The sequence below is a fragment of the Piliocolobus tephrosceles genome, chromosome 10 (genome assembly GCF_002776525.5).
Source record: "Piliocolobus tephrosceles isolate RC106 chromosome 10, ASM277652v3, whole genome shotgun sequence".
NCBI lineage: Eukaryota > Metazoa > Chordata > Mammalia > Primates > Cercopithecidae > Piliocolobus > Piliocolobus tephrosceles.
The window spans coordinates 73,380,998-73,499,115 of record NC_045443.1 but is presented as its reverse complement, the minus strand read 5'-3'; the positions used below and the strand labels follow the sequence as shown (position 1 = coordinate 73,499,115).

The 118,118-nt window shown below is 40.2% G+C and overlaps 2 protein-coding genes and 1 pseudogene across 7 annotated transcripts; 2 read left to right on the top strand and 1 right to left on the bottom strand.

Annotated features, from left to right (window-relative positions):
• Positions 1-24,289: 24,289 nt before the first annotated feature.
• On the top strand, positions 24,290-63,270 carry NAP1L1 (nucleosome assembly protein 1 like 1). Of its 6 annotated transcripts, none has more exons than XM_023216968.3 (16): positions 24,290-24,507; positions 34,724-34,760; positions 39,930-40,015; positions 41,442-41,544; positions 48,866-49,007; positions 49,252-49,332; positions 53,304-53,432; positions 54,356-54,427; positions 55,546-55,685; positions 56,109-56,254; positions 56,349-56,368; positions 58,852-58,974; positions 59,696-59,725; positions 60,226-60,276; positions 61,008-61,051; positions 61,751-63,270. In XM_023216968.3, exons 2-15 carry the CDS (start codon positions 34,744-34,746, stop codon positions 61,041-61,043), a joined length of 1,176 nt encoding a protein of 391 aa, XP_023072736.1. In that variant the 5' UTR covers positions 24,290-24,507; positions 34,724-34,743; the 3' UTR covers positions 61,044-61,051; positions 61,751-63,270. The 6 variants fall into 6 exon arrangements, with proteins under 6 accessions (XP_023072736.1, XP_023072664.1, XP_023072825.1 ...); XM_023216896.3 differs by having other exon boundaries at positions 61,008-61,079; positions 61,751-63,269; XM_023217057.2 differs by having other exon boundaries at positions 53,307-53,432; positions 61,008-63,270.
• On the bottom strand, positions 51,305-51,944 carry LOC111545958 (annotated as a pseudogene).
• An 11,965-nt stretch (positions 63,271-75,235) lies between the features above and the next one.
• Positions 75,236-81,708, top strand: PHLDA1 (pleckstrin homology like domain family A member 1). Its single transcript, XM_023216710.2, has 2 exons — positions 75,236-76,636; positions 77,046-81,708. Exon 1 carries the CDS (start codon positions 75,390-75,392, stop codon positions 76,608-76,610), a length of 1,221 nt encoding a protein of 406 aa, XP_023072478.2. The 5' UTR covers positions 75,236-75,389; the 3' UTR covers positions 76,611-76,636; positions 77,046-81,708.
• Positions 81,709-118,118: the final 36,410 nt, after the last annotated feature.

Genomic DNA, 118,118 nt, shown 5'->3' with positions numbered 1-118,118 from the left:
AGGGTCTCACTGTGTTGCCCAGGCTGAGTGTAGCGGCACAAACACAGCTCACTGCACACTCAACCTCCCAGTCTTAAGTGATCCTCCCACCTCAGGCTCCCAAGTAGCTGGGACTACAGGGACTATATGTACATGCCACCACACCTGATTAACTCTTTTGTGTTTTTTTTTTCTTTTTTCTTTTTTTGTAGAGATGGGGTTTTGCCATGTTGCCCAGGCTGATCTTAGGCTCCTGGCCTCAAGTCCTCAAGTGAACTGCCAGCTTTGGCCTCCCAAAGTGCTGGGATTATAGGCACAAGCCACCATGCCCAGTGAGATCTTTTTTATTTTTTTTTTGAGATGAAGTCTCCCTCTGTCGCCCAGGCTGGAGTGCAGTGTGGTGCAATCTCAGCTAACTGCAACCTCTGCCTCCCAGATTCAAGTGATTCTCCTGCCTCAGACTCCTGAGGGGCTGGGATTATAGGCGTGGGCCACCACGCCTGGCTAATTTTTGCATTTTTAGTAGAGACAGGGTTTTACCATGTTGGTTAGGCTGGTCTCGAACTCCTGACCTCATGATCTGCCCGCCTTGGCCCCCCAAAGTTCTGGGATTGCAGGTATGAGCCACCATGCCCGGCGTGCCCAGTGAGATTTTTAATTGTCCCTGGCTCTCTAGGTATTGGTCATTTGTACCTCACGTACCATGCTCAACCTGTTCATTACCATAAGTCTTCATGACACCACCTGTTTTCTGCCTAGGTGGATCATAAAAAGGTGTTAGGGCCTTTTTATAGTTTAAAGTCAAGTATTATTGCTCAGCTCATACTTTCCTATTCACCCCCTCTCTTCTCTGCTTCCTCAAAAGTAGTAACAACAAAACCCATAGGTACTTTTCATTTTCCTGCACTGAAACATTGAGCTCATTCAAGTCTCCAAGTCTGCTCCCAGATTCAGCTCCAGGACCCCAGTGAGGCCTCTAAACGTCCGTCTAATTCAGTTTTTATATAAGGGATATTTTTCTCCAGCCTGTCTGAGGTGAGGGTGTCCAATTCTTTAACTTTCAATAGAATATATTAAGTCAGATAAAATCACAAACTTTAACACAATTATCACTTGCAAGGGCTCACAAACCTTCCTTGTTCAATTCTGAAGAGCTAAATAAAAAGGCCTGCAATATACAAGGAGCACTCAAACTATAAATAGGATCCATTCCCAAGTATACATTGGTTGTTTAGAATGCTAAACACGTTTTTCTTTAAACAAAGATTTATTGAGAGCCTAATGTGTGCTAGTCACTTTTTCCATCAAAACAATAGAATGAGTATTATTTGGGTTCCAGGGCCAGCTCATTAAAGCTGTTTTACCTAACATGGAGTCAAACTATACCACAAATTGTGCAAGTCATATTTTTTATTTTATTTCATTGCATTTTATTTTATTTTACTGAAGCAAGGTCTTGCTCTGTCACCCAGTCTGGAATGCAGTGGTGCTATCACAGTTAACTGCAGCATCAACCTCCAGGGCTCAAGTAGTCCTCCTACCTCAGCCTCCAGAGTAGCTGGGAATACAGGTGTGAGCTCCTACCACACTACCACCAACCCCTATGACAACTCTGCCTCCCACCCCCGGTGGCAAGTAATATCTTTGAGTCTTGGAAATAGCAGACCATGTGATAAGAAAGGAGGGAGAAGAAGGAGAAAGAATAGAACTTTCTCTCCTTGTTGTGGCAACTTACTAGCCCTAGGACTAATGATTAGTAAATACTTATTTGGGTCTAGGTGCTATTCTAAATGCTTTATATAAGCAGCTGTTTAAACATATTAAGCATATGTTTTGGTTTGTGTTGTCATTCGTCTTCCTTCTGTACCCCTTCTCTACTCTTTGAGAGCCTCTCTCTAAGGTACAGGGCACACCTGTGGACCTGGGCACTCCCTCTGCCTCTTGCCCTGGCCAGTTCTACCCACCAAAGTGTTCCATGCTCTCAATGTCCTGTTCTCCAACCTCTACTCATCAAAATCCCCATTTCCTCAGTGTAGCTAATCTCAGGTGCTAGGAAGAAACTTTCCAGAGATGTATGTATGTATGTATGTATTTGGAGATGGAGTCTCACTCTGTCGCCCAGGCTGGAGTGCAATGGCGCGATCTCGGCTCACTGCAACCTCCGCCTCCTGGGTTCAAGTGATTCTCTTGCCTCAACCTACGGAGTAGCTGGGATTCCAGGCACCCGCCACCATGCCTGGCTAATTTTTTTGTATTTTTTTTAGCAGAGATGGGGTTTCACCATGTTGGTCAGGCTGGTCTTGAGCTCCTGACCTCAGGTGATCTACCTGCCTCGGCCTTCCAAAGTGCTGGGATTACAGGCATCAGGCACTGTGCCCAGCTGAGATGCTTTTATTTTTAAAGAGGATACCTCAGAAATCAAATGCATTTCTTTTTTTTTTTTTCCTTTTTGAGACAGGGTCTCACTCTGTAGCACAGTGCAGTGACACAATCATAGCTCACTATAGCCTTGAACTCCTAAGCTCAAGCAATATTCTCGCTTCAGCCTCCCGAGTAGCTGGAACTACAAGCATGTGCTACTATGCCCAGCTAAATTTTATTTTTAAAATTTTTTGTAGAGACGGAATCTCGCTATGTTGCCCTGGTTGATATTGAACTCCTGACCTCAAGCAATCCTCCCACGTCAGCCTCCCAGAGTATTGGGATTATAGGCAAGAGCCACTGCACCCAGCATCAAATGCATTTCTGGTGGCATTCAGGCAGATGGATCTGGCAGTGAAGGACTTGCAAGGGAGTCCTGGTTACTGGGTGGAAGGGTTGATCCTTCTTAAGAGTCAGTCCTGGCCAGGTGTGATGACATGCACCTGTAATTCCAGCTACTCAGAAGGCTGAGGCGGGAGGATCGCTTGAGCCTGGAAGGTCCAGGCTGCAGTGATCTATGATTGCACCACTGCATGCCAGCCTGGGTGACAGAGCAAGACCTCATCTGTATAAAAAAACAGTCAGTCCTTGGAGGCCACACCTCAGAGCCATTTCTATTTTTATAGCCTCTTCCCTTCTCTGCTTTGAACATAAAGGAAGCACAGGGGGAAAGTACCAGCAAAGGTAAATTAGCATCCTCAGCTTCTCTTAAATTCTGTAGAACACAGCAAGGCAGGGGCAGCGAAGACAGTGTTGTGAAACAGATGGAGTCGTCTTTGTGACCAGTTTCCTATTCTTGTTGTTAATGTGCTGACACCTGTATCTGCTGATTACTGACTGACCCATATGAAAATTAATTCACATTTACCCCATTTCAGGGGACCTATGGGAAAATAAAGTCTTTTTTTTTTTTTTTTTTTTGAGATAGAGTCTCACTCTGTCGCCCAGGCTGGAGTACAATGGTTACAATGGTGTAATGTCAGCTCACAGCAACCTCTGCCTCCTGGGTTCAAGCGATTCTCCTGCCTCAACCTCCTGAGTAGCTGGGACGACAGGCGTGCGCCACCATGCTCAGCTAATTTTTTATTTTTAGTTTCACCATGTTGGCTAGGCTGGTCTCAAACTCCTGGCCTCAAGTGATGCACCGGCCTCAGCCTCCCAAAGTGCTGGGATTACAGGTGCGAGCCACCATGCCTGGCCAGAAAAGGAAGCCTTAAAATTAATTTCAACAAATTCTTAGTCCCTGATGGTATTTTTTTATATCAGCTTTTAATGATGACAATGGACTAAAACTTTCAAAGGCAGGAACTGCTGGTTTATCTTCATCATCTTTTGAGTATAACTTTCTGATGTAAGAATTAATTATTTCACTAATCTTTGCTTGTCAATCTTAACTTCTACACAGGTTAAGACTCTATTAGTCTTTATCTTTTCCAAATTAATAATGTAGATGCCAAAAGAAAAGACATCTTTTTAACTCGATTTTTATTTTTATTATAGCAAAACTACTTTATATATTTAATAGATGAATTTTTAAAATTATAGTCATACTGAAAGAAAAAAAATGAGAGCAAGAATACTTATTAGGTGCTCCCTTATAAGTAAAAGGGATATTTATGCCTCTTATTTATTTTAATTTTTTTCTAATATACTTACTATGAAATTATATACAATGAGATATAAGCATAAAATAGAATTGCCGACTGAATCACAAAGTTTGCTTCCAGAGGTTCTTTTTATTAACCAGTTCATTAAACCAAGCCTATTGCCTGCACAAATCATGCTAACATTTATTTACCATTTGTGGCTCTTGTCACATTATGATCAATCATTTCTGTTGTTATTTATGTACTTTTTCTCTCCCCTGTTAGACTGTGGGCTACCTGAGGAGATTTCTGTTATGTTCACCATATTCTATATCCCCAGAGTGTTTATACCCCTGCCATAAAATAGACCTCATAAATATAATAATCGTATGTTGAGTAAACAAATGATATCACTAAGCACCTGAGATAAGTTCATTGCGATAGCTGAACAATAAATTTGGCAAGGTTTCTAGGCAGTTAAGGATTAAGGAAAAACATATTGGTCTATGTAACTTTTCTTCTAACTAAAAACAGCATGTGCGTAGAGACAGTTTTTCTTGAACTAAACTCAAAGACATTGAGTAACAGAAGTGACCACATCTGTGGTTTCTCAGGACAACCAAATGGCTATTCAAATGAATTATTTTATAGCCCCTCTGTAAAAGTTTGTTACATTTAACTAATAAGAATGTTGTCACAGATAACAAATTATATGGCCCAGGTGCATTGATAGCAGTTAACCAAGACCATTTAGTGTTTAATTGCTTAAGCTTTGAGTCAGAAAGATCTGGGTTTGCATCCTGGCTGTACCATTTAGAAGCTGTGTGATATGAGCAATTTACTCACTCCCTCTGAGCCTGTTTCCATGTCTGTCAACTGTGACACTAATCCCTAATCATAAATGCATGAATTAATGAGATAATTTGTGTTATCCTCCTAACAATAAGTAAATGCTCAAGTATTATTCGCCAGCAATATGGAAACAAAACTAGAGTAATTTGAAAGAATCAATAAAAACCATAATGATAAATCAGTTTTTTCCCAATCTCAAGTCCTTAAATAAGCATTATGTGAGTGGTATCTCTCAGTCAATTCTTAACTAAATTTTTCTGGTCAGTATGGGAAATGAAGAAATTTTATGTTAATAGCTAAGGAGAGAGTATGTTTTAGATACCACGTAGTAGGGAGCAAATTTGTTCTACTAGGGAAGAAAAATATCCAGACTTATCTTTTGATCCAAACAGGATTTTCATTCAATCAGAAGTACAGGCAGCAAGAGTGCTTGGGGATATAATCAAACTCTTTTATCAAAACTTAAACAAGGCTGGGAGCTGTTGCTTATGCCTGTAATCCCAGCACTTTGGGAGGCCGAGGTAGTTGGATCATGAGGTGAGGAGCCAGCCAGTTCAAGACCAGCCAGTTTGAGATGAGCCTGGCTAACATGTTGAAACTCCATCTCTACTAAAATTACAAAAATTAGCCGGGCATGGTGGTGCGCACCTGTAATCCCAGCTACTTGGGATGCTGAGGCAGAACTGCTTGAACCTGGGAGGCAGAGGTTGCAATAGCTGAGATCTCGCCATTGCACTCTAGCCTGGGCAACAGAGCAAGACTCTATCTCAGAAAAAAAAAGAAAAACAAAAACCTTAAATAAGTACTTGATTGACGTTCCGAGTGCCACCTAACAAGAAAGAGCAGAGAAAACTATGAAAACTATGCCATCCTGATGGACTGCCAGATGAGTCAAGTAAAAAAATGCATCTCCCAAGGTGGTGAATAAATCGAGGTGCCTTTTAAATCTGCTTAAGGGCTCTGTTAAAATATTGCAAACTTGGCTAGATACGGTGGCTCATGCCTATAATCCCAGCACTTTGGGAGGCCAAGGTGGGTGAATCACCTGAAGTCAGGAGTTCGAGACCAGCCTGACCAACATGGTGAACCCCTGTCTCTACTAAAACACAACAATGGGCATGATGGTGCGTGTCTGTAATCCCAGCTATTTGGGAGGCTGAGGCAGGAGAATCACTTGAACCCTGGAGATGGAGGTTGCAGTGAGTCAAGATCACTCCATTGCACTCTAGCCTGGGCAACAAGAGCAAAACTCCATCTCAAAAAAAAAAAAAAAAAAAAAAAAATGGCCAGGCGTGCATGGTAATCCCAGCACTTTGAGAGACTGAGGTGGACGAATCACCTGAGGTCAGGAGTTTGAGACCAACCTGGCCAACATGGTGAAACCCCATCTCTACTAAAAATACAAAATTAGCCAGGCATGGTGGTACGCACCTGTAGTCCCAGCTACTCGAGAGGCTGAGGCAGGAGAACCGCCTGAACCTAGGAGGCGGAGGCTACAGTGAGCTGACATTGTGCCACTGCACTCCAGCCTGGGCAACAGGAGCGAAACCCTGTCTCAGGAAAAAAAAAAAAAAAAAATGTTGCAAACTACCTACAGAGTACAACTCTTCAAGTTTGGGAGTAATGACCAGCAAGACATTTGTCAGCAACTCCTCAATGGGTCTGATTGTTTCTTAGGACAACATTTGTTATAAGAAACCACAGAGGCTTGGATGGTGATTTAACACCTGTAATCCTAGCACTGTGGGAGGAGGCGAGAGGATCGCTTGAGCTCAGAAGTTTGAGACGAGCCTGTGCAGCATAGTGAAATCTCATCTCTACTAAAATTAAAAAAATAAATAACCAGATGTAGTGGTGCTTGCCTGTAGTCCCAGCTACTTGAGAGACTGAGGCAGGAGGATCACTTGGGCCTGGGAAGTCAAGCGCTGCAGTAAGCTGTGACAGTATCACTGCATTAAAAAAAAAAAAGCCAGGCATAATGGCTTACACCTATAATCCTGTAGTCCCAACTCTCTGGGAGCCTGAGGTGGGAGCATCACTTGAGCTCAGGAATTCAAGACCAGCCTGGGCAACACAGCAAGAACTTGTTTCAATCAATCAATCAACAAATAGTGCTATATTACCAGACCCTCTATGAAGTATTTTATAGGTTGTCTTATTAAATCTATACAATAGTTCCATGAGAGAGTCATTATTATTTTCAAAATGTAAATTAGGAAAGTAAAGTTCACAGTGATGAATTAATTTGTTTCAAACCAGTTGGCTGGTCTGGGGATAATAGGTATTTAAACCCTGTTATGTCTAATTCCAAAGCCCTGCATACCGTTTACCATACTCTACAGTCTTTCCACTAGAGAAAATAATACTAATAATAGTGCTTCCAACACATGAGCCACTTTTATATATCTTGAGCTAGTACTTAGTTGTGCTACCTTGGGCAAACAATTTAATCTCAGCTTCCTCATCTCTGAAACGGGAATGATAACAATAGCGGCTACCTCAAGGGGTTGTTGTAAAACTTAAGTGAGGCATATATGTAACATTTGGAACCGTGCCTGGCACATGGTAAGAGCTCAATCAATGTTTGCTATTTTGATCTAATTCAGTGTTTTAAAAACAGATTAACAAAATAGCTTTTGATAGTCTCAATTGCTTATTGTAACTTGGTCTGGAAAATTCTATCTATTTGTTTTCAAAGATATGAAACAAAGATAGTGGCTGACCAGGCCTACCCTCATCTCTATTCCCAAAAGGTTGACAAGACTGGCATCAGCCAATCTATTGATGTGTCATACAAGGGGAAACTTATGGGTGAAGTCTGAGTATGATAGAAAATCCTCAGAGCTCAGGAGATTTATCAGACGTTGAAGAGGGCATCTATCTTCATGGATCCTTTTTTTTTTTTTTTTGGACAGTGCATAAGAAGGACAGAAGATTGGGCACTTTGGATGGAGAGAATATTATCAGATAAGGGGCCAAGTGAAGGCTGCTGTCAAATGCATACCTTACTTATTGGTCACCAATTTTGCAATTCTGATTCTCAGCAGTTGCTCAGAGATCCTTTCCCACTGGCCCCTGCGACATAGGCAATTCATAAATGTTGGGAACTTGTGTCTCTGGAGATGAACTGGGGCAGAAAACAGATTATCAAAGCTGGGCACCCCTTTACCACTTAGGGCCTTGCATTTTATCCCTAGAAAAAAATATGTTAAAGCAAACTATGCTAGTGCACCATTCTAGCCATGATGAGCTCATACACACGCGCGCACACACACACACACACACACGCACACTCCACATACACGGACAATAACAATAGCCCAAGCCTCGGGGAATAGAGCTCTTAGCCATTTAACTAGAAATGGAAAACATATCAAGTTCCAATAGCAGGAAAACAGTCACCAAAATACCCCTAAATACACCCAACAGAATAAATATCCAGGCCTTCTTCTTCCCTTCTCCTTAGATGTATCGTAGCCGAGAACGTCTAGGGTCAATTATGTTGTCCCACTCTCAGAATAATTCTTTTTTTTTTCTTTCTGAGACTGAGTCTTGCTATATCGCCCAGTCTGGAGTGCAGTGGCACGATCTCAGCTCACTACAACCTCTGCCTCCTGGGTTCAAGCAATTCTTCTGCCTCAGCCTCCTAAGTAGCTGGGATTACAGGTGCCCACCACCATGCCTGGCTAGTTTTTGTATTTTTAGTGGAGATGGGGTTTCACCATGTTGGCCTGGCTGGTCTCAAACTCCTGACCTCAAATGATCCTTCCGCCTTGGCCTCCCAAAGTGCTGAGATTACAGGCATGAGCCACCGTGCCTGGCCTCTCAGAATAACTCGAATGGCAGTGGGGTGAGGGGCAGGTCTCAGACCCATCAGAAATGGAATAGCCTATCACAGTAGACCATTAGTGGAGGGGAGAATTTCAGAAAGTTGGAATCTTTTGGCAAATCTAAAGTAACATTTCATTTTCATGGAGGACTAGTCTTCATTATTCCATTCCTTCTGCAGATCCAGATGTCACAGACAGGAGTACAGGAAGTCAGGATCAAAAACATCAGCCAATAGCAAAGGAACCATTTACTATGACACAACCTAATTGAATATATATATTTTTTTCTTTTTTAAAAATTCTTTTTCTTTTTCTTGTTTTTAAAAATACATGGGGTCTCATCATGTTGCCCAGGCTGGTCTTGGACTCCTGAGCTCAGTGAATCCTCCCTCCTCCATCTCCCAAAGTGCTGGGATTACATCACTCCCTGGGGCATGTCCTCATCGGCACTTTTGAAGACTGTTAGCCACAAAGCCAGGCTATATAGTGGGAAAAGCAGTGAGGACATGGAGAAGGCATTATCAACTGTTAAAACCCAAGCTTAGGAGCATACACATCATTTCTACTCATGCTCTGTTGGCAAGAGCTTAGTAATACAGCCACAGCTCAGTGTTCAGAAGACTGGGGACCGTATTGCAGGCAGGCAGCCATGTCCCCAGGAAGGAGAAGAGAATGAATTTTGGTGGGTAAATAATAGTCTCTGCCAAGGGGTATTCTCCTTCCCGGACTGACTGGGCTTTATCCCTAGGGCAGAAGGAATGATGTATCTGCTTGGGGAGTTTGGGGAAAAAAAATGGGCAAGAAAGCCCAGTCTCTTCTTGGATTCCCTTTTCTTCAAACTTGCCTGTCCAGGTCTGCATTCTGATTTGCTGTAGGGGAGGGAGAGGCATGTGCCTGCCCAGGAGGGCTTTGTTAGTCAGAGGTGAAGTTCACTGCAGATACAAAGACAAGTTCTCCAACCTTTCTTATCTGTAAGAAAGGTGATATTTTCATTTCCATATGTCTGTCCCCTGAATCTCTCCTCCAATTCAAACTCAGGCAGGAAAAATAGGTTTTATTTACCAGTTCCCTGGAATCCAACAAGTAGATAGAATCCTTCACCTTCCTTGCTCATGAAAGTATCCTACACTCATTGTAAAACTGTGTCTGAACCAGGTGAGGTGGCTCATGCCAACAATCCCATCATTTTGGGAAGCTGACGTGTAAGGGTCACTTGAGGCTGGGAGTTTGAGACTAGCCTGGGCAACATGGCAAAATCCATCTCTACAAAAAATTTAAAATATTAGCCAGGCTTGGTGGCTCAAGCCTGTAGTCCCAGCTACTTGGGAGGCTGAGGTGGAAGGATCGCTTGATCCTGGGGGTCCTGGATGCAGTGAGCCCTGATCATGCCGTTGCACTGAAACCTAGGTTACAGAGTGAGACTCTGCTCAAAAAAAGAAAAACAAGGCTGAGGCAGTGGCTCACACCTGTAATCCCAGCACTTTGGGAGGCCGAGGCGGGTGGATCACCTGAGGTCCAAGACCAGCCTGGCCAACATGGTGAAACCCCATCTCTAGCAAAAATACAAAAATTAGCTGGGCATGGTGGCAGGTCCCTATAGTCCCAGCTACTTGGGAAGCTGAGGCAGGAGAAATGCTTGAACCCAGGAGGCGGAAGTTGCAGTGAGCTGAGATTGTGCCACTGCATGCCAGCCTGGGTGACAGTGAGGCTTGGTATCAAAAAGAAAAAAAAAGAAAAGAAAAAAGAAAAACAAATTGTGTCTGAGCTAAGCTATAAATTATTATTATTATTTGAGATGAGGTCTGACTACGTTGCCGTGGCTGCTCTTTTAACTCTTGGGCTTAAGGGATCCTCATGCCTCAACCTCCTGAGAAGCTGGGACTATAGGCACATGCCACCTAAATCATTTTTGATATGTGAACCAAGTTTTAACTTGTAGATATGAAGAATTCTGCTTTGTATATAATTATGAACCTAAATGGGTATTGCTTTTCCACAAAAATTATAGTTTTTGTTATTGGTGATTCTGATGAAATTTGTTAACTATCTCAGAAGTTTCAAAACATCCTAAGAGCAAACAATACCAAAAAAGAACACCTGAAGAGATAACGTAATAATTATAATGGTAATAAAATACCACTGAAGTTGGAAAAATGGAATTAAAACACTTCTTTTTGCTTGTTTGCTTTTGAGACAAAGTCTTGCTCTGTAGCCCAGGCTGGAGTGCAGTGGTGTGATCTCGGCTCACTGCAACCTCCACAAGTGATGCTCCTGTCCCAGTCTCTGAGTAGCTGGGACTACAGGCACCTGCCACACACCTGGCTAATTTTTCTGTATTTTTAGTAGAGATGGGGTTTCACCATGTTGGCCAGGCTGGTCTTGAACTCCCAACCTCAGGTGATCCATCTGCCTCGGCCTCCCAAAGTGCTAGGATTACAGGCATGAACCACCGCACCCAGCCCTCTTATTTTCTTCTTAATTTACACCTTTTCCATGAATAGCTCTCCTTTCTGCATGCACACTGAAGATTTCTGAATCTGCGCTTGCCCCACAAGTCATTTTCCTGAAACATACAGTCAAATTTCTAACTGCTGGACATTCCACAGCTAGCGAAAATGTAGCACGTCCAGAACAGAGCTCATTTTATACACTCTTTCTCCCAAATTGGAAGATTTCATATAAAAATATGTTTTTCCAGTATCTCTTGAAAAATTGGAAAATGTGAGAATACTGTCCCCATGTAACAACAACTGAGGTTGGTAGCTGCCCCCTTTATTTATTTATTTATTCATTCATTCATTCATTCATTATTTTTTTGGCCAGGGTCTTGCTCTCTCAGGCTAGAGTACAGTGGTGAGATCATAGCTGGGATTACGGGCGTCCACCACTGTACCCTGCCCAGCTTCCCTCTTTAAACAAAGCCTGTGGTCTCCTGTTATTCATAATTCTTATTGCTCCCCACTGTCTTACATTTGGCTGACTTCACACGATAAGTTTCTGGAATGGCCCCTATAGGTATTTGCGTCTGTAATCACCGATCGAGGCCATACTAGACCATCTGTTGAATTAATAAATTAATTAAAGTACAAATAGCATCTTTTCTGTGAAAGCTGGAATTTGGCCAGGCGCAGTGGCTCACGCCTGTAATCCCAACATTTTGGGAGGCCAAGGCGGGCAGATCACCTGAGGTCAGGAGTTTGAGGACCAGCCTGGCTAATATGGAGAAACCCTATCTCTACTAAAAATACAAAATTAGCCAGGCACAGTGGTAGGTGCCTGTTTTCCAGCTACTGGGGAGGCTGAGGCAGGAGAATCGCATGAACTCAGGAGGCAGAGGTTGCAGTGAGCTGAGATTGCACCACTGCCCTCCACCCTGGGTGACCACCCTGGGTGACACCCTGTATCAAAGAACACAGAAAAGAAAACTGGAATTACCTGATGTCATTGAACCCTGGATCCGGCAGTTACTAAACTGATTGCAACTTTGTGTAAGTTACTCAACCTCTCTGTACCTCAGTTGCCTCATCTATAAAATAGAACAATGCAGTAGTCTCTTTTTATCTGTGATTTCAGTTACTTGTGGTCAACTGCAGTCAGAAAATACTAAATAGAAAATTCCTGACTGGGTGCGGTGGCTCAGGCCTATAATCCCAGCACTTTGGGAGTCCAAGGCAGGCAGATCATGAGGTCAGGAGCTCAAGACCAGCCTGACCAATGTGATGAAACCCTGTCTCTACTAAAAATACAAAATTAGCCAGCATGGTTGGCACGCACCTGTAATCCCAGCTACCAAGGAGGCTGAGGCAGGAGAATAGCTTAAATCCAGGAGGCTGAAGTTGCAGTGAGCCACGACTGCACCTGGGCAACAGAGCAAGACTCAGTCTCAAAAAAAAAAAAAGAAAAAAAAGAAAAGAAAATTCCAGAAAGAAACAACTCATACATTTTAAATTGTACATCATTCTGAATAGGATGACGAAATCTCATGCTTCCCCACCCTGTCCCACCCAAGATGTAAATCATCCCTTTGTCCAGCATATCCCCACTGTGGAGTCTGCCCTCCCCACTGGGCTGTAGCTTAATTGTAGTAGATTGTTGCGGTATTGCAGTGCTTTTGTTCTAGTATCCCTATTTGACTTAAATATGGCCCCAAAGTGCAAGAATAGTGATGCAATTCAGATATGCCAAAGAGAAGTTGTAAAATGAAAAGGTGAAAGTTTTCAAATTAATGAGTAAAAGAATCATATGTTAAAAAAAATGTTTGTTATGGTAAGAATGAATCTAAACGTGAAATTCTGAAGAAAAAGAATTTGTGCTTGTTTTGCTGTCGCACCTCAAACTACAAAAGTTTATCACAATGCATAACTGCTTAGTTAAGATGGAGAAGGCATTAAATGTATGGGGTTGAAAACATGAATAGAAAACATGTTGTGCCAGAAAGTTTTGAGGCTGTGTAAAGACTTCAGCATGGGATCCCCTGAAGCAAGTGACATTTAGCCATTTACTATAAGTAATGCATAGTTTTTTGTTTGTTTGTTTGTTTGTTTTTCAGACAGTCTCACTCTGTCGCCCAGGCTGGAGTGCAGTGGCGCTGTCTCGGCTCATTGCAACCTCTGCCTCCTGGGTTCCAGCCATTCTCCTGCCGCAGACTCCTGAGTAGCTGGGCTTATAAGTGCGCACCAACACGACTGGCTGATTTTTGTATTTTTAGTTGAGACGAGGTTTCATCATGTTGGTCAGGCTGATTTCGAACTCCTGACCTTGTGATCCGCCCGCCTTGGTCTCCCAAAGTGCTGGGATTACAGGTGTGAGCCACCGTGCCCAGCTGTTATTATTGTTAATCCCTTACTCTAATGTATAAATCAATTTACCAGAGGTATGTACACATAGGAAAAAACAGTATAATAGGGTTCGGTAGTATTCACTGGTTTTAGGCATTCACTGAAGGTCTTGGAAGATTTCCCCCGCAGACAAAGGGGGATTACTGTAGTAGTTACTTCACAGGGTTGTTGTGAGAGTTAAATGAGATAAAGCATACAGGCAATTTAGAACAACGCTCAACAGATAGTTAATGGTAGCTGTTCTTGTATTGCTGTAAAGAAAAACCTGGCCAGGTGCCGTGTCTCATGCCTGTAATACCAGCACTTTGGGAGGCCAAAGCAGGCAGATCATGAGGTCAAGAAATCAAGATCATCCCGGCCAACATGGTGAAACCCTATCTCTACTAAAAATCCAAACATACAAAAATTAGCCAGGCATGGTGGTGCATGCTATAGTCCCAGCTACTCGGGAGGCTGAGGCAGGAGAATCACTTGAACCCCAGAGGCGGAGGTTGCAGTGAGCTGAGATCATGTCACTGCACTCCAGCTTGGCGACAGAGTGAGACTCCATCTCAAAAAAAAAAAAAAAAAAAAAAAAAAAACCTACCTGAGGCTGGGTAATTTATAAAGAAAAGAGGTTTAATTGTCACATGGTTCTGCAGGCTGTACAGGAAGCATAACCTTGGCCTTGGCAGAGTGGAGTGGGGGAGGTACCACACTTTATAACAACCAGATCTCATGAAAAATCATTCCTCACTCACTATGGTGAGGACAGCCTCAAGCCACGAAGAATTCTATCCCATGACCCAAACATTTTCCACCAGGCCCCGCCTCCAACACTGGGAATTATATTTCAACATGAGATTTGAGCAGGGACAAATACCCAAACTATATCACACTGCTTCTAGGCTTTCTCAGTGGGCAAAGCTAGAAAATATATTAGCCTATGTATATGTACATCTTTATTGTCCATCTATTTATCATCCATCTATCATCTATCTATCTATAAACATGACTTCATTCATACTTCTATCTCTGACCCTAATCTAGCACCACATGGTTCATTCCTTCTCTCCTTGCTTATTTGTGACTTTTTCCCTGGTAGCAAGAGACCTGGCTCCCATTATCTACAATTATTTAGTCATTTGCCAGACCCTAATGTTAGGAGTTGAATTGTATTATCCTAAAATTCATACATTGAAATCCTAACCCCCAGTACCTCATAATGTGACCTTATTTGGAGATAGCATCTTTACAGAGATAATCAAGTTAAAATGAGGTAATTAGGATGGGCCCTAATCTGACTGATGTCCTTATACAAAATGAAAATTCAAACAGACACACACATAGAGGGAGGCACAGGGAGAGGACAGCTATTTACAAGCCAGTGAGAGAGATCTGGAACAGATCCTTCCTCCACAGCCCTCAGAAGGGACCAACTCTGCCAACAACTTGATTTTAGATTTCCATCCTCCAGGACTATGAGAAAATACATCGTATTGCTTAAGCCACCCAGTTTGTTATGGTAGCCCTAGCAAACAAATACAGATATCCTAGATACAGGGAAATTAGTTTCCAAATTGCTAATGCTTATTATCCCTTTGATAAATAAATTTATCAACTATAGTGAAATGCTTATGTGTAGCTCTTTTTGCCTTTAGCCTTATAGTGTCCAGTCAAAATACTGTTTTCAAAAGTCAACTCCTTTTTCACTCACCCCCTCGTGAGATTATATGTTTATAATTCAGTTAGATTAATTTGTCACAGTCTGCGTTTTATCCTAGTATTTCCCCAACATCTGGTTGACTTTCTGAGAAACTGAATATAGCAAATGGATTTTGCTCAATGTATGTAGTCATATATCCACTACCTATAGAATATAGAACAATTCCATTATCTTTAAAAAATCCCCCTACAACCCCTTTGGAGTCAACTCTGCACCTCTCCCCCAACCCCTGGCAATCACTGATGTTTTCTATCTTCATAGTTTTGCCTTTTACATATGCTGTAGAAATGGAATTGTAATATATAGCGTTTTGAGTCTCACTTCTTTCACTTAGCAAAAATGCATTTGAGTTTCATCCATGTTGTTGAGTGAATTGATGCAGGACAGGTGAGCTCCAGAATTGAGGCTTAGCCCTGGAGGGTTCTTGGCTTTGCCCAGGAAAGAATTCAAGGGTGAGTGGCAGTGTTAAATAGCAACTTTTATTGAAGTGGCAGTGCACAGCAGCAGCAAAGGACTCCTCCTGCCAGAGCAGAGTTACCCCATAGGCAGTGTGCCCAGAGTAGCAGCACAGAGGCACTTCTACAGTCCTATTTATACCCACTTTTAATTATATGTAAATTAAGAGGTGGTTATGCAGAAGTTTCTAGAATGAGGGTGGTAACTTCCAGGTCATTGCCACGGAAAGGGGTGGTAACTTTCAGGTGTTGCCATGGCAATGGTAAACTGACAAGCACACTGGTGGGCACGTCTTATGGAGAGGCGCTTCCACCCTAGACTTGTTTTAGCTAGTCCTCAATTTGATCCTGATGTCCAAGCCCTACTTCTGGAGCCAAGTCCTGCCTCCTACCTCAGAATCAGTAGCTTTTTTCTTTTTATTTCCATCATATAAATGCGCCACTGTTTGCTTATCCACTCACCTGCAGAGGGAGATCTTGGCTGTTTCCTGGTTTTGCCAATTAGAAATAAAGTTGTGTATGTGTGTGTGTTTGTGTGTGTACATAAATTTTCAATTCATTTGGATAACTACTCAGTAGAAAGATTACTGTGTCATATAGTAAATGTATATTCAACTTTATTTCATTTATTATTTATTAAAATTTTTCGTTGTTCATTTTTGTTGTTTTGTTTTGAGACGGAGTCTCGCTCTGTCACCCAGGTTGGAGTGCAATTGCATCATCTCAGCTCAGTGTGACTTCCACCTCCCGGGTTCAAGTGATTCTCTTGCCTCTCAGCCTCCTGAGTAGCTGGGATTACAGGTGCGGGTCACCACGCCAGGCTAATTTTCTATTTTTAGTAGAGATGGGCTTTTGCCATGTTGGCCAAGCTGATCTGGAACTCCTGACCTCAGGTGATCTACCTGCCTTAGCCTCCCAAAGTGCTGGGATTACAGGCGTGAGCCACTGTGCCTGCCAGCCTATTTTTAAGTTTTTTTGAGACAGGGTCATGCTCTGTCACCCAGGCTGTAGAACAGTGGCACGACTGCTCACTGCAGCCTCGACCCTCCCGCATACACACACCCCCTCCCCCTGGCTCAAGTGAACATCCCATCTCAGTCTCCTGAGTAGCATGCACCACCATGCCTGGCTAATTTTTAAATTTTTTGTAGAGACAAGATGTTGCTGTGTTGCCCAGGCTGGTCTGAAACTCCTAAGCTCAAGCAAAACTCCCACCTCAGCCTCCCACAGTGCTAGGATTACAGGCGTGAGCCACTAAAGAAACTGCCAAACAGTCTTCTGAAGCGATTTAACCATTTTGCATTCCCACCAGCAGAGTTAAGAGTTCCTGTGGTTTTATGTCTTTGTCAGCATTTTGTACTGTTATATTTTTTAAAATTTAAGCAATTGTAATAGGTGTGTAAGGGTATCTCATTGTGGCTTTATTTTGCAACCGCTACATTTTAAAGATTCAGTATTTCCATATTACATTAAATATTCTGCTACGTAATACTCCATGTTGTGCATATACGACATTTCACTCTCAATTGTCCCAGTAATAGACTCTGATCGTCTCCAAATTATACCATGTAATTTGTTTTATTTATTCATTATGATCTAAAATATATCAGCATTTCTTTACTTTCTTTTGACCAGCAAATGGATGAGGGAAAATAATATCGTAACAAATACCCAAATAATATTCAAAGGAAAACCCAAACAATGTCCAAGCCATATCCAAAATCTTCTTGTGCAGATTAGATTGTCAAATTTGTCTAATATAGACTCTATGATAAATGTAGAATTGATGTAATTGACTTCAAAAAAGGATTATTTACATAAAATATTGTGACTTCCTGATTGTTTTCAATAGGTTCTTTATTTCCTTTCTCCATCCTTCCTTTCCTTTCTTCCTTGAATCTTTCTTTCCATTTCATGTTTTCAAGCAAATAAATATTTACTGAAAGCCTTTCACAGCCAGTCACTGTTTAAACCAAGGGTATGTAAAAAACAATAACACTGCCCTGCAGCAGTTAACAGTCTATCGTAGTGTGTGTTGTGGGAGAAGGAAACATGGGCTCATGAATGAATGAATACATATCTACATAAATACCCACATACAAGTGTTGTCCACAAACAGAAGGGTTTGCAGCCAGCTTTGTCTTGAAGAGTCAGAGAACCTTCTCTGACTTGATTAGACTTACATTTTAGAGCAATAACTTTGGTAGATTGAAGTGGAATAAGAGATTGGTATTAGGGAGACCAACTGTGAGGCTATTGCAAATGGTTTAGGTAAGAAATATTGAAGGCCCACACAAAACAATGGCATATTTTCTTTTTTTTTTTGAGATGGAGTTTTGCTGTTGTTGCCCAGGCTGGAGCGCAATGGCGCGATCTTGACTCACTGCAATCTCCGCCTCCCAGGTTCAAGCAATTCTCCTGCCTCAGCTTCTCAAGTAGCTGGGATTACAGGCATGTGCCACCACACCCAGCTACTTCTGTAGTTTTAGTAGAGACAGGGTTTCTCCATGTTGGTCAGGCTGGTTTCGAACTCCCGACCACAGGTGATCCCCGCCCCCTGCCTCGGCCTCCCAAAGTGCTAGGATTATAGGCATGAGCCACTGCGCCCAGCCTAACAATGGCATATTTTCTACCTAAGTGGTCTATGTGTGAGAAACAAAATAAAATGTAAGAATGCAGAACATTGTGTGGCATATAAAAAAACAAAAAAACAAAAAATCCTGACTGTAACAAAAGGTCAGCATACCCTGCAATAATCCTGTCCAGCAAAAAAAGAACTAAAATTTAAAAATAAATGAATGAATAAAAGGGCAACATAAAGGATCTTTGGGGTGATATAGCTGATCTGTATCTTCTTGGTGATAGATACACAAACCCACAAATGGTAATATTGTATAGAACTATAGAACTAAATCCATAAACACACAAATGGATATAAGTGAAACTGGGAAAATCTGAATAAGATCGTGGATTGTTACCATTATGGTAAACTGGGGAAAGTTGTCATGGATCTCTCTGTAGTTATTTCTCAAAACTTCATGTGAATCTACAATCATTTCAATAAAAAGTTCAGTTAAGTAATGACAGCAAAATAAAAATATTCTTAAACAAGGCAGGCATAGTGGCTCATGCCTGTAATCCCAACATTTTGGGAGGCTGAGGTGGGAGGACTGCTTGAGCACAGGAGTTGGAGACGAGCCTGGGCAACATAGTGAGAGCCCCAAATTAAAAAAAAATAGTCAGGCATGGTGGTGTACATCTGTAGTCCCAGCTACGTGGGAGGCTGAAGTGGGAGGATTACTTGAGCCAGGGAGGTCAAGCTGTAGTTGCACCACTGCACGCCAGCCTGGGTGACAGAGTGAGACCTTGTCTCCAGAAAAAAAAAAACAAAAAAAAAACAAAAAACAAAATACAGGTGCCCTGGCTCACTCCTGTAATCCCAGCACTTTGGGAGGCAGAGGAGGGAGGATCACCTGAGGTCAGGAGTTTGAGACTAGCCTGACCAACGTGGAGAAATCCCATCTCTACTAAAAATACAAAATTAGCCAGGCGTGGTGGTGCATGCCTGTAATCCCAGCTATTTGGGAGGCTGAGGCAGGAGAATTGCTTGAACCCAGGAGGTGGAGGTTGCAGTGAGCCGAGATCATGCCATTGCACTCCAGCCTGGGCAGCAAGAGCAAAACTATGTCTCAAAGAAAAAAAAAAAAAAGATTTTTTTAAATAAAAAAACTATTAATCCTTTTTTGTTCTTTTTTTTTTTTTTTGGATGTAGAGAGAAAAATTTAAGGCATCTTGTTCCTAACTTTCCACTTGGAATTTGATTACATTGCAGCTATAAATTAATTTGGGGAAAAGTAGGAAAAAATAAAACAATCCAGATCTAACTAAGGTAACTGTTATTTAAATATATCTTGTGCAGTTTTTAGATGATAATTATTATTAGTTCCTTTGGATGTTTTACCTACAGATTAATTCAGAGGGAAGAAAATAAATATTGAGTACTTAAAGGGCAAGTCATTGCTCTGGGAACTTACAGACATTTCTCTATTTTATGCTAATAAAGAGACAGGTTTTATTATAATTATTAATGCATTTTTCAGATAGGGAAGTTTGAAGATCAGAGTGGGTAAGTACTTTTGCAAGGTCACAAAGTGTTGGAGGGAGCCTATACCTGTCTGATGTTAAGGCCTATGCTTTTTTTCTACTACATAGGGGCTGAAATACAGACACAAGCACAGGTGAAATACCATCTTTGTCATCAGCTTTCTTGTTGATCTCTATAGTTCTTATCCAATATTGAGAAAAGTTGACTATAATATTTTTATGATAATTGGTGTGGATTATTGCAGCTCAGGAAAATGTCTTTTAAAAGTTATGACTAGATACCTTTTAATAAAATATTTCACAAAAAGTGTCAGATACTCAGAAGACTTTGGGGTACTTCCTTAAACCTTTAAATAAAACAAAAATAAAAACAAAACTTTGGTAAGAGGTTAAAAATGGTTACCTTTTATTGAGCATTCACTATACATGTCAGGCATTATGTTAAGCAACTTAAATGTGTTATTTAAAGTTTCACAGCTAAGCCAGGCACAGTGGCTCACACCTGTAATCCTAGCACTTTGGGAGGCTGAGACAGGTGGATTGTCTGAGCTCAGGAGTCTGAGACCGGCCTGGGCATTGTGAAAGCCCGTCTCTACTAAAATACAAAAAATTAGCAGGATGTGGTGGTGCACACCTGCAGTCTCAGCTACTTGGGAGGCTAAGGCACAAGAATTGCTTGAATATGGGAGGCAGAGGTTGCAGTAAACCAAGATTGTGCCACTGCACCTCAGCCTGGGTGACACAGTGAGACTCCAAAAGTTTCACAACTGGGCAAGGTGGCTCAGGCCTGTAATCTCAGCACTTTGGGAGGCTGAAGTGGGAGGATCTCTTGAGTTTAGGAGTTCAAGACCAGCCTGGGTAATACACCAAGACCACTCTTGATTAAAAAAAAAAAAATTTTTTTAAAATAAGTTTCACAACAGCCCTGTGAGAAATGCATGCTTATTTTCCTCATTTTACAGATGTGGAAAGTGAAACCTGGGATGGCTAAGTGACTTATCCAACGTTACACAGCTATTAAGTGGTAGAAAAATAGGGACAAAACAGGCTGTTTGACTCCAAAGCCACACCTCTAAGCCTCTAGGCTACAATGCTATAAAAATCTACCAAATGAGCCCGGCGCGGTGGCTCAAGCCTGTAATCCCAGCACTTTGGGAGGCCGAGACGGGCGGATCACGAGGTCAGGAGATCGAGACCATCCTGGCTAACACGGTGAAACCCCGTCTCTACTAAAAAATACAAAAATCTAGCTGGGCGAGGTGGCGGGCGCCTGTAGTCCCAGCTACTCCGGAGGCTGAGGCAGGAGAATGGCATAAACCCGGGAGGCGGAGCTTGCAGTGAGCTGAGATCCGGCCACTGCACTCCAGCCTGGGCGACAGAGCGAGACTCTGTCTCAAAAAAAAAAAAAAAAAAAATCTACCAAATGAAAATCATGGGAGATAGAGAAAAAAGAAACTTTATTTTAGTATATATGCTGCCAAAGAGAGCATGAGAAAAGGAACCGTAACAGAAAATTTGGCATTGCCCCAGATCAGTGACCAGGGTCACCCTTTATTGCAATTAAATTAGATGAGTTAACGACATTGTGTGATTTGGGGGTATAAGAGGGGCCAATGTAAAAAGCTCAAAGGTGGCCAGGTGCAGTGGCTCACACCTGTAATCCCAGCACTTTGGGAGGCTGAGGCAGGCGGATCATTTGAGATCAGGAGCTCGAAACTAGCATGACCAACATGGTGAAACCCCATTTCTACTAAAAATACAAAAACATTAGCTGGGCTTGGTTGCGCATGCCTGTAGTCACAGCTAATCAGGAGGCCGAGGCAGGACAATCGCTTGAAACCCGGAGGCAGAGGTTGCAGTGAGCCGAGATCGGTGCCACTGCACTCCGGCCTGGGCAACAGAAAGAGACTCCATCTAAAAAAAAACAAAAAAAGCTCAAAGGTATCTTCAGGTCAGTCACCTTCTATCCCTTTTCTCATTATATTTTCTTTATAGTTTTCACTTATCAATTATTTATTATTAAGTGAAATTGTTTTATTACTAATAAAATATTTTATTAGTAAAATTATTTCATTGCTAATCGTTTGCCTCACCTCACTAGACCATAACTTCAATAAAATCAAGAACCTTGTCTTTCTTACTAAATGCTGTATATCCACAGTCCGAAGTTGTGCCTGACATAAATATTTGTCGAATGAATGCATAAATGTCTGCCCTTCCCTGGACTTTAATTCAAAAGACTATATTAAAAAGGCATGCATTATTAGAAATTTTTTATTGTTTTAGTTTCTTAGATTGGCTAGGATACACTGAAAAAAGAAGAGGAAGCTGGAGAAAAGGGGGAAAGAGCATATCCACTGGTAATGATAACACCTAAGTTATAGAGGTTGGCAGGGGGTGGTGGTGAAACCTAAATATCAAGAGCCTTCATGGGTGAAGTGCCAAAAATTGGTGAGGCTCTCTGGTGTAGGATAAAAACCATCACAAAAGCTAACTTCTCAATTTTGTCTCAGAAATTCTGCTACCATAAAGATTTATGGAAAGAAAGTGAAAGTTATTTAGTTCATTTTAATATGCTAATTACCTTGCATTGTGCAAAGCTTTGATTAAAATGCAACATTCCTGAAGTTCTCATTGAAATTAACGTGTCAAATTTATGTTCAAACTGAGCACTGATCTACCTTGTTTATGTATAGTGGATTCTTCCTGAAGATCCATTATTGATGCTATTACGCTCCTTGTTAGCATTACATCAGTGTTGAGAAGGGTGTATAGGAACAGGCTATGAGAACAACAAAGGAATTGTATATGAAAAACAAAAACGAATGAATAAACAGAGGCATCTGCAGTGTAGAGTGGGAAAGGCAATTAATTTCAATGAGGTTCTGGAGCGCCAAGGAAAACATCGTATCCCCTCAAATGGAAGATACAGTTGCTAAATGTGTGGATTACAACAGGGGATTCTAGACAGTTTGAAGTTTCAAGAAATGCAAGATTTAGAAAACAGGTTCTCAAACTTTGTAGTCTTAGGATTCCTTTACACTCCTTTAAAAGTTGAGGACCCCAAAGAACTTTTATGTGCATTATTGATACTGATACTTATGTCAGAAATTAAAAGTGAGAAATATTAAGAGTATTTCATTTAAAAACAATAAAGCAATCAAATATTAACAAAAATAATTTTTTATATGAAAAATAGGCCCAGCGCGGTGGCTCACGCCTGTAATCTCAGCACTTTGGGAGGCCGAGGCATGCGGATCACGAGCAGGAGATCGAGACCATCCTGGCTAACACGGTGAAACCCCGTCTCTACTAAAAATACGAAAAATTAGCCGGGCATGGTGGTGGGCGCCTGTAGTCCCAGCTACTCGGGAGGCTGAGGCAGGAGAACGGCTTGAACCCGGGAGGCGGAGCTTGCAGCGAGCTGTGATCGCGCCATGGCACTCCAGCCTGGGTAACAGAGCGAGACTCCCTCTAAAAAAAAAAAAAAAAGAAAAACAAAAAGAAAAATAACTACTCCCTCTTGCCCCCAAATCGAGTTTTTGCAAATCTCTTTAACGTCTGGTTTAACCGCAGATGACTGGATTCTCCTATCTGCTTCTATTTTCAGTCCGTTTCCTTATCACATGTCACATAGCCTCCGGAAAACCCCACTGTACACTTGTGAGAGAATGAGAATGCAAAAGGCAGTCTTGACATTAATATGGAAATAGTTTTGACCTTCCTCTTGAAAGCGTCTGGGGACCCTCAGACCATATTCTGAGAACAACTTTTTGAGTTAATATTAGTCAATTCATCATCACTTGAAAATTAGTTATGAGGTTTTACAAGCCTGAGGATTTAATGCGATGTACTTTTTCAGAAAGATGAAACAACGGACATACTGAATTTCCCCATTATAACGCATCCAGAGAATGCACAAATAAATATGCCATTTTCATCCGTCAAAAGAACTGAAGCCGAACTGAGGGACTGTACATCAGGTACAAGTATGTGGCGGGGGGATGGGGGGCTAAGGATGACGAGCACCCCCTAAAGGTGCGGAGACCCGCTGGCATAGGAGAAGCAAAACAGGCAGAAGAGGCCGCCCAAGTGGTCTAGAGGAAAAAACTGTTTTTCTTAGGCGGGGAGGGAAAATGGTTACCGAGGGCCGGCGAGTTGCAGGAATTAGGCCCTGACAGGGAGCGCCAGCCGTCTAGGCTGCAGCGAGAGAGGGACCAGGCGACTAGCGCCCGCCCTCAGCATTCCTAGCACAACGCCGAAGGGGGCGGAGCGGGCCGGGCGCCGGGCATGCGGGCCAGGCCTTCCCCACAGCTGATGGGGTTGAGATTTCCTTTCCGGCTCAGCGGGAGAAAAGAGATGGTGGGGTGCTTAACAGAGAAGGTTAGACACCGGCGGGAACCGGAGGAGCCCAAGCGAGGCGCCTGGGTCTCGGGGCTGCAAGAGTCCTCGGCTGGGGTATGGAGGTCGCGGGGGAGGAAGGACGGTTCAGTTGCTAGGCAACCCGGCCTGGACCCGCCTCTCGCTCGCGTTGCTGGGAGACGACAAGGCCGGGGGGAGGGCGGCGAGAGGGCCCTACGTGCTGACGCTAATTGTATATGAGCGCGAGCGGCGGGCTCTTGGGTCTTTTTTAGCGCCATCTGCTCGCGGCGCCGCCTCCTGCTCCTCCCGCCGCCGCTGCCGCCCTGAGTCACTGCCTGCGCAGCTCCGCCGCCTGGCTCCCCATACTAGCCGCCGGTAACGGATGGGGGCCTGGAAGGGAAGGGGGAACGTAGTTTTGGCTGGGCGGCCTGCGCAGATGGGAGGGCCGGAGGGATAGAGGGACTGGGAGCCAGGAGTCGGGGCCGCTGGCCGCCCGGGGCCTCCGGGGTCGTCCTGTGAGGTCGGACAGGACCGCGGAATCCGGACCCCGGAGCCTGAGAGGGGCCCTGGGGCCGACCAGCGCTTTTATCTGGGACGGCTGAGGCGACGTAGGGGTTGGCGCGGCCTGGCGGCGTGAGGTTCTCTGAGCTCCACCGTCTTCTCCGCGTGGACCGGAGCGAGGCCGCGGTGACGCCCGGGTGCCCTGCGAGTCGGCTGCGCCGCGGGGACCGGGAGGCCCCCGGCGTACGGGCCGGGCCGAGTGCAGAGCCGGCCGCCTCTTTGACACCCCCCTGCTTTTCCCTCAAAAATAATATCAGGAGGGAGGCCGCTGGGAGATGAAAGAACGGCGGAGGCTGCGAATTCCGACGGGAGGGAGGGGCTGTGGAGGGACGAGGCCCCGAGGCGGGGAGGGGGCGGGGGAGACTGCGACGCTCCCGGGCTCTCCGCCCATTGGGGGCGGCCGCGCGGGGAGGGGAAACCCACCGGCGGCTTCCCTCCGCAAGTGGTAATGGGCTTGGTGGCCACCGGCTGGGCCTGGGTGGAGACCCTTGTCCTCGGGCTATCCTTACTTTGAAAGTTGTAGAGACGGTGGAACGTGAAAAGGGAGAGTAAGCTAGTAAGCCCTGTCCTTGGGTTTCAAAACTCTTCCCTGCTTCTCTTTGGTCTTAATCTTTTTATTGGTACCGGAGATTGTGGATGTTAGCTGATGATGAGGAAGGGCCTCCACTGCTAGTATTTTAAAAAGTTAAGGCGTATCTAGCGCTTATGTTAACTGTTATTAGCAAAAGGTTGTTGTTGTGTTTCCCAGGTACAGTTAGATGGGTGTCTTGATCAGGATTTTTTATTTGGGGAGTATTGACCCTAATCGATCTAAACCCCTAAAGCAAGCTTGTCCAACCCGCGGCCCAGGACGGCTTTAAATGTGGCCCAACACAAATTCATAAGCTTTATTATTATTATTCTTATTTTGAAAAAGCTCGTCAACTAGTTAATGTATTTTACGTGTGGCCCAAGACAGTTCTAATGTGGCACAGGGAAGCCAAAAGATCGGACCACCCCTGCAAACCGTTCTTAGATGAAAATAAAAAGTTTGACCCTTTGTGACTTTAATTGTTCTTGGCTTTCTTATAAATTAGTTCGTTTATTGAAATCACTAGAAAAAGATACTTAACAGTTTCCTTTTTAAGATGGGAGGTGGGATGGAATTAGGTGTTAGTATAAACTTAGCCAAGTTTGTAGCCTGCAACGTTGTCAATGAACCCCACTCCCCTAAAGATCTCGGGGATGGCAGTGTAGGGAGGCTGGGACTGAGGTCCTATCTTGGAAGGCTAGACTTTGAGAGTACCAAAAGGATGAACCAGGCACAGGATGTCCTCAAGGAGCCCCTATTTTAGACGGTCACTGATCAGTTCTTAAACAATTACATTTTAAAAATATCGCTGCTAACATTTTAAGATATCTCACTGCTGCATTTAAAAATTTACACTGCTTCCCTAGTTTCAGAAGAGCTGTAAAATGAAATTTGGCGTTTTGAAAATAGGTGGATTCAAAACATCTTTGGAAACGGGTATCTGGGTCCTCTCTTTTTGGTCAGCTTAAATGAACACTCACTTTGGAGTTAATGGAATTAACTCACTTAAATTAATATTTACTTTGGAAGTAATACACATGACCTGTGATTGAATAAGGGAAAAACCTTTTACGTATGGGGTACCATTTAAAAATCGAAGGGAAATAAATGACATTTACAGTTATTTTCAAGGCACTCTTGTGTTTCAAGCTTGTTTGAATTGCCCAAGTTTAAATAAATGGCCTAAATTTATAGTTTAGTTCTAAGAATACTATCCTTTGGAGAATATGTGGAACTAAACCCTGGTAGGTGGACTTGGACATCTTCTATCATAAAACCTGACTTTCATAGATTCTCTTTCCAAGTCAACATTATGTTAAGAAATAGAAATTTAAAAGTTTTCAGTATACTGATTTGAATATCTTTCTAAATTTCATCTGCTAGAAAGTACCTATTTTTATATTAGGCCCATTGATTTGCAGAATTATAAAGCTAATACCGAATATGGTAAATTACTGCACTTGGCCTTTAATGAGATTTTTGAAAAGAATACTTGTACCATGACGAATGTAATCCAAAGTGCCATCTCTTTTTATTCAGCTTGCTCCTGTTGGCTCCTGGTAACTGAGTTGATCCTAAGTTGCTGAAAATACGTTAAAAACTAAGGATCTTTTTGTAGAAGGGGCTACAGAAGCAGTATCTGTTGGACTTAAAAGGTCTGAAGATGTCAAAATACAGTATTTTATTTGTTTACTTCTTGGTTGTAAATTTGAAACGAAGGATTAGAATGAAACCTCATCAATATCAAAATATTAATGATCAGTGTATTCAGATCTTCAAGTTTAATCAAACCTGTAATTACTTGTGTTCTCAGTTTATTCTTTGGGTAACTATCTGGCACCTGTATGGACATGTATCTTATGAGCAAAAGAGGCAAATTGGTTGCTTAGATGTGAAATGTTAAATTGTGATGAGAGCTGTGAAGGAAGAAAAAGGTAAAGGGGGCATAGAGTAATACAACGTTTGCACAAAGGAACCTGTTATAATTGATGACTTTAAATTCCATTTCAAACTGGTTTCATCTAAATAAGTTTTTGGGCAGTATAGGGGTTAGAAGGAGACTTGTTACTTTACACCTATCCATATGTAAGTTGTTTAGCTCAATGACTGCGGAATATTAGAGTACATTACTGGGCTTACCATAGAAATTGGCTTCTATACCTTTGGTTACCAACTCTGCCTTTTACTTCCTGCATATTTGTATACATTTTTACTTCAGAAGTTTTGTACATTTTGATTTTTATTAGGAAACAGGGTTATATATATTTTTTCCTTGTGGAGACAGGGTCTTGCTGTGTTACCCTGACTGGTCTTAAATGCCTCAAGTCAAGTGATCTTGTCTTGGCCTCCCAAAGTGCTGAGTTTACAGGTGTGAGCCACCACACCTGTCTAGAGTTATAATTTTGGTCTTGGGATTACTTCCTGAAGAGGGTGCAGAAGAGCATAACAGGGGTAAATAATGTGGTAGGCAACACTTACTGATTGATTATTCAGGCATTGTTTTAAATTCTATGTGTATTATTAGCTCATTTAATGCACTTAGGGATAGGTAGCATCAACATTTTAACAAGGAAATAGGTATGGAGTGGTTAAATAACCCGTCCATGGTTATGTACGTGAGCAATGATAACTTATGATGAGATAATTTTTGTCCTGGCTTTGAAAGAATGTTGACTTACACTGTTCTACTGTAAATCAGTGTGAATAAAGAATTTACTTCTTGAAGTTATAGAGGCTGAGAAATCCAAGATTGAGGGGCCCCATGTGGTGAGCACCTTACTTGTGGGGACTCTGAAGGTTCCCAAGGCAGTGCAGGGTATCACATGGGGAGGGGGCTGAGTGTGCTAACTGGGTAGCTCGGATCTCCAGTTCCCCTGGTGGGAAACTGTGTAATTTATAAATAGATACATTAATCCACTAATGGATTAATTCATTTGTGAGGGTGGAACCCTCATGAGCCAATCACTTCTTAAAGACCCCACCTCTCAGTGCTGCCACATAGGGGATTAAATTTCAACATGAGTTTTAGAGGGGACAGATACTCAAACCATAGCAGCATGGAATTCAAAAGCACTCCACTTTGTATCTCACTGTGCTCTAGGGAAAAGCTGTATAGCAGTTATGGTCATTAAGTCTTCTAACATACAATTTGTTTACACATATAGTAATGCATGGTTAATAATGGGGATATGTTCTGGAGAAATGCATCATTAGGCCGTTTCATTCTTTTGTGAATGTCATAGAATGTATTTACACAAACCTAGATGGTACAGCCTACTACACACCTAGGCTATATGGTATAGCCTGTTTGTTGTTCCTAAGCTGCAAACCTGTATAGCATGTTGCTGTGTTCAATACTGTAGGCAGTTTTAACTTTTTAAAAAATAAGTTGGAGTGTACTCTAACCACAAAAAGTATAGTAAAGTAAATACATAAACCAATAAGTCATTTATTGCCCTTATCAAGTATTATGTACTGTACATAATTGTAAGTGCCATACTTTTATATGAATCAGCTCCATTATAATCTTAGGGGACCACCTTTGTATATGCAGTCCTGGGTTGACTAAAATGTTATGTGACTGCAGTTGGGTAATGGTTTCTTAGCCTTATGTCAGCTCTATGTATCCATTTAGTTCAGTCAGTTGCCTCCCCGCGTCCGTGGAAGATTTTCTTTGTTTTTAGTTCAGTTTAGGAAAGATGATTTGCTTTCAGGAGGCCAGGTGTGGTGGCTCACACCTGTAATCACAGCACTTTGGGAGGCCAAGGCGGGAGCACAGGATTTCCAGACCAGTCTAGGCAACATAGTGAGACACTCTGTCTTCACAAAAAAATTTTTAAAAATTAGCTGAGTGTGGTGGTGCATGCATACCTGTAGTCCCAGCTACTCAGGAGGCTGAGGTGAGAGGGTGAGAGGATCACTTGAGCCTGTGAGGTCAAGGCTGCAGTGAGCTGTATCACGCCTAGGCAACAGAGCAAGGCCTTGTCTCCAAAAAAGAAAAAGAAAAAATGCCTTCAAGCATGTTTTTAGGGTCAGTTATGTCTTTTGAGATCTTATATACACCATATATGTATGAATTTTTTTATTATAAAGTGACCTTTTTATCTCTTAATGTTTTTCCTTGAAGTCTATTTTTTCCTGACAATACATGCTACCTTGGTTAGTGTTTTATTCTGAAACTTTTACTTTTTTTTTTTTTTTTTTTTTAAGGAGATATGTTGAAGTGCAGCGGCATGATCATAGCTCACTGTAACCTCAAACTCCTGGGTTCAAGTGATCTTCCTGCCTCAGTCTTCCAAGTAGCTAGGACTACAACAGGCATTTTAATTTTTTGTAGAGATGATCTATATTGCCCAGGCTGGCCTTGAACTCCTGGCCTCAAGCGATCCTCCTGACCCAGCCTTCCAAAGTGCTGAGACTATAGATGTGAGCTACTGCACACGGCCTCACCTTCATTCTTAAAAGATGTTTTGGTTGGGGATAGTATTCTAAGAGCCTTAGAATATAGAAGATTAGAACATATAGAACATATTAGAACATATGGAAGATTCTGTTGTCTTTTGGTGTCTTACTGAAGAGAAGACAGCTGTCAGTCTTTTTGTGGCTTTGAAGTTAATCTACCTTTTCTGTGTGTGCTTTTGAGATGAATTTGTTTTTGCTATCTTGCCTTTTTACTGATATATCCCGAGCTGGATAAATAAACCATATATATATATATGGGTTCTTTATTTTATGGTTTTAACTTGTAGGGCTACCTGAATCTGTGGATTGGTGTCTTTCATCACTTAAGGAAATGGAAAATTCTTGCATATTAACTTCTTCAAATATTGCATCCTCCTGCTCTTGGAACTTGTATGAAGTCTTCATTAGGCTTTTTTGGATCCTAAAATGTCTTTTCATTTCAGTATTTTCAGTCCTTCAGATTCTGTGGCTCTGCCATATTTTGAAAGTTTTTTTCTAAGCTTCATTTCAGGTCACTTAATTCTTCAGCTGTTTATCTTACTCTTAAGCCAGCCCATTTAGTTTGTGATTTTCAGTTATTTTTATTTCTGGAAGTTCTAGTTTTACAAATTTTGTTACATCACCTTTAATAGATGACTTCCTTGCAGACAGTGTATTTTCAAACTTAGATCAAAGACAACCAGGCTTACTATGCCTATAGGTATATATTTGTTTGTAGTCTGTATGACAGTATTTAAGTCTTTGTGTAGGATTGATTTCTGTTTTATTTTCTGTTTCTCCTGTTGGCTGTAAAAATTACTTGTATGAATTTTTTAAGGTATAGAAGGAAGCTTTCATTTATATTTGGATGTGCAGGTGTCTAAATATACCAGGGACAGATCATTTCAAGTACATAGGTTGGGGTTTGGAGGGCAATATAGATGAGGTAAATTGGGGCTGTTTGTCCAGGAGAATGAATTTATTCTTGAGGATATAGCATTTTGGGGTTCCTGCTTAATTTGGGAGAGTTGCCATAAAGATACCCATCTTGGACAGGCCCAGAATTTTAACTTTGGTTAAAGCCAGAGAAATTGCTGATAATTGGCAGTTGACCTTAGTGCGCAAGTGCCTTCCTTCTGCTTCCTGTATTGCCTTCAGTTTTGGACTGGTAATTCCTTACTATCTTGTTAATATTTCGGTACTTTTAAGATTTTTAACAAAATGTTTTTGTTAAAAAAGTCTGTACTTTTAATTATTTTTCTGTCTTTCTTTTTTTTTTTTTGTTTTTTTTATTTGAGACAGGGTCTCGCTCTCACCCAGGCTGGGGTGCAATGGTGTGATCTCGGCTCACTGAAGCCTCCTCCTCCTGGGTTCAAGCAATTCTCCTGCCTCAGCCTCCCAAGTAGCTGGGACTACAGGTGTGCGCAATCACGCCCGGCTAATTTTTTGTGTTTTAGTAGAGACTGGGTTTCACCATGTTGCCCAGGCTGGTCTTGAACTCCTAAGCTCAGGCAATTCGCCTGCCTTGGCCTTTCAAAGTGCTAGGATTACAGATATGAGCCACTGCGTCCAGCCGTATTTTTCATTGGTAGAATTGATCTGCATAATCTAGTTTGTTGCTTTCAGGAATGAAAGTTTTTCACAGAGATCTTGGAATGCAATTTAATGTCTTAACAAATAAGATTCTCACTGATTTTATTTAATGTCAACTACAGAAAAAAATTAACACAGGTATTAACCTAAACTTGTGTTTGTCATTGTGGTCTACCTGAGAACCACCTCTCAGAAGCTGAGTTTTTTGTTTAGACTGCAGATTTTTGTGTCCCACTCCCTCAGATATTTTTCTACTTTATATAGATGATGAAATAGAGCCAGAAGTTGTTTGCCTTAGTTTGTGGATTGCTACAAAGTTGATGTCAGCCCAAATGATCTGACTACAACTGACTAGAAAATTAGGTCTATCTTACAACCAAGAAATACAATGTAGCCAGAATGGGCAGGTTAGATCAGCCTTCTCTGGAGGAGTAAATGCCTCCTGTTAATGTTCTTTAAATGTTCTGTCTTGGATCCTCTTTACTAAAGATGGTTTCACTTTAAGAATTTAAACTATAAATATAATGCTGCAAATGGACATTGAGGTTAGCAGTGTAGCCATTCTTCTGTGAACACATTAAAATGTTATAAAAAATTAAATTTGGAAGTTTTGGGTTTTGTTTCTATTTTGTTTCAGAATACATTTGTGTATTGGAAATTATTATATAAATCTGTGGACTGGAAAACCAAATGCAGTCATGCACCACATAAATACTTAGCCATTACATTAAAGTTGCCTACTGTGTTCAGTACAGTCACATGCTCTATAGGTTTGTAGCCTGGGAGCAATAGTCTGTATCAAAGCCTAGGTGTGTAGTAGGCTATACCATCTCAGTTTGTGTAAGTATACTCTGATGCTTGAACAACAATAAAATCACTTAAAGACACATTTCTCAGAACATAAAATCCACACATGACCATAATGGTGAATGGGAAATTAGTTCTCATTACCCCCAGTCCCTTCTTTCTCATTAGGTTACTCTGGTTAGGTTTTTGGTTTATGTTTTTTAAAAGATTTTATTTATATTAAAGCATGTGCATATATGAGTGGAGATTTTATATATATATATATACACACATATATATACACACACATATATATATACACACACACACATATACACACACACACACACACACATATATATATATATATACACACACACATATATATATATATTTTTTCCCCCCATATCCAAATGGGATTTTGGCATACATTCTCTACCTTGCTTTGGTGTTCCTTCATATCAACTCAGATATGTTTCATTTGTGACTGCAAAACATTCCATTTATGCACATTCCATTATAGTACTAAGTTTATAATAAGCTTTGTGCGCTACCCCAAAGAAGACACACTGTGATTGGCAAGATCAGATTTAATTCTTGTAATCATGAATCTTGTCAGTTGGGAGAGACAGACCATAGGTCACCCTAATTTATAATTACAGACTGAGACATCTTATGGTGGAAAGAAAGCTTTATAGGAGTGTGTGTACAAGCAAGAAATCTTACTTAACCGGAATCTGCGGGTTGGAGAAAGCATCTCTGGGGAGTGAAACTTTGAACTGAGAGTCAAAGGATGTGCAAGACTTGTTCAGAGCTGTGGAAGAACCTTCTAGGTGAACATGGAAAGCAAAGGCATTAGATTCTTTGTAATTTTTTTATGGTAGATCTCATAAGTGAATAAATCTGGAGATGGACATAATTTGTTTTTTTAATTTTTATTTTTTAAGAGACAGCGTCTCATTGTGTTGCCAAGGCTTGTCTTGAACTCCTGTCCTCAAGCGGTCCTTCTACCTTGGTCTCCCAAAGTGCTGGGATTGCAGGTGTGAGCCACGGTGCCTGGCTGAGATGGACATGTTCAAGACTTTTGATATTCCTATTGTCAGATTGCTCTCCAGAAAGAACAATAGCCAGAAATAAGGATGCATGTGCACCACAAGTTTCTCGGTATTAAAAGGAAATTATTGATGATGTGATAGACAAACTGGAATCCTACTTGCATTTCTTTGATGTCAGAGATTCAATATTTTTCTTATTTTTGATTAGGATTCATAATTGCTAAACACTTTGTAAATGCTGACTCATTACCCAGAATCACTAGAAAAATTCATCAGTATTATTAGGAATTATTTACAACAAATACAAAATATTTACAGAGTTAAATATATTAGGAAGAAAAATTTTCTTTATAATTACTCTATATAATTCTTTATAAGATACTAGGTCAGTAATACTGTTTCCCCCAAATATTAGCACTTAATTGCTAAAATCAGGATCTTTTCCATTTGCAACTCTTTGTTCATAGGCATAATACGTTGCTGTGAAAGTAAACACATGCAGGATTTTGTGGATTAAATATGTACTAAGATTTTTTTTTTTTACCAGATAGCTTGATTCTATTTATTTATTGTTACTTTTTTAGAGATAGGGTCTTGCTGTGTTTCCCAGGCAGGCCTTGAACTCCTGTGCTCAAATGATCTTGCCTCTCGGGCTGCTGGGACTACAGTCTCGTGCCACTGTGCCTGGCTAAGAAGATAAACTTGATTTTAATGTGGATTCTATCAAAACTTGGTTTAGCTTTTTTTGTAATCTGTAGATTACCTGTGGCATTCTACCATTGTTTGCTGCCTGAATATAGCACATCTACTTTTAAGATTTTTCTAAAAGCAGTATTCTCCAGGTTCATACTAATCTTTTAGTGAGAAGGAACTTAGGATGTCCTCTGGTCAGTCTTAACAGTAAACTTACTCAGGTCTGGTAACCACAAGTCTTGACAATGTCCCCAGCATATCTAGGGGATGCTGGAGGTTGGTGGTTATCCGTTATCTAACATGAGGTATCTGCCATTAAGATTGGGACCCACAGCTTTTGAAATAGTCTAAATGGCTGTTTGATCCAAGGATTAAATCTTCTTTAAAAAGAGATGTAGGGGGCATAGTGAGTACAGTAGCTGTCAGGTTTTGGTTTTCTTAAACATGAATTACATAAAAATGAATATTGCTAAATACGAAATGGATTTGTTTAAGATGCTAAGTAGTCTAAAAATTTAAGCAGAAATTGACCTTTCTTGGTTGTTGAATTTGAATGAAGATCCTTTTGTACTGTTCCTTTCCTATGATTCTAGCAAATGTTAGTTTTTTTTTTAACCAATGGTGCTATTATCGTAGTCTATATACAACAGATTCTAAAAGCTTAGTGGTAGCTTTTCTTGTTTTAAGTAATATCTTTTGAAAAATTACTTTTGGTACTAGTAAGGAAGAATTTGCATGTTCCATGAGTTTTTATTCTTAACACTGATGGTATTTTAAAGGAAATAGACATTTCTTGGGATAGTTTTCAGCATGGTATTGATTTAAAGGGTTTTGGTTTCTTTTTTTTAATAAATCATATACTTTTTTTTAACATTGATGTTTCTCTCCATAGATATTTGGAGTTCTTACAACATGGCAGACATTGACAAGTAAGTGGCAGAGAGTTGGTTCCTTTTCCAAGATTTGGCATCACTTTGTACTCTGTTCTTAACAGCAAGTAGTATGAATTATATATTATGAAAATGTAGTTACTAATGCTTAGTACCTACTTTTACAAAAGGCTAGTGCAGTGTATTCAAGATAAAATATACAACATATGATCATTAGTATATTTATGATCATATATTCAAAACCATCATATATACTAAACCATTTGTCACTGTTTTTAAGAAAGTGCGGAGCATGATAATGGATTATAAATACTTGCAGAATTCATTTTTATTGTATATATTTCCCAAAGATTTTACTGCTTGCATTGTAATGTACCAAACACCCAAAATATGTATAAAATGTATTTATATGTAAAGCTTAAGGAATATTAAGACAAGTTAAAAATAGAACATTACTATCAGAAGCCTTGTGTGCCCCTTCTCATTTGCACCTTTCCCTCGCAGACATATAAGTGCTATCCTGGCTTTTGCTAATTCCTTTTTTTGCTTTCCTTTAGAGCTTTACCACCTATAAATTCTCAACCAGTGTTTAATTTTGAAAATCTGAATAAAGGCTCTAAGATCAGGATAACAAGGAAAAAAGACTATCTGGGTCATAGTTCGTCCTCAAGTTTTCTGAGGCTTTATAAAGACTTACGGAGAAGTATTGGGCAAGGTCATGTGTCCTGGGAAGCATAGGTTTAATCAAGTTGGCGTGTGGCAGGATTCTAATGTGGATGGATGTTTTACAGAAACAGGGTCAGGAAGAATGGGATGAGGTGCACAGGATTTGTTGCGTGTAATTTTACAGTAGCCTGTGTTAAAATAGAGCACTTGGGAGTGAGGGGATGCTAAATGATTTTCCATAGCTGTTGTAGGCATCAGCGAATGATAGTGGGAGGGTTGGAAACTTCAGTACAAGATCAACACATAGAAGTACAAATAAGAATTTGGGCCATTCTTACGCATTCTGTCTTCAGCATTAAAAAAACCAGATGAGTGGCTTATGCACTCTGTCTTCAGCATTAGAAAAACCAGAAGAGTGGAAACAGCATTTTTAGTGATTATAGTTCTCAAAATGATCGTCTCCTGTGTCACACTTCTAATTTGGATTGCTTAACCTTGGTGACATGGCTGTCATTGGATCTATTTTACTATCTTCCTGAGTTTTCACCTTGTTTCTCCTCTTGGGTTTGTTGTTTGCCAAATCTCCCATTGCTTTCTTGGTGTGTTAGTACCTTCTTGGAATAGTACAAGGGAGGTAAATTATTTTAAGACATGTCATGACACCAAACGACTATTCTACCTTTATGCCGGATAGTTTGGGTGTAGGATAGTAAGATGGGAATCATTTTTCTTCAGAATTTTGAAGGCATTGCTCCTTTGTCACCTTGCTTCCAATGTTGCTGTGTTGAAGTTCAGAGTCATTGTAATTAACTATTTGTGTATGATAATTAAGAAATATATACAGTTTATATACATTTCTTTCTGGAAGCTACTATGGCTTCAGAGTTCTGAAATTTTCACATTATTTTTTTAAATTTTAGCGTTACATGTTTGGTGGTGGACCCTTTTAGTGCAGCAATTCAGGGGCTTTTAGTTTCAGGGATATTCTTGATTTAACTTTGTGATTGCTTCATTTATTTTTTCTCTTTCTGGAGCTACTATTAGGTGTTGTGTGTTGGATTGGTCATCTCATGATCTTCTGTCCTATTTTCCATCTTTGTCTCTTTGCTCTTCTTTCTAGGCAGAACTGAAGACTTTCAGCTCGTGTTGAGTTTTAAGATTTCTGTTGTTTTAGTTTCCAAGACCTGCTTTATTCCTCCTGTTTTGTTTTTGTTTTTGTTTTTTTTAATAGCATCCTGTCCTTGTTTCACTGATGATAATCTCGTTTGTCTGGATATTTCTTCCATCTTTTTAGTCCATTTGCTCTTACATTTTCTTTCCCTCATTTGGTCTCAATCTAAGACGCTTTCCTAAAATATAAATCACAACTTGGTTGGCTGCTCATTAAGATTGGGTTGGGTAGGGTGCAGGGACAATTCAGAGATGATTAAAAAAGAAAATTGATTGGAAAATTTGAGTGTTGAAGAGGGAGGCTTGTTAATTTGGGATTTCAGTGTAGGGTCACCAGAGTGGGCATTTGTTAGAAACCCCAGTGTTAGAATTTTTTTTGTTTTGTTTTCTGGGCTAGTCAGATTAATCATTGAACAGTGTCTGGGTAAAGATCTGGCCTCTGGTGTTTCTCTAAATGTAGAGGAGGCTCTACATTTAGCATTCTAATGTGCACATAGTCCTTTATCTTTGATACTGTTAACTGTGTCTGTTGTCTTCCAGTCCAAGTTCTGAATTTTACCCTTTCCGAGAGGAAACTGAGTATGTCTGCTAGTGTAGAGGAGAAGATGTAATGATTTAACTGCTTATCAGTTTTTACTTTCTTGTTTTAGCCACCTTCTCTCCTGCCCCACCCCTTGCCCTAGTTCTAGAAATGTACCTGGTACCACCAGTTCTTATCCTTTTGAAGACTTGATTGGGCTGCTTCTCAGCTTTCCCCACTGCTAATCTTAGATTTCAGTTCTCTCAATGAAATTATCACCTGTCTGGTTTCCAGCTTCCAAAATGTTGCTGCCCTTGTTTCTTTGATTTCAGTGTTAGTCTGCTAACAAAACAAAACAAAAAAACTCTTTATCATAATTTTAGTGTAGATTTTAGGGATTAAGATCAGATGAGTTTGTGGTATCTGCCATCTTAACTTTGAAATTCTCATTTTAAACTTTAAAAAGAGCAAATTGGTTGTGACAGCTTGATTTCCCTCTTCCTTATTATTTAATTTTGGATGCCTGTTAGTCCTGGGAGGGTGGAAGTCAGAAGGGATTCTTGTTCTTGAAAACCAGAGTCAGTAAACCTTCCTCTGTAAAAGACTTGGTGGTAAACATTTTCAGCATTTTGGGCCACATGATTCTCTTAACTGCAGTTGGCCCTCTGTGTCTGTGGGTTCAGTTTGCATCTATGAATTCAACCAACTGCAGATAGAAAATATTAGGGTAAAAAACAATAAAATATAATAGCACAATAATAAATGCAAACAAACAGTAGAACATAACAACTATTGTTTGTTTTGTTTTTAATAGAGTATTCTCACTGTGTTGTTCAGGCTGGTCTTGAACTCCTGGCCTCCAGTGATCCTCTTGCCTTGGCTCCCAGAATGTTGGGATTGTAGGCATGAGCCACTTCGTCTGGCCCAGCATAATACAACTATTTACATAACGTTTACATTGTATATAGTATTATTATAAGTAATCTAGAGGTGATTTAAAGTATGCAGGAGGATGTGCATAGGTTAGTTGCAGTTACTGTGCCATTTTATATGAGGGACTTGAACATCCCAGCATTTTGTAGGGAAGTTTCCTGGAACCAGTCCACTATAGAATCTGAGGGATGACTGTACTCAACTCTGCTGATGTAGTGTGAAAGCAGATAATACATACATGTAGTACATCTGTGTTCCAATAAAATTTTATCTACAATAGTAGGGTGGGCTGGGTTTGGCCACATGGACATAGTTTGTGGACAGCTGTTTTAAAGCCTTTACATATAGATGTTCAATAAATGATTAAAGACACTAGAGGAAGAGTTGCTCCAATTATCTGGAACCAGTGGCCCTTAAGTGTGTATACTTATGAAACACTTAAAGTTTATACCAAATCAGAGTTCTTCCAGAAATAGGCTGGGCGTGGTAGCTCATGCCTGTAATCCCAGGATTTTGGAAGGTCGACATGGGAGGATCACCTGAGGCCAGCCCAGCCAACATGGTGTAACCCTGTCTCTACTAAAAATACAAAAATTAGCCATGTGCAGTGGCACACTCCTGTAGTCCCAGCTATTCAGGAGGTTGAGGCACAAGAATTGCTTGAGCTTGGGGGACAGAGGTTGCCGTGAGCCGAGGTTGTGCCACTGCACTCCATCCAGCCTGGGTGGAGCGAGACTCTGTCTCAAAAAAGAAAAAAAAAGCTTTCAGAAATAATATGTATCATTTCTGAAGACTGAATTCTTGTCCTCAGTTGACAGGAACTTAAATTATGCTGGTAGAGTACAGTTGATTTTTTTCTGTAGTTGTATGAAAATTAAGTCATCATTTGTCCCTATGAAAAATTAATTTTTCAAATGCTGTTTAAACACGAAAGCAACTACATTTCTAATCCAAATGTTAAAAAAAAAATTCACACAGGAATTGTACAATGACCTTTTATATTGACTTTGGAATCCTTATCTTCCTTTCTAATGCTAGATGTAATCTCATTTTCAAAAATTTGATTTTTGGTGATTTTTTTTTTTAAGATGAAATGAGAAGGATGCTATCTTACTGCTTTTTAACTTTCTCTTTGAATGGTGCTGTCATCTTGGCTTTGTTCTAAACAAGAGCTAGACTCAGAAGTCTTCACTTTATTCTTTCTTAACCTCCACTATGAAGTAAAGAAAAGGAAAGTCCAAAGATAGTATAAGCTGGTATAATTGCTCCACAGCCATAAGGGATCCAGGATTCTTCTGTTTTTCCTTACTCCTTTTTCTTTAGCTGGTGGCTTTCATTCGCTAGGATGCCTCCTGGTCCAGTGTGGCTGCTGGAGCTCGAGCAATCACATTAATATTCTAAGTGGGAGCGGGGAGAAGGGATTAAGATAAAGGCTTCCCAGCTGTCTACTTTCCTGTTAAGGATACTTCCTCAAAGAAAAACAGCACTTTTGTTTTTCTATCTTGCTGCCAAAATAGTCTAGCCGAAGGTAGGCTAGGAAATGTAGACTTTTAGCTTGGTGTGTTGCCATCTCATATAAAATGAGGATGTTGTTACTAAGAAGAAAAAGTAAAATCAGTAGATACTGGGTTGAATGCACATACTTGTTGACATCACATTCCCCAAAAACGTACAAAACCAATTTTATAAAGCTTGAAAAGTATAAACTTCACATTTGACCAGATGCTTTTAATGAAAGTTTAAGCACTTCCGGTTTGTACTTGTTTACATGTGAAGTTAGAAAACGGAATTACCTTTTGAATTTCCTATTTCATGTCTTTGAAAGAGATACTAATTTTGAAAATGAATTTTAAGTTTTTCTATAATTTTTTTTGGTAATTGGTACATTTGAACCTTGGTGTGATACTATGATATTATAGCAAAGAACAGTCTGAACTTGATCAAGATTTGGATGATGTTGAAGAAGTAGAAGAAGAGGAAACTGGTGAAGAAACAAAAATCAAAGGTATTATTTTAAATTACTTCAGGAGCCAATGATTGCTGGCACATGTCTACTAGAGGGTAGTTAGAAGTACCAGTCTGTTTTTTTGGACCCTTCTCATTGTCCTATTTTATCTACTGGTCCATACCTCTAGAAACTGTGTGTGTGTGTGTATTTGTTCGAGAGAGAGAAAGGAGAGGGTAGGTATAGATACAGCAACTCAAAAGTCATTGTTTGCATCCTGCACTGTTGGAGCAACTTGGTGTACCTGTGTCAAACAGCTGCCCATGAGTTCTGTCTAAATTTAAAAATGTTACAGGTTGTGATGTGGTGCTTATAACAGTATGTTTAGTGTTTAATTATATAGAGAACATGTAGTGTGTGTCTTCTTAAAAATCCACTCCTTCAAGCAGAAAAGCCATTTATTAAATGTAAATAATATTCACAATTTATTTTAGCAGATACTTTTTAAAAGGAGTGGTGGTGGGGGCTTGTACTGCTTAGGGTATGTCCTGTAGATCTGGGCCTGATACTAAGAATATTAAGGTACCTGATGACTCAGCTTTTCATTTTTAAGCCAGATGGAAGTTAATTGTGAAAAGACTTCAGAACTTGTATTAATAGCTTCAGCTTTCATTTTGTAACATTTTCTTAACAGATACAGAACTGTATCCTCAGTGACCAATATTGATATTTAAAAATCTATATTGGTTATCCTGGCTGTACATCATCCAATAACTGAATTATTATCAGAAGTAAATTGACCTCCAAAAACATAATTGGGAAGGTTAAGTTTATGGCACTTTGTGTAATAACTGTATTGATGATGAAGAGAAGATTAGTAGCGTAATTTGTTTTGTAAAAATCTAGTGTATATTTGGATTATGTTTTTAAAAAGCCATTTATAACCACATTTTGTTTGGCTTCAGTTGCAACTGTTGACTGTGTCAACTATTAACTTTATTCATACACATAGAAATACATTACACGAGCATCAAACATAAACATTCAGATCATTCACTTTACCTTTCTCCTGGGCCTAAAACTGTCAATATATTTGCAGTTTTTCTGATATGTGTTGTCTGCATTCAAAGGACTGTCAAGAGTCATAGATAGGCATCTGAATGAAGCTTTGAGCTTCCTAAAATGCAAGGTGGGTGAAACACAAGATACCAGGAAGAGGAAGGATACTGTTCATAGTAGATGTGGCAGTGACCTTGAGAAATGCCTTGACTAGGGATAGATTAGGAATCTGAATTATTCCTGAACATTGGGTTTTCCTAGAGTGTATTCTCTTTAGCTTGCCCTGCCCGTCTCTACTCATTAGATACACCAGCAATTTATGGGCCAGTTAGGAAAACTTCATGAGATTGGATTGTCCTATTAAATTAAAAAAGCATAATACATTTTCATAAAATCCTTCTTTCGATGCCCTTTTTTTTTTTTAAAGCACGTCAGCTAACTGTTCAGATGATGCAAAATCCTCAGATTCTTGCAGCCCTTCAAGAAAGACTTGATGGTCTGGTAGAAACACCAACAGGATACATTGAAAGGTACAAGTTCTCCTTTTCCGTAGTCCTTATTTATCTTTCTATAATCAATCAACGTTGTAGGCATATCTGTTTTTAAGACCATCTAGGATTTAGGTATGCAGTAGTGGAAACCTGTTGTCTGCTAGTATCCAGTATAGGATTATTGGAAGTTTAAAATTGTGCTTAGTACCACCTGTTTACATTGGTCTTTTAAAGTTTATTTTGGTTCAAGTTTATAGGAAGTATACTGATTTTAGGCATTTCAGAGATTTGTTTAGAGGTATGTTAGAAATGCACAGAATTAGAAGAAATACAGATTTCTTATTTCACTGGTGACATAAATCATTACTAATAGCATGAATATCTTATGCAGCTTACACGTTAAAAAACCTTTTTTGTGATTTTAAGATCCATTCAGGTTACTATCTATATGTTAATTATAGTTAGTAGCTTCTAAATGTTGCCTAGTTCTGTGTGGTGTGTGTTCTCTGTGTTTTATTATCTGCTTTTCCTACAATGGACTCCTTTATCAACACAAATTCAATTACATGGCCTGTAAAGGAACTGTGTGAGAATTTCTTTGAGATGCGTACTCAGCAGTGGGAGTGCCACTTACGTAGAGTATGCAAGCCTTTAAGCATTGTGCTTCCAGCATGATTTCCAGAAATACTGTACCCAGTGCAAGAAGATGGATTCATCTTCATGTCTGCCAACAATTGGCACCATCCAGCTTCGTAGTGTTTTTGTTTATATTTTTAAATCAGTCTAAGAGGTACAGACTCATTTTGTCTTATTTGTGTTTTATGATTTCTAATGAGTTTTTAGCTTTTCTTCATAATGCTTAAACCTTTTTGGTTGCCCATTGGTACGCTTTTTCCATTTTCCTGTTGAGATTGCAATTTTTTTTTTTAATGCTTTGCAAAAGTCTTTGTATTCCAAATGTTATTCCCTTATCAGTTTTTAGACATTCTAAATAATGTGTCATTGCTACTAATTTATCCATGGAGTCCTCTGGTAAACAGTTAAGTTTTATTTTAGTAAAATATTTTGCCCTAGGGCTTGTGCTTTTGAAACTGTTTAAGAAGTCCCTCCTGGATTCTGCTACATTTCCTATTGAATAGTTTTACCTTTTACATTTAGGTCTTAAATCCCTCTAGAGTCTACCTTTCTATTTGGTGCGTGTAAACTTCCAGTTCCTTTTTTTTCTGCCTCATTTTTTAATGAGCGAGGTTTATTTATTTATTTATTTTGGGTCTTCCTCCAGTGACATGAGCTAGTTTTTTTTTTTTCACTTTCACTAATCAATCCATTCTTCCCCCATTTAGGTGTACCACCTACCTTCATTGCATATCAAGTTGTAAACACCTGTGTTTGTCTTTGAGCAGCACTCTTCTGTTTTATTGGTCTTTGTCTCTTGTCATTGTAACACTTAATTACTATGACTTTATAGTTGTCTTAATGATTGGCAGGGCAGGTTGCATCCTTTCACACATCTCCCCCAAACACAGTCATCCACATTTTTGACAGTTAAGTTTATCAGGGTTGTCAACAAGCAAAAAAAAAATATTAAAACTCTGATAGGAATTGTATTGCATTTATAGATTTACTGAAATTATATCTTTAAATGTTGTCTCATTCACATACTTCTAATTATTCAGGTCACATTCTGTGTCTTTAGTTTCAAAGTTATCTTCACAGAGTCTGTTGGTTAAGTTAATGTCTGTATATTTTGTGTGGCTGTTGTGAATAGCATCTTTTTTATTGTATTTTCTGTTTGGCTGTTCTTGATTTACAGAGGATTGCTGTTGTTGTTTTTTTTTAAGTTGCTCTTGTATCCGGTAATTTTGCTAAATTTATTGTAGTAATGTGTTCTGTTTTGCCCCCTTAGTCACAAGATTTTATCTGCAAATAATGGCAGTTTTAGTTAGCTCTGTTCTTCCACATCACATTATACCACATATTTTTCTTTACAACATTACCAGGACTTTCACTACTGTGTTAAATATTAGTATTAAAAAAGGACATCTTTGTCTTATTTCTGTTCATGTTGGAAATGAATATAAAATCTCTATTAAATTCAGGCCTGTTTACTGTTTTTTAATCTGACCTGTGTTTTTTTCTATCAATTAAGATGCTCTATTGAACTTTTTCCTTCAATATATTAAGTAAATAGTAAATACATGTTTTGGAAATACTTATTTTGGATATCAAACTAGCCTTGCATTCCTGTAGTAAATTGAATCATGATGTGTTACTGATACATTGTTGAGTAATTGAATTTTACAGTTCTTACTTGTTAGTGAAATGAGCTTGTGTTGTGTGCATTCATGTATGTATGTGCATAAAGAAACTTTCAGGAAGTGGTAATACTTAACTGGTTTTTGGAGTCAAATTTCAATTGCCTAATCTAATGAATGGCTGCTTTTTTTTTTATTTTTCCTATTTCCTGAAACAACTTGTATAAGATAGGAATTAGCTGTTCTTAGGGTAAAAATTTAGTTCTCTACTAAAAATTTAGTTTGTACCTTTGGAGTTTGGGAAGTAGAGGTCCTGGGGAGTTTTGGATAATTTTTTTTTTTTTTTGACATACTAATTTATTCAAGTTCTCTCATCAGTTTTGGAGTTTCATATTTTAAACATGTACACATTTAGGTTTAAAATTGATTAGTACATAGTTGACAATAGTTTTAAAAATCTGGTTTTCTTTTTTTTTATTATTATTATTATACTTTAAGTTCTAGGGTACATGTGCATAACGTGCAGGTTTGTTACATATGTATACTTGTGCCATGTTGGTGTGCTGCACCCATCAACTCGTCAGCACCCATCAATTCGTCATTTATATCAGGTATAACTCCCAATGCAATCCCTCCCCCCTCCCCCCAAATCTGGTTTTCATATTCTGTATTTTGCATCTTAATTCTGCTAGTTGTCTTGATCTTATTAATTTTTTAGAATATTAATTTTGCTTTTGGTTTTCCTTTTCCATACTGTCTTTTGTTATTGTGGCCGTCTGATTTCTGGCATTAATGTTACTTCTTTTTTAGGTTTGCTCTGTGGTACTCTCCAGTTTTTTAAATTGAATGTGTAATTCGTTTGATTTTATTTTTTAATTTGTGTTTTTTATGGCCTTAATACTCTTACTTTTGTAAATGTTGAGTGTGAAGATCTGTATGCTGAAATTAATAGCTCAAGCTTATTGTATTGTTCACAGCTTCTCTTTATTTCTGCTTATTGGTTGTCTGTTTGACCTGACAATTTTTTTCTATCATTTGTAGATTGAAATATTTTGAAGCTGTATTAGGTGTATAATATTTGTGATGAGCATTTCTTCTCTTGTTTCATTTTACTGATATGTGTCTTCCTTTGTATTTTATAATTTTTGGGGGGGGGGCATAATTTTTATTTGTCTGATATTACAATAACGACCCCCAGCTTTTATGACAAGGCCTCACTCAGTGATCCACACTGGAGTGCAGTGGCATACTCATGGCTCACTGTGATCCTCCCACCCCAACCTCACAAGTAGCTGGGACCCACAGGTACATACCATCGTGCCTGGCTATTATTTTTGTAGAAATGGAGTCTCCCTGTGTTGCCCAGACTGGTCTCGAGCTCTTGGGTTCACTTTGGTCTTCCAAAGTCCTGGGAATACAGGCATAAGCCATCACCCCCAGCCTCTTTTTTTTTTTTTTTTTTTTAAAAAACTTTTAACCTAGTATGTCTTTTTTCATCTTTTCATCTTTGTTTCTTCCTCTAGATCAATGTTTGCTTCTTTTATTTTTTTGGATATAGTGTCTCGCTTTGTCTCCAGGCTGGAGTGCCATAGCACAATGACGGTTCACTGCAGCCTTAGCCTTGGGCTCAAGCGATTCTCCTGCCTCAGCCTCCCAAGTAGCTGGGACTATAGGCACACACCACCATGCCTGGCTAATTTTTTTATTTTTGTAGAGATGGGGTTTCACATTGTTGCCCAAGCTGGTCTCAAACTTCTGAGTTAAAGCGATTCACCCACCTGGGCTTCCCAGAGTGCTGAGATTACAGGCATGAGCCACCACACTCAGCCTCAATGTTTGCTTCTTTATTATTAGTAAGGCTGATTTTGCATTTCTTAAAAGTTATATTGTTTTTGGATTTATTGCTGCCATCTTTCTCATTTTTAATTTATTTTACTTTGGGTCTTTCTTTTTTTCGGCTTCCCATTGGATAAATCAAGTCGTCTTCTGCTGGTTCCAAAGTTAATGCATTGATTTTTGTTACTATGGTAGTGGCTTATAACCTAATATCTAAGTTTATTTACCCCTATTGATATCTTAAATTTACCAATATTTATATTGTTTATAAATGTGCTTTCTCTGGCCCTCTGTTTTTCCCTTCAAGGCAAGAAATTTACCAAGATATTTGACTGCACCCATACCTTACATAGCATCTGCTGAATTTTTTTTTTAATTTCCTCAAAAGTTGCTTTTAGTAATATATAGTGAGTATCTGTGGCAAACCTGAAGCCTGGTATACCTGATACAATTTTTGTCTTGCTTTTATATCTGAATAATAGTTTGGCTATGAAGTAGTAAATTCAGAGTTCTTAAAAACTACAATTTATTTTTTCTTTATTTCAGCGTTTCTTTTAATGCCTGTTGTTAGTCTGATTCCTTTTTATTTGTAGGTTATTCTTTTTCACTGGACACCTTTAGAATTTTCTTGTCTTTGATATTCATAAATCTCATTAACATGTCTAGGAAGCAGAGTAAGGATTTTTATATTGCTTTAATTCTGAGAAATGTATCATTCTCATATGTTAAGATTTTGTACCCCTTCTCTGTTTGTCAGCTGTTGCTACTTTTATCATCCATATCTCAGAGCTTTTCTATTTTCCATCTGTCTTTCATGCTGCCTTCTGGTAGAACTTTTCAACATCATGGACTTTACCTTCAGTTGAATCTATCCTGTTTCTCTTATTTGTTGCCTATTTTAGTTATTGTATTTTTCATACTTAACATTCCCACTCTGTTTTAGATTTCTTGGTCTTGTTGCATGTTGTTAATCTTCCTCATCTCTAAGTATATTTACATTCTTGTTTAAATTCTCTAATTATGCTGCTTCAGATGATAATCATTTCACTCTTTCATAGAAATTGTACCCTTGAAGTGTCTAGTTATTCTTCGAGCTCTGGCACATTAGGCAATACCAGTTACCCTAATAATGAATATTTGGGGAGAAATGAAGGTTTGTGACGAGAAGGGCACAGGGTGAGCCTAAGTAGTACAGCACTAGTTGCCTTAGACTGAAAGTTTGCTGCCAGTCCAGGCAATTTTTATGGTGTGCTTTGTAAGGGTGGGGGACTAATCGTCTTTGGTTGTCAATTCATTATTCCTAGATTGGAGCAAATACATGTTTGAGGGCTTTGAACCACTGCAGCTTTCATCAACCTTGGCATTGGGCTCTTGTGAAAGGTGAAGATGACAGACAATGATTGTTGCAAGGCAGGAGCAGAACTTAAAAAGCTTTCTTGTGGAATTGCTATCTTCCAGCCTGTCCGCATGGCTACCTACTGTGGCCATTCTCTCCCTAAGTTGTTGGTCACCCTGTACCAGTTAAGCACAACCTCCAGTCTTACCTGAAATTGCTTACAGTGTGTGTGTGCCTCAGTAGTTGCTTCATTCTTGTTCTAAAGTTTCTGGGATTAGCTTTTTGGGGGAGCAAGAAAAGCCAGAAACCCATGCTGGTTCACTACCTTGGCAGAGTAGTGCTTTTTACTTAAAACTAACAGAAATAGAAAGGTGATATCTTCAAGGGTTTGTTTTTTATTTCTAATAATATTAAATAGTGACTAACTAAGTGCATTATTTGATTCACAAAAGTTTATGGCAGGAAATTCTAACCTGGATTTTGTATCTGTTGCATAGATTCCCTAAAGTTAGGTACATTTTAAGTGTGAACATTTATTATTAGAGAGGTTTAATCATTCTTTAGGAGACTGAAAACCTAGTGTGTATAACCTGTTAAAAATCAGTGCCCCCTATTCACAGTAGCAGACATGGAATCAACCTAAATGCCCATCAATGACAGATCTGATACAGAAAATGTGTACATCACGTAATACTATGCAGCCATACAAAGAACGAGATCATGTCTTTTGTGGGAACATGGATGGAGCTAGAAGCTATTATCCTTAGCAAACAAACACATGAACAGAGAACCAAATACCACACGTTCTTACTTACAAGTAGGAGCTAAATGATGAGAACTCATGAACACAAAGAAGGAAACAGCAGACACTAGGGTTACTTGAGGGTGGAGTGTGGGAGGAGGGAGAGGAGCAGAAAATTAAGTATTGGGTACTGGGCTTAATACCTGGATGATAAAATAATCTGTACAGCAAACCTTCACATAGCCCCATATTTTAGGGTATACATATATATAGGGTATACACATATATTTTAGGTTGACCTAAAATAAAAATTAAAATAGTGCTTCACAGTGCATTGTATGGTATATGTATTTTATCTCATCAAAGCTGTTATTTATTTTTGAGACAGGGTCTCATTCTGTCAGCCAGGCTCGAGTACAGTGGTGGTGCAATCTTGCTCAATTCGGCCTTGACATCCCAGGCTCAGGTGATCCTCTCATCTTAGCCTTCCAAGTAGCTGGGACCACAGGCATGCACCACCACACCCAGCTAATTTTTGTATTTTTTTGTAGAGACAGGGTTTTGCCATGTTGCCCAGGCTGGTCTTGAACTTTTGGGCTCAAGCAGTCCACCCGCCTCGGCTTCCCAAGGTGCTGGGACTACAGTTGTGAGCCATAGCACCTGGCCTAAAGTTGTTATTTTAAAAATACATGTCTCCTCTTTATAGTATGTTACACTCTTATTTAATATGTGATTACTAATTCCTAATTAAATATGGAGACTAAAATATAATAATGGTGTGTGGAATCTTGTCCTTTTTCCTGATATATATATGCTCCCCTCCTTTTCCTAATAACTAGTATAGGTGAGATATATGTAAAAGAAAAATCCAAGTAATCATTATTCTCAGAATTAAAATGGTTAGTCCATGACTTCAGCAATGACAAGTCCAGCACTTGGGTAAAGATTTAGGGTTGACAATATGATTTACATTTTCTTCATCAATTTACCTAGTTACATTTCTACTTTTGAAATATAGCCAGTGGGTCAATATATTTATGTCTATTTGATTTTTATTTACTTTGACTCCACCTTTTGCTTCAGATAAAAAACCTATCATTCACTAACTTCAATGCTTCAGTTTCAATATGACAAAAGAAGTGTGACTTACGTTTTAGTATGATGCTATGTAACTGATTTCTAACCTTTCAGCCTGCCTAGGGTAGTTAAAAGACGAGTGAATGCTCTCAAAAACCTGCAAGTTAAATGTGCACAGATAGAAGCCAAATTCTATGAGGAAGTTCACGATCTTGAAAGGAAGTATGCTGTTCTCTATCAGCCTCTGTTTGATAAGGTAATGCTTTCTCCTACTTTGTTTAATTTAACATTCTAGAAGATGAAGTCTGGAAATATAAGCAGACTTGGAAGAGGTTAGTCTTTAGAAATCTCATTGAAATTGTTATTAGAGGCACTTGGAGGAACTATCAGTAATAAAGTTGTGGTATGCATTTGTTAAATTTATAAGACTTCTTAGAAACCGCTGGTTTTACCTTGGATGCCAGTGATTTTATACAGCCTTTTTTTTTTAATCATTTTAGCGATTTGAGATTATTAATGCAATTTATGAACCTACGGAAGAAGAATGTGAATGGAAACCAGATGAAGAAGATGAGATTTCGGTTGGTACCAACTTTATTTTAGTATGTTTTATAGATGGTAAAATCTTAGGACTTGTCAGAAATGTTAGCATTTAATGATGGAGTACAATATTATATAACTAGTTGTACTTTTTTCATTTTTTAATTTTACATCTTATATTTTTCTAATACTTTATATTAAAAAAAAGTCATTCAAGATTGTAATTTGCATGGCAATAAGCAGTGGTTTCATGGATTCTAAGTTTCTTAAAAGTGTCCACAGCATTAACACCACAAGTCTTCTTTCCAATTTGCAGCACCTGACTTAAAGTTTAAATTCATCTAATGCATCATTAAAACTGTCATTTTCTCTTGTGAGAAGACATATTTCAGTTGCTATTTCCAGGACTGTATATTGAGCATGGGTGTACATTATTTTTAATTGGTTAGCAGAATTTTACTCATGTAATTTATGGCCATAATAAGAACCTCTAGCATCTCTGAATGGCCTTCCACTCAGAATGATGACGATAAATGTCTAAGATGTATCTGGTGTGCCCCCACTTGACATTACCAAACATGTTTCCAAATAATCTTAGAAAATATGATTCTTTAAACATATATGCAAACCACATCTTTATTTTATTTTATTTTATTTTTTGAGACGGAGTCTTGCTCTGTTGCCCAGGCTGGAGTGCAGTGGCCGGATCTCAGCTCACCGCAACCTCCGCCTACTGGGTTCACGCCATTCTCCTGCCTCAGCCTCCTGAGTGGCTGGGACCACAGGCGCCCACCACCTCGCCCGGCTAATTTTTTGTATTTTTAGTAGAGACGGGGTTTCACCGTGTTAGCCAGGATGGTCTCGATCTCCTGACCTCGTGATCCGCCCGTCTCGGCCTCCCAAAGTGCTGGGATTACAGGCTTGCGCCACCACGCCCGGCCCAAACCACATCTTTAAACATAAACATACCACACAGTGTGCACCATCAGTTCCTTAACCATTTTCCAATTGTTCATTTATAACATTTGCAATTTTTTATTATAAATCATATTGTGAAGAATACTTTCATCCATAAGTTTTATTGCAAGGCTTATTGTTTCCTCTAATGTCTTCTGATGTCAAAGAAGTAGCTTATTGGTTCAAACAGTGCACATACATGGTTTTAAGGCTTTTAGTATACTTTACCAAATAATCTCCAGAATAGCTCGAACACCTCCTACCAACAGTATGTTATTGTGCCCATAGGGTGGACTTCATAACAACGAAGCAGATTCAACCACAAATCTGTTAGATTCTCACCCATCTCAAAATTACCACATCAAAGAAGCAAGGAGACATATTATTGTGAGGGAGCCAAATTCAATTTCTTTTAAAAAATCACTCAGCTTTAAGTCAATAAAATAATCAACAAAAATGGTCCCCACAAAAAGTCTGCTGGGTTTTTCAAAAGATAAAAAGAGAGAAAGTCCAGGCACAGTGGCTCATGCCTGCAATCCCAGCACTTTGGGAGGCCGAGGGGGCCAATCATGAGGTCAGGAGTTTGAGACCAGCCTGGCGAACACGGTGAAACCCTGTCTCTACTAAAAATACAAATTATTAGCTGGGCGTGGAGGCAGGCGCCTGTAATCCCACCTACTCAGGAGGCTGAGGCAGGAGAATCACTTGAACCTGGGAGGCAGAGGTTGCAGTGAGCCAAGATCACGCCACTGCACTACGGCCCAGGCAACAGTGCGAGACTCCGTCTCAAAAAAAAAAAAAAAGTCAATACCAGATGACCAAAATTTTTTATTTAACTAAATTGTATTCATGCATGAGCATGATAGTCTCTCCTGTTTATTTGACTTTGGCAATAAAAACAAGCAGCCTTGTACAGAACAGTGAAAATGCCAAGGATGAGGGCAATCTACAGTTTTACTGTAGAAAAAAAAAATATATATATATATATATATAGGTTTATAAAGGCCTCTCTCCCTTTGGCCATATCAACTCTCAACTCTAAGTTCAGTCCATTAACTACAGACAAATTTTCAAATTCACTTCTCCAAGATCTTCGATACTGTCATCATGTACTTCTGGCCATTTTTCCTGAATGACATCAGTTATGTCATCTGTAAAGTCTCCTTGAATGATAATTTCATCCTCCCCTGTTACTGAGGCACCACAGGAGAATTTCTGAGCAATAAATCTTTGTGTGTTTTAAGATCAATTTCAAAAGTTACAGGGCCACACACTCTTGTCACATGTTTCTTTGCTCTGGGAATTTTGGCTATAGTAATCTTTTGTGGTGTGGTCTTTGTTTTTTGTTTTATTTGACCCCTTCCACCTCTCTTCTGTTTTTTCTTCTCCTCTTCTTCCCCTGCTGTTCCTTGACCCTGACTAATTCCAACTTCTTGTTTGGAATTTTCTACAGTAAGTTTTGCAAATTCATTTGGAAAATTCTTCTCTAATCATTGTCTACATTTAGCAACATCAGGCATATATTCATAGTACTCTGTTGGTAATGAACAAACTCCACAATAAAAGACTCGAAGTGGGTAATCGGCATCTAACTTGGCACTGTTCCTTGGGTCTCCTTTGCAATCAGCCCTGCTGGATTCAGAAATGTCAGCAGCCATTTCACAAACCCAGGTGATCTCACAGGCCCTGCCCACTCCACTCCCGCTGCTATTGCCAGCTGAACTGACAAATGCAACTGTCTCCCTGGTCAGGGCTGCCCTAGAGCATCAGTTGTATTTTTATACCTAGGAAATATTTTTCCTTTTTGTAAGAATGATAATGCAGATCAGCTATTATTCAAGCTGGCACCACCAACTGTACTCAAAAAGTCATTATTTCCTTACATTTTATAGTTTTTTTTTTTTTGTTTAAGAGACAGGGACTTGCTGTGTTGCCCAGGCTGGAGTGCACTGGCATGATCTTGGCTCTCTGCAGCTCACTTCTGGGCCCAAGCTATTCTCCCACCTCAGCCTTCCAAGTTGCTAGGACTATCTGAAGCTACCATGCCCAGCTTAATCTCTACATTTTTTTGTAGAGGCAGAGTCTTCTCGCCCAGGCTGGTTTTGGACTCCTGGCTTCAAGCAACTTTGCACCTCAGCCTCCCAAACTGTTGGGATTATGGGCGTGAACCATTGAGCCACTGTGCCCAGCCTATTTTTATAGTTTTTTTGAGTCTCACTCTGTTGCCCAGGCTGGAGTGCAGTCTCGGCTCATTGTAACCTTCACCTCCTGGGTTCAAGCAATTCTCCTGCCTCCTCCTCACAGTAACTGGATGACAGGCATGCACCACCATGCCTGACTAATTTTTTGTACTTTTGGTAGAGGTGGGGTTTGGCCATGTTGGCCAGACTGGTCTCCAACTCCGAATGTTAAGTGATCCACACACCTCAGCCTCCCAGAGTTCTGGGATTACAGGTGTGAGCCACCATGCCCGGCTAACAGTTTTTAGTTTGTAGATTCATTATATACTTTTTTTTTGAACTTCATGATAGGCTGAGGATTGTTGCCATTTTCAAGTGAAGACATGGAGGCTTCTAAGTGACCTGCCCACAATCAATAATGGCAGAGCTGTGACATACATTCAGTGCTGTGTTAAGTGATCCAACTCTCTAGCGTTGCTATTTTATGTTGTTTGGTAAAGAGAATATAATGTGTTGATTAATAACACCATGGGGTGAGGCGTTGGACCAAGTTAGTATTTCTGTTGCTTTTCTTATTTACTATGCTTAAGTCTTCATTTTTAATTAGTTTTTAAAAAATTTTTTTTTTTTATTAAACTAAAATGGTTTTTCCTACAGATCTTGGTCACTTTAGTGGCTCTCTTTGGAGGGGTGTGGTAGCAGTAATTTTGATGGGATTAATTAAGGTTTGTTATGGACAATGGCAGTGTTTACACAGATAGACTAGAACTTTGAAGGTAATATCTGGTGACTGTGCGTTTTGGTTTTTATACCTTTGTTACTTTATCAAGAGGTCTAATCTATGTATTACATAATGTTTGCTGTCACTTACCAAGGAGGAATTGAAAGAAAAGGCCAAGATCGAAGATGAGAAAAAGGATGAAGAAAAAGAAGACCCCAAAGGAATTCCTGAATTTTGGTTAACTGTTTTTAAGAACGTTGACTTGCTCAGTGATATGGTTCAGGTAATTTTATTCATAAACGTACCAGTTTACTTTGAAGGGTAAACTTTTGAAGTTTAAATGGCTGTGATGACTGTTCTCTTCAGTGTTGATCTTTCTAGAATGATTGCTTACTTTTTAAACAGTTAATATCTGTAGAAGGGAAATTATAGCTTTTATTAATGTAATCAAATAAATTACAGTTTATTTTAAAAAATGAGATAATGAAATGGTCCCATTGATAATTGCTCATTGTCGACTGGTGTTTTCTCATTACCCTGTGCCTTCTGTCTTTACATACTTAGTATGGAAGTATGATGGGAAAGTTATTCTTACAGCTGTAATTATACAATTCCCTTAACTCTTCCAGGAGAAATTTGCATTTTAAAAGAATGCTATAAAGATGTTAAACTCATTCACAGTGGTTACATTCTCTGGCAAACCATAATAGTTGTCACCTTTGGGAAACTTTGCTTCAAGCATTTCTTGAGTGAGCCCCTACCCCTACCGTCTACATTGTAGTAGTACATGTTGCCCTGTCTTATCGTTGGAAGTTACATGGAGAAAAAGAAATGATTTCCACATAATTACTACTTAGCACAATTCTACTTTAGCAAAGTGGAAAAGGAACGACCAGGAGGAAGGGGACAATCAGGAAACATTTTTGAAGCAGATATGCCTTATTTAGACTTGATTTTTAATTTTTCAGCCTATATAATGATTTAGTTGTCTATTTGGACACTTTCTCTACCAGTGGCAGTAGAACTACAGTATAAATTAGCTTTAGTATAAGCCATAACCTGGAGAGTAAGTCTGAAGGTTTGTAATTGCTGTACAAAACTACTTTAAAATATATTATGTCTCAGTCAGCTAGTGTCTGTGTAGTAATAGAACACAATCCTCAAATGCCATGTTACTCATTTTTATTATTATTTTTTAATTTGAAGGAACATGATGAACCTATTCTGAAACACTTGAAAGATATTAAAGTGAAGTTCTCAGATGCTGGCCAGCCTATGGTAAGAGAACTTTGAAATATTTATAATTTTGTAACATGCTTACAGGTAGATAAATAGAAACTTTTAAAAAGATAACATTCAAGGGTAAGGTTGGTGCTCTTGGTTGTAGTGAATAAATATTTGGATGCTGCTAATTGTGAGGCAGTATTTATTCCTTTTCCTCTTTCTGAACATAAACTGTGTTTGAAACACAGACGATCCTTGTTCTTGGATAAGTGGATAAAAATAATGCCAAGGGTACGTGAATAAGTACTTTTTCTGCATTAATGAACTTGGGAATTACATGAAACTGATGTTAGAGGACACCCACCCCTTAATAAGAAAAGATCAGCGAACAACCTGTCCACCAAACCACCAGTATTAATGTCAACTATGGGCAAAACTACTAAGAATATAGGCTGTAGATGCTTAAGGTTGGGCTTTTTCTGTGTCAAGTTCACGTTTAGTATGCTATTTAAAAGCCTGATTCCTCCGGTAGTTGGGGAGTAAGGGAGACAACATGGTCACTTTATTCAGGTGTGCGTAGCCTGTTGTGTAAACATGTTAATTATTTAGTAGTTGTAAATTGAAACTAAGCTTTATTCTGTTTAATTTGTACCTCATTTTGATTTTAACATAATTTTTTTGATTTTAGCATAATTTGGGGCTTATCTGACAGTCTGTTACATTCTTAAATATTTCAGGGCTGGGCGCGGTGGCTCACGCCTGTAATCCCAGCACTTTGGGAGGCCGAGGCGGGTGGATCACTTGAGGTCAGGAGTTCAAGACCAGCCTGTCCAACCTGGTGAAACCCTGTCTGTACTAAAAATATAAAAATTAACTGGGTGTGGTGGCACATACCTGTAATCCCAGATAATTGGGAGGATGGGGCACAAGAATTACTTTAATCTAGAAGGCACAGGTTGCAGTGAGCTGAAATTGTTCCACGTCACTCCCGCCTGGGCAACAATGCAAGACTCGGTCTCAAAAAGAAAAAGATTGTATTTCAGAGTAGAAAAAAAATTACCATTTAGAATATTATATATGTTTATAAAAAAACACCGATTAAGCTGTATTTACTAAAGTGTTGAAGCGTATGAGGTAGGTATTTAACTGATTTTTATGCTTCCTCTCCGCAGAGTTTTGTCTTAGAATTTCACTTTGAACCCAATGAATATTTTACAAATGAAGTGCTGACAAAGACATATAGGATGAGGTCAGAACCAGATGATTCTGATCCCTTTTCTTTTGATGGACCAGAAATTATGGGTTGTACAGGGTGAGTTTAATTTTACTACCTTAACAAAATGTTTTTTTTCTGTTTTTGTTATACTTGATTTGTATACTCGGTTATTTTCAGTTTGATATATGCACATAGTCTGTCTCTGAACATTTTGGTAATATGTTTTCTGAAAAGTTCTTATCAATTTTCCTGTAATTCTCCTTGGGCCCATGACTGTCTCACATATATTTCTGCAAAGGAATGCTTCTTTAAATTATACTATGTGTTTATGCTAGTTGTAAATATGTTTATTTTAAATATTTGATTAGAAATAAAATTTTTCCCTTTATACTGCTATAGAAAACATTTGAAGCAATTCACCCTTCTAAAATTTGAAATCTAAATAGAACATTTACTTCTAAAAGTTCAGCAGTTGAAAGATTGTCAGTTGTAATAGATTTTTCTTCTTTGTTTTGCAAGGTGCCAGATAGATTGGAAAAAAGGAAAGAATGTCACTTTGAAAACCATTAAGAAGAAGCAGAAACACAAGGGACGTGGGACAGTTCGTACTGTGACTAAAACAGTTTCCAATGACTCTTTCTTTAATTTTTTTGCCCCTCCTGAAGGTAAATAATGTTTTAGCTTGAGTATTAGTGGTTATTTTATAATAAGCATTGTTTAGCTTCTTATTCATTGTAATTTCTTTTCTCAATTTTGCAGTTCCTGAGAGTGGAGATCTGGTAAGTTGAATTGTTATTTATTTATTGAATTGTTAACTATATTTGAAATTAAAGCACCGAATTTCAAGTGGAGAGTGGGATGATTGTTACATTGAGTTCTGAGGCTTACAATGCATGGGGCAGACATTTTGGATCTGAAAAATAATTCCATTCAGAATGATATCAGTGCCTCTACTGAGAAACACTGAGATAAAAAGCTTAAGGTTTTCTTTTCTTTTGAAACTTACAAAGCTGTGAGAGATTTAACTTTTCTTTTTTTTTTTTTCTTTTTGAGACGTAGTCTTGCTCTGTCGCCCAGGCTGGAGTGCAGTGGCTGGATCTCAGCTCATTGCAAGCTCCGCCTCCCGGGTTTACACCATTCTCCTGCCTCAGCCTCCCGAGTAGCTGGGACTACAGGTGCCCGCCACCTCGCCCGGCTAGTTTTTTGTATTTTTTAGTAGAGACGGGGTTTCACCCTGTTAGCCAAGATGGTCTCAATCTCCTGACCTCATCATCTGCCTGTCTCGGCCGCCCAAAGTGCTGGGACTACCGGCTTGAGTCACCGCGCCCGGCCGAGATTTAACTTTTCAAAACTATTGTCTTCCTTAGTAAAACCAGAATGTATTAAGTCATTTATACTGTTATATTCCTAACTACATTATGGTTAGAATGCATTCCTGAATTTGTTACCCCAATGTAAATATGATTTCATATTGTGACTATGTATGTTCATATATATGGCATATGGCAGAGAACCATGAAATGTTCCTGCCATATAGCCTGAACTGAGGAACAACCTTAAAGAAAGTCTATACACGCAAGGTATGGCAGGTATGTTTTGAATTTGGTTTTCTTCTGAGCATGGTTTTGAATTTAAATTAACTGAGATGGTTTAAATAGTTTGTCCGTATATGGAATTAGAAATTAACCTTAACTGAATACTTTGGAATTGGAATACTCTTGGCTAAGGCTTAGAACAAATCTGTAAAAGGCAAAAGTAAGTATTTCTGGCTTGGCTTACAGGACAAAAAAAGAGAACATAAAGCAGTGTTGAATTTCAGGTGAGAAAAACTACTTTAAGTAGTAAGATAGAGCATCACACTATTTTCGTGTCAGTGGATGTGTTGGAGTTTGTGTTCAAGTTCTATTTTTTTTTTTGTTACTAAATATTGATGATGACAAAACAGTCTAGTTATGGATAGAAAACCTCCACCTGTGGTTTGAATTCCTCCCCACCCCCTTTTTGGACTTTTTTATTTATTAGATTATGTTGTTGACTCAAACATTCATGGAATTCACAGAGGGCATGCTCATTGTTTAGTATCATAGAACTTAAAGTGGGATTATTTATTTTATTATTATTATCATTATTATTATTGAGATGAAATATTGCTCTGTCGTCCAGACTGGAGTGCAGTGGCGTAATCTCCACTCATCGGAACCTCTGTCTCCTGGGTTAAGGCAGTTCTCCTGTCTCAGCCTCCCGAGTAGCTGGGATTACAGGCGCACACCACTGAACCTGCTAATTTTTTGTATTTTTAGTAGAGATGGGGTTTCACTGTGTTGGCCAGGCTGGTCTTGAACTCCTGACCTCAGGTAATCCGCCTGCCTTGGCCTCCCAAAGTGCTAGGATTACAGGTGCTAGCCACCACGCCCTGCCAAAGTGGAATTATTTTAATTGTAAATAATGTCAGACCCACTTTTACCCTGTGCTTTGCCATTAAATAGAAGTCCTAAGCCAGGTACAGCTTCAGGCACCTGTGGTCCCAGTGGCTCCGGTGGCGGAGGTGGAAAGATCACTTGAGACCAGCCTGGGCAACATAGCGAGACCCTGTCTCTGAAAAAGCAAAGTGCTAGGGACAAAGGAAAATTGCAGACATATGTAACAATTGCTTTTATGTGTTTCTGTTTAAACCAGCAAAAACTAAGTAAACAGTTCTAATTTTTATTCTTCACAATTTCTTAGTATGCATACTGGCCTGCTAGCTTATTTTCTTTTTGTTAAAAACTTGGAAAAGTTATTAAGGAAATTTAAAAATGACAAATCATTTGTTAACATGGTGTGAGAAAAATCATGGAAAGTAAAAAGTAAAGTTGAGCATTTCCTCCCTTCGTCATGTAATTTAAACTGAAGAAGTTTTTTTTTTTTTTTTTTTTTCCGGTTGCCCAGGCTAGAGTATAGTGGTGCGATCACAGCTCATTTCGGCCTCAAGCTGCTGGGCTCCAGCAATCCTCCCACCTCAGCCTCTCAAGTAGCTGAGACTACAGGCATGTGCCACCCTGCCCAGCTAATTGTTTATTTTTTGTAGAGACGTGGGGGTCTCACTATGTTGCCTAGGCTGCTCTCGAACTTCTGGGCTCAAGTGATCCTCCTACTTTGGCCTCCTGAAGTGTTGGGACTACTGGTGTGAGCCATAACACCCAGCCTTTAAGAGTCTTACATTGCCACGTTAAGTAACACAGTTATTCCTAAATTTTCTGCTTTTATTTTCCTTTAAAAATAGGATGATGATGCTGAAGCTATCCTTGCTGCAGACTTCGAAATTGGTCACTTTTTACGTGAGCGTATAATCCCGAGATCAGTGTTATATTTTACTGGAGAAGCTATTGAAGATGATGATGATGATGTAAGTGAATTTGAATCCTGCAAAGAAATAATTGGGTGAGGGTATAGTGGGTATATAGTGGGTATAGTGGGAATTATATAGGGTATATAATTCAAAGTTAGGCTAATTACTGATGTTCTGTATATAGCTTTTCTGGGTTTTAAGTATGTCTCCTTAGGATTTTTGGATTCATTTAGCTTTTAATTCTATGCTAATGAGATTGTTCTGAGTTTGTGAAACTTTTTTATGTTTGGTTAGTGCTATAGATCTATTATGCCCTTGCCTTGACTTCACGGAACTAGGACTTTTCTTAGTGCACAAGAAAACATTTACTGGGAGGCATAGAATTTCTATTCAAGGTAGTATTGAGTGATGATTAGGTTAAGATTAGGCTGCATATAGATGTTTTGGATATGTTTATTGCTAAACGGCAATTGTTAGAGTAGGCTTTAGGTCCTTTTCGTACAGTGCATTCCACACTTAAGTGTGGGTGAGTAATATTTACAGTAATACTTGTCTGATCACCCATTTTATCCACATGATTGTACTCTGTTCTTTATTATAAATTGGCAGTGAGCTGAGTGATTATTGCAGTCACTATATGTTAATTTATAATCAGCCCCTTGATAGGAAAGTAGGTTTTCTCTTTTAAGATACTAGTTTTACAGTGATGAATGTTACTAATGCTACTCTGAAATGTGTGTTACATTCACTCAACACTTATGCTGTTTTTCCTTTTCAGTATGATGAAGAAGGTGAAGAAGCGGATGAGGTAATGTTTACCAAATGAGCAAATAATTCTCTGTGGTTAACACATTGAGAAGCAAATTGAATGACTTATGTATTCCTTTGGTATAATCATTCTGTGATTTGGGATAAAAACATTTTGGAAAACATGATTTTAGAATTCTACAGCCAAACAATGTATGTATAAGGTTTCAATAAATAAATTGCAAAACTCAGCAACATTTTTTTATTTCAAATAATTTTGTTCTGCTGCAGGGTTATCAGCTCTTTGAAGAAGTCAAAAGCTGCAGTAAACTTTTCCAACGTTGGCTGCAGTAACTATTTTCAATAAAAGCTGTCTGGATGTCTCGTGTTGGGAAATTTTTCATATTAGAAGCTTTCAGATTAAATTGTATTATCGTCAAACTCTGTAATCATGAAAATCTGTTGACCCGTAGAGTAACTTGTATTAAATTTTCCCTACATTATGAGCCAATTTACCTACTATGTACATACTTCATGGATGCATTTTGAACTTTAATATAGGAAGGGGAAGAAGAAGGAGATGAGGAAAATGATCCAGACTATGACCCAAAGGTGAGCAAAATTGGTGCTGCTTTCTATTAAATTTAAGACAGCTAAAGTAAGAGTTGGTGTATCTGAATATCAAGTTTCTGTCCGTTAAATTCTTTAATAAGTAAAGCCTATTGACTGGATAACTTTCTTTTTTCAGTCCCACTGGCATTTTGAACAGTACACATAATTTCAGTGGACCTTTTTCTAAGAAACGTTGTTTTTTGTTTGGACTTTGTACTTTTTATAGTTTCAGGTACAGTGATCCCTAGGATTCTATTTTAATGGGATAAATTATAACAGTTCTTAAGCATTAGAAAATAAACAAAGGTTTTAAAAGATCTGGTGGTAGGAGTGTTCGGGAACTGGGGAGCAGTGCAGTTTGTTAGATCCTTCCAACTACTCTTACTCAGTCCCTGAGAGTCCTAGTCTATTATTCCTTAAAATTTGTTATATTAGGATTAGCAAAAGCAAAGCTGATTGGTAATATAACTAACATAAATTGCTTGGTAACTTTATTTTTTAAGATTATGGTTTAGTGTGTGTCATTTTATGGAGTTAATTCTACAGTGTAAAGTTTGAGCTTGATTTTAGCATTTCAGTGACTTGCTAATAAAATAATTTACCATCATTGTCCTATACCATTTCTTTTGACAACAGTGAGCTACTGTTATAATTAAGGCAGTAATTACTATTGAGAAATTCACTGAAGCAGGTAGAAGAAGATAGATTGACTTCTTGTTTTCCTTTAACAGAAGGATCAAAACCCAGCAGAGTGCAAGCAGCAGTGAAGCAGGATGTATGTGGCCTTGAGGATAACCTGCACTGTAATAGCCTAAACACAACTCTTATTTACTTACAGCCTTATGTTTTTGTATTTTCTTGGTAGACTAGGTAATTTTTTTTTAAAGGACAGGAAACTGATATTTTAAAGACCAATTTGTTCTACCTAGCATTTTAGCTAGTTTTTCTGCCAGATATGTTGAATGCACAAATTCTGTCACGCATGTTCATTCATTGCTACATAATTTGGTTCTTCTGGAATATTTTTATGTAGCTCTTGGAGTACAGCTATGAAAATTGACAACTGTTAAAGGAAATACCTTTTTTTTTTTGTGATTTTTTTCCTTGAAGAACCAAAGTATTTTTTTCAGCTGGTTGTTGAATAGGGTTAAGTCCGCTTGGATTAGCTGTGCCTTTCATTACTTTGTTACAGAAATGCAGTGACTTATACTAAGATAATGTATTGTTAAAAAAAAAATTGGCAAGACAACGATATGGTTAAGAATTTCCAGTATGACCACACCCAATAACTGTATTAGATTGTTAGTGGATTATTGTGTTTTAGGTGACATAGTTAACTGTAAAGTAACCTGACTCAGTGTAGTTACTGGTACCACAGTAAGGTGAATAAAACGGGATTTTCAGAAGTTAGCCTGAATTTACCTGTACTTTTAAATTTAACCTCCATTAACTAAGCATCTTTTCTTTGTGGTAGGGTCTACCTTCTGCTTCCCTGGAAAGGATGAATTTACATCATTTGACAAGCCTATTTTCAAGTTATTTGTTGTTTGTTTGCTTGTTTCTGTTTTTGCAGCCTAAAATAAAAATTTCAAATACAATTTTAGTTTTTACAAGATAATGTCTTAATTTTGTACCAATTCAGGTAGAAGCAGAGACCTTCCTTGAATTAAGGGTTATACTCAGTTTTTACCACATTGTTGAAGAAAAGGGTACCAGCTTTGGCATGAGATACTATACTAATAAGCAAGTGTGGAAAAAAGAAAATCTTAAGTGATTTTTGATGCTTTTTTTTTTTTTTTTTAATTCATTTTCTTTGGGTTAGAGCTAGAGAGAAGGCCCCAAGCTTCTGTGGTTTCTTCTAATTCTTACTGCTTAAAGTATGAATATGTCACTTAAACCCATGCTTCTGTTTACTGTGTATTAAAATGGGTAGTACTGTTTACCTAACTACCTCATGGATGTGTTAAGGCATATTGAGTTAAATCTCATATAATGTTTCTCAATCTTGTTAAAAGCTCAAAATTTTGGGCCTATTTGTAATGCCAGTGTGACACTCAGCATTTTGTTCACACCACGCTTTGATAACTAAACTGGAAAACAAAGGTTAAGTACATCTGTTCTGGATCTGGGCAGTCAGCACTCTTTTAGATCTTTGCGTGGCTCCTATTTTTGTAGAAGTGGATGGATGCACTATTTCACAAGGTCCAAGATTTTTTTTCAGATATTTTTGATGACTGTATTGTAGTAAATACTACAGGGATAGCACTATAGTATTGTCATGAGACTTAAAAAGTGGAAATAAGACTATTTTTGACAAAAGATGCCATTAAATTTCAGACTGTAGAGCCACATTTATAATACCTCAGGCTAATTACTGTTAATTCGGGGGTTGAACTTTTGATGACAGCGAGGGTGGATTATTGGATTGTCATTAGAGGAAGGTCTAGATTTCCTGCTCTTAATAAAATTACATTGAATTCATTTTTAGAATTAGTGAAAACTTCCTTTTTGAGATGTTAGTGTTAAGGTCTTGGAATGTGAACACATTGTTTGTAGTGCTATCCATTCCTCTCCTGAGATTTTAACTTACTACTGGAAATCCTTAACCAATTGTGATAGCTTTTTTCTCTTTATTTTCAAAATGATTTCCTTTGCTTTGATTAGACACTATGTGCTTTTTTTTTTTTTTTTTAACTGTAGCTCATCGAAATGCAGCTTTTTCTGAACTTTAAAGATAGAATCCCATTTTTAATGAACTGAAGTAGCAAAATCATCTTTTTCATTCTTTAGGAAATAGCTATTGCCAAAGTGAAGGTGTAGATAATACCTAGTCTTGTTACATAATGGGGATGTGGTTTGCAGAAGAATTTTCTTAAGGGATGTTAGTGTTTATGCCATTTTTCCAGTTCCAAAATGATTCCATTCCATTCTAGAAATTTGAAGTATGTAACTTGAAATCCTTAATAAAATTTGGATTTAATTTTATAAAATGTACTGGTGATATTTTGGGTGTTTTTTAATGAATATATATACTTTTTTTTTTGAAGAGTGGAGAGTAGTGATGTCTAGAGTGAGCTATTTTCTGCTGAGGCCACTATGTTCTGTAAATCCATAATTTTAAGAGCAATCTCACAATCCCTGCTAAGTGGAGTTTATTATTTGAAGACTAAAATGGAATTCCATAGTTCCCGATAGATTATATTCTGAGTTACTATTCTGAGTTATCTACAAACATTTTTGAGACACTTGAAGATTTGTCTTTACACTCTGTAGTTTCCAGCAGCCCATGCAGACTGCCAAGTAAGTCTCATTTTTTTTCCTGTTAGAAATGGTGAAGTATCATATAGTCACTTATAAAGAACACTGATTAGAAAAAATTTTAGCGTTGTTTGCTTTATGGTCACTGAAATATGGTAAGTGTTCCACATATTCCACAAATTGATTAGTTGATAGTTTAACATGGATGTCTGAAAGCCACACATGTAATTTCTTAGGATTCTTAAATTAGTAAATCTAGCTTACTGAAACAGTATTAGCATCACTATTTTAGGTTGCAAAAATACTTTAATTGTGTGGAATTGGCTAATAGAGTGGTACTTAAGAAAAATGGGATTCTACCTCTATTTCTGTTTTAGCACACTTAAACATGAAAGGATATATTAACTTTCATAGAAATATTTTTGTTGTGTGAATAGGTTAATGATATGGTAAGGCCCCTAAGATAACTGAATTAACTGTTTATTGTAATTGTAGGCCATTCCCATTATTAAAAATAAAGACAAAACTTTGAGTAACTGTGAAAATCTTATCGTGCTATGTAGAAACATTGAACTAATATTCAAATAGTTGAATGCTTTGGTTTCAGGGATTGGTTTAAAATTTGCGTCCTTTTTCATGGGTTAGTCTTAAAAAAATTTAAGCCTTTATTTTTTTGACTTTAAATCAAAACAAATGTTATTTTAAATGTACAGAATACATTGATAGTGCAGAAGAGCGTAAGTTCTTCATAGGAGCTTTAGAAAAGAGAAATATATGCTAATTCAGTTTTTTTTTTAATCTTCTGCACTGTACATATACACTTGGTAATTACGAGCTCAATTTTGTTTTTGGAAATAGTGTTCATAATTTAGGTAATTTGCTACTTAAAGCACTAAGTCTCTGATACCTGAAACGTAAATGTAAATGGTGATGGTGAAATAATACTGCAATTAACTTAATAGATGTATACTGCTGATTTTTGTATGCTGGATTAAAACTCCAGATATTAAAATATAACCTGTATAAAAAAGTTCTTGGACTGATTGAGGATCGCTTACATGACTTTACATAAATGGAAACATCCTTGTTGGTATATGAAATTGTTTTACTCAAGGATAAGTGTTTATTCATAAGAAATTTTGATTGATGTATTACATTTTCAAAAATACAGTATGCTTTGTATCTTGTGTTTCTTCCTTTTGACCTCATATTGTCAGGTTTTCCAATTTACAAAAATTAAGCTATTCACTAAAATCTTAGTACAGATAGTCCCTGACTTATAATGGTTTGACTTAAGACTTTAACTTTATATTAAACGCATCTTTGACTTATGATATTTTTGACTTACAGTGGGTATATTGAGGCCTGACCACGTCATCCTCAACAGTCTGAATAAAAGAATAAATGGAGTATTTAGAAATAATAGATTGCTGGCGGGAAATAAGTCAGTCTGGTTGTTTAATTTTTTATGGGAAATTGGGCATTTTAAGTTTTGTGGATCCTAGAACAAATTGAGTTTCATTATTTTGAAACTCAGGATAAAATAGTGCATAAAATAAAAGCATTGCTTTTTAGTTTCTTACATGTTTTATTTATTTTTATTTTTGAGATAGAGTCTCACTCTGTTGCCCAGGCTGCAGTGCAGTGGCATGATCTCGGCTCACTGCAGCCGCTGCCTCCCGGGTTCAAGTGATTCTCATGCCTCAGCCTCTCAAGTAGTTGGGATTACAGGCATGCGCCACTGAGCCCAGCTGATTTTTGTATTTTTAGTAGAGATGGGGTTTCACCACTTTGGCCAGGCTAGTCTCGAACTCCTGACCTCCTGTTATCTTCCCACCTCAGCCTCTCAAAGTGCTGGGATTATAAGCGTGAGCCACCATGCCCAGCCAGTTTCTTAACATGTTTTAAACTTAAAGCTGAAAAGAAGGAACTGGGAATGTGTGATAAACATGTGAGTGCCAGAAGTTCGACAGCAACTTGGAGATCAACAGCCCAGTGTATTTAACCTGCATTTATACTGTTTCAGCTCTGCTTGACTACCTTTTCTTTTACTTCTGCCACTGAACTTTTTTGTGCATGTGTTTTACTAGTTCAGCATAGAATTTCCTTTTCACTTGTACCTACTCTGGTTCTGTAAGTCTGAACTGTTCTATACCAGTTCAAAATGTACTCTAGAAATACTTGCTCATTAATGAGTTTCCTAATTTCCAGCACTGGGTTTGGAACATGGTAAGTGTACAGTAAAGTTTTGTATGTATAGGTCTGTTAGGATTTATCTAGACCTATTCGATGTACCAACCATAATCCCGTATGGGACTGTGTAGCAAGTCAAATGATTGGTTCTCAGTAGTTCAGTCTCCTAAGGTATTTTGTAGTTGTTACATTCGTGCAGATTGAGAAAACCAATGAAACAAAGCTGAATTGTGTATACAGTTGGCCCTTTAATAATGCAGGGACGAAGGGCCCCAGCTTCCCTCAATTGAATCTATATATAAACTGTTTCCCCAAAAACTTGATTGATAGCCTACTGTGGAAACCTTACCAATAAGACATTTAACACACACTTTGTATGTTATGTGTATTATATACTGTAAAAAGTTAGCTAGAGAAAATGTTAAGGAATCGAAAATATGTTATCATGGCCAGGTGCGGTGGCTCATGCCTGTAATCCCAACACTTAGGGAGTCTGAGGCGTGCCAGTCACTTGAGGTTAGGAGTTCGAGACCAGCCTGACCAACATGACAAAACCCTGTCTCTACTAAAAATACAAAACTTAGCTGTACGTGGTGGTGGTGCGCGCCTGTAGTCCGAGATACTTGGGAGGCTGAGGCACAAGAATTTACTGAACTTGGGAGGTGGAGGTTGCAGTGAACTGAGATGGTGCCACAGCACTCCAGCCTGGGCAACAGAATCTGTGTGTGTGTGTGTGTGTGTGTATTTTACTCTCAGGTGGAACTGGATTATAAAGGTCTCAATCCTCATTGCCTTCATGAGTAGCTGAGGGGGGGTGTCTTGCTGTCTGAGGTGTGCTAGAGACAAGTAAACCTGTGTGTAAGTGGACCCTCTTAGTTCAAGTTTGATATTCAAGAGTCAGCTGTTCAGGGGAAGGCATATCAATAGTTGCAATTACTGCATAACAAAACAACCTCCAAAACTTATTACATATTGTAGTAATTACATATTGTATGCCTCCTTTAGGGAAAAAACCATAAACTTTTCCCCATCATTTTGGAATCTTTTACTTGAATTATAATTGGACAATTGAGATTTCCAGATAAATACATAGTGAACTCACTCAGACAAAAATGTCAAGCTTGATTGGTAAAGGAACCTCAAGGTATGTATAAGGTGACCATTAAGTACACATTTGTTTACAAAAGTTGGGTGTAATGTAACTAGATTGAGAGGTTTCAAGAAAAAAAGTTCATTGCTAATCCATGTATAGTTTTAAACTAGTGAGATTTCAGTTGACAGTATTAATCAGCAATTTTGGGAGAACTAAATGTTCATTTAACATTAAGATAATAAAAATAATGCCTTAATCATACTTAATTGAGGATATTCCCTTTTTATGCGTAAGGATAGAAGTTAAGTAACTTTAACAAGGACACAGTTGATTTGTGTTGGAGCCAGCATTTGGATGGGCCTACACTTTGCACTGCCTTGTAGATATTTCTGTCACACAACTAGTGGTTAAATAAGCATGTTCTTTAGGCTAGAGCTTTCAGAATATGAAATATTTTAGAGACCCGAGTTAATCTACATTTAAACAACATTCAGATATTTTTTCCTTTTTCTCTCCCCTGCCCTGAAGAGTTTGTATTTATTATAATGTTGTATAACACAGCCCCAATACAATGTGGCTTATATAGGTTTTTCTCTTAGGCTTAGACATAGACTCTGGGACGATATGGGAGCTTCATGGTTCTCAGACTGACTTTCATTATTTTTGTTGCAAGTTGGTTTATTATCAAGTGACTGCTGGGGCTCTATATGTCTTGTCCAGGTTCAAGGTACAAGATGGGCTGAAGGAGGCTAAAGGCTACTGGCATCCAACCTCTCCTGTAAAAAGAAGAACCTATGGTTTATGCTCACAGTGCCAAAAGTAGGGTAGTAAATAAAGGAGAGCTGGGTGTGAATGCCAGGAGAGGTTAGGATGACAGCCACATTGGCCACATATGTTGAAATAAGTTGATTTAGAGAAGGATTATTTGATCAAGGATATCCTGAAGCATAAGGCAAATGACTGCATTTCAGAAATAAGTGAACAGGGCTGAGAAAAGTAATTTTCTTTAAATACAGCCCAAAAGGATTAATTACGATTGGAGTCCTACTTTGCCCAAGGCTTTTTATTTCATTTTGCATGATAACCTTTCTCAGAACCATGCATGCACAAATGAGGTTGAGACAATGCCTTAATAGTAAATGAAATCTCATTAGAAATAAAAACCATGATGTTTTTTCTGGTTTCTGACCTGTTTAAGGGGTGCTCATTGTTACTCAACAGTGATTTACTTAAATCAGATAGTTATAAATTGTGATGGGGGTTTCTAATGGGATTTGCTTTTTCTGGTAGGTTTAGTGGCAACGTACAAGCTTGCCATAAACGTTTCCTGGGTTTTATCGTTTTTAAAAGTGTTATTCCACCTTTCTGAGTCTGGCTACCCCACAGAATTCTTTTATCGCTTTTACTCTTGGGTTACGTTGTCTGTAATGAAACCTACCCTCTCTGAAGCCTGAGTTCCTCTTCTAAGGTAACACCACTACCACCTTTTTTCTTTATTCTCATATTTTTTGGGAGAATTGTCTACACACTGCTATATGTCCTCTATCACCTAAGAAAGGTATTTGCCCATTACTGGATATATTTTTTTTTCTTACAGAGATAATAGTGATCAAATTGAACAGCCTATGACCTCAGGCTGTGTGTTCTGTGGCAATGGAAAAATGACAGCAAAAGAGGGAAATATCCTTGGAATCTAGTTCCTTAAGTGGAGGTATTTGCCCAAGTGACTGTCAATTAGATATTTGAGTTGCAAACAACGGGTGCATTTACCTGGTTTCAGAGTAGAAACAGACTTAGGAAAGGTGATAGGTGTTCTTGGGCTCTTAAGAGGGGACAGAGGATTGCTGTTCAGCCAGAGCAATGCTTCCACTGTTAGTTACTGGGGTATGTTGTCACCCCAAAGACCCAGAGCCAGAATATCAACACTTTTGAGTGATTGCAATTTTGTGACAATGAAATACTGTGTCTCTCAGCCTCCTTCATTGGATTACCTTCCTCTCTGTTCCACTTCATCCAGTTCCATATTTTTGTCTGTCATTTCAAAGCTAATTAATTACCATAAGTTTACAAATCATCAGACTCCCTGGTTACTTGTTAATAATCAATAAGATAGCCTGCTTGCCCGTTTTGAATAGTAACAATACATTTCCAGACAAAACATTAGTCATTTCCCCTCATAAGTGCTGTCAATCAGCTCTCCGTTAGGTACAATGGTGAAAACACTCATCCAGGATCTTAGATACTTAGGGAAGTAGACGTGCTTTGGGAGGCCGAGGCGGGTGGATCACAAGGTTTGGAGATCAAGACCATCCTGGCTAACATGGTGAAACCCTGTTTTGTAATTTTTGTAAAAATACAAAAAATTAGCTGGGTGTAGTGGTGGGCGCCTGTAGTCCTAGCTACTCGGGAGGCTGAGGCCGGAGAATGGCGTGAACCCGGGAGGCAGTGAGCCAAGATGATACCACTGCACTCCAGCCTGGGCGACAGAGCGAGACTGCATCTCAAAAAAAAAGAATAGATGTGAAAATCTGGTAACTACGCATCAGAGTTTGAAGTGATTAGAAAGGAATTAGCCAGAGGAAATCTAAGAGGTAGGATTTGAATTGGGCTTTGAAGAACGAAAGGTTACAGAGGATTTGGGAAAGTAAATTGGAGGCAGTGAGGACAAGTAGATATATGCATGGCACTCACGCAAGGTTGAGCTGAAAGAGAGTCAAAATTAAGCAAGCAGGACCCATTCTGTGGAGGACTTGCCATGCAAGGGTAAAGAATTGGAATGTTATATACAATGGGAGGTGAATAGAAGTTTTCTCTCATATTTTAGGAGTAAAACTGAAGACCGTGTGTATGAGAGTATGGATCAGGTGGTTGGGCCACCCAAAAGCTTAGATGAGAAATGAGAACTGAATCAGGCTGCTGGCAGAACAGAAAGTATGGAGACAGCTGATGGACGGTGCTTGGATCCACAAGTAGGTTGTACTACGGTTAAAAAAAAAAAAAAAAACAGCACTAAGAACTCTTATAAAGCACTTTAAGCTGTTACACAGATTGATCACTAGGAGGCATCCGTTCATCAACTAGTGAGCTGAAAAGGAAGGCAGCTCTGGACACCCACTTAAGAAGTCTGGATAGTTTCATGTTTAGCCTTTTCAACTCAAGGACTTTTGGAAACCAGAATCTAGAATATTTCTTCTGAATAGAACTTCAAAGATTAAATAAGGCCAAGAAGTCTAAACTGCACTCTGAATGTGGGACTATTTGATGATTTAGTTTGAGACAGAGTCTTGCTCTGTTGCCCAGACTGGAGTGCAGTGGCACGATCTCGGCTCACTGTAACCTTCACCTCCCTGTTTTAAGCAATTCCCCTGCATCAGCCTCCCGAGTAGCTGGGATTACAGGCGCATTTTTTTGCATTTTTAGTAGAGACGGGGTTTCACTATGTTGGCCAGACTTGTCTCGAACTCCTGACCTCAGGCAGTCTGCCTGCCTCAGCCTCCCAAAGTGCTGGGATTGCAGGCGTGAGCCACCATGCCCAGCCTTGGTTACCTTTTATACACTGATGAGGGCAATGTGACATGTTCATAATTTACTGGGTTTTAACTATTTTTTGGAAGATGTTTGACTTTTGGACTATCCAAATCTTTAATAATGATCATTGTCAGGAGTTTTTACTGTATATTGCAAATTAGTTTACATATCAGAATTTTGTAATCATTATGAATTAAACACTTAATAACTTTCCAAGTTCTGTTACATGTCTTTAAGCTAGTATTGATTAATGGACTTTTAATCAAGTGTTTGACTATGTAACTGCCAAGTAAGAAACTTATCAACTCAGTTCCATTACTGTGTTTCTCGTGCTTCTAAATACTTACTAGAAAACAGTAGGATGCTAGTTTATATAAACAACTCTCACTATTAAATTGTATGTTGCTTGGGAAAAGGTTTGTGGGATTTATTTTAGATGATGTCTGGACTATGAAAGCATTTAAGATTCAGACAGGCCTAGCATGTAGTTATCCATTTAAAAATTATAGCAGAGATATATTTGTAGGGCACATTTTGAGTCCTTACATTTCAAATTTTAGGATGCGTCATGAAAAATCTGTCAGAAGCATTTGAAAAAATTGATATTCTTTTAATGATGGGTATGGACTTCTGACTCAAGTCAAGATTTCTACCTATGTTGAGCATCTACTTTGTATCAGTACTTTTTCTAGGTGATTGGGACACATCAGAAATAATGGTCCTTGCCCTCTTGAATAGCTTGCATACTATTCTAGTAGGAAGGGGAACAGAAATAAGCAATAGGTACAATAAATTATTGGGTAGCATGTTAGAATATATGCTATGGGAAAAATTAAGGGGAATTGGGCGGCTACCATTTGAGAGTGATCAGGATAGGCCTGTTGAGCCAAGACTTGAAGAAAGTGATGACCCTGGGTGCTATGCTGAAAATAGATAATAAGGATAGAATCAGGGAGACAAGTTAGGAGGCCATTGTAGTAATCCAGCGGGGGGATATGATGGTGATTTGGATCAGGGTGGTAATTAAGGAAGTGGACAGAATCCAGATGTAGTTGAAGGCGTAACCAATGGTATTTCCTGACTAAATGTGTAGATTGAATATTGGGAGAGAAAAAAATCAGAAGGCAGGCATGCTTCTATGCCCTTGAAGGCCTGGGGCAAGAGTACAATGGAGATACCATATGTTTAAATATTTGAAAGTTCTGTTTAATGAAAATATGCCCAATGTGCATGTCTTGACAAACTTTCATTAGAACTGGGAAGCCAGGTTTGTATTTATGCCAGAACATAACTTGGGGACAGAGCTGACCCTCAGCCCATGTCCCACCTTCCTTTTCTTCCCACCCCGGCTCTGAACTGTATGGCAAGGGGCCTCCTGCATATTTACTTGGATGCCATAACAAGTATATTCAAACCATCCCATCCCCCTAACACATCAGTGCATGCAATGAAGATGTAATGCATTTCCTGGAACAGCCGGGGCTATTCTGGGCAGGGTATTTGGGGTCCTGAGTACCTAGAGTGTAGTGCAGAATGAGTATGCCCTCTAGATGACATGTCATTTTGACTCTAAAGCGCTCAATCCTAAAGCTCAGGGCCTTGGTAAGGGCCTTTCCTGGCCTGATGTAAGGGCAGTACTGATTTAGGGTTTTTAGTTTGAGCATCTGTACAGAGGATTGCTGTCAACTGAGAAAGGGGGCTGCAGGTAGAATAGGTTAGGGTGAGGAAGATAGTTTGGGAGCTCATTCACATGTTTTATCTTAGATTACACAAGCAGTACTGTAGAGAAGTGTAAATGGAGAATTTTCAACTTACGGTAGCACTCACTGTCCTAGAATATATAAAAACCGAGGGCTGTTTTTCACTATAGTTAATTCTAACCTATAAACTGGAGCAGTTCCATGTAGGAATTTGTTATAAGCTATTGTGTATGAATTATAGACTCCTCTGACCTATCCAGAGTGGTGGTTTTCAGGTTTTTTTTTTTTTCCTATGACCTAAAATCCCCTTAGACTTAAGCCTCTAGTGAACTACTCAGCAAATGGCTTTACTAATAAGTGTTCCCTTGCCTGGTATGTTTATTATTTTTTAACTTCAGTGGTTTATTCTTCAGCAGTAAGCAGTTGGATATAAGTTGGGGGTATAAATTTGGGACTCTGGCATATTGATGTTATTAAAAGTGATGAGACTGGATATCAAAAAAGGAATGAGTATAGATAAAGAAGAGAGCCAAAGACTAAGACTTGGGGCATTCCAACATTAAAAGGTTGGAGAGAAGAGAAAGAACCTCGTAGAGGAGACACCAGAGATGTAAAGGAAAACTGAGTGATGTCCTTGAAGCCAAGTGACAAACTTTATCCAAGAGAAGAAAATGAACTGTCCAGTGTTGCTGATAGACAACTTGATATTGCCAACTGTAAAATGTACTTTGAATTAGCCGTTTCGAATTTGTTTACCAAAGCAATGATTTTGTTGGCTAGTTTTCTAAACTTCAGTAACTTTTAAGTGACTTGTAGGTTTTCATTGCATATACAGCTGAATTTTTTTTTTTTTTTTTTTTTTAAACAGGGTCTTGCTGTCGCCCAGGCTTGTTACAGTGGTGCGATCCTAGTTCCTGCAACCTTGAACTTCTGGGCTCAAACAGTCCTCCACCTCAGCCTCCCAAGTAGCTGGGACTACAGGTGCATGCCACCACACCTGGCTAATTTTTGTTTACTTTTGTAGAGGGAGGCCTTACCATGTAGCCCAGGTTGGTTTCAAACTCCTAGGCTCAAGGGATCCTCTTGCCTCAGCCTCCTAGAGTGTGTATTACAGGTATGTGCCACCATGCCTGGCCCAAAGCTTTTTTTTTTTTCCTGTAATGCATTTTCTGTGAATTTATTGTCTTAAAAATTTGGCAAATATGGCCATTTTGACATATTTGCCAAATATTAGCATATGGCAACTATGCTCTTAATTTGTTAAGTCACCAACTGTTGGTGATGACTGTTGAAATAACAAGAGCACAGTTGTCACCAATCTCCAGGATCCTTACACTACTGTTATTTTCAATAATGTCCCATAGTCAGACGTTGTAGACTTAACCTCTGAGCTGCTCACAAAATTACTAAATCATTGTGAGATATGTAACTGGAAATTCTGGGCTTTAAAGTCTCTGGTTATAATTAAATGGGTGATTTTGAAAATTGTGGAGGCTGTTCAGACATTTTCAAATGAGACTAGAACGCATTTGTTTCAGACCAATAAACTGCAGAAGGTTAGATAACACCAAATACATTTGGGTTTCTCCTTAGAAAATGACTTGGGCCTCCAGATTACATCTCATTTTTTTTTTACCCTATCAAGTTTGTTTTTCCATATGAAATGTCTTTTCCAACTACACCTGCCCTTGGAGACTGAATAACAGACTTAAAGGAAGTATCCTTTCCAGATGAGCTGAAGAATGTCATCCTCTTAAAAGAATGAACAGCTGGTCATGTAGAAATTCTCTGGAATGCTCACTTGTCGTACAAAGGCAGGGGGCAGAAAACATGTTTGTAGTTTTTTTGTTATTGGTAGACATAATTGTAAATCTTTGAGACATTAATTTTACTAGAAGTCCACATAATTTTAATAATTGCCTTTCTCCTGAAAAGATGGCTAATCAGTTAACAATGTGAAGGCTAGAATGCTGGCCAAGCATAATTTAGTGGGACTCAGGATTGCTGGCTGGATTGTCCCGTTTGATCAGACCATGTTTCTTAGATGAAGATTCAGGACGCCCTCGTGTATAAAAGTTATCCTTTGTTCTGATTACGTTGGTATTAAGTTCGAATTTCTTAACATGACACACAAAGGATTCGACTCTTGCTTAGTTAGCTGTCTAAGCTCCTCTCACTTTCTCTTCCCCTCTTGAATTTTTTGCTCTTGCCACACAACTAGCAGATGAGCTAATCTATCTGTTCCAATGTGGGCACGGTAGCAGCCCTTCCTCTTACCTTGGCCCACTCTGACTTATCCAGCCCTGGTTTAATTCTTCGTATCCTCGTGAGGGTCCGCACGTAGTTGAGGCTGTTTACTAAACGGATGAATTTCCCTACCGGGAGGCTAGGTCTCCGTTATGCTTTAATTCTCAGGAAGCAGCTTCTATAGGCATTGTTTAAATGTAAGGACTAGGAGGGAGCTGGAGGTATTGCATTCCCCATGTCACAGATAAATGAGATTCCAAAACCAACATCTGGCTAGGCGCTTGGAAAGAGGGACCCGCGAGGTCGACCAGGCGTTTAGAACTGTGCCTTGCAGTGTGGAATCTCAGTACCGGATATTACCCCGGTTTGTAGAGAGTTACTGTTTAAGAGACGATGCACATCGTAAGGACGGGTCAAGAAGAAAGCCGAAGACGGGTTGGCGCCTCCGGTCGGGGTAGAGAAAAGGCAGGCGAAATGCGACCTGACGTGGGTCCGCCTTTCTCCACCCGTGGCAAACCCGACAGTCGCACCATTGCTTTAACAATCGCCCTCTTTCCAAGAAGAGCTACTTAGTGACCGTGAGCGAATATGCCTGGGAAGACACGATGTCCTCTCGGCCTCTGTGCGCTCACTTGTTTACCTAGGCGTCCGGGGGAGGCACACTCGCCGGACTCGCGAGCCTCGGCCCCGGCCTCCCGGCTCACCCAGGCCACGACGCTGGTTCTGCGGGCTCTCGGACCCAAGCGCGAATCCCCAGGGCTAATTCCCAAGAACGGAGAGACAGCACTGCCTGGAGGCTGCCCGCGCCTCCGCGCCCCCGTCCTCACTTTCTGAGGCTGTTAGCAGAGAGCCCCACGGGCCGGGGAGAGGCGGGACGCGGGGGATGGCTTCGCAGCGCCCTGTGAGCGTCGGCATTAGTCGCCAGGCAGCCAGGGCTCCTTGGGCGATCGCCCTGGGTGGAGGAGAGGAGTTTCCGGGGCTCGGGTCCCGGTCGCCTTCCAGGAGAACAAGCGCGGAAGCAAGTGGGCGGTGAGAGGCGGAGCGAGGGACGCGGGGGGCGTGGACGCAGCCGGCTTTGGAAAGGCCCCAAGTTAATGAGGCGTGCGCCGGCTGCCGAGCGCCTTTCCGAGCTGGGCTTTCCCCCGTGGTGCGGGCGCCAGGAGCCGCCTTTTCCGCTGGGTGTCACTCGGGGGTGGGGAAGATGGCCCATTCAAAAGCGCCGCGAGGGGGCCCGGCCAGTGCCCTTCAGTGAGCGCTCGCAAGAGGACGGCAGAGGCCCGGCAGCTCGCGGCTCCGGGACCTTGTGGCGCATCAGGACGCGGCTGTCCCTCTGCCGGGACCCACAGCCGCCTCCGCCGCTCTGCCTCCTGCGTGTTAGCCTCCTCTGCGCGCTCCGGGCAGGCGGCCGTGGGAGCCGCTGGGGCGAGGACGGCGCGCGGCTGCTGCTGCTGCCCCCGGCCCGCGCGGCTGGAAACGGAGAGGCCGAGCCAAGCGGCGGCCCCTCCTATGCTGGGAGGATGCTGGAGAGCAGCGGCTGCAAAGCGCTGAAGGAGGGCGTGCTGGAGAAGCGCAGCGACGGGTTGTTGCAGCTCTGGAAGAAAAAGTGCTGCATCCTCACCGAGGAGGGGCTGCTACTTATCCCCCCCAAGCAGCTGCAACACCAGCAGCAGCAGCAGCAGCAGCAACAACAGCCCGGGCAGGGGCCGGCCGAGCCGTCCCTACCCAGTGGCCCCGCTGTCGCCAGCCTAGAGCCGCCGGTCAAGCTCAAGGAGCTGCACTTCTCCAACATGAAGACCGTGGACTGTGTAGAGCGCAAGGGCAAGTACATGTACTTCACTGTGGTGATGGCAGAGGGCAAGGAAATCGACTTTCGGTGCCCGCAAGACCAGGGCTGGAACGCCGAGATCACGCTGCAGATGGTGCAGTACAAGAATCGTCAGGCCATCCTGGCGGTCAAGTCCACGCGGCAGAAGCAGCAGCACCTGGTCCAGCAGCAGCCCCCCTCGCAGCCGCAGCCGCAGCTCCAGCCCCAACCCCAACCCCAACCCCAACCCCAATCCCAGCCTCAGCCTCAGCCGCAACCCCAGCCCCAATCACAACCCCAGCCTCAGCCCCAACCTAAGCCTCAGCCCCAGCAGCTCCACCCGTATCCGCATCCACATCCACATCCACATCCACACTCTCATCCGCACTCGCACCCACACCCTCACCCGCACCCTCACCCTCACCAAATACCGCACCCGCACCCGCACCCACAGCCGCACTCGCAGCCGCACGGACACCGGCTTCTCCGCAGCACCTCCAACTCTGCCTGAAGGGGGCAGCTCCCGGGCCAGACAAGGTAAGGTCCCGGCACTCGCGCTCCGGAGGAGTGGGTCTCGGGAGTGTGTTGGAAGGCGTAGGAAGCTTGCTCACAGGTTCGGCTCCTGTATGGAGAAATCAGAACTCATTCCAAGTTTCTGGGGCGATGGAAGGAACAGAAACAAACTGGAGCCAGGAGGGCCTGGGCAGAGAGGGAAGGCTGGGAAGACCCGGGCCAGGCAGGGGGCCTCGCAGACCGCGCCCGCGCCCATCACGACCGTCCTTGTCCGGTGGTGCGCCCCCCAGCCCCACTTGACTGTGTGTTTGGGCACTTGAGGGAAACACCGCGGTGCCTTTCTGAGCCCGGTTTGTCAGCCGGACTGGCCCGAACAGAACTGGTCTGGGAGGGTTCCTAGCCACCTACTTCACTCGGTGTCATTTCTTTCCAGGTTTTGAGGACTTGAAGAAGTGGGACGAGCACATTTCTATTGTCTTCACTTGGATCAAAAGCAAAACAGTCTCTCCGCCCCGCACCAGATCAAGTAGTTTGGACATCACCCTACTGAAAACTTGTGATTCGTCTTAGTTTTCTGCATACTTTTCATCACGATGCAGGAAACGATTTCGAGTCAAGAAGACTGTTATTTATGAACCTTTGAAAGGATCGTCTAGTATGGTGAATTTTCTAGGAGCGATGATGTACTGTAATTTTATTTTAATGTATTTTGATTTATGATTATTTATTAGTTTTTTTTTAAATGCTTGTTCTAAGACATTTCTGAATGTAGGCCATTTTCCAAAAAGGAAACTTTATTTTCAAAAACCTATTCCATAGTAAGTCCTAGTGTTGGAAAATAAAAAAGGGCGGTGGAGGGGAAAACATTAAGAATCTAGTCATTATTCCTGGAGTACTTTCAGAAGGTATGACACTTTCATTGTTATGCCAGGTGGTTGAAATTAAAACTCCGATACTACTTTTTTTGAGGATTTTTGGTTTTGTTTTTGCTTAGGCATATAGTTTGTCTAGAAGTTTAAAAAAGCTAAAAGTTCAAAATGGTGTAATTATGAATATCTAATGCTCAAGATAGTTTCTAAAAGGAAATCAGTAGTAGGGATACCTGATTTCAAAATACTTAAAACATAACCTAACTGATGATGGTAGGATGATTGTATCTTGAATATGTGGTAGGGCCACATCTACTGTAGGAAAACCTTTTATCATCTGTGTGTAAAGGGCTTAACAAGGAGAAGAGGCCTTTTGACTGATTTATGAGTATACATGCATTTGCTGTTTCATTTCAAAAATGTTGTGGAGGAAAAGAGTATATTTAACTTGTATAAGAGAGTATTTGTGCTCCTGTCCAGGCTGCAGGACCTTTCTCCGAGAGCTTTGCCCACTTGAACCACATTTTCTGATCCCTTTACTTTGTTTTAGAAGCACACTGAAAAATCTCGTTGTTTAAAGTACAATTTGTAAATATTTCAAAGGTCTAGGCGTCATAACTTTTTGTTTTCATACTGAAAATGATGTTGATCAGAGAAACCAACTGTTTTGCTTTTCATTGCTCTGTGAGAAATTTGAGGATTCTGTTTTGTTTTTAGGTTAGCTAAACTCAGAAATTGAAAAGGAAAAGACTGGATAAACAGAGGATTTTCAGTAAGAAAACAACCCCAGTCTTGTCTTAGAAGGCACTTGTTGAGGAGTCTGGGTGGGGGAAAAAAGAGGATGTGCTTTTAAAGGTAGAACAAACCTTCTTCTGTGTTAAATCAAAAGGATGTTCAAAATCCACCAGGGCAGATGCTACTTAAGTTTAAATGGAGCCATAGATGATACAAAGTCCTCTTGGGGCTGAAAATCACTTCCTATCTGCATGGCTTTACTAACTAGTTTCTGTTTTCCATTATCTTTTTCACAGAAAGTCTTGGTCAGTATTTTTCCAGCATTTAAATTGAAACGGTCAGTATCAGACCACTGCTAAGTTATATAGTCAAGAAATAAAAATATAATTACATGCTACAGATGTCTTTATTCTCCTTCCATCTAGAAAGGAGTTCCAAGGTCAAAGTACTTTTTAGTGCAATAGTTAAATGACATTTTGAGATCATAACTCTTACCCAAAAAGTTGCAGGGAAAATTAAAATAGTTTTCCCCTATTAAGCAAATGGCAAACAAAACTTAAGTGGACCCCCACTTCCAGTGGTTATTTGGGTTGCAGTTGTGAAAATATGCTGCCAACATTTAAAAACTTGTTTCATATGTATATACATATATGAATATGCATGTATATATACATATATGAAAATAGGTATGTACACACATGCACATATGTTAATATGTATATATGTATATGTGTGTATATATGTATATGAAATGAGAGCCAGATCTAAAGATTTCTTAAATCAAGTTTGGTTCAGCTTCCTTAGAAGTACAAATGTACTTTTTGAGGTATGCCTCATAGTACTATACTTTTTAATGCATGCAAATCATAATAACTCCAAATGAACCACAATTTTTTTCCCAATGGAGGATTTTTCTTTTAAATTCTTGTACTAAAAATAAAAAAATCCGTACCAAATACTTTACAAATTAAGATTGATGTAGCTTTTAAAAAAGGCATTTGTATGTTGTTAGCTTACATATGGGGCTAGGTAATTTCATTGCTTAAAAAAGTATGCCCAGGGTCCCTCTTGGTGGCTGGATTTCCTTTTTTTCCCCCCGTGGTGGCCATGGTTCTTAATAGGGCCACCAGAATCATGGTTTCTTTTCTTTTCTTTTTTTTTTTTTTTGAGATGGAGTCTCACTCTGTCGTGCAAGCTAGAGTGCAGTGACACGATCTCGGCTCACTGCAACCTCCGCCTCCTGGGTTCAAGCCATTCTCCTGTCTCAGCCTTCTGAATAGCTGGGACTACAGGTGCATGCCACTACGTCCGGCTTTTATATTTTTAGTAGAGACGGGGTTTCACCATATTGGTCAGGCTGGTCTCAAACTCCTGACCTCAGGTGATCCACCTGTCTTGGCCTCCCAAAGTGCTAGGATTACAGGCGTGAGCCACCATGCCTGGCCCCAGAATAACGGTTTCTTGACTTTCCATAGCCCTTGTTCCTTAGTCTGCTGTGATATTTATGTTGACCTTTATCACTTTCTATTCTGAACCCCTCTTAGCATTTAATGTGAAATCTAAGAAATCAGAAGTAGAATGGCTTTTATTGTTTTGACACCTTTGAAATTATTATTAATAATTTTTCCAGAGCAAAAAAGCAAACATGCTCAATAAGACTAACCAAAACAAAATATAAATGTACATCATTTAATGTCTCAGTGGCTCTATCTACCTGTAAGAAAATGATACAAACCACCTAAGGTATTTTGAAGCCTGACAAATCAACTTCATGGAAAAAGGTAAAAAATGCATTTTTCAACCCAAGGAAAAGATGACCGAAAGGGCAGATCCAATAGAAGACCCACTCCTTAAATAAACACAAAATGTAAAAAGTTGGAAAATTAGGAGCAATGTTCCATCTGGAAACTGAACTTTTTATCCTTGAACTTGTGTTGGCACCAAGCCTCATACACAGTGAGCTCAATAACTGTCTGTTGGGACAAAGGAAGGAAGGACAAAATGTGTAACTCCCCAGCACCTGGGAGATGCCGTCTCTTGCCTCGCTGAGTGTTCCTTTCATTTTCTCTCATGTCGTTCCCTGAGAACAACGAATTCTGGGACAGGCTAAACATCATGACGAAATTTCTTAAACAGACTTTCTTAGTGGAAATCCATTTAGATCTGTGTATGCTCTATGGGGAGTGCTGACGTCGGAGAGTAAATGTCTATAAGGGGCCCTTTTAAAATGAACATTTTCCTCATTGAGCAAGCTGGGATTCTCTAATCATGTAGAAATCAAACCATCTTTATAATTTCACTTCAAATGTTTATGGTTTTGTGTTTTTGTCTCCAATGACGGTAAAAATAAAAAACACACATTACTTAAAGGAGTTTCCCTCACATGTAAACACTGTTAGGAAGTCTGGATTAAGTTGAAAGTCTTGTTTTAACTATTTTTTTCTCTCATATACCAAACACTCTGTATTTCTCTTAAAGAAGCTCTTTAAGAGAAAGCCCTAATTTTAAATCTGACAGTAAAGTTTGCTGCAAGTGTATGAGTTCAAATACATCCCTTGTTTTCTGTCCCTAGGGGAAAGGTCACATGGTTTTAGCTTGGCTCCTGTGTTAATATTATATTCAGTAGCAGGCTTAGAAGAGTGGTCTAAGACTTGAACCTGGAGCCATTTTATAGCACAGAATCCTATGAAGATAGGACTGTGAGCATTTGTTTTCTTTTTTTGTGTGTCAAACTAATTGGCTTTTGCTTTAGCAATAAAATGTCCTCAACAGAATAAAAGTGAAAATTATAGATCTTGGTATTGAATCCATCAGTGATTCAAGAGATACACCTATTTGCCTAAAACAACGTAAGATGTATTAGTTATGGAATTATGTGTTGGATAAGTTCTTAAGACCTGTTTCCTCAATTCTTGACACAGTTTTCAAGAGTGGCTTTTTCACTTGCACGGTTGGGCAGATAATCCAGATTTACCTAAGATTGGGCAAAAAAGTGATATGTGACTTTGCTGGCAGGGCATTTGCTAAATGGAGTACAGGATCTGACAGGGTTTTCTTAGAAAGGGCAATGTTGTCCAATGAAGGAAGCAGAAGGACTCTGGATTAGAAGCATCTGCACAAAAGCTGATGAGACCTACTCTCCACTGCTCTGCAGCTGGTCAGCTGATGGCAGGCTGAGCAGTGGGGAAGCAGGTTTTAACAACAGGTAGTCCTTCCAGGTCACTGTATACTGAGAAGAAACATAAAACTATTTTCTGTTACATTCCGAGGTCAGCCTTCTTCTTAACGTTTTATAGTATACAAATGCCAGCTTCTGGAAAGCAAGTGTCATCATGTACCAAATGCTTTATACACCATCACATTCGTGAATTTTTTAGCATGGTCAGAACTTGTGTAAATATGTCTCTTAGATGATTTTGGGGAGATGTGATTTATTTTTCATATTTTCAAAATGCATTCCATTTCAAATAAAGTATCTATTGAGACAACCGACCTGTGGACCTTTTGAAGGACTTGTTCAACTGGCACATGCACTGTGTGTTCTTGCGAAACAGAGATTCTGAATTACTTGGGCATTCTGGGGGGAAAAAAAGACCATTTTTGAGGTTGGGAATTCAATTTTTAAAAAATTCACTGGGAATTTGGAATATGAAAATTCACTCAGGTCTGTTGGTGAAAAAATTAGCTTTCAGAATGCTAATGAACCTTAGTGGAATTTTCCATAGTTTCCCAGAGGACCAGAAACAGTCCCTAGTGAATCAGCTCAACAGCACTTCCCTCTTGAGTCCCAGAGGTAGTCTAGTTCTCTTATGTCTCTTGGGAGGGTAAAGCTTTGTCTCTGAGTCATCCTTCAAACAGGTATTCATAAACCTTCCTATTTTGTGTTGACAGCAGAAGACGGACTTGATTCTTTAAAGAAAACAGCATAACTTTATTCTTACAATCTCCACTGGCATCTAAAGGCCTTTAAATCTCAAAAAACTTTAAATTAGGAAACTTGAAGTCTTTTTTTTTTTTTTTTTTTTTTTATCCCTTAGCATAGTCTTGCATTGACAGCTTTACTACTCTAGTTTTTTTGTTTGTTTGTTTGTTTAAAGAAAAAATGTGAGAAGACAAATCACTGTCATGCTAAGGGGACTTCAGGGACACTGTGCGAAATAAATGTATATAGTAGGTGGTAGCCCAGGATTGGTAAGAGCCAGGATTTGAGAGTCATAGTACACGGGTTCAAGTCCCAGTTTCACAATTATTAGCTATGTAGATCTTGAATTACTTAAACTCTTGGAAACTCAATTTCCTTTTCTGTAAAATGAAGTTTATAAAGCTACTTATTTTAGGGTAGTTGAGGAGATTTAATAAGTTAGGATACATAAAAGTACTTAGAGCAGTGCCTGGCATCACTGTGAAAGGAAGCTCCTTGCATTAGGGCAGATAAACAGGTGGGAAATCATTATAGCCACATGAATATATAATATATGGTATTCTGAAGCTAGACATTGTATTTTCTGAGATCTCAGCACTTATTTATTTATTTATTTATTTATTTAAAACAGAGTCTTGCTTTGTTGCCCAGGCTGGAGTACAGTAGCGCCATCTTGGCTCACTGCACTCTCCACCTCCAGGGTTCAATTCTCCCACATCAGCCTCCTGAGTAGCTGGGATTACAGGCGTGTGCCACCACAATGGCTAATTTTTGTATTTGTAGTAGAGATGGGGTTTCACCATGTCGCCCAATCTGGTCTTAAACTCCTGACCACAAGTGATCCAGCTGCCTTGGCATCCCAAAGTGCTGGGATTACAGGCGTGGGCACCGATGCCTGGCCTCAGCACTTCTTTTTCAATGGTAAGAACAGTATGGTTGACCACATCCTTGTATTCAACTTTGAAAAAAGAGAAAAATACATTATAGAAATACTATTTAAAATTTTGTTATTATTATTATTATTAATGTTTCTTCGGAAACGGAGTTTCTGTCTGTCGCCCAGACTCTGAGATGCAGTGGCACAATCTCGACTCACTGCAACCTCCGCCTCCCGGGTTCAAGCTGTTCTCCTGCCTCAGCCTCCTGAGTAGTTGGGATTCCAAGCATGCACCACTATGCCTGGCTAATTTTTGTATTTTTAGTAGAGACGGAGTTTCACCATATTGGCCAGGCTGATCTTGAACTCCTGACCTCAGGTGATTCGCCAGCCTCAGCCTCCCAAAGTGCTGGTTTTATAAGTGTGAACCACCGCACCTGGCCAATTTTTAGTATTATTGAGAGACATGATCTTGCTCTATTACCCAGACTGGAGTTCAGTGGTGTGATCATAGCTCACTGCAGCCTGGAACTCCTGGGCTCAAGCATCCTCCCACCTCAACCTCCCAAAGTCCCAGGATTACAGGCATCAGCCACCATGCCTGCACACACTACCATTTTAATGATAATTTTCATATGCTTATTACTTTCCAGTCTTGGTCCACATGCTCATGTATTTTAAGTTACTTATAAATTAGTCTATCAAAAAAGTCATATATGTAGCTGTGGTGCTCTGCCCAGATTGCCACTTCAGGACAGAGAGGGCATTCAGTCACCATATGTGGAAGTGTTGGTGACTATCATGTTCTCAGCAAGTCCTTTCCCTGGGGACCCACTTTGTCCTAGAACATACCCCCTCCTTGGGGTTAGCCCACATCCAGTGATGGGTCTATGGGGAGTCAGGCCAACTGTAAAGGATCATCCCAGCTGCAGAGCTGCCTGTGGAATTGGCAGAGGCCTATCACAACCAGTGTGCATTGTAGTCCAACTCTCACTCTGCTCAATTCTGTTTCCCTTGCTTCCTCACGGGTGAGGTTCCCAAAAACACTACTTGGGGTGGAAACACTCGCTCTCCCCCAACCTCCTGCCATCAAATCTCAGAGTCTCAGAACCTGTATCTCAGGGAATCCTGTCTATGACCATGTCCGTTTCTGTATGTGAATATATGTATGTTCCCACCACCAGGTTCTATAGGAAGGCTAGTGGTGTTGGGAGGGGAGTAAACAGCATAATGGTGAAGCATAGGCTTTAGGGTACTGGCTCTCAACCTAGAGCAATTTTGTCCCCCAGAAGACATTTAGCAACGTTTGGAGTGATTTTTGGTTATCACAAGTGGTGAGCAGAGGCCAAGGATGCTGCTAAATATCCTACTATGCACAGGAGAGCCCCACCTACAACAAAGAATTACCCCGCCCAAAATGTCAACCATACCAAGGTTGAGAAACCCTGCTTTGGAATCAGATAGTCTCATTCTTATTAGCTGAGTTGCTTTGGGCAAGTAATTTAATTTATTTTAGCCTCCGTTTTCAGCGTGTGTAATGCAGAAAATGATAGTACCTGTCTCGTGGAGTTGTGAAACCAAAATTAGTTAGTTCACATAAAGGACTGTGGCCGTTCCTGTCGCAAAGCAAGCATTCAATAAGTGGTAGCTATCATCCTTATTATTATTGTTTAAAGTCATAATGTTAATGACAGCATAATATGCCATCTAGTTGGTGTATTATTTCACTTATTTGCCTATTGCCATCTGGTGATTTTCTGTTGTTATGCTGTTAACAATACAGCTGCAATAAACATCATCATGCATACATTATATTGAATAAAAAGCATGAACTGGGATTCTAGTTCTGACTCTTAGTCTTTTGACATTAGCAGCTCATTAAATCTCTTATGAGCCTTACGCTGCTCATTTGTAAGTGGGAATAATAGCCCTGCCTGAGAGAAGCTATTATGAAGATACTATGAAGTGGCAGTAAAATCTGCATGAGTTCAAGTCCCAGAGGCACCACTTAGCCACTTTACTTACAGTAAAGCATCATGAAAAATGCAAACATTGTTATCTGGATTCCATTTTAAGAGGAATTAGATATTATATATTCATATACATATGTATATTTCAATCCAAATAATCTGGTTTTAAGAAATAGGATGGGCTGGGCATGGTGGCTCATGACTGTAATCCCAGCACTTTGGAAGGCCAAGGCAAGAGGATCATTTGAGGCCAGGAGTTCAAGACCAGCCTGGGCAGCATAGCAAGAACCCCATCTCTAATTTTCTTTTTTAAGATTCTGACAAAGGGTTATTAAAAAATGCAAATCATTAAAAAAAAGAGAAATAAAAATTTTAAAAAGAAAAGGAAACAGGATGTTACTGTAACTAAAAAAATAGTATCAAGTAATTCCTAGTTTTTTATAGAATTTGACCCAAATTTATATTTATGGTAAAGAGGAAGGAATCATGTCAAGTTATTGACGGAGGAAAACATGAATAATGAACTCACTGACCATATGAATCTATTCAGCAAAATATTCTTACTTGCTTTTCTCTCAAAGACCTGGTGGGAAGCCCTCACCAGCTACAGAGAAAGGCCATAATCAGATGTCATGGTGCGAGTGTTCCAGAGCTCTAGCCTTACTTGCCTACAAAGTAAGTCTGTTTATCAAAGATGGCAGCAGTGGGGGCCAGAACACTGGAAATTTAGATGATATGGGATAGACTGTTGCTGTGGGCAAATCCAAGTGGTTTGAGGATTGTTCAGATTCTGATTTTATCTTGAAGGACCTGAGGATAAAGAGGTCCACTTTGTTACTCCTAGACACAGAGTCAGCATTAGCTGCTTCGGAGATACAGTCGATGTGAGAATGGCTTGCTTTTTGCCAGAGCATTCACCTGAAGTATTTGATATTTAGTTAGGCTCCGGAAATGAAAACTTGAAAAAATAGTCAATGCGGTTATGTTGTATACTCTAAGGCCTGCCAAAGTCGTTTATAATGGAGTGAGCAAACACATACTGCCGTCTTTTAAGACCAGACATCCTGTGCTTCCAAAGCAACTGATAAATGAGTATTCAAGTATGAGAGAGAAAGAAACTCCTTGGGGAGTTTCAAAGTTTTAATTATGTTACTATCCTCAACTGGCTTTCTCCAGAAGCTGATAGTTCATACAGTTGACTTATTTTGCAAGTATTTTGAACTTTGCCGTAGCAAATTCTAACCAGTAGTATGGCTTACCCCGTCAGGGCTGACTCATGACCTCAAAACTGCAGACCAGCTTTGTGACTAATCACAGCCAAAGAAGCCAAACTTGTAGCAGTTTTAGGCATATTCTCTTTTTTTTTTTTTTTTTTTTTTGGTTTTTAGTTGTTAAAGAAACGTTCATTTCTACAAAGTTTGGCTGCAGTTGGTTGGCTGTAGTTGGTAAACACCTGCCTTTAATGATCCTTCCAAGGAACCCCCAAATATATACATTGTGTGTGTGTGTGTGTGTATGTGTGTGTATTATAATTACTGTTTTTACTCTTCTTGCTGGTAACTTTTCATGGCATGTGAAGGCGGGCTTGTCAGTTTTTTGGTGCAGAACCTGATCTCTAAGAGTTTGAAGCAGCCCTGGGCAGAGTGGCTTCCTCAGAGCTTTGAGCGTCCTGCTTTGAGGGTGAGGCCTGTCCTGCCTGAACACCTATGACAAAGCAGTGGACTGTGATAGTGCCAGGTCCCTTTGTAATTTCCTGTTGCTAATTTCAACACCACCGCTGGAGGGGATGACTCTGGTCTCAGTGGGAGAACAATTCAGTGACTTACTTTTTTAGTTTCTGACAGAAAAGGAGACTCCTCAGGTGGATTGCATTTGTATATGGGTTGCATTTGCAGGCATGAGAAAGCATGTAATCCTTGCCACGATGTGCTGGCTCACTACGGAATAATTGTAATTATTGCCAGAGGTTCAAACGAAATCCCTGATGCCTGTAAGTAGTGCCAGGTAGCTGCCGGAAGACCTGAGCTTCATGGCTGTCTTAACAGCTGGTGGACCCTGGTTTGAGTTGGTGTTCTAAAAAATGTTAGGCAATCATCTCTCTCCTACCTGCAGAAATACTGAGTTTGAAATCAGAGTTGATCATGGCATTTTGGAAGTTTAGATGATGTAGCATCCATTCTTCCCCATTTTACAGTGAAAAAAAATGAAGTGAGGAGGTGTCAGTTAGCCACCCAAGGTCACACAGGCAGTTAAAGACATGATTAGAACCCAATTCCAGTTTCCATGATTCTTAATTAATGCTCTTTCAATACTGTACCACTGCTGTCTTTGTAAAGCCTGAAAGACAGTTTACATAAATCCAAGGTGTTGTTATTCTTGCAAATAATCCCTCAAAGCATGCGGACATCATTTATAGTCTTTTCAGCATTTAGATGAAAAGATTCATCGCATCTTTTCCCCAGAAAAATTAGTTTGAAATGAGATTGAAAATTAGTATAAATGAGATTGAAAGTAAACTGTTTAATTCTATAGTTTTAAAAACGGAATTATGGCCAGGCTCAATGGCTCATGCCTGTAATATCAGCCCTTTGGGAGACAGAGGCAGGAGGATCACTTGAGGTCAGGAGTTCAAGACCAGCCTGGGCAACAAAGTGAGGACCCGTCTCTACAAAATATAAAAATCGTAGTCTGATGTGATGGCACATACCTAGGAGGCTGGGAGCAGGAGGATAGCTTGAGTCCAGGAGTTTGAGGACACAGTGAGCTCTGATTGCACCACTACACTCTAGCCTAGAAAACAGAGTGAGACCTTGTCTCAGAAAAAAAAACAAAAAACAAAAAACAAAGTTAATCATGTTTTAGCCTTTTCAAATAGAATCCACATGGATTAAAAAAACTTCAGGAAATAGGCACATTCACAACAGAAACCAGAGTATGTGTGTGTGTGTGTACGTATATATAGACACACACATTTTCTTTTTTCTTTTCTTTTTCCTCTTCTTCCTCCTTCTCCTCCAGAAGTATATTTTGAAATGGACTTATTTTAAAATGTGATTATTAGAATATATTCTTTTAAAAAAGCCATTTGGAATTGATTTTATCTTATGACTCCTAAAATATTCATTGGATGTTTCCTGTTGCTAGTCACCCTCAGGTACTGAAATTATCTGTGGAGTTGAAAAATGTTGAAGTGATTCGAATGTTTATACAGTTACTTGAGGAGGTAGCTGCCTAGCTTTTGTAGCCTGTGTAGGTGCTGGGAGAAATATTTTCTGAAAAAGGTTTGTTGAGGGTAGTGGATCTACAGGCACCGGTGAGATCCTAACACATGGGGTGATAAAATTTGCTGCTGCCCTTCTGAGGAACTAGGTGAATGCAATTCACAGACTCCAAATTAAACCATAAATAACAGTTTTTGACCTACCTAAGGTATTAAGAACTTCAAACCACACAATGTTTTCTTGTGTGCTTCTTTTACTTAAGGATTTGACTTGGAGAAGATTTCAGAACTTGTAATAACTTTTAATGAAAGGATGGGGAGAAAAAAGAGTGGGATCTGTAATAAGTAGATGTACTTCTGCATCCCGCAATCCGGCTTTTAATTCAAAATTGTGTATGGCTCTGGGTGACGCCAACATTTCCTCTTATATAAAGTGACCTTTTACGGGGTTTCATTCATAGCACTTGGCTCCCTCCCAGAGTCACAGTGCTTGTCACAAGGCAGTGGATTGCCTGCTGGTTCTTATGCAAGTGATGACTGGGAGGGCTGATAGGGGGTAACGCGGACAGCCTCTCTCTCTGACAGCAGATTGTCAGCATTCTTGACCCGGGCACTCTAAGAGCCTGGGAAAACACTTTGATTTCAATGTGGCTTTAAAAAATGATATTCAGTTGAACCAAATGACTGTGTAAAATAGGACCACAGGGAGGGCCAGGAGCAGTGGCTCATGCCTGTAATCCCAGCACTTTGGGAGACCAAGGTGGGCAGATCACCTGAAGTGAGGAGTTCAAGACCAGCCTGACCAACATGGTGAAACTCCTTCTCTACCGAAAATACAAAAAATTAGCCAGGCGTGGTGGCAGGTGCCTGTAATCCCAGCTACTCGGGTGGCTGAGGCAGGAGAATTGCTTGAACCCAGGAGGCAGAGATTGCAGCGAGCCGCGATCACGCCATTGCACTCTAGCCTGGGCAATGAGAGTGAAACTCTGTCTCAAAAACAAACAAACAAACAAACAAACAAAAACAAACCAAAAAAACCTGTTGTTACAGATAAATCAAAATAAGTGTATTAAGATAAAGATTTACTTCTCTTTTATATAAAAGAAATCTAGATGTGGGTGGCCCAGGGCGGGTACGGTGACTTCAGTTTGTCACAGATCCGGGTTCCTTCTTTCTTTTCTCTTCTACCACCCTCGGTACAGGACTTCTAGCCTCATGATTCAAGAAGGCTGCTGGAGTTTCAGCTACCATATTTGAGTTCTAGACAGGAAGAAAGAAAATTAGGGAAACAGCAGCTCACGGCAGCCTCAACCTCCTGGACACAGGTGATCCCCCTTCCTCAGCCTCCTGAGTAGTTGGGATCACAGGCACTCACCACCACACTCAACTAATTTTTAAATTATTTGTAGAGACAGGGTCTCCCTATGTTGCCCAGACTTGTCTTGAACTCGTAGACTTAAGTGATTCTCTCAACTTGGCCTCCCATAGTGCTGGGAGGTTTTTTTTTTTACAGGTTTGAGCCACCACATCCAGCCTAGAAAAATTTTGGAATCCCAATATGGCGACTTCCACTTAACACCTCATTTGCTATCCAGAGTTGCAAGGGAGGGCTAGAAATGTACTGGACAAATTGCCATCCCAAATAAAATTAGGGTTCTGTTAGCAAAGAAGGAGAGGAGAATGGTTATTGGAAAGGAAACTAGCAGCCTCTATTATAGTTCTTATTAGCCTCTACTTAATAGATAAGAAATTGAGGATTGCAGAACTGAAGAAACTTGCCAAATAAACGGCAGGATGAGAATTGTTATCTGGGCATTTAACTCCACTGCCCTTCTGCTTAAAAGCTATGCAAACTGTGGCTGTGTGCTAGCACTAAAATACGATGCAGACCTCTCTCAGAGATGGGAATGCTCTTAAAGACATTAATTTAGACTAGTTTAGGTATTCTTTTTTATTTTATTTTATTTTTTTGAGACGGAGTCTTCCTCAGTTGCCGAGGATGGAGTGCAGTGGCGCGATCTCCGCTCACTGCAAGCTCCGCCTCCCGGGTTCACCCCATTCTCCTGCCTCAGCGTCCCGAGTAGCTGGGACTCCAGGTGCCCGCCACCATGCCTGGTTTTGTTTTTGTTTTTGTTTTTGTTTTGTATTTTTAGTATAGACGGGGTTTCACCATGTTAGCCAGGATGGTCTCGATCTCCTGACCTCGTGATCCGCTCACCTCGGCCTCCCAAAGTGCTGGGATTACAGGCATGAGCTACCACGCCCGGCTGTTTTAGGTATTCTTATAATTCTTAACTAAGGTTTACACGTTCCTTTCTAATATGGTACTGTTGTAATGATTTTCAGTTGGTCCTTTGTTACATCTGAACAATTTAAATAGAACAAAACTAAATTTCAAAACAGAAATACGTAATTGCTTTCAGTGCCTTCCTGTCAGAGTCATATTGACATGGTAAAGATATAAGAGCCGGGTGCAGTGGCTCAAGCCTGTAATCCCAGCACTTTGGGAGGCCGAGGCGGGCGGATCACGAAGTCAGGAGATCGAGACCATCCTGGCTAACAGGGTGAAACCCCGTCTCTAATAAAAAATACAAAAAACTAGCAGGGCGACGTGGCGGGCGCCTGTAGTCCCAGCTACTCGGGAGGCTGAGGCAGGAGAATGGCCTAAACCCGGGAGGCGGAGCTTGCAGTGAGCTGAGATTCGGCCACTGCACTCCAGCCTTGGCGGCAGAGTGAGACTCCGTCTCAAAAAAAAAAGATATAAGAAAGATCGAAGGTTCTTAGCGGAAACTGGAGCAATAAAGCCAAAGATACCATCAGTGGTGCTTGCTGGTTTTACAGAAGCTAGCTCCCTTAGAGACCTCATGTCCAGCACCAGTCACAGACTCTATCACAAGATTAAAGTCAAGAAAACAGGAGAAGAAACCCAGTCTTTTCATTCATGCTCAACAGGAGGAGCATGCTTTTACACTGTCCCCGGAGATTCCTCAAGGGTCAACAAAGAGTAGTAGAAAGAATCCTAGATTCTAGACTTGGCTTTGCCATTAACAAGTTGTGTGACCCTAAGCACATGATTTTGCGTCTCTGGACTTTAGTTTCTTTGTCTTTAGAGTAAAGATATTGCCCCATTTCAACTGTAATAGTTTACAATTAGTTATTTGTGCACTCATTTGCCTTTCTTTGGAAAGACTACGACTTTGAATTTGAAGGACCTGGATGTGAATCTTAGCGCTTACTCTCATAAGCTGTGTAACTTTGCACAAGTCACCTAACATTTTTGAATCTTAGTTTTCTTACCTATAAAATAGGAATAATAAATCTTGTCTCATAGAGCTAGTGTGAGGATTAAAATAAATAATGAGATGTGAGAGCACTTTGTATAGTATAGGTGATCAATAAATATGCTATTAACCCATTCTAGCACTTTCTTAGTACTTAATGCTTAGTATCTACTTTATACCCAAATAAGAGATGATTTTTTTTGTTTGTTTTTTTGTTGGTTTGTTTTGTTTTTGTAATCTCACTCTGCATTGGGAAAGATGAGAAAGGAATGGGTTTACAATAGTAACTTTTACCCGTAAATCAGAAAACGGTCTCTTCAGTTCATCTAGTGAGTTTAGAGACAGCACTAAAGACCTCTTTCCCTTCTGGGAAGCTTTTGCTTGTCTCCATTCAGGCAAAACATCTAGAAAATGCTTGTCTCCACTGTCTCTAAAGAGCATCTGCATTTCATGACCCTTCCTTCCTTCCTTCCTTCCTTCCTTCCTTCCTTCCTTCCTTCCTTCCTTCCTGCCTTCCTTCCTTCCTTCCTTCCTGCCTTCCTTCCTTTTCTCTTTCTTTCTTTCTTCTTTCTTTCTTTCTTTCTTTCTTTCTTTCTTTCTTTCTTTCTTTCTTTCTTCTTTCTTTCTCTCTCTCTCTTTCTCTCTCTCTTTCTTCTTTCTTCAGGTTCTTACTGGGGTACAGTGGCACGAACATGGCTCACTGCAACCTTAACTTCCTGGGCTCAAGTGATTCTCCTGCCTCAGCCTCCCTAGTAGCTGGGATAACATGCATGTACTAACAAGCCCAGCTAATTGTTTAAATGTTTTGTAGAGATGAGGTCTATGTTGCCTAGGCTGGTCTCAAACTCTTGGACTCAAGTAATCATCTTGCTTCGGCTATTCAAAGTGCTGGGATTACAGACATAAGACACCTCACCCTGCTCTTTTAATTTCTTTTTCTTTCTTTTTTTTGTTTTGTTTTTTGTTTTTGTTTTTGTTTTGTTTGTTTGTTTGTTTTGTTTTGTTTTGAGACGGAGTCTCGTTCTGTCACCCAGGCTGGAGTGCAATGGCACAATCTCAGCTCACTGCAACCTCTGCCGCCCGGGTTCAAGCAATTCTCTGCTTCAGCCTCCCAAGTAACTGGGATTACAGGCACTTGCCACCATGTCCGGCTAATTTTTTAAAAAATATTTTTAGTAGAGATGGGGCTTTACCATATTGGCCAGGCTGGTCTTGAACTACTGACCTTGTGATCCACCTGCCTCGGCCACCCAAAGTGCTGGGATTACAGGCGTGAGCCACTGCACCCAGCCTGCCCTTTTAATTTCAGTCTCTTGGAGCCACATGCAGCAAACATCTTCAATTTACAAAAACATCTGGTTTTACTCTGTGATTTTCCCCTTCCTTCCTTTAGGAAAAAGAAGGAAACTATAAGACCTGCTGTTTTATAGGATTTTGTTTTAGTTTTGGTTCTTTTGACACACAGTGTGCCTTAAACCCACTTACATAATAAGAACTACTTAGAATAATGAAGGATGCTAAATAATGAAAGTACATGGTTGCTTGCCAATGTCGGAACGTATTCTAACTTGATCTAGAATTATTTTCTACAGCATGACCTGAAAGTGAAAATAGGTGGTTCTAAAAGACTTAATTTAGGCAGAAAATTTATTTAAGCCAAATCCTCTATTACCTGCACACTGTAATGAGCGGTGTTTTACTTCAACTATGTAAACAATTATGTAAATGGAGAGAATAACGATTGAGGAAATATAATAAAACTTGAACAATAATAGTTTCCATTTTCTAAGCATTTATTTTTATGACAGGCCTTTTATCATAACAGTGCCTCGAGATAGGTATTGTTATCTCCCTTTTACTGATAAGAAAACAGAAGCTTACAGAAGTTGAGAAAGTTCCCAAGAGCAGAGGGCAATTATGCGGCAAAGCTGTGATTTGATACGGATCTGAGATACTCCAGAACCCCTATTCCTTTCACGGCAGGAGGCTGACTCCCAACCCTTTAATGTAAGCAGGCCTGGGGGAGACGAAGGGCAGCGGGGCTTACCTTTCCTCATGAGAAGAGAGTGGCCGGGGAGAGGGCGGCTGTGATTTTCCAGCGATGAGTTTGGAGCCACAGGCCAGCTCAGGCAGCATCTCTCCCAGACCACCCTGCAAAACCGTCTGTAGGCTTTGAAGGCATCATTTTATTTGTGGAATGATGGGGTTATGAATTGAGGGGAAAAAACAGAAAGACTAGTTTGATTTAGCATGTATTCAAGAAAAACATATGACTTTATAAGGAGCGGGATGGAAGTCATGTCTCCCAACTGCAAACACTGCTTCCTGAGGAATTAATGAGAACATGTCATCATCCCAGAGGCCCCCCACCGTGCTAGGCCTGCACCCAGGGCCTTAGCTGAGGAAAAGCAAGAATCATGGAGAACGGGTAGGCTCAGTGGAGAGTTGTCCTGCTGATGGGATGAGGGCAGGCTTACCACATCTCAGCAGGGGGATGGACACGCAAGCTCTTCATCCAGCTCGCTTTCACCCAGCTCTTGACGTTCCTTGCTTTAATTTGATTTTTTTTAAATAAAATAATTGATCAAAGCCCCTTCTGGAGCTGTTGTTTCTCCCCTTTTAAAAAGAATTTTCTGGCTGGGTGTGGTGGCTCACATCTGTAATCCTAGCACTTTGAGAGGCCAAGGCAGGAGGATCACTCACACTCAAGAGTTCAAGTCCAGCATGGGCAACTCATCTCTATTTAAAACAGAAAACAAAACAACTTAAAAAATGAACTTTTTGTTTTGCTTTGTCATTAGACAAGATCTCACTCAGTTGCTCACTGGAGTGGTGCAGTGGCGCGATCATAGCTCACTGCAGCCTCAAACTCCTGGGCTCAAACGATTCTCCCATCTTAGCCTCTCAAGTAGCTGGAACTACAGGAGCACGCCACTATGCCCAGTGAATGTTTTTAACTTTATATTTTGTAAAGATGGGGTCTCGCTATGTTGCCCAGGTTGGTCTCAAACTCCCGGGCTCAAGTGATCCTCCACCTCAGCCACCCAAAGTGTTGGGATTACATGTGTGAGCCTCTGCGCCCTGCCAAAATGAGCATGTGAGGGTCTTTGTGGTGTTGTGGAAGTGCTGCAGCCCCTCCTGTCCTGGCTCTCTCATCTGACTGCTTGCACCCTGTGTGTGCTCTCTGGCTGCAATGATATCACATCAGGAGACTCACCAAGTCAGCTTTCTGCAGCTCCTTGGTGATTATTGGGTTTGGGCCTAATCCTCAAGGACCCAGACCCTAGGCATTCAGATAGGGCTACCACTCAGGCAGGAGAGATGCTGAGGCTCAGTGTGGGAGTGTGGAAGGGGCAGCTGACCCTGACCCTTCTCCTCCCAGCTTTGCATCTCATCTTACTTCAAGGACTGCAGAGCCCTGAAGCAGAGCTGCCTCCCTCAGTCTGCAGAATCCAGGTTGCTCTTCAGGTAGGTGAGGCACCTTTTTGTCCTAAGGGATTCCTCTTACTTCCTGTTTGGGGGGCTGGGGAATTTTTGAGTGTGTGCAGTGGGTGAGATGGCAGGTGGAGGTGGGGGTATGTGTGAAAGACACTTTCCCAGGAAGACCAGGTTCCTAAGGGATGTAGGAGTTATAGAGGGGGCAAAGATGCAAAAAGCAAGACAGACTTTGCCAGGGAAGCAGACACGGGAGAGATTTTGAGTAAGATGCGAACTCCAAGTGTTACAAAGACACTAAAAACAGATCGCCAGGAAGGGTAGTGGCAAAGCTCTCACACTTTTACTTGGTTCTGTCCATGCCTTCTAGAGGAGGTGATGGTTGTTGCCTAGCAATGAGCATCTTTCTAAGAGCTCTGTTTCCGTACTTCCTCCCCTCCCCTCCTCCACCTTCTCCTTGGTCTGCCTGCAACCTCATCTCTTCGAGGCCCTTGCATGGGACATCTGGACAATCTGCCTGTTATGTGGATAGAACCTTTATTTTTGATTCCTGCCCAGGGTCTGTGCCTCCCCCGCCCACACCACTTCACACAATCAGCTCTTGGTGCACATCTGACCACCCAGCATGAGGTGCTCATGGGACTTCGCAGAAGGAGGCTTCTCTCACGGAATGCCTGGGGCTTAAGAGCACTGGGACTCCCGGAATGGGGCAGCTCCAGTCTCCCTGGTGGCAAGTACAGTTGGAGCATGTGATGTCACATCACCAGCAAAGGAATGAACTTGGAGATGAAAATGAAGTTCAGTGGAGAGTCAGACTCACGGCTGAGAAAAGATGGAGGCCTCGTGGGGAGCTCAGTAGGGGTAAGCACAGGTGGCAGGAAGGGGAAAGGAGCTGACCTAGTCCTCACTGATAGCATAGTAAGAAATTGGAATGTCCCAGATCCCAGCCCCTGACCATGGAAATCACTGTGGCTTGGGCAACAGTGACAATAGTATTTCGTTTGATCTCCCCACCCTCTCAGTGTTGTCTCCTCATCTCCTTCCCCACAGGGTCTAGGCAGCTCATTGAATACCTGGTGTTAACTCTTAATGTAACAAGCTACTATCAACCGTGGCTGCTGCTCTGGCCTCCATCGTAGGTGAGTCTGGCTTTTCCAGTTTACAGTGTCATCCCCTGAGGAATTTAGAAAGGCTTCCCTGGGCCTGGGCCAGGTGCCATTTGAGGCTCCATCGTGTGTGATATTTATTCACAAGTGTCCATCAGTTTGGATCCCCCTACAGGCCCTGTCCTTGGCTGCCTTTCTCTCAGGGTGGTTCCTGATAACCAGTGTGTCTTCTTTCTTTCCTCCTCCTCTACTCTTTCAGGAAAGCAGGGCAGCCTTGAGTCTCCTCTTAGCTCAGGAGTGCTAAGCCCAGTCTCCTGGGTGTCTGACTGTCAAGACCAAAGTCCCATTGCTGTTTCTCCTTGGAAGCCTGAGGGTTCCTCACACAGACAGAGGAACCCTAGTAGCCATTTCTCAGAGTTTCCAGAATAAGCATACAGATTAGTACCTGACAGTGACATATAATTTAAAAAGCAAGTAGCAAAATAATTCTTTATGAGTCACTTGTAGAGACCAGGCCAGACTTGTGTTTTTAAGCAAAAGCAGGGACTCTTTCAGTGAGGTTTTAGTAAGCCCCAAGCTATTTTTGAAGTTGAGTGCTGGGAATCCTTTTAAGCACAAAGGCAGAGTCCCTTTGGGCACATTGGACCACCCCTGGCGTCATGAAGTGGATTGAAGAGGCATTCCAAAGACAGGCTGGGAAAAACCTGACAGGAAGTATTCCCAGAACAAGCTACTCCCAAAGTCCCCGTTGGCTAATGACTAGGGCATAATTGTAAACAAAGCAGACCAGCTTCAAAGAATAGCGATCTGTCTACGAGCATCAGCCACTCAGCAAAGAGGAAAATGCCTCCTGGCTTTTGGCAACTCACAGCAGCCCTTCTGCCAGAGCATTCTCACTTTAACCAAGAAACACACATGTGCTTTTACCCAGAGCCATGTCCGAACCCACCTCCAGCCTCCCAAGCCCCCTCTCCTCAGCCCCAGTGTTCTCCATCTCTCAGCCCGATATTCCCAGGATGGAAAAGAAGGGAGGTGGCAGGGACGTGAGGAAAGGGGATGGAGAGGCCAAGATGGCCAGGGTACTGGGTCTCCTTTGATGTCCAAACAGGGTGGGTTTCCAGTGGGTAAGGTCCTGAGACAACCTTGCTCATTGACCAGTTAATCCTGTTCAGCACAGCCTGGTGTTGCAGAGCAAGGCCTAGGCGAGCTGTGGAATTAGTCCTAGACTCCACGTCTCAGCTCTACTGCTTAGTGGACTTAATATTTTATTGAACCTGTTTTCTCATTTGTAAAATGGTAATGATAATCTTGATCTGTGGATAGGCCTTGTTTTGAAATTATAAATGTGTATAAATAAATATATTTAGTGCCTGGCACATAAGTGATAGATACAACTATTATCATTTCTAGTACTTCTGCAAGTATTGTAAATAGCTTCTGGCTAGTGACTGCTTACCGTATGTTGGGTATTGGTTTAAATACTGTGCATAAACACATTTTATGGTCTCTACTTCTATTATAAAACTATTTTGTTTTTTATAAAAACATGATTTTTAATACAACAGAGTATTGCTTTATATCAATTAAATTAACAAATCTCAAGCCAGGGAAAGGAAGTTGGAATAGACCAACATTTCTGTTTGCATTTGCTTACCTGAAATCCAGTCATTATATTTCACAAGCGATCTATTCTTGAGCCAAGATACAATATCATATTTCAGCAGGTGTTAATCCTGACTGTGTCTAAATTCCAAATGAATATTAAGAATTGGGACAGTTAGCTCTATCAGCTAGATGAAAAACCTGCTTTTAAGTAAACACTCAGGTAACTGAAACCCATGTATAGGTATCAACTGTTTTAATTATTTTACCATGTGATACAATCATTCTTGACTCTGCTTCTATATAGATGCAACTTTCTTATGCTGCTTTACATTTATCCAAAATTTCTGCGCTCTTAATAAGCAGAAAGGAAACATTTGCTGTTCTCGACCATATCTGTAAGAAGTCAAGAATCATTAGCTTTCAATACATCATGTACCAATAACTGGAGGAATTAGTAGCTTTGATGATTCTGATAAAGAGTGCCTCAAATCTAAGTAAGAAGAGGAAAAGTGACTGGCTGCATAAAATTCTCTAGATGAGGTGTCACCAACCAGTAAGGAGGGGTAGGTCTGTGCAGGACAAATATCATCTCTCTATCCCTGCTTTCCTGCAGTGTCTGGTGAAGACTATCTGCCCTGTGTGTCCTGTGAGATAGAAATATTGCTTTTGTTTTAAAATGGTTCAACCTGGTCAACAGGTTGAGGTGATCTAGTATTTTGGGGACACGGAGAACTGAATACATTTTTCTCTGACATCTGGTCAATGGATGAGAGCCACAAACAGTGGGGTGGGAAAAATGGAGGAGATTTTAACTGTAACTACCCCCTTCCAGGTGTCAGACACTATGGTAATAAGATACTTTGTGTATGTTACCTCTTGTTGTTTTGTTTTTGTTTTTGTTTTGAGACAGAGCCTCACTCTGTTACCCAGGCTGGAATGCAATGGCACAATTTTGGCTCACTGCAATCTCTGGCTCTCGGATTCAAGTGATTCTTGTGCCTCAGCCTCCCAAGCAGCTGGGATTATAGGAATATGCCACAATGCCTGGCTGATTTTTTGTATTTTTGGTAGAGACGGGGTTTTGCCATGTTGACCAGGCTGGACTCGGACTCCTAACCTCAAGTGATCCGTCCACCTCAGCCTCCCAAAGTGCTTGAATCTCTTTTTTTGTTTTGTTTTGTTTTAAGAGACAGGGTGTTGCTGGGTTACCCAGTCTTGACTTGAACTCCTGGGCTCAAGTGATCTTCCCCACTCAGCCTCCCAAGAAGCTGACTATAGGTGCACTCCACTACACCCAGCTCATGTGTTACGTCTTGTAATTCCTACAATAAACCTATAAATTAATTATTGTTATCTGAACTCTATAGATGAGGAAATAAAGAGGTTAAGGAATTTGCCCAAAATAGCCTGTGGCAAAATCAGGATTTAAACCATGATCTTTGGACTCCAAGCCAATATTGTCTCCGCTGTACTAGATAATAACTGGTATATTCAGAATTGCTGGTATACTGGTAGTAAGAACATTTACTTTGTTGTCAGGTTTTATGAATTTTAGTTCCAGCTTGCCCATTGTGTGAGTGTGGGCAATTTAATGCCTCCAAGACTCATCTGTAAAAAAGAACAACAATAATAACACATACCTTAATGAATTGTTGGGAAGATTAAACAAGGAAGTGAGGGTAGAGTACTGGCATAGTACAGGCTTAAAATATATCAGCTGTTGCTATTCTACTTTTTTTTACCTGGTACATCGCTAGATTTATGGTCAAGGATATCATAATGCCTCTGTTAATTACACAGTGATTTTTCACAACATCTTGTTAGAGACTCCATTACCAGAGGTGAAGATAAGAGAAGAGGTAACAGTATTTAACTGAGAATGACAGAGTAAGGGCTAGCAAAACACTCCGTACTGACTGGAAGGAATTTACATGCGTAGAAGCACCAAATACATACCTGAGTGTCTTGAGCAACAGGAGGGTTGGACTAACCTGTTGTTTGGGGAGATGTAGGAAGGAGCCCTGCGGTACTCCTGCCCGTGAAGGGGAAGAGAGTGGAGGATTCCTATTCTGAAGGAATTTTGTGACAAGGGCAAGCATTGTTTGTTACCTCCTATTCCAAGCAGGGGTCCCTTGCAGCTATTCCTGAGCCAGTCCTTAGAAAACCATGTGTGTGTGGTGTGTGCATGTGTGTGTACGTGTGAGTGATATGCATGTGTGTGTGATGTCTGTGTATGCATGCACTTGTGTGTGGGCATATGTGTGTCTTGGTGATGTGTGTGTTCTGCATCTGTGTATGTGATGTATATGGCATCTGTGTGTAGCATACATTTATGGTATGTGTGATGTCTGTGTGATGTGTATGTAAATGTAGTGTCTTTGTGTATGCATGTACTTGTGTGTGTGTTCACATGTGTGTGCATGTGTGTTTGTGTGTGTGGTGCCTATATGTATGCACATGTGTGTTTGTGATGTGTATGCGTGGTGCCTGTATCTATGGACTTGTGTATTTGTGATGTGTATGTGTGTATGTGTGGTGGCTGTATATGCATGCACTTGTATTTCAATGGTGTGATGTGTATGGTATCTGTGTGTAGTATGCACTTGTGTGTTCGTGTGTGTGTCGTGTGTGATATGTATGTGTGTGTAATGCCTGTATGCGCACGTACTTGTGTGTGTGTGCATGTGTGTGTGAGAGCATATTTGAGGGGCAGAAAACCACTGTTGTGTCGTCCTAGTTCATCATCACTCACTCCTTTATTAATTTCCTTTGATAAACATTTATTGCATATTTCCTTGCCGGGAACTTTGATAAGGTCTATGATAAAACTTGAGTAAGATACAATCTCTGCTCTGAATGAAATTACCAGCAAATCAATCAATCAATCAATGTGATTTGACGGATCTAGTAGAGGCTTTTCAGATAGTTAGCTCTCTACCTGTCAGGGGACTACGTAAATCTCAGTTAATAGGGAATTATGGATTTTGCCCCCAAATCAGACATAGATAAAAGCCTTAAAATACAAATACTGTTGAAGTAATGGATTAAAATGCATTCATGTTACTGTATAATCAAACAGTGTGGCTGAAAATTACTTATTTAAATCCATCCTGATTTGGATGGGACCAGAGGCGGGGACCAGGTGGAGAGTGACAGCTGCGGGGGAGGAGGCACAGGTGTGGAGACGAGGCCAGAACAGAAGACAAGCCTGCCAGCTGCACCCAGTAACCGCTCTTCTACCCTCAACAAAGGACAGCTGTTGGGGGCCTGCCTGCAGTGTCTTTTTGTTGTTATTGCTGCTGATTTTCTTTAAAATAGAAGAAAAGGCAATTTATTATAAAGTAGCTTCTAAAAGATTTGTTAATGAACCCATCACTCTATTAAGTCGATGCCTTCGGAGGCCCCCTGTCTCGGTTTGAGCCACTCTCATAGGATAACGCTGAAAAAAAGCCTTGAATCCCCCCAGGAAACGTAAGATGTTCTCACAGATTGGTGAAATTCAAGCCTGTTATTTATTCTGCTGGAAAGCGGCAATAAATCTGATGAAAGATGGGGAGGTAGATTAACCCACTGAATAATTAGCTCTGCCAATAAAGGGTAAATAACATTTTCCCTCTGCCTCTTTAGTTCCCAAGAAGCCTCCAGGTTGAGCTCCTGACCTGCGGACCCTGAGGGAGCGTGGCAGGGTGAGAGGACACAGGCTCTGGAGTTCCTGGGACACAAGCACAGTGGCTGCAACTTCTTTGCGGTATGTCCTTAAGTGTACTCAAGGCTTCTTAGTCTTGGTTTTCTCGTCTTCAGAATAGGGATGGTAACTTCTACTTCATAGAGTTAGTTGTTGGAAGAACCAAACGAGGTTTTATATATAGCTATGTGATCTTGGGCAAGTTATTTCAACACTTTATACCTCTCTTTATCCATCTGTGAAATGTGAACAACAATAGTACCCACCTAACAGAGTTCAGAGAACATAAGTTAATATTCATAAAGTGCATGCAACAGTTGCTGGCACATAGTAAGAATTATGTAAGTTATTAGTATTTAAAACATTCAATAGGCACTCGATAAATGCCAGTGATTTTATTATTCCTTCTTTAATCCCAGGTATGCCATTTTGTTAAAGCACTGTTTCCGTCATGCAGATCGCTGGCTCCATCAGCTAGAATTGTTATGTTACATCGCAGTAATAATAAGATTACTACAAGTAGCAGCACAGTGAAGTTTACTTCCTGTTCATGTAACAGTCCAGGATGCTTCCAGGTTGGAGGTGAGACTCTGATTCACAAAGTCACTGAGGGTCTTAGGTAGACAGAGGTTCTAGCATCTGTAACATGTTAACATTCGAGGTCCTGCTGGAAATTCTGTCTATGGCAGCTGGAAGAGGAAAAGAGGGAGGGAGAACCTGTAGAAGAGGCTATTATGGGCTTAGTCCTAAAGCAGAACACATTGTTTCTTTTCTTTTCTTTCTTTCTCTCTCTTTTTTTTTTTCTTTTGAGATGGAGGCTCACTCTTTTTGCCTAGGCTGGAGTACAATGGCGTGATCTTGGCTCACTGCAACCTCTGTCTCCTGGGTTCAAGCAATTCTCCTGCCTCAGCTTCCTAAGTAGCTGGGATTACCAGCATGCACCACCAACACCAGCTAATTTTGTATTTTTAGTAGAGATGGGGGTCTCACCATGTTGGCCAGGCTGGTCTCAAACTCCTGACCTCAGGTGATCTGCCCACCTCGGACTCCCAAATTGTTGGGATTACAGGCGTGAGCCACTGTGCCTGGCTGGTACACATTATTTCTACCCATGTTTGTTGCCTGGTTCACAATCACATGACCATGCTTAACTGCAAGGAAGTCTCAGCAAATGATCCACCCATGCCCAGGTACACGACGAGACCATGAAGTTTGGAGAAAAGCTGGCAGCCTCTGCCTTATTAAGTCACACACCAGCAGTAAGTTCCCCTGCCTTCATGATCAACAGTCTATCACCGTACCTGACTGTACAACCGCTGCTGCCCTTGGACCTCATGGTACAGGCCTACACAAATCCTTTGCTCCTATTGGCCCAGTCTCCTTGCTGCCAAATAAAAATGCCATGTTCACAGACTCATGTTTTCCCCTGCTGGATTCTCCAGACATTTGCTTCAGATTCAGAGTCAGTTAAAATTTGCAGGCCTACTATGTGCCAGTCACTTCCATAATCCCACGTAATCTTCACAACAATCTATGAGGTGCACATCATAATACTCATCTTATGGATGAGGAATCTGAACTCAGAGAGGTTAAGGAATTTACTTATAGTCATAACTTGCCCACTACTCTCCTCTATCTTCCAATTCCATAGCACTTAGAATCTTTACCAAATCAGTTAGTACTCAGTCCTCCATGGTTTCGTAAGAATATGTCTCACCTCCTCAACAACAGTAGAGTTAAAGCTTCTAGGTCAAGCATAGAGCCTTTATATAGAGAATTATGCATCACTTAACGATGGAGATATGTTCTGAGAAATGCTCCATTGGAAGATTTCATCATGCAAATATCACAGAATGTACTTACACAAACCTAGATGGCATGGCCTACTACACACTTAGGCTAGATGGTACAGCCTATTGCTCCCAGGCTGCAAACCTGTACAGCATGTGACTGCACTGAATGGTACAGGCAATTGGAACACAATGGTATGTACTGGTGTCTCTAAACAAACAAACAAAAAGGTATAATAAAAACATGGTATTATCATCTTTCTGTCATTGACCAAAATGTCTGTTATTTGGTGTCTGTCTGTAGCTTTTTGGGTCTCTTGAAGATTCTTACATGGTGTGGAGGACACCATTGATACATGAGATTCACTGAACATGAGCTCAGCAAAATTCTTTTTTTTTTTTTTTTTTTTTTGAGACGGAGTCCTGCTCTGTCACCCAGGCTGGAGTGCAGCGGCGTGATCTTGGCTCTCTGCAACCTCTGCCTCCCAATTTCAAGTGATTCTCCTGCCTCAACCTCCTGAGTAGCTGGGATTACGGGTGCCCGCCACCACGCCCAGCTAATTTTTGTATTTTTAATAGAGATGGTGTTTCACCATATTGGCCAGGCTGGTCTTGAATTCCTGACCTTGTGATCCACCTGCCTTGGCCTCCCAAAGTGCTGGGATTACAGGTGTGAACCACCGTGCCCAGCTGAGCTCAGCAAAATTCTGATTGATGAATTTACTAATTGTTCTTCACAACTCAGGTGTTAGTCTTCATTCAGGCCAAACCAAAAACGGTTCAGACCCTAAGTCACCCACAACCTTCTTTCTTTTTCTTCCTTTTGGTGCATGTTGAAAGAAATGCTGTTTCTTAAGGAAATGACCCCCCCACACGCCCGGACTGATTTCTGACCTCTCATTACATGGCGTGTTAGCTGGCTCTCAAAAAAGGAAACTTAAGCAGAAATACCAAGCTGTGATTTCTCTTCTCCAACTTCCCGTGTTTGACGTGAGGTGTATAGGCTGGAAATGCCAGCTCCCTGGCTGCTGAAGGAGAGACTCTGCAGTCTCTCCTTTGTGATTCTTGCAGCTGCTGATAGATACCATGTCTTCAGTGCCAGAGGATCAACAAAGAAAAACAACTTGGCCTCAGATGATGATGACCCCAAGTGGCTGGTCAAGAACAAAGAAGTGTCAATGGTGAGTTTTATTGCTTTTTTTGTGTGTTTCATCTCTTTTTAGGGATTTTTGATTATTTAAAGTCATTTACAATAAACAGTTACAAATGTTAGGGAGATTGTGCTGCACTGGGGTTCTCTCTCACAGCTGCAAGTGTTGCTTCTTACATGTTGTTAATTTAGAGGTAATCAGGTTTGCATTTGCAGCTGTGCAGCATATGTTTTTCTAAAACAGTCATGGCCATGGGCACCAGAACAATTAAGACTGGAAAAAATGCCAGGAAGCATTTTTTTCTTCCTCTGATAAACTGATAATGTCTTTCTTTTAATTCTTGTTTTGTATGGTTTTATCATTAAAGAGAGTAAATATTTTTTGCACACCTGCTATGTGTCTAAGCTAGTTGCTTTTCATAAATGTTATTACATTTAAATATACTATCTTGGGTTTTTTTTTTTTTTAATGGTTTAATTTTATTAGTGGAGAGAGCAGCTAAGGCCTTTTGGTAGGAGACAGTAATACCATGTCAGACACAGTAACATACAGTGTTTCTGCTGGAATGTTATATCAGGGAAAAAGCTGATTAGATATTGCTGGTTGGAAGTTGCTATTTTTGTTTCCAATTTCAATTGAATTCTAAATCATTCTTAGATTACTCTGATAGAAAATTCTTTATTGCCATAATCTGATTTCTGAGTCAAACACAAAAACTGTCTTTACTTTTTGAATAATCTTGTAGAAAGAACAGATTATATATTTCTTTGAAGAATTTGAACTGAGGGAGATAAACCCAGAACAAGGCTTGCATCAGAGAAATCCTGAACCATGATGTTCTTTTGGTATCTAAGCATCCCTGTTTCTTTCTCCATGCAATGCAATTTTTTCATTCTCTTGCATTAAGTAAAAATATCAATATAAATAAAATTCATTTGAAGATTTACATAGCTAAATTAACTCCTGTATGAATTTTTATTTATTCAGTAAATAATAAACAATTTTATTTTTATTATTTTTTCTTTTCTTTCTTTCCTTTCCTTTTTTTTCCCCTCCTTCCTTCCTTCCTTCCTTCCTTCCTTCCTTCCTTCCTTCCTTTCTTCCTTTCTTCCTTTCTTTCTTTTTTTTTTTTTTTAATGAAGTCTAGCTCTATTGCCTAGGCTGGAGTGCAGTGGCACAATCTTGGCCCACTGCAACCTTCACCTCCTGGGTTCAAGCAATTCTCCTGCTTCAGCCTCCCAAGTAGCTGGGATTACAGGTGCATACCACTGCGCCCTGGCTAATTTTTGTATTTTTTAGTAGTGATGGGTTTCGTCATGTTGGCCAGGGTGGTTTCTGGGGTTTCGTCATGTTGGCCAGGCTGGTCTTAAACTCCTGACCTCAAGTGATGTACCCGCCTCAGCCTCCCAAAGTCCTGGGATTACAGACATGAGACACCGCGCCTGGCCTATTTTCTGTTTTTTATGTTAGCATTTCGTAAACTTTGTGAATATTGTGAGCATGCTGACATGCTAAAAGATGGTCTACTTCTGGGGTTGGCAGACAACAGCCCTGAGCCAAATCCTGATGCCACCTGCCCATTCATTTCCTTGTCTATGGATTCTTCTGCACTGCAATGCCAGGGGCAAACAGTTGTAATAGACCGGGCTGGCTTCACAGGCGGGAGACCTGTGTGGACATAGAAATCCCCAGCCTCTAGAATGATCTCCTGCTTGGTTTAAGGCTCAGCCGCAACTATCTTGCAGATATTAATCATTTTTAAAAAGGAGACTCTTCATTTTTATTTTGTATTGGGCCTTACAAATTATATGACTGGTCCTGGTGACAGAGACTGCAAAGCCTAAAATTCTTTAGACCTATAAAACCTAATATATTTACAGTCTGGCCCTTTACAGAAAAAATTTGCTGACCCCTGACTTCGTTGATCTTCTATTTTCTTCTGTTTGTAATTATTTAAATTAGTTAATGAGTTAAGAATTACCTGGAGAGAATGATGAAAATGTAAATACTTGGTCCCCACACCCAGAGATTCTGGTTCAACAGAGGTCTTGTGTGTGACTCAGGGATCTACATTTTTAAAAAGCTGAGGCCGGGCGCGGTGGCTCAAGCCTGTGATCCCAGCACTTTGGGAGGCCGAGGCGGGCAGATCACGAGGTCAGGAGATCGAGACCATCCTGGCTAACACGGTGAAACCCCGTCTCTACTAAAAAAAATACAAAAAACTAGCTGGGCGAGGTGGTGGGCGCCTGTAGTCCCAGCTACTCCGGAGGCTGAGGCAGGAGAATGGCTTAAACCGGGGAGGCGAGGCTTGCAGTGAGCTGAGATCCGGCCACTGCACTCCAGCCTGGGCGACAGAGCGAGACCCCGTCTCAAAAAATAAAAAATAAAAAATAAAAAGCTGAATAACGGTTTTTTATTCAGTTGCTCGTTGGTAGCTCCTGGATGAAAGCTGGTGGGCCCTTTGCTACCTTGTGTTTGGAATGTCTCAGTAGAGTCTTAGGACTTCCTTGCCACCACTCCCTCCCTTTTCCAATCTATTTTTTATGCAGTGTAGGCATACTTCGTTTTATTGTACTTTATCACACTTTGCAGATATTAAATGTTTTGCAAATTGAAGATTTGTGGCAATCCTATGTCAAGCAAGTCTGTACCATTTTTCCAATAAGCAAGTGCTCTGTGTTTCTATGTCAGTAATTTTCAAAATATTTCAAATGTTAAAAATTACTAATATATATCTGTTATGGTGATCTGTGATCAGTGATCTTTGATGTTTCTACTATAATTGTTTTGAGGCGCCAAGAACCACACCCGAAACTTTATTGATAAATGTTGTGTGTGTTCTGACTGCTCCTGACAACCTGTTGTTGCCCCATCTCTCTCTCCTTGGGCCTTAGTATTCCCCGAGACACTACAATATTGAAATTAGGCCACTTAATAACTTACAATGTCCTCTAAGTGTTCAAATGAAAGGAAGAGTCTCATGTCTCACTTTAAATCAAAAGCTGGAAATGATTACACTTAGTGAGAAAGATATGTTGAAAGTGGAGATAGGTCAAAAGCTAGGCCACTTCTACCAGTTAGCCAAGTTGTGAATGCGAAGGAAATGTTCTTGAAGAAAATTCAAAGTGCTATTCCAGAGAACGCACAAACGATAACAAAGTGAAACAGTCTTCTAGTTGGCGTGGAGAAAGAACAAACCAGCCACAATATTCCATTAAACCAAAGCCTAATCCAGACAAAGCCGTAACTCTCTTCCTTTCCATGAAGGTTGAGAGAGGTGAGAAAGATGCAGAAGAAAAGTGTGAAGCCAGCAGAGACTGGTTTATGAGGTTTAAGGAAAGAGGCCATCTTTATAACATCAAAGTACAAGATGAAACAGCAAGTACCGATGTAGAAGCCACAGCAAGTTATCCTGAAGATCTAGCTAACATAATTGGTGAAGACAACTACACAAAACAACAGGTTTTCAATGTAGACAAAACAGCCTTATATTGGAAAAAGATGCCATCTGGAACTTCCATAGCTTGAAAGGAGAAGTCAGTGCCTGGCTTCAAAGCTTCAAAGGACAGGCTGACTGTCTTGTTAGGGGCTAGTATAGCGGGTGAGTTTAAGTTGAAGCTACTGTTCATTGACCATTCCAAAAGTCCTAGAGTCTTTAAGAATTATTCTGAATCTACTCTGCTTGTGCTCCCTACATGGAACAACAAAGCCTAGATAACAGCATATCCATTTACAGCATGGTTTCCTGAGTATTTTAAGCACATTGTTGAGGCCTACTGCTAAAATACACACACACACACACACACACACACACACACACACACACACACACACATATTCCTTTCAAAATATTACTGCTCTTTGACAAAATGCATCTGATCACCCAGGAGCTCTAATGGAGTTGTACAAAGAAATTAATGTTTTTATGCCTGCTAACACAACATGCATTCCTCAGCCCATGGATCAAGGAGTAATTTCAAATTTCAAGTCTTACTATTTAAAAAATACATTTCATAAGGCTATAGTTGCCATAGGTACCGATTCCGCTGATGGATCTGGGCAAAGCAAAATGAAAACCTTCTGGAAAGGATTCACCATTCTAGATGCCATTAAGAACACCTGTGATTCGTGGGAGGAGGTCAAAATATGAACGTTGTCAAGAGTTTGGAAGAAGTTGATTCCAACCCTCATGGGTGACTCTGAAGGTCTCAACACTTGAGTGGAGGGAGTAACTGAAATGTGGTGAAAATAGTTAGAGAACTAGAATTAGAATTAGCCTGAAGATGTGACTGAATTGCTACAATCTCATGCTGAAACTTGAATGGATGAGGACTTGCTTCTTAGGGATGAGCAACGAAAGTGACTTCTTAAAATGGAATCTACTCTTGGTGAAGATGCTGTGAACGTTGTTGAAATTAGGACAAAGGATTTAGGCTGGGCGTGGTGGCTCATGCCTGTAATTCCAGCATTTTGGGAGGCCAATGCAAGGCGGATCAGTTGAGGTTAATAGGTCAAGAGTTGGAGAACAGCCAGGCCAACATGGTGAAACCCCATCTCTACTAAAAATACACAAATTAGCCAGGTATGGTGGCGCATGCCTGTAATCCCAGCTATTTGAGAGGCTGAGGCAGGATAATTGCTTGAACCTGGCAGGCAGAGGTTGCAGTGAGCCAAGATCACGCCACTGCACTCCAGACTAGGCAACAGAGACTCTGTCTCAAAAAAAAAAAAAAAAAGAACAAAGGATTTAGATGATAAAGCAGTGGCAAGGTTTGAGAGGATCAACTGCAACTATGAAAGAAGTTCTACTGTGGATAAAATGCTATCAAAACACATTGCATGCTCCAGAGCAATCCTTACGGCAAATTTCATTGTTGTCTAATATTAAGAACTTGCCACAGCTGCCTCAACTTTCTGTAATCACCACCTGATTAGTCAGCAGCCGCCAACATCCAGGCCAGACCCTCTGCCAGCAAAAAGATTACGACTCACTGAGGGCTCAGATACTTGTTAACATTTTTTAGCAATAAAGCATTTTAAAATTAAGGTATGTACATTGTTTTAAATATTATGTTATTGTGCACTGAAAGACTACAGTATAGTGTAAACATAACTTTTACATGCACTGGGATATCAAAAACTTTGTGTGACTTCCTTTATTAAGATAACTACTTTTTCGTGGTAGTCTGCAATGTCTCAAAGATATGCCTACCCTGTGGTCAGGTTAATTGCCTCCAGATACTGCTCTTCATGTCTTAATACCTTGCTCAAGCTCTTTTAATAATTACCTGATCTCTGAATACAGCTCTAACTCATCAGTTTTGCATTGCAACACCTCCCATGCTGACTTTTACAAAGTCTCATTCCAAACTTTCTTTTTTAGACGGAGACAGAGTCTTTCTCTGTCACCCAGGCTGTAGTGCAGTGATGCACGATCTTGGCTCACTGCAACCTCTGCCTCCTGGGTTCAAGCGATTCTTCTGTCTCAGGCTCCCGAGTAGCTGGGATTACAGGCACGCACCACCATGTCCGGCTAATTTTTGTATTTTTAGCAGAGACGAGGTTTCACCATGTTGGCCAGGCTGGTCTCGAACTCCTGACCTGCAGTGATCTGCCTGCCTTGGCCTCCCAAAGTGCTGGGATTACAGGAGTGAGCCACTGTGCCCAGCCCCCAAATGTTTTTCATCCATTTTCTGTAGAGAGGCAGCGAGTGACAGTCAAACTTTTGTTTCCATATCGAGGTGTTGCTACTCATTAGCTGTGGATCCTTTTCTGAGACTCAGAATCTTCATCTTGAAAATTGACACAATAACTTAATATGATGCACTGAGAAGAATGTAGCATAATTTCTCGAATATGCTTGCCCAAATTGTATAAGCTCATTCTAATCATGAGAAAACATCACACAAACCCAAATGGAAGGACATTCTACAAAATAACTGACCAGCACTCTTCAAAAGTGTCAAGGTCAGGAAAAACAGGGAAGACTGATGAACAGGCACAGGAGGAAATTAAGGTGACAACAAATGCAATATAGGATTCTGGATGGATCTTGGACCAGAAAAAGGACATTGGCAGAAAAATTGGTGAAATTTGAATAGAGTCTGCTTCTGAGTTAATAATGTTGGCACCAATGTTAACTTACTCTTTGATCATTATACCATGGTTATGTAAGATGTTAACATTAAAGGAAGCAGGGTGAAATATAGGAAAATGCTCTGTACTATTTTTGTGACTTTTATGTAAGTCTAAAATTAGTTCAAAGTAAAAAGTTTAAATTGAGATACAGGAGAAATTATAAAATACTTACTAGAACCCTGAGGGCATTTATTATGTCCTAGCCACAGGAACTTTACATGCATTTAGTCATTATGACAACCCTATGTAGTAGGAAATACTTGTCTCAGATATGGTTATCTGACACTTAGTAAGAGTCCCCTTAGTTCCAGCAAACTTTTTTCTATTCACTGCTGCCCAAACATGTCCACTTTTGGAGTTTCTGTAAAGTCTCTTGGGGCCCTTTATGCGACTCTGGACATCTGGAAAGACTATGTCTGCAATACTCATTTAGCACTAATTTTGTGCAACTTGGTATTGTTAATTTTCTGTGTCTTATTATCCCAGCTAAAAGGGAACTCCTTGAAAGCAGAGGACTGGATTTCACAGACGTTTGGATAGCTCCCAGTATCCGGCACCAAGAATCTTGGATATTGCTCATGTTTGTGCTAACAATCTTGGATATCCCATAGTGCCTTTCAGTAATAATCTTGGATATCCCACCATGCCTTTCACCAAGAATTTCCCATGTGCTTCATCATCCTTGGATCTCCAAGAATAACTCATCCTGGCTGGGCCTGGGACAAGTTCTCTGGCCTTTCTAGAGTTGTAGACATTGGATTCTGGTGTAGGAGGCAATATTAGCAGTTGGCTTCTTGGATGATTTCCTAGAAAAGCACACATTGCAATCTGACTTCTAGAGTAAAATTCAGCAATCATACACTTTTAAAAAACTTGGGGCAAAAAACACATAATGCAGAATTTATCATCTTAACCATTTTTAAGTGTGCAGTTCATTAGTGTTAAGTATATTTCCATTGTGAAACAGATAGCAATCATACATTTTTTAATTTCAAAAAACATGTTAGCTATCCAGAATATATGACAGACTCTCACCACTTAATAAAAAGAGAACAAGCAATAATAACATCCAAACACGGGCTAAAGATTTAAATGGATATTTCATCAATAAAGATACACAGATGACCAATAAACACATGAAAAGATATTCAACATCATTAGTCATTAAAAAAGAAGAAAGGCTGGGCACGGTGGCTCACTCCTAGAATCCCAGCACTTTGGGAGGTGGAGGTGGGCAGATCACGAGGTCAGGAGTTCGAGACCAGCCTAGCCAGCATGGTGAAACCCCATCTCCACTAAAAATACAAAAAATTAGCTGGGCACAGTGGCGTGTGCCTGTAATCCCAGCTACTTGGGAGGCCGAGGCAGGAGAATTGCTTAAACCTGGGAGGCGGAGGTTGCAGTGAGTTGAGATCGCACCACTGCACTCCAACCTGCGTGACGGAGAAAGACTGTGTCACACAAAAAAGGAAAGTTAAAACCACGATGCGATACCTATTAGAATGGCTTAAAAAAAAACTGAGAACATGGAGTGCTGGCAAGGATGTGAAGTTACTGAAATTCTCATACATTGGTGGTGGAATGCAAAAAAGAAAGGGCACTTTGAAAAACTAGTTGGCAGTTTCTCATAGTTTAAACATATACTTACCATATAACCCATAATTCCCACTTCTAGATATTTATGCAAGAGAAATAATGACATATACCCACACTGAAACCTGTATGTGAATGTTTACACAGCTTTATTCATAATCACTGAAAACTGGAAGACAGCCCAATGTCTATCCACTGGTGAATGAAATTGATGAACAAACTGTAGTATATCCACATTACTTCTCAATAGAAAGGAATGGACTACTGATAGGACAACCACGTGGATACATCTCAGATACATTATGCTAACGGACAGAAACCAAACTCAAAAGCTACACGATTTGATTCCTTTGATATAACATTTGGTGAACGCATAAGTATAGGGATGGATGGGGTGGGGAGAGGGTGAACTATGTAGGGCACTTTTATGGTGAGATATCCTATATCTTGATTGTTGTGGTTACAACTCCTTATGATGGCTCAAATTAATAAATTTACCTAAATAAAGTTAATTTTTACTGTCTAAATTATAGTTCAATTGACCTAGCTTTACAGAACTACGTTAGCTATTTAGTATTTCAAATGTAATTGGCCACTTAATTTATGGTGTTGCTATCAGAAATAGCTGGATTAAGGAGAAAAACCTAATACGTAGGTAGATTTTACTTTGCTTCGGACAATTGGGCTAATGCCTGCTTTTCTCTTGACTCGGTTGGTTTAACATTTGTCCTATGAAATAGAGACGTAGTTTGGATGGCAAATGACATAGTTACGTTAGGTTTAGGACAGTCTGGGAAACACAGTGAGACCTTGTCTCTACTAAAAATTTAAAAATTAGCCTGGTGCAGTGTGCACGCCTGTGGTCCCAGCCACTCAGGAGGCTGATGTGGGAGAATTGCTTGAGCCCAGGAGGTGAAGGCTACAATGAGCTATTATCATGCCACTGCCCTCAAGCCTGGGTGACAGAGTGAGACCCTGTATCTAAACAAAATTTTTTTAAAAGGGGGGGTGGGGGTAGGCAATGTTCTCATATTATTTTGGACAAATTCTCGAGATACCAGGACACTAACCTGACTTTTTAAGGGCATTAGACAAGTGCTAGTCTTTCTCCTGAGGAAAAGGGAAAGTTGGAGAACATCCTCAGTGACCCTCCGGCTGAGTTTAAACAATAAAACATATGACACAGATTTTGGAGTCCTGTACATTTAGGATTTAATAATAGGACTACTCCTAAGTTAGTGGCCATGATATTTAATCTAAGTAACGCTGCCAATAAAACAGGTGTTGCAAGAAAGTGACTTAGCAAATTGCTTGGTACAAATTCAGTGTTCAGTAGTTGCTATAATCACTGTTGTCACTGTCATTGTCATTATTTGCTGTGAATAAAATGAACTATTTTTCCATTTATGATGAGCTGCTTCACCACATTGAGGGCAAAAAGATTGTGCCATGAAATGTGTGCACAGTTTCCATTCACTTTTGCGATTGTGAAGTCTTATGTGTATTGGCATTTGCCGCTGCTTTTCTTGCTCATAAAGTGGACTTGCTGAGGCTTATTCCTCACCTAAAACTGGGCCTCCTCTGTGGAATTACTGGTTGCACTGTTAAGTGTCTTCCTTCTCCCTGGCTGTCCATGTGCTGGTTGATTGATTGTTTTCTGGTGATTTCAAGACAGGGTGAAATGTATTTAAATAATTTTAGGAATGCAGCACACCCAAGGTGTAAGAGCAAGAAGTATGCTTCACCTGTGTCCTTGCCGTGTCACTCTGAGTATGGTTAGATCACTCACTTAGATACTGGAGTTACGGAGTCAGGATACTTGAAGCAAGTGTGAAACTCAAGGATGATTTCGTTGAACCTATGAAGAAAAAGATTGTTGCTTAATATTTTCTTCATTTTTATTTTTTTCCTGCCATGTTAGTGAAACATTTTGCTTAATGTTTTATTGAGCGCTCACAATGTGAGCCACTGTGAACCTCAGGCAATCAGCCAGACAAGTATTTTCTTTGGACTAACAAGTGAGTGCTGTATTATGATGCAGATAGGAAATAAAAAGAAACATAACATCCAGAACCTGCTTTGAAAGTGTTTACACCACAGCTGGGAAGACAAATGAAAATACACAAATCAAGGGAACAATAATATGAAATAGAATTAAATACTATATGTTGTGGTATAGCCCTAAAATAATACAAGATATGAGTGAAAGGAGAGAGAAATACAAATGGGAAGTGCTCAAGGCAGGTATTTTAAAACTCCCTTTATATGACTTTAGTGTCTTTCTACATGTGGTTTAAGAAGTTAATTTCTGATTACCAGCTGGGATTTTGGTAACAGTCTACTCCTGTGCCAAAGCTGAATAAGAAGCAGTTAATGTGGTTAGTATTTAAAACTAAATTAAATTAATTGTTAGCAGATGCAAGATTGATTGGAGTGGGAGATGGTGGGAGGAGGGAAATAGGATACCTTTCAGATTTTAAAAAAGCCTATTCATGAACATTTAATAGCAAGCTGCTATGGAAACATCTGAAATTTTTTTTTGTTTGTTTTAATAAATTATGGGAATTCTACTTTGCTGTGAGGGAGATGGGAAGCAAAGGTTGTTCAGAGGAATCTTCAAAGGGCAAATGAGCCTTTTCTTTGATAATTTTGTCTCAGATAAAGTTGCTTCAAAGAAGACTGCGTACAAGAAGAGTGTTTGATGCTAACATGCCCTGAGCCCCTTCAACACCAAAGTTCTGGGAAAGGCTCAGGATGAGTGGTATTTTTACCATCTCTTGGTACTATTCCAGTGAAACTAAACGGTGATTTTTTTTTTTTTTTTTTGAGACCGAGTTCTGTTCTTGTTGCCCAGGCTGGAGTGCAGTGGCGCCATCTTGGCTTAGTGCAACCTCTGCCTCCTGGGTTCAAGTGATTCTCCTGCCTCAGCCTCCCGAGTAGCTGGGATTACAGGTGCCCGCCACCATGCCTGGCTAATTTTTCTATTTTTAGTAGAGACAGGGTTTCACCATGTTGGCCAGGCTGGTCTCGAACTCCTGACCTCAGGTGATCCACCCGCCTCGGTCTCCCAAAGAGCTGGGGTTACAGGCGTGAGCCACTGCACCTGGCCTAAACAGTGATTAAAAACAGTAAAGTGTCAATGAGTGAGGATCTACATTAATATTTGTTTATCTTTTACTATAATTTAAAAATTATATGCACATAATGGAAGGAACATAAGAGTGCAGCACTGTGAAAAACAGTATGATGGTTCATCAAAAAATTAAACATAGAATTACCATATGAGGCTGGGTGCGGTGGCTCACTCCTGTAATGCCAGCACTTTGGGAGGCTGCGGCGGATGGATCACCTGAGGTTAGGAGTTCGAGAGCAGCCTGGCCAACATGTTAAAACCCCTTCTCTACTAAATATACAAAAAATTAGCTGGGTGTGGTGGAGCATGCCTGTAATCCCAGCAATTCAGGAGGCTGAGGCAGGAGAATCGTTTGAACCCAGGAGGCAGAGGTCGCAGTGAGCTGAGATCATACCACTTCACTCCAGCCTGGGAGACAGAGCGAGACTCTGTCAAAAAAAAAAAAAAAATTTACCATACTAACCAGCAATTCCATTTCTGGGTATATACACAAAAGGATTGAAAGCAAGGACTTTAATCGATATTTGTACACCTGTGTTCACAGCAGCATTATTTGCAATAGCTCAAAGGTGGAAACAGCCCAGATGTCTGTCAACAGATGAATGCATGAACACAATGTGATATATACATACAATAGAATATTATGTGGCCTTAAGGAGGAATGAAGTTCTGACATATGCTACAGCAGGGATGGACCTTGAAGACATTATGCCAAGTGAAATAAGCCAGACACAAAAGGACAAATATTATATGATTCCACTTATGTGAGGTTCCTACAGTAGTCAAATTCCTAGAGACAGAAAGAATGGTGGTGGCAGGGGAAAGTGGGGATTGCTTTTCAATGTACAGAGTTTCAGTTCGGGAAGATGACCAAGTTCTGGAGATGGATGGTGGCGATGGTTGCACAACAACCCGATTGTGTTTAATGCCACTGAATGGTACACTTAGAAATGGTTAAAATGGTAAGTTTGATATTACATATATTTTACCACAATAAAAAACCCCAGACATTTCACATAAAAGATACCTATGCTTATGCAATTAATTTTTTCCCTTGAATAAAGAGCTCAATATGAAGCATGGTTGAGAAGAAAAAGTGTTTCTTCCAATTCAATCAAGCGTTCATTTGCGAATCCTAGCTAATTAGATTACAGTGCCAAGTAAAGCAGTGGTTGCTATCATTCAGGATAAAGGAGCCTGGGGAATTTACCCTTGCAAGCCTCAATCTAGAAGAGATAAGGTAGAAAGTGCAGCATCTTCACCTATACTTAATATATTGTGGGTTTACTTGTGGGTTGAGGGTATTTTAGGTGAGTGGAAAACAATGGGCAAAGGCATGCATGTAGGAATAAGTATATGGCGGGAAGGGTAGGGAGCTGAGGGAGAGTGGTGGGGTAAGGGATAGTGAAAAAGGTTATATGACAGCAAGTAGTGAGATAAAATCGTGGATTGTGTGAGGTGAAACTACAGGGGGAGTTCAGGTTTGGCGCATTACGTACTAGGAATCCATGGTTTTATGTGCATTGCATATGTCAAAATACAAATCCTTTCCATTTTTTTTTTTTTGAGAAGGAGTTTTGCTCTGTCACCCAGGCTGGTGTGAAGTGACGTAATCTTGGCTCACTGCAACCTCTGTCCCCAGGGTTAAGCGATTCTCCTGCCTCAGCCTCCCAAGTAGCTGGGATTATAGGTGCCTGCCACCACACCCGGCTAATTTTTGTATTTTTAGTAGAGATGAGGTTTCGCCATGTTGGCCAGGCTGGTCTCGAACTCTTGACCTCAGGTGATCCACCCACTTCAGCCTCCTAAAGTGCTGGGATTACAGACATGAGCCACCGCATCTGACCCTTCTCTAATGTTGAGTCTACATTTTTCAGAAAAGAGGAAAAGATATGTCCTTTAGCTTTTAGAATTTGCCATCTTTTTTTATCAGGGTTCTGCTACGTCATGCAAAGACACTTTTAAATGCAAAGCTTTGGGCATGGAAAAATGAAGCAATTGCAAAGAAGGCAAATTATATTTGCACAGCACGCAATGACTACACTCCTGTGATCTCAGAAAATGACAAAGCTGATAACCGAGTTCTTGAAATGCATTCTTGTGACAAACTATGCCATTTCTAGTTATCTGATTTGCTTTTATTGAAAGCTGAAGTGAAGGTCACAATGTATTGACTTGTGGCATAAATATAAACGTTTCTTTCAATTTTTCTTCTAATTCATCCACTAGCTGGAGAACATCGGGACTTTTTGTTTGATTTGGAGAAGGCAGTGTATTTACCAATGGCTGAAGAGTGATTAAGAAATAATGTAACTTCAAAGAGTGCATGGAGAGAGGCCGAGATAAAGATTGCATGGATCTCTTCTAGATACTATGGAAAGTTGACTTAGGTTAAATTTGAACAAGTCCTGTTGGATAGATCATTGAAAGTTAAGAATAGGCTCAAGTGTCTCTGGTGTTATAAAAACATTATCTACAATGGTAGTCCCTTGCATTGCTTAAGAGGCTTGACTCTATTGTCAGGATCTTGTATAATACTGTGAATGTGCATCCTGGGATCACGAAAAGGTCTTAAGCTTCTTTCAAATGCCTGTGAAGTAAGAGCAAACATTTTTCATGTACTGAAGTCATTAAAGACAGAGTGATCCATTCAACAAATATTATTAACAAAGGGAAAGAAGGTGTCAAAGACACTGGTTCTACATGGATAGGTTATATGTTGGAGAAAATTATTGTTAATTTTCAGGGATTCCCGAAACCAGGCTCAATCAGATGTTTTTCTTTTTGGCTGATAAAAAGCTGCATGATTTAGTCTTGGGAGGGTGTACGTGTCCAGGAATTTATCTATTTCTTCTAGATTTTCTAGTTTATTTGTGTAGAGGTGTTTATAGTATTCTCTGATGGTAGTTTGTATTTCTGTGGGATCAGTGATGATATCCCCTTTATCATTTTTTATTGTGTCTATTTGATTCTTCTCTCTTTTCTTCTTTATTAGT

What these genes read in the sequence shown, in the direction of transcription:
- NAP1L1 (XM_023216968.3), top strand. An exon ending in ATGAAGAAGATGAGATTTCG is followed by an intron (nt 49,333 to 53,303) that starts GTTGGTACCAAC and finishes TCACTTACCAAG; the next exon opens with GAGGAATTGAAAGAAAAGGC. An exon ending in ATCCAGACTATGACCCAAAG is followed by an intron (nt 60,277 to 61,007) that starts GTGAGCAAAATT and finishes TTCCTTTAACAG; the next exon opens with AAGGATCAAAACCCAGCAGA.
- PHLDA1 (XM_023216710.2), top strand. Translation starts at nt 75,390, where the DNA reads ATGAGGCGTGCGCCGGCTGCCGAGCGCCTTTCCGAGCTGGGCTTTCCC.